Below are 144,179 nucleotides of genomic sequence, written 5' to 3'. Positions count from 1 at the left end.
ACTCGTGGTTAGAAAAATTGGTCTGCACACGTTCAGTGCTCGAGAACCCTGCTGATGACGAGATTTGCGTCATGCATCCTGGACGTCAGGACCGAAGTATACTTTAGGCTTTAGCCGGCGCTGGAGGATTCAACAGTAAGAGCAGCTTGGTTCTACAGTATAACAGCAGCCTCTAGAGGTGAAATAAAAACAATCACATGGGGATTTGCTTTTTCTTAATCTTTCATCCTCACTTCAATGCATATTGTGTTATTTTGATTATATAATGAAGTGTTCTAAATTGAAGTGAGGTCATACAAGGAAAAATGTGACCTCATTGCAAAATAAGAATGCCATGCATGTTTTGGTCTTGTATATAGTTAAAATTCTTGTATTATGCACCAAATCTTCATTTTATTGTTAGGATTTTGGTAGACTAATAAACTGCATTTGGTATTTTATTTATTTTGGACTCTTAAAGCCTCTATATCTGTACTCTTCACAGTATGGAAAGGTTATGATTTTTATTTATTTTTTATTTTTTTAAACTATTGGCCTCTTTCACCACCTTAGTTATCGGTATCTGCAAAATCCACTATTGGCCGACCTCTAGTACATACATCGGTGTATTGGGCAATCTACGATCAGTTTTTGCTTAAACTGTTTATGACATTGCACCGATAAAGTAAAGCTGTTTAAGGTGTTTACATGACCACACATTTACATGATAGTTTTTACAATTATAATATTAAATTATATGATTATAATCTGCGAATATTGGCGATTTTGAGATTGAGTATTTGCCGATAGCAGTACCCTTCTGGCTGATTAATAGATTTGTTTTTATATATTTTGAATTAATTTCAAGTAAATATGGTGTAAAACAAAAGTTTATTAAATTTCAGCAATTTTGTCTGTAAAAAAATAAAAACATGTCAGTCGACCCCAATTTGTAAGTCACATTCTGTTAGTTGTTTCGGTAACGGTCGCTGTAGGGTCTGTTGTCATTTGGTGTTAATCTAAATAGCTGGTGGAAGTGGAAAGGGCAGAAAGGCCACAGTAAACAAGAATGATGTCATGAGACCTGATGAATATGGTTGTAATCATGTCAAAAGCATTGACCTTTACATTGAGTGACAAAACTGAATTGGATTCAGGACCCCTCTGCTAGCTAAACACTTCCAGCTTTCCCATCACTGAATGAGGTGTGCAGTGTAAATATAATCTGAACCTTTTACTGAAACACACCGCAAGCGGGAACTTGATCCTCACATCCTTCTTTTGATTTCCAGGATGGCTGAGTGAATCCATCATAAACAGGGGAATTCAGATTGTATTACAGTGTGCAGAGGTCTCTCTAGACAATGTATTGGACAATCCAGATCTTCTTGCAGTCTTAGGTCAAGCGCCAAGATTATGGTGTTGTCCAACCAGTGACTAAACTCTTGACTTCCCTGGATTTGCTGCTTGGGCAGTTGTTTCCAGATCAGCTGCATCAGTGTGGCTTTCTGCAGTAAACAGGATTCTTCCTAACCCACACTATCCTGTGGTTACCTGGGGGGGGGAAACACTTCTTTTTATAAGTGCTTTGGCTCGTAGCTTTACATCTGGGCAACTTGTGGAAATACGGAGGTTCTGTTGAATGAAGGAACCACAAAATATGGTTGCAGTGCCAAGACGGCGGGAAAACTCCACAGCAGAATTAATGAATGACGTGAAGATCAATGCCTAATCATTTAATAAATCCTGGTAGATACAGGAAGATAATTAATAAAGAAAACAAGAAACAGAATGTGCACATGAAGGTTAAAAATAACAGTTATTCAATAGTTTTTAACGGTATTTGTAGAATCTTCAGCACCTAAGAGCCCTCTTCAAGAACCATGTACAGCATATGGTTTTTGAGTTGGCTTTAGGGCTGTTTGTGCGATTAAATATTTATGTAAAATGTTACGCAATAAATAGAGATTGATTACCTCAAATCCAGAGTTGTCCAATGAACGGCTTATGTTCAATGATATTATAAAAAAAAAAGAAAATGTATTATAAAAATTATTATAATTATAAATTATTATATGGAAATAAAACAAACAACATAATGACTTCTAAAGCCACTTTTTATAATCAATTCTTTATTTGTCTGCTGCCACAAAACATTAATGTGTTTGAATTATATTACAAAAAAGAAACGTCCTCTCACTTTCAACTGCTTCTATTTTCAGCAAACTTAACGTGTAAATATTTGTATGAACATAAAAATATTCAACAACTAAGACATAAACTGAACAAGTTTCACAGACATGTGACTAACAGAAATGGAATAATGTGTCCCTGAACAAAGGGGGGGTCAAAATCTAAAGTAACAGTCAGTATCTGCTGTGGCCACCAGCTGCATTAAGTACTGCAGTGCATCTCCTCCTCATGGACTGCACCAGATTTGCCAGTTCTTGCTGTGACATGTTACCCCACTCTTCCACCAAGGCACTTGCAAGTTCCCGGACATTTCTTGGGGGAATGGCCCTAGCCCGCACCCTCCGATCCAACATGTCCCATACGTGCTCAATATCTGGGCTCTTCACTGGCCATGGCAGAACACTGACATTCCTGTCTTGCAGGAAATCACACACAGAATGAGCAGTATGGCTGGTGGCATTGTCATGCTGGAGGGTCATATCAGGATGAGCCTGCAGGAAGGGTACCATATGAGGGAGGAGGATGTCTTCCCTGTAATGCACAGCGATGATGCTGTGACACACCACCCCCAGACCATGACGGACCCTCCACCTCCAAATCGATCCTGCTCCAGAGTACAGGCCTCGGTGTAACGCTCATTCCTTCGACGATAAATGCCCTCCGACCATCACCCCTGGTGAGACAAAACCACGACTTGTCAGTGAAGAGCACTTTTTGCCAGTTCTGTCTGGTCCAGCGAAGGTGGGTTTGTGCCCATAGGCGACGTTGTTGCCGGTGATGTCTGGTAAGGACCTGCCTTACAACAGGCCTACAAGCCCGCAGTCCAGCCACTCTCAGCCTATTGTGGAGAGTCTGAGCACTGATGGAGGAATTGTGCATTCCTGGTGTAACTCGGGCAGTTGTTGTTGACATCCTGTACCTGTCCCGCAGGTGTAATATTCGGAAGTACCGATCCTGTGCAGGTGTTTTTACACATGGTATACCACTGCGAGGACGATCAGCTGTTTTTCCTGTCTCCCTGTAGCACTGTCTTAGGCGTCTCTCAGTACAGACATTGCAATTTATTGCCCTGGACACATCTGCAGTCCTCATGCAGCATGCCTAACAGGTTTGTGGAGTAACGAAATGCATGTAACGGGAATATGTATTTAAAGTACAAAATATAAGTAACTGTATTCCACTACAGTAACAATTTAAATCATTGGTATTTAGAATACAGTTACATTCAAAAAGTATTTTGATTACTGAAGAGATTACTTTGCATTTTATTGTCATTTGTTTCATTTAATATTTAGTCCTTTCAGATGGAAAACCTTTATACATACAAATGATGCAATCCAAAGTGCGTTTGAACAGCGGTGAAACACTTTCTTATGATGTGTTACATTCATATGAGCAGACAGAGAAGTAAGTTTGAAGTAAATTTGGAGCAGAAGAAATAGAAACAAACCTTGTGTACATTTTCAGCTTTACGCTAAACTAAAAAGCTATTTCTAGCCATTTTACATGCACATGTTACCAGGCACGATCATATTTTCTTATCAAGAAAATTCACGTTGGATCATAAGTTCTTTTTTTCTAGTAAGACCTTTGATATTAGGGCAAAAATCATATTCTTGATAATAATTTATGTATTGTTTTCCTGTAAAAACATCTAAAAATCTTTAAAACAAGATCAATTTGATTTATCTTGTTTTAGAAACAACACTGCATAAGATATTTAGGTTTTTCAGAGAATGTATTTTTAGCATGTGTATTTTGTCTTACTGTACTGTCAGAGTTTTTATAGTCAAAACAAGTGAAAAAATCTGCCAGTGCTGAAGAAGTAATCCAAAGTATTTAGAATACGGTACTGACCTTGAGTAATCTAACAGAATATGTTACAAATTACATTTTACAGCATGTATTCTGTAATCTGTAGTGGAATACATTTCAAAAGTAACCCTCCCAACCCTGTGCCTAAGGCACGTTCACACAGATGAGCAGGGACCCTGGGCATTTTTCTTTTGGTGTTTTTCAGAGTCAGAAGAAAGGTCTCTTTAGTGTCCAAAGTTTTTATAACTGTGACCTTAATTGCCTACTGTCTGTAAGCTGTTAGTGTCTTAACGACCGTTCCACAGGTGCATGTTCATTAATTGTTTATGGTTCATTGAACAAGCATGGAAAACATTGTTTAAACTTTACAATAAAGATCTGTAAAGTATTTGGATTTTTACAAAATTATCTTTAAAATACAGTGTCCTGAAAAAGGGACGTTTCTTTTTTTGTTAAGTTTATTATATTATATTATTGTATATTTAATTTATTTGGGGCATCAGCAAATATTGATATATATACGGTTTCTATTATTTGATCATTTTATGCATTAACCAGCACATCAATAAAAATAAAAATAAAAAATAAAAAAAAAGTTAATGCATTGACATTACCATACTAAATACTGTTTTTTTTTTTTTTTTATTATTTCTTAAGATCAAAGTATACTTCAGTTTTCCATGTGCCTTAACAGTCAAAAGAGTACTGTACTTTAAAAGACTGAGCACTCGACTGTGCAAGACATAATATCATGCAGAAAAACGAAGTATACCCTAACCTTTATAGTTCTTTATGTATCATTAGATGTTCTTCAGATCAGCATATAGGTTTCTGGGATCTTTAAAGTATCAGTAGCAGCACAGATCATTTCCTAATGAACAAGAGTATTAAATGTTCTTTGTGGAACTTCAAAAGGTTCTCCTATGACATCAGGCCTGCTGAAAGGACAAGCTCTTGATCTTCCATGATGGTCCAGGCTGGTTTATTTTGGTTAGTGCTGGTTTGATGCTGGTCTAGTTGGTTGACCAGCATGGCCTTTCTGGTGAACTTGCAGTGTTGGGCAAGCTATGGTACTCAAAAAATGTAGCTAGCTAAGCTACCAACTACTCAACAGAAAAATTAGTTAAGCTAAGCTAAAAGCTACACATCAGAGAAAGTAGCAAATTACACTAAAAGCTACACAAAAAAGGTGCTTGCTACATTTAAGCTACTTCCATTTTTTTTTTTTCAACCAGATGCACAAAGCATACTGTCATAGACATAGCATCTAAAACACTTATTCACATGATGTTTATATGTGTATACAAGTATAGAGTATGGTGCAATATAAAATGTTTGTGCATGTAAAAAACATGTTAATTTCTATTTATACATGCTACCTATACAAACCCATTTGTTAAAAATAAAAAATCACTATTTTTACATTATCTTTCATATATATAATACTACCTCTACAAACCCATACCCATTTGAACATAATTTCCTTTGCACATTCCTTTATAAAAACTCATACATATACTATTCATCTTATCCTGTAATTCTTTGTCTAGCTGTTGTATTTCTGTATGTACTGGAAGCTTCTGATCAGAGGCCAAATTTTTTGTTTGTGTGAGCATATCTGGGCAATAACAATGTGATATCTGATGGTATCAGATGGTAATACCACAGCACTTTGAGATACAATTACCATATTTATGTACTATTCTGTATTTACATGATGCTTGAAGATAATTCAAGGAATACCATGGTACTACTATGGTACTTCACTATATGATTACCTTTTTAATATACCATTGTATTAACATGGTGCCCCCAGGTAATGGTACATGTCCAAAAATTTGGTAATGCCATGGTACTTTTTTGATGTATTTTTGTGTAGTCTAATAAATGTGTTGATACTCTTATTGTGGTCAAATTTTACCTGCAGTGCCGTTCACACACTGCACATGTGTTGAACTTAATAAAAGCCTTCTTCACCACTAGCAAATGATGGGATGCATTTGCAGGTTTGGTTTCCATTGAATGCAGATCCACTGTAACCAGCATTATCTTCTTTTTCTTCTTGTGTTGTTTATTGGCTGTTTGCATTACTGCCACCAACTGGACTGCTGGAGTGTAGAGCATCAAGAAGAATAAAAATAAATAAATCATAAAATAAATTATTGTTTCCATTAAAACCATGCAAGTCCTTAAATTCTCTTGTCCAACCAGCGTTCTCTTTATTTTCCATATTTTAAAATATTCTGTGAGCGTGTTGGCAAGTGAGAGCGCGCACCAAACGATTCAGCAGTGCATGCGTGAGCTTTCAGAGTCATTCAGATTGAATTGCTAACTGATTCAGACTGCTTTGCCATCACGTGGGATCAATTAATTGTTAAGAACCGATTCAGATGAGCGATTCATTTGTCAATCGGACATCTTTAGTTCTGATTCAAAACTGGCAATTGTAAACACAGGGTGTGTGCATGCAAAGCTACCTAATCAAGAATATATCTTCGCTACTGAAAAGCTACTTGATTTAAAAACTAGCAAAGCTACCACCTCGCTAATAATAGCTTTGCTATTTAACTAATAGCTTCGCTAATTGCTAATAGCTTTGCTATTTATCCAAGAAAATCTTGATGATTAACTTAGTTCTTAAACCTGATGCATCCCATACTGGAGACTAGCATCTAAAATACAACATATGCTGGTCATATTAACAGGAATGGAAACTTTATTTTTAAGAGTGTAATTGCATGACAAGAAGCTTATAAAAACAGCATTAATATTTGAAGGTGGACAGATATGCTGGAACCATGGTTAATTATTGAAACACTAATAAAAAGTTTCAAGGGGGGTTGCAGATAAAAAAAAAGCCTTGGAATACCTGATGGGAGGTGAAGGGTTTGGGACTCCCAGAGCGCAGCAGCAGCATTTGGATTAGTTCCAGGGTTGAAGTGGGAGGTGGTCTGTGGTGACTGATAGCCCACCACGGCCCAAGAAACTCGAGTTGCAGGGAAAGCTTAACACACCTTGACATCCATAGGAAACTCAAGCCCAGCTCCAAGTAGAGTCAGATACTGTACGTACCACCAAAGGAGCTTGGCTGCTCCTTACTGCTCAGCACTGCTTTTAACTCAATCTGTTTAGATGAGCACACAGAGGAGGAATGTCTCCATCCTGCACCTCCTCCCCTTCACCACTCTCTCCAACAGCCCTGAAACCACATACACAAATGCATTAAAATGACATGTAGGCAGATATGCATGGAAAATGAGCAACTGAATTGTTGGAGCATTCGGAAGACTGCCAACCAGAAAGCTGACATGGGATCTCACTGTATATGTTTGCCTGGGAGCAACAAATATAGTCCCATTGCCTTCAAGTCGGTGCCAAGATGTTTGGAGGAATCAAGGAAAAAGCCCTACAGGAACTTGACAGTATGGAAAAAGAACAACAAATAATTTGAATAAAAAACTTAAATCGCTGGTGGTGTTTGATTGCATGCATTGGCTGGTGAGTCGGTGTCTATGATGTAAGTCCATCTCAGTTGGAAAAAGAAAATCAAAGGATACGATAGAAGAAGAGGCAAGAGGAGGCAAAGAAAATAGGGCAGTTTGGCTATCCTTCTGAAAAGACAAGTATAGCTGGTCACGAGCATATGTTATGTTTTTAATGTTTAAGTCCTTTAACCAGCCTAAGGTAGTTTTCCGGTCTTAGTTGGTTTAAAGTGGTTTAACTGGTCTTCAGGTGGTCTAGCTGGTCTCCAAGCCTGGCCAAGCTGGTGTTTAGCTAGTTTGCCAGCTGGTCTCTCAGTCTGACCAATTGTCAAGTCCCCGAAACCCCTCTAAAAGCAGAAAAATAAACCAGCCTAACCTGTTAGGCCAGGCTCTGTGACCAGCTAACCACCATAGGCTGGTTTAAGATTTTTATTTTTTTTCAGCAGGGTAGCTTAACCAGCAAGACTTCTTTGTTAAATCAACTTCTTCATAAAGGTCATGCTGGTTGACCAGCTTTACTTCGTTAGCTAATGAACAATATGACTATTTGCAACAGTAAAGCAAAACAGTTGTTCTTGGTTTCCATTAATTTTTTCCACAAGGATTTCATACATTTCTCCATAAAAGAAAAAGTTCTAAGCCATGAACCAAATCAACCAGCGCCAAGGTGAATCACAGTATTAAAAACTTTGATTTAAAGGAGTATTTCAGGTTCAATACAAGTTAAGCTCAGTCGACAGCATTTGTGGCATAATATTGATTACCACAAAAATTTATGTTGACTCGTCCCTCCTTTTCTTTAAAGAAGCAAAAATCAAGGTTACACTGAGGCACTTAAAATGGAAGTGTAAGGGGGCTAATTTTTGGACGTTAAAATACTCACTTTTTCAAAAGTATAGCCACAAGACATAAACAATACATGTGTAAAGATGATTTTAGTGTGATAAAATAACTTACTAACCTTTTCTGTGTAAAGTTATAGCCAATTTTACAACTTTGCTGCCATGAAGATGTAATGTCAACAAACCCTAAAATGACTGTAAAAATTACAATTTAAACAACTTCACAGCTCAAATAATACATGAGTTTTTACAGACGAATTCATGAAAGTGCTTTAATAAGAATATATTCACATTTTTTACTTTAAACCCTCCAAAAATAGGCCCCATTCACTTCCATTGTATATGCCTCACTGTGTAACAGGAGCCAGCTGGTACGTGATAGCTGTGCGGTATGTGTAAACCTCACTCTCCTGACTTCTAGCCACTGACATTAGAGGCTATAGCCTTTAGCCTCCTCATTAGCGCACCTGCCTCACATGCCAGCTGACGACAGTTCGAATCCTGCTCGGAGCAGTTCGAGCAGGACCGGTTACAACTGCAACCTTGATTTTTGCTTTTTTTAAATAAAAGGAGGGACGATTCTAAATTCTTTTTTGTGATCACAACATTTTGCCACAAATGCTGTCAATTGAGCTTAACTTGTATTGAACCTGCAGCATTGTTTATCAGTTGGGTTGCTTGGAGACATCTCTAATGAGAGTCAAACCCCTGCTAAGCTAACGGGAGCGTTACAGCTCCGAATATCGGGGAATGGAGATATCAAGTAGGGAATTTATGGTCTGAGATATCAAGTAGGAATATCCCACATCCAACTTGAATGGAACGCAGCATAACCGTGTACCCTGACGAAACGAAATTTATTGCAAGCAACATTTAAATCGCAAATATTATTAGATAGATTTTTACAGGTATTATAGACCTCCTTGGTAGACTCATCTCCTGTTCGGGAGATGTTCATTTCACAAACAGTCATGCTGCAGTCAAAATTAGGCTTGCTTGAGTATTAAGTGTCGTTTCAAGTTCTGGCTTTCGTGCGTGGACGTGTTTTTAAAATGTCAATTGGTATTAATAGTTTGCTGCGACATAATGCATGATGCCCAAAGGCATAGGGTGTCTTATTCATTGTGAAACTGTGTTTTCTTAATGGCATGAATCACACTGGAGTCCTAGACTGTCAATGCACAGCCTGCCACTGGGATTAACATAACATCGATTAACAACTTCTGAGCTCATAGTAGGTCTGTCTTTAAAGGTTTATAATTTCTGGTCAAAAATGTATTCACTTATGGAAGAAATGAATGGGATTTTTATTTCCAGAACCAGACTGTTGCATGGAAATTCATGCTGGCCTATGGTCTTTTCAGTAGGGTGAACATCTCGGCTCGTCTTGCACCAGTACATTGTGATATTCTCCATTCACTGAGCGAAATCAATGAATCAAGGTTAAAGTTTCAACAAACAATGCAGTATATAACACTGCCTCTCCAACAAGGAACGTGGGTAAGGCAGGAGCTGAAAAAACAGAGAAAAGGATTTGGAGCCTGCACGAACACTGTGGCCAGGGCTGTAAATAGTCCTGAAAGCTGTATCTCAAGAGGAGTAATGGAAGGCTGGGCACGAGCCAACACAAACACAAGGCTGGCCCGAGAGGATTTGCAGCGCTGGGCCTGTTTTCCTCCTTTTCAAATCCAGAGCCCCGTGCCCTCCGTCATCTGTTGCCCTCCTCCATATCCCCCCACAGCTGTCAACAGCTGGGCCTGTCATTCACTGGAATTCTTCTAATGAGCAATCAATCACCCCGCTATTTGTTTATCTATCTATATACAGTATAAAATCAAGTATCGAGGCTCCAGCCAGACTTGTTGCATTCAAAGCATGCATACACTCTAGAGGATGCATTGCAATTGGCATGTAAAATGGCTATGTTGCCATAGGCATAGAGTTGATTCAGCTCTGCAATTAATCTTTGGAAAAACAGTATGGCAACACCTGCAAGAGCGTGATGCGTTTAGACATTGCGTGTCATCATGTACTTCAGTATTGGTTTGCAAAACATTTATGAAGCACCAACACTTTTAAAAAATGCTAACAATTTTCACCCAGTGCAATGTTGCATTATGTAGGCAATTCTGTTTGAAAGAAAATATACAATCATCCGTACCCTGACACCTTTCAATTTCAGCATGCGCTCGCTCACGCCAACATAACAGTTACTGCGAGAGACCACATTTAACGAAATACGCAGGTTATGCAAGTGTTTAGTTAGCACACAAAAAATCATTGTTTTCGACATTACACAGGTGTGGTCAGGCTCTTGTCCTGTCTTGTCTCAGTTCTAACACTTTATTTTGCCCTCTGAAAAAAAAAAAAAAGAGTCACTAAATGGATAGCTCAGGCGAAAGCTGTCATGAGCCTTTTCAAAAGAGAAAAGGCACTTCACACGCCATTTGGAATGCAAACAGCAATCGGTGTAGTGGCCATCAGTTATCAGATGTCTGAGAGTGTCTCTTTAGTGAGGCATGATAATGCAAATCTACATGGTGTATCATCGCGGGAGGTCCAAGGATGGTGTGCAACTGCTGAGGTAAAAGCTGTGTGGAATTTACATTCTCAAAGTGCCAGTTATAGGGTTTTCCTGGGTCAAAAATGGTCTTCAGTGGTGTACAGTACATGTTAATCACGATGCAGTTATTTAAAATAATTACAATTAATATTTAAGATATGTTGTTGCATTTTATGTTTGTAATGAATAGTATTTATTTTTGATCATCTGAACATCTAGAAACATCTGAATTCAACAGAGTTTTACTTAAAGGTGCTATGGAAAATCAAACTAACTTGACACCTTATTTCTATAGGGCTAGTTAAAATATTCATGAGTAAAGCACTTTACCTATTTGGGACTGTGCTTCTAGATTAAAAATGTTTGTTTCCTATTCCATAACAGATATTGTTTTCCTTTTATCAGAATCTTAGTGATTTAGGAATCACTGTGACTCTAAAAACATCTGAAGCCAAACCAAACCTAATATCAAACATCTCTAGAACAGGAAATATATTACAATATTACACATGACTTTCTTCATAATTTATAAAGGTCCAGACTTTTATTCGACATTGTAGCCTACTTGCCCTTGTGTTTGTCATAGTTAAGAAGACCATGGATGGCTCCTCAGTTGTTAGTTAGGTAGTCTTTCTTAAAAAATAAATTGTTCATTTGTTATGAAAAAATAACAGCCTAAACACATTTAAAAAAGCAACTTTTTTAATACAACTGCCACAGTTGTAATGAAAAAATCAATTAAAGTTTACTGTGATAAATGTTAGTTAGGGTGTTGATGTAAAAAGTCTTGTTATTTATGCTGGTGCAGGTGTTTTCTCTTTCCCTCATCTGTGCTGTTCAGAATGTCAGAGCTGTCTTGCCATTTGAAACGGTTGAATTTTTTCCAGTGCTTTAAATTAGAAAATTCTCAAGTATAATTCAAAGGGGTCGCATGAGGTTTGTTATGCAGCATGATATCGAGAAAAGCCCAGTTTAATCGCTGAAGCCCGGTTGACATGCACACCTGAGTGCTCCAGAAGTAGACCTACCATGTTTTTTTATTTTTTTATTTATCTCATTTTCTCCCCAATTTGGAATGCCCAATTCACACTATTTAGTAGGTCCTCGTGGTGGTGCGGTTACTCACCTCAATCCAGGTGGCGGAGGACAAGTCTCAGTTGCCTCTGCTTCTGAGACAGTCAACTTATAACATCTTATCACATGGCTCGCTGTGCATGACACCGCGGAGACTCACAGCACATGGAGGCTCATGCTATTCTCCCTGATCCACGAACAACTTACCACGTGCCCCATTGAGAGCGAAAACCATTAATCTTGACTACAAGGAGGTTACCCCATGTGACTCTACCCTCCCTTGCAACCGAGCCAATTTGGTTGCTTAGGAGACCAGGCTGTATTCGCTCAGCACACCCTGGATTCGAACTTACGACTCTCGTCAATACTCGCTGAGCTATCCAGGCCCCCATAGGCCTACCATGTTAAAACTATGGTATATGAATATACTGGACACACAATAACATGAAAAAAACATAGTTGCAAGCAATAATGGGGCCAATCACAAAAATGGTTAAACATTTTGATTGAATATAGCAAACTGGTGATGTTTTAAGAAAAAATATTAAGTTTTAAATCATTGAACTCAGCACTACCCAAGGAATCTAAGGACATCAGGCTTGAGATAATATGCCAAATTGCTCAAAAGTTATGTGTTTTTTCTTTACATTTTGTCATTTATTTATTTATTTATTTATTTTGACAAATAGGTGGTGCTCTCACTAAACTTCTCAGGTTTCTTCAGGCTGTGTTGGGCATCATTTAACTCTGTTTGACCTAAGGAATCTAAAGAGACAAAGCTTATGATTTTTGGCCAAACTAGATTTAGGAAAAAATTACATATGCCAAGTTTCATTTCAATACGGTAAAGCGTTGCCAAGACTTCACAGTGTTCTCACTGTCAAATTTGTTGATGTTTTGTTTGAAAACGGTTTGGTCTGTCAAAAAGCTTAGAGAAATTTTTGCCAGCATGGTCTGAAATTTGGGAAAGTTTGGGTTAGGGTTTGAATGATGAAAACAATAAGAGGAGTGCGAAAATCTAAATAATAATTAGGCCTTATGGTTAAAAAGTTATTAGCATAAACAAAAGTGCTTTTTTTATCCCCTCTTCTCACAATTTGGAATGCCCAATTCCCACTACTTAGTAGGTCCTCATGGTGGAGTGGTTAGTCACCTCAATCTGGGTGGTGGAGGACAAGTCTCAGTTGCCTCCACTTCTGAGACTGCCAATCCACAGAGGTTACCCCATGTGACTCTACCCTCCCTAGCAACTGGGCCAACTTGGTTGCTTAGGAGGCCTGGCTGGAGTCACTCAGCACACCCAGGATTTGAACTCGTGACTCCAGGGGTGGTAGTCAGTGTTGATACTTGCTGAGCTATCCAGGCCCCCACCTAAGTGCAAATTTGAACTGTTAGTGGAGCTAGAGGGTTTGATGTAGAGACTTCAAATTTGCCACCAAGAATGTTCAGACCACGCTTAATCAGTATGCCAAATATTTCAGCTTGATACCATATGGTTCCATTGGCTACCATAGACCTCTCACAGATAAGAAGCTGAAAAATCTAGTTACCTACCTACCAACCTTAGTAACACCACAGTACCCTCTGTTTTTAGAAGAGAATGTCAAGGTATTCAGTTTGTTTCTTGTATTTTGCCTACTGCCATGAGATCTGTTTGCATTTGTGTGTGTATGAGTACAATCAGTCTCTCCTGTCAAAGAGATGACATTAATCCCATTAAAATGCAAGTCCCATTATACTCATGGTATGGATCAAGTTGTGTGTTAGCCTAAAATATGCATGTATTGTTACACATCAAGACATCTGGAGCGCAACTCTGCAGGACTGTGGCAGCCTGTGTATTTTACTTAGACCTGCATGTGAGTTCAAAGCTACTCTAGTGAGAGGCCATTTTAAGTGGAAACATGAAAGCACCTCTCAACACACCAGATCAGAGAAGAGGAGAAAGCCCAGAATAAACATATATCATGCACTCTGCCGTAAACACAGACACAACAAGGAGTCAAAATTATTTGCTGTTCTCCAAATATCTAGACGTTTTCTTAAAAAGATGAAACCACAATGCAGGCATGCCACACATACAGCAAGCAGTGTTGGGGGGGTAACATGCATCAAGTAATGTGCGGTATGTAATCAGGTTAATTTTTCAAGAAACACGTAATGCATTATTTGTTACATTTACACAGTAATATCCAAGTTAGTTTTTAAAATAAGTAATGTGCATTACTTTTTAAATTAATTACATTTAATCTATTTAATTTATTAACTGACAAACATTCCATGTTCAGAGAAATACCGTTATATAGACTTTAGTCAAGTTAGATGGCATATTTCATTTCTTATGAGGGTTAGATGTAGAATCTATTCAGTGGATTGTCCTCTTTAATACCTTGGAGTCAATCGTTCAGCTGATAACACATTAAAAATGTCATCTGAAAAAAATTTAGATACACAAAATCCAGAGCAAAAGAAAATTGGTTGTATAAGAATGTTTGTCAAAAATATAATATTCGGGTGCACTACCAAAAAAAAAAAAAAAAGCCTTAATCAGCTAATGGTGGGAAAAAGTATTAATTATTCATTTTATTCAACATATTCTTATAATGAATATTGTAACACATTACTTTTAAAATTTACGTTCCCCAACACTGGCAGCAGGTTCTCTTTCTGGAGGGCCTCCAAATAGGTCATTACTCACACTATAACATCGAGTACCTTGGCTCAAGTACATGTGACCCGATGACTGGATGTTAAGAGAACGCAGGGCAACAAGCAGTTTGTGCACATCACTGTTTCAAATATTTATTTGATCCTGTCAAAGTATGCAGTGAACAATAGGAATATTGACAGTATAGGGAAGAGAATGAGCTGGTTTGTTTGAGTGTTTTAGCACCGTGGACTCCCATGCGAGCTGTTGCTTTGTGAAAGTCCAGTATTGTATTTCTTTCCGCTGCCAAAGCGAGCTTCCTGCACCGGGGCAGAGTCGACCAACAGTAACCCCCATTTCCTTTGTTGAGGTCTGAACTAGCACTGCCACGAGCCCCCGGGCCCTGCCTCCAGACTCCAGCCTCCCTACGCGGACCTATGAAGCGGTCCGGGTCACCTTCACCGCTGTTAACGTTTCCTGCAGGAGTCTGTGGATCGGACCCCACCTTTGGATATTTAGGGATAATTCTGTATTTAGACATATTTGGCTCAATGACAACAATGATGTTTGACTAGCTAGTGCTTAAGTAAACAGCATGAGAGATGTACAGAGTAAAAATTACTTAGGGATTTAGACAGGATATCAAGCTAAAAGGTCTTCCAATAGTGTGACATGCATGTTTTAATGTACTTTGTAATTCAATACCACATCATTTTCTAGACTAGGATTAGGATTTATATGAGGCCATTATAGTAGGCACTATACTGTATCTAGTTTTATACTGTACAGTAACTCTCTAGATATAGGTCAGGCCATTCTTTAGTGCTTTTTTTTATCCGTTTAATCATCCACCAAAAATAAAATAATAGGTCCAATCTCATAGAAAAGTACTAGCACACATTTATTCAACAAGCTGTATGATTTAATGTATCTTTCATGTCCAAAGCACAAATGGTGTGGGATAAGTGTAATACCTAAGGTTAGGGGTTTGTTTAAATTCCAAGAACCCCCCCATACCTGTGGTAAAATTACCATATTGCATGGCCTCTCGTGGCTTATTGCCTCATTTTACCTCAATCCACAGTTTACAGTTAGGCCCTTGACCACTACTTTATAAACCTTACACCAGTTCTTACCATCAATTTCTGTTCATTGTTTTGCCCCAGTGTTAACTGGTGCTCCTGGTATGCATCATATTTCCCTTGATCTGATACCCTAAGGGTTCCTATACCATAAATCCTCTGTTCAACTGGCACAAAGCTGGCCCTGCTCTCTTCTAGTTCACTCCAGCCAAGAAAATGTCAGAGCAATTTCACAAGTGCCTCTCAGGCTGCAATCTGACATCAGCTTGCTTTGGTTCTTCAAAGACTAAGAACTTCATCCAGAATGACGTTTAACTTGTATGAGGCAAGAGCAACTCTAGAGCTAAATTTGCACACACAAGAATAATTAAAAAAATAAAATAAATTTTTTTTGTTCCAGTTTGATTAAATTTAAATTTTCTGGGACCTCCCAGAAAAGGCGCTTGAAAGGATACTGCAGTGCAAAGGCAAACTACACATTTTGTCAAAACTGTGTATGGACCGAAATCAGGTCTGGTTACATGCACTTTAGAAGTTTGATTTCAGTCAGACTAAATCACTGAACCCGTTTACATGCACACCAATACGCTGATAACTCCTAAAAAAAAAAAAAAAAAAAAACCTGTTTACATAAGATTTGAAGTAACTGTGTTATTCTCTGCTTTTGACATCAAACCATGAGGAGACATGCGCACAACATGTGCGTTCATTGGATAAGCCAATACGAGTGCCGGTAAAGGTGTTTACATGCAACTCAAAATCGGGGTAATGGCCAAAAATCTACCCGTGTTATGACCTTACACCGATAAAGGAAAGCAGTTTAATGTCAGCTATATCGGTGTAAGAATGTGCATGCTCGATAATTCATCTTTTTAAAATGTCATGTAAATGCTTTTGTCAGACTAGAAACATATCAGTCCAATTAGTCTTATCAGCATTTTTGGTTGACATCAGCGTATTGGTGTGCATATAAAAGCACTCAATACTTTCTAAATGAAAACCTGTTATAAAAATATGCAGCAAAATTGAGCTTTGCACATAGGTTTATTTACTTTAGACAGCAGTGCTGTTGCCTGTAGGGCCAATTGACCTGTGGTGCTCTGTGGCTGTGCAGGACTGACTCTTTTAACTTGTTAATAGTGTTGTTCAGACAGCCCTGCTCCGGGGACTGGTAAGGAAGTGAGGAGGGTGCTCTGGGGTAATTTGGCCTAAATCAGAGGGGATGGACCCTCCAGCCCCTGAGGTCCATGACATTACACAGCCACAATATGGTTTTAAAACACACACCATACCACCAGATTAAGACAAGAGGTGGTGACTGGACTGCAGAGCAGACAAAGTGCATGAATGAAAACACCTTTACAACAAGAATAAAGGGTGAATGAGTGATCCAATGAACAATTTTCACAGCTACATCACTAATTACAACAAAATTCATAATGTGTATCTCGATCTACACATTCATATCAGGAATCATCCAATAATTACTGTGATTTAAGTCTCATGAGCCTTAAGTACACATAACACAGTACCAATTCTTGGTTCATTTCGAGTTCAATAAATGACTTGCGGTTCAGTAAGTTTTGATATGTGTAATTCATTTAGGAATAGTGCTACACTGGTCGCACTCTTTGTTTTGTGGTGTAGATTCAAAACAACTGGCTCATTAGAGTCATTTGTTTAGGAATCAGACTACACTGGTCGAACTGTATGTTTTGTGCTGTAGATTCAAAAGAACCACCTCACAGGAGTCGTTTGGGAATTGTGCTACACTGGTCGCACTGTGTTTCACGCTGTAGACTCAAAAGAATTGCCTAACAAGAGTCATTACTGCTGGAAGCACACTAGACTGGTCCTGCTGTAGATTTAAGTACCGGCTCATAAGAGTAATTTGTTCAGGAATTGGACTGCACTGGTCATGCTGTATTTTTTGGGCTGTAGATTCAAAAGAACTGGCTCATGAGAGTCATTTGTTCGGGAATAGGACTACACTTGTCACACTGTATGTTTTGTGCTGTAGATTTAAAAGAACTGTCTCAAAAAAGTCATTTGTTCAGGAATCAGACTTTACTGGCCACACTATATGTTTAGCACTGTAGATTTAAAAGAGCAGTCTCACAACATTAATTTGTCGGGAATCTAACAACACTGGTCACACTGTATGTTTTGTGCTGCTGTTTCAATAGCCATGTTGCACTGAGTGGTAGTGCAGTAAATACTGTCAACAGTATTTTAGTATTGTAGGGTATTTAGTATAGTTCCGGTATTATTTACAAAATGGTTCTGAATAAGAACCGGTTCTTGGTTCCCAACCCCATTAACTATAAATGTGACTTTTGTTTGTTTTGAGTCAATATTATTGTCTGTGGAAATCGACAGCATGCCACAGACGCTGTTAACAGAACTTACCGGTAACATGTTTTAAACATAAAATATCACTAGATCAAAATTCACAGATGGTAGCTTGAATTAGGGTAATCTGGTAAATTTGTTACACTCTTATTAAAATTATTGTGATTATCACTTCTAACAAAACCTTATCACATGTTAAAATTAACACTAATGACTTACAATGGAGCAAATAATGTTCAAATCAGAATTTTTGAGTGCCACAATACCCCATATCTCAGACTGCCCCAATTCACCCTATCATCCAACTTATGCTGTACACAAAATGCAACCTGCAGGCAAAGTTTAAATTAAATCCTTTTAATTCAATAATATGTATTGTGTGAAAAAAATGTATTTACATTTCTACACATTACGTTAGGATAACAGTGCTACCACTGGCACACTGTATATCTTGTACTGTCCAGTATGCTCTGGTGCTGGTTGGGAGCAAGGAGGAGGCGGACATAATGATGTTCAGAGGACATTGACTGGCCCTCTTCACCAGTTCCAGAAGAACATGCGGCTGCCATGCTTAGATGGCTGTAGCTCGGCCTCTATGGGAGGGTTGGGCTCAGGTCTTGGTCTTGAATGGTATGGGTTTTCAGGCAGGGGCCGTGTGGTTGCCACCTTGGTCACCTGTGGGAGAGGGCCAATGAATGAAACCATGGAAACACCTGAAGTTAAGAAGATTTAATTTTTTTAAATAGGTTGACCAACTTTGGACAGGTCTCCTAATGCAGGCCTTTCCCAGCCCAGTTTCTCCAGCACACAGCTATCAAACTCCTGCTGCTGCTTACGACAGTGACGCAGCTCAGCCAGGTTAGAGTAATCCAGACAGGTCCAGTACTCTGTGAAGGACTCAGCACAGTTTCCTTTTATCTGCCTGCAGGAAAGCAACATATTACTATAGCACCATTAACCATTCTCAAAATACAAGACTTTTTGAAACCAGCGAGTCAAGTCTATCAACTTCCATGCAAAGTTTTAAAAGTGTCACAAACATTAAGGCAAACACATAAAACTAAGCACCTGAAGAAATTGAGTGCACATTCATTAACTTTCCTCCCTTCATTCAGACACTTTCTGGGGTCCTTCTCCTCCCAGCGGCACAGCATGAACTCTTTGTTGGCCTTGTCACACTGAGCGCCATAATGATGAGCAGCAGCCTTCAGTACAGCTGATGATACATTAACCTGCACAGGATAGTACAACAGCACAGACTTTAGCACACAAAATGCACATATACAAGCCACTTTCTGCATAATGCAAGTGGAAATAAATTACATTATTTACCATATCAAGAAACAAATATATGAAATTAAAGAGATCATTGCTACTTATGCAAATAGTGTGATCTGCAGTTTCATCATTGCAATTGATATTACCAAGAAATCCTAAAAAAATATAAGTCAGTGCCTGCCATTTCACCCAACAACCAACTGTGGCTCAAAACAGGCCTGCAAAGAAAAAGCTGCAGATTTTAGTCCTATATTTCATTGTTGAGTAGAATATATCATTATAATGTAAGTAACGCAGTTATAACGCAATGTAAATAAATATGTCATGTACATATGTAAATTCACTCATCTTTAATTCACTAACTGAACATACCCCTACCTTGCACATACATTACCACTTGCACATGTACATAGCCATTCTATGTTATATGTCCTATTTTTTATACTCTTACCTTGTTTTATATTCTGTGTCTCACTGTAATGTTCTGTGTGCACTTGTTTCTCCTATCACCCCCCAAAAAAATAAAAAAATAAAAATAAAAAATAACATTATTTGTGTATGTGAGAACACTTGGCAATAAAGCTGATTCTGATTATCATTGAAAATAAAAAGCCAGTTAGCTATCTGCTAAAACCAAGCCAAGCACAGCTCAGCAACCAGTTTCCCCAATGCTTTCAAATCGCTACTGACTTTCTCGAGCTTAACAAACCTGTATACAACGCAAGACTAGTTGTAAGCAATGTTTATATTAACTGTACTGGTTAGCAACAGTGAGTCCAACAACGACTCCAGGCTAGTACTTGGTAAGTTTTCCACATGTTCAGACGTACCTCTTCGACATTCAGCTCCTGCGACGTCGGAACCTCAACCACACTGGGCATGGTGCGTCTGTTAATGCTCTAAAACTAACCAAAATGAGATTGACAGTTCACAGCACAACACAACTCAAGGTCTCCGTCTGCAGCAGGATGAGGCCGCACGGAGAAGGTCAGCTAACTGCGCCTGCGCGGAGACTTGCAGGCGGTTCTCGATGATGTCATAGGTGTGGAAACTGGCGACTTTCTTACACCATCTTGGCTCTAAACACGCTGTGAAAGTGAAGACACTCTATTATAATTCTATTATTATTATTTTTGGACTTGCAGAATGTTTTAATAGTTCTGAGATGGTTGAATTAAATTGTGTTTCCATGGAAACAGCGTCACATTGCTGCTGCTTCGATGTTGAGCAACATGTAGTTTATGGGTAGAAGTTATAATGGAGACTACAAGAATAGCAGGTATATTAAAAAATTACTTACATTTATATTTACATATATTTGGAAGACGCTTTTATCCAAAGCGACTTACACAAGAGGAAACATCTATCTTGTTTTATCATGTGAATCTACTTTATTATAACCCATTTTGCTTGCAATATGTTTGACTGTAGTTGAATACATATGATGTATTTTCAGGGTTGTGCTATTCAGAACTGAATTGAGAATGCTTTTTAAATTCCAGTTCTATTCCTTAATGGCAATTGAATTTGAACTGAGGTAGCAGGATGCTGAATTGTTGAATTGAAATAGAATTCAGAATTAAAATGGAATTAAAATAAAATAAATTTATCAAATCAACTGCTGTGGTCGTTTCACTTATCTCACTTACCAGAACAGAAACACCTTCACTTCAGAGAGACCAAAAGAAGAAGAAGAAGAAGAAGAAAACTTCTGATACATTTGTTCATTATTAGTTGTTCATTATTAGTACACAATTTTTCCAATTTATAAAGTTATGTGGTGGACAATTTGGGATGCTGTAAGGCAAAATGAAAGACTTTTATGATGGTGTTAATATTTTGAATTAAGTCTAGAGAAATATGCCTATAATACATCATTTGTGGGAAAATGTACTCTACACATCAGTGATTAAAAAGGCATAATGATTCAAATGAGTCATGTAATTATTTATGTTGCACGTAACTTGTGTTGGACTAGAAGGGAGCTAAATTATTGAACTCTGGATATTGCCCGAGCCTGTCTTCCTTTTTGTATGTAAGTTGTAGTTAAAAAATAGTCTAAATTCACTGAAAAATATATGTTTGGGATTTACTTCAAATATATATGTAGCATTTTTGCATCATGCTTCTTTTTTTTTTTTTTTGTCCCCAATTTGGAAAGCCCAATTCCCAATGCACTCTAAGTCCTCGTGGTGGCGTAGTGACTCGCCTCAATCTGGGTGGCTGAGGACGAATCTCAGTTGCCTCCGTGCCTGAGACCATCAATCTGTGCATCTTATCACGTGGCTTGTTGAGCATGTTACCACGGAGACATAGCTCGTGTGGAGGCTTCACGCTGTTCTCCGCGACATCCATGCACAACTCACCAAGCACCCCACCGAGAGCGAACCGCATTATAGTGACCATGAGGAGGTTACCCCATGTGACTCTACCCTCCCAAACAACTGGACCAATTTGGTTGCTTAGGAGGCCTGGCTGGAGCCACTCAGCACACCCTGGACTCAAACTCGCGACTCCAGGGGTGGTAGTCAGCGTCTTTACTCGCTGAGCTACCCAGGCCTCCGCATCATGCTTCTTAAGTAAATTGAATTTATGATAATTTTAGGCCAGCATAAATAGAAAACCTTTATTAGATATACAAAAATTTATCTGTTCATTCAGCTTTATTTACTTAAAAGGTATGTTACACGAATAACATTTAACAACTATTAGCAAGTTGTTTCAAATTAACATTTATATGATTGTTTCTACTTAATTTAATTTGCTCAAAAGAAACGGTATAATGGTGACTTCATACTAGGGTGGCCAGACGTCCCGTTTTTCCTGGGACAGTCCTGTATTTAAGCACTTTTTCTAGTGTCCCAACTTATTCTGAAAAAACTTTATTTTGTCCTGTATTTCTCCTCTCCTAACATTTCTCTATCGCCTATGTGGCTTTCTCAGTCACGTGAGTATTCTAATCAAAGGTAACCAAGTATACGGCTTGTAAAACCAATAAAATCACACCGCGTTATTTGAAGTACATGATTGGATTAAACTATCCAAACACAATCCCCTATCAATAGACCTTAAGTTAGTGAACTGATTGAAGAGTCAGTTTGAAGGAGAACACAGATGAAATTGCAACTTGAAAAATGTAAAAGAAGCGTGCAAGTACATTTAATGAGGATCTTCAAAAAGAGTTTACATTTCTTAAAAAGGAGTCACAGACAGAGCCTAGTAAAGTGAGGTGTGAGATTTGTGGAGCTCGCATTTCCATCGCCCATGGAGGCCGCTCCGACAACACACAGCATGTTCATACAAAAAAGCATGTGGTTGCTGCTAAAAGTAAGTGTGCCACACCAAGTGTTAGCGATATTTTTGTAAAGTTCCAAATCTGACAAGGTGCACGCAAGTGAATGACTTTTTGCTTATCATTCTGTTGTGCACGGCCATAGTTTTGCACATTTATGACCTGAGAAAAGTCTTGCAGGCAAGGCTGGAGGAATCATTCATACCCTCTGACATTAACAAGCAGTTGGATGCCCTGGCTGAAGCTGGTGACATGCGAGCGGATGATTTCTTTTGTGCATTCAGAAACTTTTATTCAGCATTGGTGGATTACCTCCAAAATTGGAGCCGCTCATTGAAGAACACAAAAGAATTTGAGTGGCCCTACTGAGAGACATCCCAGAGTGGAAAGACATTCAGAGCAGCCTCGAACACTTCTACTCCAGAATCCCCGCTCTCAGTTTGATTGACAAAACCACGCTCTTTGATAAGTGGGCTTGCGTGAAAAACATTGTCACTCATCGCATCACTGAGTGGAACATGAACAAGACGGCTGTGTCTGAGAGATGGACAAATGTTTTTCGTGAGCTGGAAAGTAAGACCATCAACTTCAGAGTCTTAGCCAAGGTCGAGGAGTTTGTTTTTTTGCCTGCCTGGGACATCTGCATCTGTGGAGCGTGTGTTCTTATTAATGAACGCAGCATGGACATCGGATAAATCTCAACTCAGTGTAACAGTCATGAAGGCAATGCTTTTCGTACGTCTTAAATTTGGACTGGACTGCTCTGCATTTTACAATAAACTCTTGAAAGGCAAGCGCACACTTAGAAAATTTGCTGCCAGCGAAAAGTACAAGGTGACAACAGTTACAGATGCGGATGCACCCTCTACCTCGCATTGATCTGTGCCTAGGTAAGGATACGTCAGTTTCATTTTTGCTGGGAGGGGCCTGTCCCATTTTCCACAAGCAGGAATCAGGTCACCCTACTTTACACGAAAATACTAATTACAGTAAAACAGTATAAACAAAACTTAAAAGAGCTAAAATCTCAATTCTTCATAACAACTAATTAAATGCCCCAATAGGTTCCTTTTAACCAAACAAACATGCTTAAATTATTAAAGTGCAAGGGCCTATGGATATTTCCCACAACCTCATTTCTATACTTGTTTGAGTTATTAGTACTTAAAATTAAATTTATTTTTTTATTTTGTATTTTTTTTAGCCAAAGAAGTTCAAGGAACTCACAATTATTCATTTACTTTATGTACGTAACTCTCTAAATTCACCTTATAATGGATATTTTTGTGTTGTACACATAAATGCAAATTAAGTAAAGCTAAAAATGTTATAAATACTGTATGTATGTTTCTGAGTAGAATCAATTTATTTTCATATGTTGTGGTTGTTGAGCTAACAATTTTTTTTTTCAGTGTTGTGCAGAGAGAAAAGTAAGACAGTTTGCTTTTTAAGTAAGAAGCTTCTCACTTAAAGAGATCTTAACTCATTTCATCTTATCTCATGTTGCCCTTCAAAGGATGGAAGGAATGGGAGAGTACACATTTCCTACTCAGACCAGATATCTCGGAGAGATGAAAGACTGCATGTTCCATGGAAAAGGAGTGCTACACTTTCCCACTGGAAGCAAATATGAGGGAACTTGGGAGAAAGGAATATCTAAACAGGTCTTTACACCTGGGCTGGTAGGATGCAATCTTTGGCAGGGCACTTGTATGTTTAGGATGGGCAACGTTGATAGTTTCGCTGTCAGTCAGGGCGGGGGCATCAGAAGTTTCTGGGGGTGCTTGAGGAAAATCTAGGGGGGCAATGCCCCCCCAGCCCCCTTCTTAGGCCCGGCCATGCTTTACACACTTTATGATGTTAAAATCGCAGGCATAGCTGTCCAACGACAATGACTTAGCATGAGGCCACTTAGTCGAGCATAATTTCATCCTCATGTCAAGTCCTGTACCTTGTATAAAAGAAACAGATGAACGGGATAAAGTAACGTCAGCCAGTCAATATCGCTAAATAAACCCAGGCAGCGTGATCTGGTCTTGTATCACCCTAAAGGGTTATTTTGTGATAAATGTACATGATCTCACTTATGACATGGATACTTTAACAATTAAATATATAAATGGAGGGGGCCTGGGTAGCTCAGCAAGTATTGACGCTGACTACCACCCCTGGAGTCGTGAGCTCGAATCCAGGGTGTGCTGAGTGACTCCAGCCAGGTCTCCTAAGCAACCAAATTGGCCCGGTTGCTAGGGAGGGTAGAGTCACATGGGGTAACCTCCTCGTGGTCGCAATTAGTGGTTCTCGCTCTCAATTGGGCGCATGGTAAGTTTTGCGTGAATCGCGGAGAGTGGCATGAGACTTGTCCTCCGCCACCCGGATTGAGGTGAGTAACCACGCCACCACACCTACTAAGCAGTGGGAATTGGGCATTCCAAATTGGGAGAAAAGGGGATAAAAAAATTAATCTAAAATATATATATATATATATATATATATATATATATATATATATACATATATAGATAGATAGATAGATAGATAGATAGATAGATATATTGATTTGAGTTTAAATAATTTTATTATGTGAGAAGAAAGAGAGCACAGAGTCGTACAAGATACATGAAACAAGCACAGTTGTCAGAAATTGGTCGAGCCGTCAATTATACAGTTTAGCAGTCATTTTACAAAAATATTTGATCACAGAATACAACGATTGACCAGAATCAAGTATTCCAGAGACCCATGTAATATGTTACCATAATGCTACACCCCAAAGCAAAATCAATGCAGGTGAACGTGTGAACCAGAAATGTCTCAGTGAAGCTTGAAAGGTAGGCTAGTTCATTCATGTGGACCAAATTTTTTGTTGTTGTTACATATAGGAAAAGTACACATTTTCTGATGGCCTGGAGTACAGAGAGACTGACTGGGATTACTTTGATGGCAATGAAAGGCGGTTCTACTCTGAGAAGTGTAATGGCCTAATACCAGCAATGATTGTCCTTGGTCATTTAAAGATTAGCAACATGATGATTTTCTAAAAGTTTAAGAAAAGAGAAAGTCTCATCTTTTAAATAGCAGAATCCCAGTTAACTGATCGACACCCCCGTGTCATCCCTGATGGTTGCTATGACAGCAGTGATGGCTTTTATGATCCTCACACCAGAGTCATTAAAGTCTATGATGGCAATTTTCTCAGGAACACAGGTAAGAGAGTCTATCATGCAATCCCATAGTGTGGGAATTTTAAAGGAATAATGTGCATTACCAATAATAACAACCCAAGAACTCACTTCATTGACCATCAATTTCCTACACAATGATTTCCATGAAATCACAATATATTTCTTAATCCAATCCTTCTCTCAGTCCATGATCTGCAGTACTTTTTAGCAAACATTTTGCATTTGGTCGTGCCACCTGGAACACATAAGAACAGCATTATAGTGGCATAAATGGATTAGCTAAATGCGTGTAGATAGTGTAGCGAACTATAGGACTGAAGATTGAGCAGTGAGATTGTAAGATAACTCATCTGTAGGTCTTTTCTCCCAGCCAGACATGCCTCTGTGCTGTAGTCATTTGAATTGTTTTCAAGGAAAATGTAAAACACATTTTCCAGTGCCCAATGTGGAATTTCTGATATGAGGTGAATTCAATATGTCAGCCTTACAGATAGGAATTCCAGTCACGGTGCCAGAATGTCCTATCAGCAAATTGCGGAGCAACGTCATTGATTAGAGAAGGTTGTGGAATTAATACCCCCTGTGTTCCATGAATTCACTTATTGATTGTGTGTATTCAGTATATGTTAAATATGTTTAAAATGATGTACACTCACATGTGTGCATTATCTGTCTATGTGGTTGTCTGCACATATCCATCATAACTAACACGTACATAAACAGGATACATTTTCATTGAAATTTTGACATATAAGAGGTCTTTCTACTATAAAAAACCTACAGTAAATTTCTTTCTACTATAAAAAACCTACAGTAAATTTCAGAACTCAAAACTTAATCCCCAATGCAATAAATGCATTTATTGAAACCAAGCTGCCAAAACACCTCATTCTCTACTTCCGCGACTTTCCTACGTCATTAGGGGTGCTCATTAATTCATGACTGCCTCTACAGCAACAACATCAATGCCTATTTTACATCATCGCACCCTTGGCCCCACCCTCTGGCCCAGGGGCTCAGTTCATAAACACAGAGAGAGAGAGCAGGACAAACAGTGTGGCCTAGTGTGGTCTAACTATTCCTAAACACCAAATGGGACCCATCTGGACTATTTTAAATTATTTTTGTATATAAACATGGACTTCACAGATGTCTTTGACAGTTGTCATGTCTCTGATCATGAATCTGTCATGAATGCATTGCTTTTAAAAGACACAGTGTCAAATTACAACCATTTGGTTACATTCAGCTGCTGCCACTTATTATTGTGTGCACAAACTGCTCAGCATACTGTTCTTTTGCCCATCTGTGCTATTTTTAATCATTGGTGTTGAAACACACACTAAATGGACGTCTTTATCCATTTTGATGTGTCTGGCGATGTGCACCTCGGTACAGGATTATACTGGAAACTGATTATACTGTGCATCTTTGTTGTGCTTTGGACTATCAATGTACGTTGTACAATGTATGTGAATGTGTCTTCAGCATATTTCAGTGTGGATTGTTTGTAAACCATTCATAAGAAGATTCAAGCTTTGCAAAGGAGTTGTCATTGAAGGATGGAGCAGTTAAAAACACAATTGGACCCAATGAAGAATGTAAGAAAACAGTTCCATTCATGAATATTTCAAATGGCATGACTGTTTGATAGTTTATGGTGCTGAAACCTTGTCTACACCGGGCGCATCCGTTGACGCGATGTGACTCAATGGCTTTAGGCTGTCTACACCTGGCGCGTCGACACAGACTTTCTAAACCGTTTATTTGTGTTGTTGGCAGTAGTAGTACCAGCACAAAATAGAACGGGAGATTTGTTTACTGTTTATTGCAATGGACGCTTCCATGGTTGACAGCATCATTGATTATAATGGGTTCTATTGCTTTTGGCGAGACGCGCCTCTCGCATCCATTTGTGCTTGAGATGAACAGTTTAATATATTCGGATGCAATGTGTTAGATGTGTGTTATGTGTAAACCCTGAAATGCAGTTTTATAATATTGTGGGATTGTTCATTCTCTTCTGATTGAATTTCAAATATGGCTTTATTTGAGGGGCTGCACGATGTTAGCCAATCAGAACAATGGCCATTTATGTTGATGTTTAAAGGAGGAACTGAGGCCAAAAGCGAGCATTTAGACAGAGAGCAAAATAACAGTGGAAAATGATCATATTACTAAATTCTGACTATTTTGTTGGGGGAAAAAACTTCACTAACATTATCAGTGGACCTCACGGAAGATAATAAAACTATTAAAAAAAAGAGCATTTCATGACCCCTTTAAGCCCAAAGTATACTTCGGTCAGACACGAATTCACTACATGATGTGTTACGCAAATTTTGTCATCGGCAGAGTGCTTGAGCACTGTATGTGTGCAGCCCAATTTTTCTAACCGCGCATGCTCTGAACACGTAGAATGCGCTAGAAGTAATTACCGCTAAACAGAATACGAAGGTGGAAACAACAACATTGGATGTGCACGTCAAGAGGAGTGCATTTGTATAACGAATCTGAAGGAATATAAATATATCTTTATGGGTCTAAAGTCCTGTAGAAAAATAGTCCAGTATCTCATAGCGCACATGCGCAAACCACCTGTGGATGCACGCACAGTCCAATTAAGTATATTTTGAAAGGCTAGCGTTCGACTGTACGCAGATGCTAACCGAATTATATTTTGGGCTTTAGATATACAAATATATAAGGCTCAGCATCACTCTTTTACCTGCTTCCATATCAAGGTATCTGTATTTAGAAGGATGCTTGAGAAATTTTTGGCAGCTTACTGTATTTTCCAGTATTGTGAGATACATAATTTGGTAAACACTGTCTAGAGCAACTATACGCAACACGATCTACAGCCCCACCTTTCGTCACAGTCTGATTTTGAGCATGCGTGTCTATTTCATAGATCTACAGTTACTGTAACCAAGAATGACAGTTACATCCTGAACAGATGTCGGAAGAGTTAGTATTGAGAAACTTGTAGTAATTTTCTTCTGAGACTGAGGCAGAGCTCATAACAGCTCTGTTATTTAAGAGTGATTTGAAATCTGTTTATTGATATCGTAAAGGGACAGAGTCTGTGAGTGGTAAAGGACTAGTAGCAACATGGTGATGCTAATAAAATTTGTCTTTGGGCTGGTTTTCTTTCTTTCAAAATCAGGCCCACATGGAAGGCTTGTCGGAATGCCCGTCATTCACAAAGTTCTACGCAGTCCCTGCCCCTTGAATATTCGTTTATTAAATATTTTATCTAATCTAATTATGCTTTCAACTTCCAATAAGAGTCTAGTACTATCATCTCAATTTAATTCTATTCTGCAGAACTCCACAGATGTTCCCCCTAAAATAAGTGCAGAAAATGCAAAAAAGTCTGTCTCTGTCAAGTCATCATCGCGCAGGAAATGCATTCTCGAAGTCGTGGTTTTTGACTTCCAAGTTAAGACCTTAAGAACATTGATTTGTGTATGCATGTCTGCATAATAGACAGTTATTTGTGTTCCTATGTGTTCGTTCTCATTTCTATGTGTCAGTCACTCCATGGCTCTATTCAGGGTTAGCAAATACTCTTGTCACTTCTGCGACAGTGTGGTGCATGTTCAGTCTTCAGATCAGATCATTTCCAGTCCTCTGGGATTACATCCTCACCACATGTGGCTGGAAAATGAGAGCAAACATCAGAGACAGAGACTTACACAAGAGTATTGAACTGTCACATCAAACCACATCCTGGTTATGACTGCCACGTCCTAAGCCCAGCCATTCCTACAAGAGTCCACATCACAGACTTTTTGCATTTACAATTTTGTTCTTAGCAAAAGCTTTCTTACTAAAGCCACTTAGACAATAGCAGAAACATCAAATAAGTGCTACTTACCAGTACTGATAGTGCAATATATCGGCCTGGTTGAGAAATCTGCCAATATTTGGCCATTTCGAGATTATCACATTGGTCGATAACCATACTCGCTTGGCAGATTAACAGAAGTGTTATCTATCCCTTGTGTCAGATCCTAAATCTACCAGCAGCCTTGTCAATGGACAGTGCATAAATTATTTTTTTTCTAAATAATTTGTGAATTTTGAGAACAAATTGTGTAACAATTGTTAGCCTAATTCAGCACAATATATATATGTAAATCTCAATTGCTATAATTAAATTGTATAATTCCATATCACATATACTGTATATTAGCTTTATATCAGTAACAGTATCAAGGCCATGAAAAACATCAGAAAAATAACTGCCCATTGGCAACTCTTACATTAAAGTGTATTATATAAGGAATATGGCGCATCCTATGGATTTATTTGATCATCCAGAGGTGATTGTACATTTGTCAAAATGGGTGGAAGATAGAATTTATTGCCAGTAGCTTCCCTCCAGGATGAGGGATCACAGAGGCCACAGAAACTGAGGAGGCGAAAGAAGAGGAACCATGTTCCCTGTGAGAGGATGTTTTTGGGAGGAGAGGAAAGAGGGACAAGTCCAACTACAGCTGTGAGGCAGATAAACAGTAGGATCCCGGAGGCAGGGATGACAGGGGGTGGCAAGCCCAGGCAGCAGCAGCCCAGACTGGACAGGAAGGCCTGCGGAAATGCCCAGGCTGTTGGCCAACACTGGAGATGGTTGAAGAGCACAAGAAAAACAGATGGTAGGAAGCCCTGAGGAATCTCTATGCACTGGCCATATGAAGCCAAGCAGGGTGGGTTATTACAAGCAGCAGTTGCCCGCATATCATTTAGGACTGTCCCTTTGTGATGGGCACAAGGCTGATTGGGTCTCCTCCATGTGCCCTGTCTGCCCGAGTCTGCCAGCTTCCCCTTGTCTTTGTCCCCAATCCAAGCAGTGCAGTAACTGTATACTCTTAGCACAAGCCCTACAACTATTGAGCCATGTGACTTAAAAAAATACATAGTTGTTAGTGGTGCATGCAAAGGCAAGCTTCACTAGTACTTTAGCTCATTCTTAAGCCCAAAGTATACTTTGATTTTTACATTCGCAAGCATCTGCGTACAGCCGAACACTCTAGCCTTTCAAAGTATACTCCATTTAACCGTGTAAGCATGCACAGGTGATCGATGCATGCACGCTACAACTGCTATGCAAAATTGGACTATTTCTCTTTAGGAGTTTTGACCCATAAAGATGTCTTTATAATCTTTCAGACTCTAATTTTACAAATGCAGGTTTTTCCTGACCTCCTCACACACGTTCTTGACATGCACATCCACTGTTATTGTTCCACCTTTGTCTCCTGAGTTAACCCACGTTAACGTCATCTTCTTGCACTACTTCGAGAAAGCAATGGCCCAACTGTGTGTTGCCACCTTATGGAACTACTAATTAGTGCAAAGAATTCCAGGCGCATACACGGACTATGTGTACAAAGTAGCGGGCTGCACTAGGGACGAGAATATTATAGAGACTTGGGGGTGTGCTCATTTGACTTGAACAGCACCACAGCAACCATCCAGAACACCTTAGCAACCGCATAGCAATGTGATAAAAAAGCACTCCGAACACCTTAGCAATGCCCTGTAATCCAGAAACAACATCCTAGCTTCGTGGTGTTGAGTTTTGCACAGGAATGCACCACCTGTATTTTCTTAAGATTTAAAAATCCAGTTTTAATTACAATACTTAATAATACAACAACACAACTACCACCACTTCACAACACCATTCTCCTTAAGGGACATTACTAGAGAGTATGATAGCCTGTGCTCGGTTGGTTCATGGCCAGGGCAATCTGGAGCCTATCGCAAACCAGCCACGCATTTCTACTGACTTGAGAACCAAACAGTGATGTATTGGGTAACATGGCTACATGGTAGTTTTACACGACTACTTCACCTGCCCACAAACAAACATGGTGCATCACAGTGTTTGTGCACAGCTTTTACTCCTGTTTTTGAGGACATATTTAAACAGAGTGAAATGAAATCCAGCATTATTACATTGCTCATCAAGATTGCCAAAGACAACATCTACGCTCGATATGACAGGTAACGTAATTACATTATTTGGTATGAAATTTTTAACGTGGCTTAATTTGCTAAGTACTATAAACTGTAACAGTGGAATCGTTATTAACATTGGTGTAACAGATAATTATTTTTGGGATCTTTGTCATAGCATATAGTATTATGTTTAATTATTGAGAATTCCAACGGTTTACTTAGATAGCAGCGGTCTTCCTAACAACATGAGTATTCCCCTCAATGTACAAAACAATGCAACAGGATGAGAAGAGTGTAAGGAAAGCTAACAAAGTTGGCAAATGTAATAACTTACTGAGATCAACTATCATGGATGCCGGCAATTCTGTGTTTGTCTCAAGCGTGACTGACTGAATTTAATGCCCTGGTTAGTTAGCTGGCTGGTCCAAGCAATCATTGCTTCGTCCACTGCCACTTATGCTTAAGTCCTTTTTATGGAAGTTTTCCTATGTTTTTTTTTGTTGTTGTTGTTTTTGTTTGTTTGTTTGTTTGTTTGAAGCCATCCTGCATCATTTCATGCTGTATCTCCTCGTAGACTCTTTTTTCCCCTTAGCGATCCCCCTAGTTTATCTTCGTAAAGACCATATCACAAGTAGAGTGCTCGTTTCGTCTGCGTTTGCTGAACACTCTTGATGTCTGACATTTTTGTGGGTTTTCATTGTTGTTGTTGTGGCGTGAAGAGGTACTCCTTGCTGCAGACGACAGCTACTGTTGTTGTTTGGAAAACTTTACCTGGTGACGAAACATTAACCTGGCCATCCACTCCCTGATGTAATCGGTTCCTGTGTAGAGACCAGCAAGCTTTTGGTTTTTCCGCCCCGGAAATGCCCTTTCTGCGGTGGTAATGAACGGAACAGTTAGAGAATTCGCACTGGCCCAGGAACCGGCCCCCGAACAATGCTGGTAGAAAAGGGCTATGAGAAGACAAAGTTTGGAATGCTCTTGGAAAGTTTGGGCAGCTATTTTTCTATGTAAAAAAGTGTCATGAAAGTGCAGCTCCTATCTACTTGAATGGGGAAAGACCGAAATCTCCAAAATGGTTGGTCAAGATTATGATAAAAGAACATATTTCAAATAAACAGTAAAATCTGACCTCACTTGTGGCCAGAAGCTCTATTGCCATACTTTTTTGCAGTGGTTTCCTGCTTCTGTGATAATTGCTCTACTAAGGGTTTACATTCAAAACATCACACTTCCAATGAAAATTGCCAAGACCTGGGTTAATGCGTTTTAATTTAGAGGAAACATCAGACCTCTTCAGTAAATGATATACAACCTGGTGAGGACCCACACATCCAACACCTCAAGCATTTCTGCTCCATTGGAGGAATCACAGACGATAAGCAGAGATCCTGAAGCCATAAATGGAAATTGCGGCTCTGTTTGGAAGGAAACACTTTTCCTTTGTATTTTAAGGATTAAGATAAACACCTTCTAACAAGGTGCCATTACTGCTTCCCTCCTTCCGACTCCTGGGCTTGATGGTGGTAGAATGTGCATCAAATTTATTAGACCACCTGATTAAGGGTTTAACATGAGCCACAGGAAAATAGAATCAACTAAATGGAGGACTAAACTAGAATATTACTAGAAACAGATAGAAATGTAGTCTGTATTTCTTTATTTTATTTTATTTTTCTCTTTTTTTCACAAGATACTGGAAGCAAAGACTGAATGCTGCAAGTATGAAAAAAGTCATAAAGGGCTTGCCCAAACTCCTTATCAGCCTAAAAAAAAAGTAAAGACCAAACCAAAGAAAAAGACAAAAAAATCATAAAAATAAAAATAAGAAGACAAGAAAAAGAAAATAAAGCTAAGTAATGGAAATTAACAGATGGTTAAATTGGTTAATGGCAAAAGGATATGATTTTTGACTGTTTTTGAAGGTATGACGGTGTATTAACCAATTAATTTTCATTACTTTTCCAGTCATTCGTCATTTTTAAAGACTGATCTCACAGTGAAATCAGACACTGCAAGTTGACTTTTCTTTAGACAAAATCGGTCTGTGCTTACTGAAATGTGAAACACTGCCCCCAGTGGCCAAGCAGTAAATGTTGTTGGCCATATGGGCATGTGTGAGCTCTATTTTCTGCGTGTAATGTCCACAGAGGGGCGCCAGAAGCGAGTTGTGTAGCGAGTTATTTTCAGCTGTACAGGCTGTAATACAGTTAAGGGGAATGTATAGTTTATAAACTGTACCCCCAACCCAAACCTAAACCTAACCATCAGTGGAGTAAAAATTTTATGTTAGAGAGAAAAATGCAACCACCAAAACACACTTGTCACTGATTATGTGAACGCAGTTACTTCCAGGATTCATTGCGGGATGCAAACCCAGGTCTCACACGCTGCTGATGCAAAACACTTCCGGTCACACCACAGGAAGGAAAAGACAATGGAGCAGGTGCAAAAATGTCAGATTGGAGATTCCACTTGTCGGAGAGTTGGCATAATTCTGCCGATCCTAGGGTACCGGAACTCTTAGAAACAACATGCTGATTTCCTGTGTGATTATGTTGAATTTATTTTATTTGTTATTTTTTTTGCTGATTTCTATATTCAAAATATCTATGACGTTTTAGGATTTTGTTCGTTTCCATGACTGTTTCACAGCTGAAATAACAATCTTACACAATTCCCTGATATCCCCAAGACCTCGATATAAAATTGCTATTTGGCCTACAGATGTACTGGGGGGGGCTTTGTTTCATAGAGCCCATGAGAATGGATTGTGCAAGAGAGCAATCTGTGGCACGTGGACAGATTATCGACAGATATTCCCTAGCATAAATAACCCTTTAGATACATTTTGTTGTCCTACTTGTGTTTCAGAAAAAAAAAAAATTCTCCACACTGATATTTGTGTAAGCCTATGTACATTATTATACTAAAAAGTTAATTGATTTTGTAAGCTTCTATTGATCTTTTCTGGATATACAGACTAACCTGTTACTCAGTTATATTATTGTATTATTATACATATTATATGATGGCATTATTGTCATTTTAATCGCATGTCAAAAGTAACTATTCCTAAGCCCTTTTTGCCTATGACAACTGATACAGAGTATCTATTATTGTATAAAAATGTATGTGAGTGACACATTTGCTCTAAAATAGCTTTGTATTAGCCTTTGAATTTAACAAGTAAATGAATACCAGGCAAACAATAAATCCTGAGGTGGTAATTTCGTGCAAATATAAACGTGAGAATTCGGTCCATTTACCATTCCCGTTTTCAGAAATGTAATTGTAGACCGACCCTGTCCATCAGCCATTGGTTGGAGCGCCCACTGAGGTGTTAAATGGTTTAAAATAGTGATGAAATGTTCCTCTCGAGTGTGACCTCCATGTGGAGAGCGTGAGGTGGGAGAGACAGAATGAAGAGAGATGTTAGCATGCAGCTGTCGCAGAATAGAGCGGTCGCATGTTAGAAAAGTCTCAATTGCCGCGCGCGGGAGCCAGGTAGAAGTGGCGGGAGGCGCGTGGAGAGGCCGTTTAGGGCCATCGCGTGCAATTACCAACAATCAGAGGAGAGCTTAAGACCTGTTCTTAACAATGGGCCCAGTTCGCCACGTTCATGGGGGTGAGCGCTCAAGTGCGTGCAGCTGCGCGCTCACATTCAGCACCAGCAGCAGAACTACCTCTCGCTCCGCAATTAGCAACTCCTTTCAGTTTTAACCATTTAAAAAAGCGGTATATTATCCACTGTTTTTTGGTTGCGGAATCATCTCTGGGAAGGAAAAAGAAAAAAGGGAGCGATTGATTGTCGCGTGAAGTAGGCTGCTGAAAGCGAATTTTCATAATTGTTGTCTTAATCCTCGACGTAAAAAATGTAAATTGCCTTTAACCGCATATGAATGAGTTTGACACATGCCTTTTGGAGCTCGATTTTTGACCAAATAATCAGAAGAGAATCAGACCCATTTATGTGCATGAAGCCTTTCTAGTTTAATGTAATGCTATAAAGCATTTTTACACTAATCAAAATAAGTGAAATATGTCTATTATTTCCCCTAGATGACAAAGAGCATGAGTGGATTGTGCGTACTTGCAGGAAGAGCTGGAATGAGTTCACTGGACACTATCCAAGAACCAGCACACTATGAGGAGACGTGAGAATACTGACACACAAGAAATATAAGTGTAATCTGAATTGCATTTTAATGCAGCTTTGTGACATTCATTCGTTTTTGCAAACGTGTTGTGAAAATAGAAATAAGATCGCAATATGTTTTGAACTCAAAAAAATTCATATTTAAAAATGTATATATATTTTAAAATTAAAGTATACATAAAATTAGGAAACCAAGTCGAATTTATTTAGAGTGTTTGAGAGGGAAAGAGAGAATGCAGTGACAACTGTTCGATGGTAACCCACAAAATGTTGACTTTATAAATGTATACTTACGTCTGAAATCATATAAGCCTATCCATGCATTAAATAATATTATATTTTTAAATAATTGTTTATAATGAGCTAAACTTATTGCAAAAAAATAATAATACTTAATTGGCATTATTGTTTATTATTTTGTCATTATTTCATTATGTCATTATTACACATACCAATAGCTACATCAGAAATCAGAAGAATATCATTAAAAGTATTTTGGTTTTGAAAATCATTACACACATACTTTATTTTAATCTCTACATTATATTTGTAGATTGTATTGGGGTTTGGGTGCAAAGCAAAGCAAGAAATAAGAAAAAAAAGATTCTGTTTCATCATTGCCGCATTCTGTTCAAGTGATTGACCGTTACTGTGTTCACATTTTAAAATGTGACGGCTTAAAACAGCTCAGTGTTCCACTGACGTGAATGAGTCAGATTCTTGCTCAGCTTGACAAAAATGTTAAGTCTTTGTGTGGACGAGTGTGCATGTATGTGTGTTTGTGAGTGAAAAAAGCGTAGGTTGGGAAAAGATTCATTCTCAGTATGTCCTTTGCTTTGAAACAGAACATGGGATACAAGATCAATCCTGTGATGTGGGTTGACAGGGAATTCCTGAATGTGATGCCAATGGAATCAGTGGTGGAGTCATTACTCCATACACTGACCCGTGAAGGGTCTTCCAGCTCCTCCATCAGCCCATGATTGCTTCCTGCTACACGTTTAGGGTGCACACACAGACACAGCACTGACCCATACGTATATACAAATACCCTGCAGTCAAATGTTTGGAAACACTTGACTGAATTTGTTTGATCAAAAATAAAACATTCAAACTAAAGACTTATGCTTAAATACTTAAAATTAGTTTTGTAGACAAATATAAATTGGGCTTACATATGAATTTCTTCACAAAACAAAATTTATTTTATATTATTATAAGTTGGACAGAATAGTGGAGGAAAAGCAGACAAATGTCCAGCACACATGTAAACCCCTTTAATACTATTAAAAAGCATCTCAAGATGCACATTATGAAGTTGGTTGAGAGAATGTCAAGAGTGTGCAGAGGTGTAATTTAGACTAAGAGTGGCTACTTTAAAGAAGCAAAAATATAAGAGAGATTTAATTTCTTTAACCCTTGTGCAACTTTCGGGACATTTTTGTCTTTTTGGGGGGGGGGGGGGGGGGGGTTTGATATTTCAACCTCAGTTCCTAAATACATCTATAATACACTGTGTACACAAAATAGTTACACTCAGGAACTTCAGGACAAAAATGTCCCCATTGAAACCCATTAAAACTGCAATATTTGATCCCAGTGTCATTAAAGCATAAAATCATGAATTCTATGATATTATGCTTTCATTCCTGAGCCTGGCTTCAAAATTGAAATTTTTTATATTTTCCACCAGATGGCGCCATTTTTCTCGTGATTAGCCTATGGGGCAAATACATAATTTTTTCCTATTTATAGTTTGCTGTATTATGCAGCTAAAATTGTGTGGGTGTGTTGGTATGGATGGCAGAGTGTGTTTTGTATGTGTGTATTGAGAGATGTGTGTGTGTGTGTGTGTGTGTGTGTGTGTGTGTGTGTGTGTGTGTGTGTGTGTGTGTGTGTGAAAAACAACAGTGGCATTATGTAAACAAACTGGCATTTAAAGGGTTAAAATCTTGAAAATTAATGAATATTTGGTTGTTATGATCATAACTGATGCTAGTCAGTGAAAGTGGAAAATAATAGTAATATATCATATTTTTATGGCCGCTTTTTTGATGCAGACATTTTTGTCCTCTAAGGAACTGAGGGAGTTGTTTTTTTTTTTATTTGATTTTTTTTATCTGACACAAAAAATAATAATGCATCAAAATCAATGTTGTTGCTAATCATTGACATATCCCAGACTGTGATAATAAAAAAAAAAAAAATAAAAAAATAAAAAAAATCCCCTTAGCATTTAGTATATGGAAAATAATTCATTTTTTGTGTTGTTTTTTTTTTTTTTTTTTCTTCAAAACTTTATGAATATTTGGTCGTTATGATCAGGATTGATGTTGGTAAAAAAAAAAATAACTCATTGAAAGTGGAAAATAATATTAATATATAATATTATTATGGCAGTTTTTTGACAGATATTTTTGAGTAACTTTTTTTTGTTGACGAACAAGGGTTAAATATGTCCATAAACACTTATTTTGTGTCATTTCATATTATTTTTATTATTATTATTTTATTTTTATTTTATTTATTTATTTATTTATTTATTTTTGTCATTTCATAGTTTTGATTATTATTATTCTAAAATTTGGAAAATAGCAATAATATAGAATGTGCCCAAAAGCTTACATATATAAGTACATATGATATCTGTCTGACATATTTTATGTTTTTAAGTTTAAAGTATTAATTTCATTTATTTACAAAAACATTTAGGATGCACAGTCAAAGAAATAGCTTTGTTTTATTTCCTTTTTTTCTTTCTTACAAAACAGAGAAGTGGCAGTGGGGAAAAGTGCTTACAGGCTATCTGTCGTAATAAATACAAGAATATAGAGGCCTTGTCCCCCATTAAGAACACAAGAATGTATTTCTCAAATTTAAATTACAATTTCAGACTTTTTCCCTGGTCTCAGACCTGTACACAGCTCCAATCTGTTAGGAAACAATGTGTATGCAGCAAGTATACAACACTCCCGCTCTTGTCACGGCTGAGGCATAACATGTATGGATAAAACTATGAAACATAGACACATTGGTCTTCCACATAAAGGACACTGCTTAAATAAAAATACATGTACATTTTCTTTACATGTAGTTATCGTTACATTTTACTGAAGTGCTCTTTTTAGTTTCAATCTACCTCTTCTTTTTCTTACTTATGCACAAAATATTGTTTGCCATTTATTATCCCTTCTTGATCCCCTTCTTGTGTGTGTGTGTGTGTGTGTGTGTTTTAATGTTTGGAGCACTGTTTTCACTTTGAAATAATCTCATCTCAAGATCAATGTTAATTGTGGTTGCTCTAAACCACAGCTGGAAAAAAAACCTCAAGTAAATCAGTATAGCAACAGTTATTGCAATGCATTTTTGAAAATTATAACAATTCTAAAAGCTGCGATTTGTCGAGGAAGATATCAAGGTTTTAGATGTCTTAAAGAACTTTCTTAACTCTTAAACAAACAAACAAACAAACAAACAAAAAGTTGCTTAATACATTCCATGAAATCATTTCACTTAATTTCTCACAAACCATTTGCTGCATTGGAAACAAAATAATTGTTAACACAAGAAGTAATTTTTAAGCTTTTTCCTCAAATTAATTAAATGGGCATTTTAAAAAATCTAATTTCAAACTGTGCACAATTTATATTCTTTTTAACTTAAAGTCTGAATGCTGGACCAATCGAGCGCAGCACTATATTAAATCTTAATAAACATAGGAGGTAAAACTACCACTTTACCGTACTCTATTCCCATCTAGTTTAGCATGAACTTTGCCCTTGTAGGGACAGAAAGAGTGAATTGAACTTAAGGTCTTTTAGGTAGCATAAATCCATTTGAATGCCCAGTAAAACATGCATATTCAATTGTGGCACTAGGCAAAGCATGTTTTGCGTGTTTCATTGAGGTAAATGAGATAAAACATGTCTTACCACCTTGTCCTGTGCCATTTATTTTCCATTCTTCCTTGCTTTTTCAATCTATATCTTTAACACTGATGCTGGTAACTTTACATTCCTTTTGTTTGCTTTCAAATTCATCTCCAAATGCTGAACAAGAGCTGAGTGAGGAGAAGGGGACAAACCAAGAGCGCTTTAGTCTTACAGTGTGTGCTCAAGTGTCTTTTTTTTTTTCTTCTTTTTTTTTCCCAAAAGTCCGGATCCTGGTCTTAGTGACACAAGTCCATAATTCACAGGTCACAAATATGGTTTCCCGTAACCAAGTGTGAGTAGATGCAGGTGAGTAAAATCCTGTTCAATGAAACCAGAGAGGAAACAGTCTCTCTCTTTGGGAGTTCAGAGGTCAAGAGCACAACGGACCGCAACCTTCTCCCCAGATCTGACCTCTGGGGTCGACGGAGGAGTGGGCGGAAGTTTGGAGCAGGAGTTCAGGGTGAAGGGGTCAGGGGTACGGAAAGGCAGGGAGGCGTTAGCGGCTAAGAGGGAGCTGGGGCAATGTCATGGCCTGATGAGGGAGACTCTGTGTGGTAAGCACCGAGAACGGATGACCTGCGAAACCAAACCAAATAAACATTTACATGTACGCATTTGGCTGACACTTTTATCCAAAGCAACTTACAGTAAATTGAGGGTATACATTTTATCAGTACGTTAATGTATTCCATGGGAATCAAACCCAATTACTTCACATAGCTAGCACCAATATGTAGATAAATGTAGTTAAAGGAATATTCAGGGATCAATACAAGTTAAGCTCAATCAACAGCATTTGTGGCATAATGTTGATTAACACAAAAATTAATTTCATCCTGTCCCTCCATTTCTTTAGTCATAAACTTAAGTCAGTGAGGCACTTACAATGGAATGGGGCCAATCCGGAATCGTTAAAATACTATGTATAGTCAAGATGTAAACAATATGCTTGTAAAGATGATTTTATTGTGATGAAATCACTTATTAACATTTTATGTTTAGAGTTCTATGCAATTTTACAACTTTGTTGCCATGGCTGTAAACACTAAAACCCCAAAATGAAAAAAAAAAAAAAAAAAAAAAAATGGTTTAAACAACTTTACAGCTCAAATAATACACACTTTTTTAACAGAGGAATTAATTTAAGTGCTTATAAAATTATATGCTTCAAATTTCTGCCTTTAAACCCTCCAAAAATTGGCCCCATTCACTTTCATTGTAAGTGTCTCACTGTAACCTCGATTTTCAAAGAAAAGGAGGGACGAGTCTAAATAATTTGTTAGAACTTGTATTGAACCTGGAATATTAATAATGTTAATCTGTATTCTAATGCCTATGATTTCTGATTACTATGTTGTAACTCAAATTTTAACATTTGGTCATAAGATACATTTGTATTGTAATTCGAGTTGTATAGTTACCATGTTTCAGGAAACACTCACTTTCGATGTACCCGTGCAGTGCCACCATGCGTGCTCTCTCAGGATTGCCGAAGGGAGAGTAATGCAGCTCGTCCGGGAGTGAGGGGGGCATGCGGGCCTGTGGGTGACTTTGAGGTGGGCCGCTGTGCTGCGGAGTGTGTTTTTTATGTCTCGCTCTGCAGTTTTGAAACCAAACCTATGAAAATACAACCAAGCGTCATGAAGCTCTCTTTTTAATGCATTTTATAGAAATAAACAAGCATGAAGTGCAGAGAGAGGCAAAAAGAGGGCAAGACGTTCTGTTTTTTTTCACCTGTATGACTCGTCTACTCAATCCTGTCATGTCTGCCAACTTCTGCAAGGTCTGAGCGTCAGGGTTGTTGTCCTGTGCGAATTGTGCCTGCATTACCTGTGCATGCAACAAGGATCAAAACCAACATTAGGTAATTTACTGAGAAAATAGCTTTTATTTGTGTAGAATTTATATATTAATGAATCACATACAAGGCAAAACCATACAAGTATATAAAATACCAGTTAACTGGATATTAAAGGAATATTCCGGGTTTAAGACAAGTTAAGCTCAATCGACAGCATTTGTGGCATAATGTTGATCACCACAAAAAATTATTTAGACTCTCTTGTTTAAAATTGTGGTTACAGTAAGGCACTTACTATGGAAGTGAATTTAATCAAGTGAATTTAATCAAATTGACACTTTATGTCATATTGAATCATAGGAACAATTTGTATAATAAATCCCGGTTATCTAATATGACTTGTTTGATCATTTAACCTGTAGTTGTTCTGCAGTAAAGGACGTTCGTGCTCTTTTGGCCGGTTTTGGCTGACTATCCTGTTCCGATGGCACTGCACCCTCCAGAGTGAGCCCACTTCCTACGTAAAAAAATGGGCAAAGGGAAAAAGTGATTCTTTGGTTTGACAGTCTTTTGAGAGAAGCAGGACTAACCTCATTGTTCAAACTCACATGCATACACGTACCACTTTCAGCAGCTCTTTTTAGGTTCTCCACCATTGTGTCGTAATGGATCCGACAAAGTACTTTTTCTTCCACCAACCCAAACTCTTCGCCAGTGGACAGCTGACGTTTGCAGGAGAAACAGGCGAAGCAGGCCAGGTGGTAGGCATTGCCCCTGGCTCGCCGTACCCAGTCGCTGGCATAGATCTGGCGACCACAGCGGGCACACTTTGTACCAAACCTACTGTGAGACAGAGGAGGGCTTGGGCATCAATACTCATTCCAAACACTGTTCTGAACAAACATTAACACAATATTATAGGGTAATTTTATATATGCATTTCTCACTAAAATCCATAACATTGTATGGTAATGGAAGCTTTTTCGACATTGTCAAACAATTATATTTTACTTGAATTTTTAAATGCATAGTAGCTTCAGAAATGAAATTGCTCAAATCTTTGACAAGTCTATGAATGTATTCCAGTTTAATAGTGGAATATATATGTTCTCTCTGTATAAAGCTCTCAATGGCAAAAGACAGAACACAGATAGGCTGAACCACATCCAAAAAGATAACCGCTAAACGTGTCAGACACGGCTATAAAACTTTCAGCACAAACAAACCACTAGTAATTCTATGAGCTGCGGGTCGGGAGGAAATGTCTGCTGATAAACTGTGCTGATAGGATCCACACTCAGGGTCTTGATTTTATCCAACAAAGCGCGTAATGCATACCTGTAACTCCTCTATTTTTAAACCATCTTTCCTTTTTCTTTTGTGTGAAGGACTTTAAAATAGTATGTATTTAAATAACCAAATGAATGAAGGCTGGGTTAGAGTAAATACTATTGTTAATATGTAATATTAAATACTATACACTTTTCAGTTATTGCATTATTGCATTTCATGTTTTCATATTATTCACATGTAGAAGGGCATCAAGGTTGCACTATTTATAGTATTGAAAATAATATATTAGAGTATACTATTGTAATATAATACAGTAAAAGTTTAAATTCTTATCTTTTTCTTCTCTGCAATGTACTACAATTAATGTCAAAATTCATGCATAATGTACAGACTCCATTCAAACTTTAACTTGTAGATAATTTAAGAATTCTGTGTGCTATTAATTTTTGTTTTTTGTCAACTTTATACTTTTTGAGAAATGTAAGATTAAATTTGTAAAGTTTGAATTACAATGCTGGAATGTTCTCCATTCAAAATCTAACCAACATTGTAATATTTACATACTAAATTGCAATTGGCCTTCTTTCTTGCATTATTTGCATACTATTGTTGTCATATGGTTCTTTATTTATTTAACCATCTATAGCCACTTTTACACTTCAAAGACAATGTCATGATGTTAATTCCCTTCTCTAAACAGTAAATCTCTGAACACAGAACCAAAGCATAAAACCTAAAAACGTAGGCTTACCTTAAACTTTAACACTATTCTTTTGCTTCCCTGCGAGCACCGGTATTTAGATCATCAGGAAATGCAGATGTAGTTTTAAATAGTATGTTATAATTGAAATGCTGCATATTGTTGATGTTTCTACTGACATTATGAGTTATCATCAATTACTCATTCAGCTCTTATTTGTGAATGGCTTGCAAATATTCCATATTTAATTTCGCCCTGCATTTCCAGAAGACATTTGGCCACATTATCGCTTCAAGCACCTCTTTTGTTATTCTGTGATCAACCAGACTTAATAAACAATCATCCATATAAACCCACAGTAAATACACAGAGCCTGCTGTAATGAAGTCAGAAGATCAGGTGTTATTTTGACTGCACTTGTCTGACCATGCTGTTTTTGACCCAGACATCACATTTGGGTGACCAAGAGAGGGTTTCATTGTTCCAGTGTTGAGAGGACCAATGGAGCTAGAAGCAGAGACTTAGACTAATGCTCTGCAGATGGCCCCCATGCCTCCCTCCACCACCACACCTCTGCCATTGGGAGCTCTTATGTAAACAAAATGTCGTACACGACCTCCTCCAACTGCAACGAAACGTGGGATATCAAGATAGCCGGTTTGGCCGAGCTTCCCCCATCTAGGCTACTGAAGAATGATGACACAAGCCCTGAGTGCCAGATTCCCTGCAGTGGGGCCCCTGCAGAGTTCATCCACCAAAAATGACATCACAGCCTGGCAGGGAGCCCCACAGGGCTCAAGGAAATAAGAAAATGGTTACTATGATTCTTAAACTTGCCTCTTTGATCAGCACTTGTATGTATGTGGAATAATTTGTCTCTGCCAATCTCCACTTGAGGAGGATGATTCGGTCAAAAACTGAAACCAAACCTGAATCACAAACCTTGAAAAATATTTACCTTCCTTTTATTTACAAAGTATTGATACGCACAACATGCCTTACGTATTAATGCCTGCGAAAATTATTCAAAGGGTTTCTGTGTATATTGCAAACCATATTCTGACAGCATCATTCCAGACAAAGAATACAGCGTCTGAGTAATGATGCATTTCTGACGCGTGTTTAGAGGAGAAACATTGCGGAACAGACTTGTAATCTCTCATGTCAGTTCATCTACCACAAAGCCATAAAAATCTTAAAGGGGATTTTTTTTTTTCCTTCATTCAGATCTGCAGCGTGTCTGATTGTGCATAGTTGTGCTTATTCTGGATCTATTACTGTCCTGCAAACATTTTCCTCGATGGGGAAAATTCCTGCGCAAAACAATTCCCTCAGCCCCTGAGAAATTCACTGTTGGCTTGGAAAAAAGGAGGCTTGGGGAGGAACAAATTCTATAGATTAAATTTTCTATACTCTTGGAGTATTATAATCTGAGGTAAATCTCCCTTTCAGAGGGAGATGGACAATATGGGCAATATGTGTTGCAAGACTGCTTAAACTCAATGTTAAGGACAAGAAACACTATTACTGTTGCTCATACTTTGGGTTAGGGGATTTCGGGTTAGGATTAGGGTCAGGGTTAGGCACCGTTTGTGCTACAGACATAATTGATCCCTCAAATCCTCAAAACCTGTGGATGAGAGGTGTGTTGTTACTTTTCTAAATAATCAGACTTACAATTTTTGCCTAACGGATGATAAAACAGGAAAAAAATCACATTGAAGGAAGGACCCAAGCCATAACTAGGGACCAGAATATCATACAGACCTAGGGGTGGGCTCTTTTGACTTGGGCCAGTAAGCAACCACCCAGAACGCCCTAGCAACCGCTAAGTAACACCACTGCAACAACCCAGAATACCCTACCAACTGCTTATCAACCAGTGTTGGTTAGTTACTCAAAATAAGTAATCTGCTGCAAATTACTTCTATAAAATGTAATCTGATTGCTTTATAGATTACTTAACTGAACAAGTAATCACATTGCTTATTACTTTACTTAAACCCTAAAACCCTTCGCATCAAAAAGATTTTGTTTTTCCGCTCAGTCAAAATAATGTTTATATTTCCTCCTTGTTCATTGTTGCAATGCAAACAGATGTACATACAGTATGAATATTTAAAATTTTTTATAAATAATATTATTTTAGAAATGTGTAACCCAAGGTTCTGACACTATTGGTTAGGTTTAAGGTTTAAGGTATGGAGGTAGGCTGTCACAAAGTTCGTAGCTCTTCAAAAAAGGTGGAAGCGGGAGATGTCGAAATCTAATTCAAAAGGTATATTTTTATGTTTTAACAACTCAAAACTCTCTTTTCAGCTGACTGAAAACCAACACAGTCTCTAGGTGTGTGTGTGTGTGTGTGTGTGTGTGTGTAGCTCTCTTTCCCACAATGGCATCTGGCTCACTCTTAAATCCGTCTCCACTGGGGGGCCTGGGTAGCTCAGCGAGTACTGACGCTGGCTATCACCCCTGTAGTTCGCAAGTTCGAATCCCAGGGTGTGCTGAGTGACTTCAGCCAGGTCTCCTAAGCAACCAAATTGGCCCGGTTGCTAGGGAGGGTAGAGTCACATGGGGTAACCTCCTCGTGGTCACTATAATGTGGTTCATTTTCGGTGGGGTGCATGGTGAGTTGAGCGAGGTTGCCGCTGTAAAGCCTCCACATGCGCCATGTCTCCGTGGCAACATACTCAACAAGCCACATGATAAGATATTGGGTTTCCTCCTCCGCCACCCAGACTGAGGTGAATCACTACACAACCACAAGGACTAAAAAGCACATTGGGAATTGGGCATTCCAAATTGGGAGAAAAAGAAAAAAAAAAAAGTGTAACCCAAGTAATGTATGTAAAAGACGTTGAAAGTCAGTAACTGATAACAAAAATGTAATATGTAACGTGTTACAATAGTTTTTGTGTTAAAAGTAACTAGATTACAGTAACTATTGGATTATTTATTGGATTATACCCAACACTGTTTGCAAAATGCTCGTGCAACCACCCACAACACCTTATCAACTGCATAGCAATGCACTGACAACCATACACAACAACACCCAGCACGGTGTTGGTGAGTTTTGCACAGGCAAGCACAAAAAAAAAAAATTCTTCCGAAAATGTAAAATCTAAAATTTCTTCTCTTTCATATTCACATCGTCTATTTCAAACACGTGAAAATGTGAAAACACATTTCATTCTTCAGTCATCAGTCACTCAATTAATTTCCTGCACACTCTGCAACACTACAGGTTATGTTTTGCAGAAGCTCTGTTTATCTCCATACCTTTCTGCATTTAAACACAGAGAAGTCTTGTATGTGCATATGGGCCATTACAGTACATCATCTACTCCAAAATCTACCTATCTCAGCTCCACACAAACCCACTCAGGTTACCGCCTACTCCATCACTCTGTCCTTATCCTTTGGCTCCACTGATTAACAGCCTTCTTAGACCTCCTGTGTGGCCTGATGCTCGTGCCTTTGTGGCTGCTGTTTTTTCTCGTCCACAGACATAGTGTAGGTACAGTCTCCACTCTGACCCTTACCACCAGATCTCTGACCGCTTGCCCGCCCTCCCTCCTTGCACACAGAGTAAACCCACTTTGATTTCCTGCAATTACATTCTATTAGAGGAGCTGTCAATCTGGCTCAGACGTGAGACTAACACAAATTAAACATATCTCCTTTTGTTTTGTTTTTGTTTTGTTTTGTTTTTTTGCAAGAAATCAATGGAGATCCTTTTCCTTTCAAGCATATGATGGCTGTTCTGTAACGGTGTTCTGTAGCAGCAATCCAGCTGGCAAAAAATAAACTGACCCAAATCAGTCTGGCATTGGGGTTCGAGAGCTTGCACTATAGATACACACAACTCTCGGTATCACAGCTGTACTTATTATCATAATAGCCACCTCAACGCAGTTTAAATCTGTTAGTAGCTTGACACGGATAAACGTGAAGACCGTCTGCCACAGTAAAAACCACCTTACCTATTAAAGAGAACACACAAATAGTTTCCAAGCAAACTTTCACAGTGAGGCAGTGACAGTGAAGAAATTTCTCATAGCACCAGAATAACAATTGCAGGATAAAACCACAGGGTATATTTCAGCCCTGATATACAGTATGAATATGAACATAAATGTACAGAATTTGTTTTAAATATAAAGATGGCTATGTTCTTACAGGCAGTGGTTATGATGCTGCTGAGTATGAAGTTGACTAAAAAACTAAAAAAGGGTGGAAACCACTTATGAGCCTGCCACTCGAGTCCCTTACAAAAACACTCATCATCCCCCTCTTTCTACCCTGATGGAAAGTTCTTTCCTGGCTTCTCTCAATGATCTCTTGCTCTCCTGTTTGCAGAGGACTATGACAAGAAAGATGTTTCAGTGCCACCATAGGAAAATGCACATTTATTGTACTTCAGATCACTGAACTTAAGTCTACAAGCTTGCAGCAAATACTGTCTCTTTTACAGGGTAAACATGAATACATTACAGAGTTAACCACTATTCTGCTGCTGGGTACGGTCTTGCGATTCAATGTAAAAATAAAGTAAATTTGGTTCAATTCGTTTAACATTAGTTATTGTCATGAACTAATAATGAACAATATATTTTTTACAGCATTTATTAATCTTTGTTAATGTTAGTTAATAAAAATACAATTGTTCATTGTTAGTTCATGTTAATTCATAGTGCAGTAACTAACGTTTACAAATACAACTTCTGATTTTAAAAATGTATTAGTATATGTTGCAAGTAACATTAACTAAGATTAATAAATGCTGTAAAAGTATTGTTTGTTGTTAGTTCATGTTAACTAATGTGGTTAACTAATGTTAACAAATGGAAACTTATTATAAAGAGTTACCAATTAAATTTAAAAACCAAGAATGTTAACTGTAAATAGAGTTAAGCAAACGAATACTGATTAATTGTAAGAGAAACAGGAATTTGGGAATAGTGCTTCATTTTGAGGCTATATTTAGCAATGACAAAACCAAAATCCCTGTGGTTGCCTTTTTAAAATAGAAAACCGTAGAGGAACGTGAAACGAAACAAAATACTCCTCGAGGGCAAAACTTTCAGTTCTATTTTGGTAGATGCATTCGTTCCTGTAAATATCTAAATTATAGGTACAATGAAAAAAACGTTAACCTAAAAATGTGCTTCATGTGGTAACATAATAATTTTAAATATTATTTAAAATGTCTTAATCAACCTGGATACATTAGTTTACACAAACCAAATGAATTCTAATGGTTAGGACAGATAGAATAAGCTCCTTAAGTTAACAAATTGCAGGTTAACGCATTTACAGTTTATTGCAAACTACAATATTTTTTTTCACTTTAAAGTTTTTTTAATTAAAATTAACATCAATTAGAAGAAATATTTGTGCATATTATTAGCATTTAAACACAAGACATAATGATTAAAAAACAATATACACTAAACCTGGACATTTAAATAAATTATTAAGCATTTCTCAATTCATAATGATGAGAACTGTTGCATTACATATTTGTTCAACTCTACTGACTGATCCTAAAGTGAAGCTCTTGTGATTTGGCATAATTAAAACATTTTAAATGAACATCGATTAGAAGAAATGTGTCTGAATACTATAAATGTGAGATAAACAGTATAATTATCATAAATCAATATACATTAATCCAAGAGGACATTTTTTAATAACCCTTGCCTATTTCATTCAACTGGAGTCAATAAGCATTTCTCAACTGAGAATGATAACAGCTGCATAATTGTTGAGCTCTGTTGTACTGAACCGCAACTCGCCATTTTGACAACATGGTTTCCTCCCCAAATAAGCTCAATAACATAATCCCTACCCAATATGATCCATTTCGTTTTCTTGTTATTCAAATATACTTATCACATCCTCTGTGGCATATTATCTCACTTGCTCTCATGGATAAACAGCTATCTACCAGCCACTGAGAGATCCCAAATATCCCAGTCTCAATAGTACTGCTGTTGCTCAGTGAAGATCAAGGCATTGATGCACCATCTCGTGGAGCATCTCTTCAGATTATTGGATTAAAAACAACCCTCTCCTGCAACTCAGCTTTGACTTTAAAGGGTCCAGTAATTCACACTGACAGGCAATAACACACTGCCATTCACCGGATTCTGAGTGCTCTGCAATCATGCCATATTGCAACCCTTGTACCCTCAATGCAATATCACAGCTTTGCCCTCTTGGATTTCCTTCACTCACAGACTTTCTATGAGCATATTACTGGGTCTTAAAAAGAGCTTGAGATTTACTAGATTCAATTGTTTAACTGGAATGTGATTTGAACACTTTTCAATGGCATACTGTACTAATATTCATGCAATCAAGCACTATTTAGACCTCTCATTATATTCCTATTGGCACCATATCCCTCTGTGGGCAGTAACAGGAAACCTTTTCGCATACACCAAGGACAGTTAAGGGCTTGAGATCAATTATTGTAATACAGGCAATATAATAAAAAAGCCAAACTTTGTCAGTTTGCCTTCATGTTGTATTATTTTACATCAAAAGCGTTTCCATAAGGGAGCCTTAGATATGATCTTTAAGATATCTCTTAATTCTCACACTGATGAATACATTATCTACAAAATACTTATAACAAATCGCTTGTAATGAATATTGAAGGTCGCATATGTTTTGAGGTCGCAAAAATATGAAAAGTGGTACGAGACAAACGTTTGTGTAATAATTTGAATTGTTTCAAGAGGTCTTTATCACGGACTTTGTAACTACACCACTAAAATAAATTACAAACGGTAAATTGTGTAATTCTGTGTTGCTATTTGTTGTGGTAAAAATAAGATCGCTACTTTTTGAAGAAATCATAATTTTGGCATTAAACCTTTAAACGCAACACACACGTAAAATATGATCAACCATAAGTAAATAATGTAGTAGTCATTCGCTGAAATGCCCACTTGATATTTTTGAGGACAAAAAGTGAAAAACTTACCCTACCTGAAATAATCCATTTTACAGAAGATTTCCTTATTTTTTATGTAGCAGCTGCTGTGCTGTCGCAGTGAAGTCCTGCAAACGGAACATTCCAGACACCTCACGTGCCAGATCAGATTATTAACCTGTAATAAACAGAACATGTGTTTATTAATAATAATAATAATAATAATAATAATAATAATGCATGTGCTTCATGACACGAATTGTGTCTATTAGAAGAAAACTGAAAAGAAAAAAAAATTGTTTTACATTTGATAAAATTTGTCGTTTTAAGTGTGCATAGAAATGTAAAATACAATTTCAAAATGTAGTAAAATTAGTAGGTCGAAACAAACATGTAGCCTATTTACAATCTCAGAAATAGGCTATTGGCATTTAAAATGTGGTTGGCTGCTAAATAAAATGTTTTGTTTTGAAAGATTCTGCTAAATACTTTGACACTGTGTTTAGAATTGGCTTGTGTGGAATTGTGTTTCATTATAAATACGCATGCATAACCAGCAGTTTTGTTGAATTTCAAGCGAAAATATTTATAATGTTAATCGAACTTGCAACATAAATCCGTCCATAAATCCATACTTTTATGAGTTTTTAAAGCAAACTGTCTTTTGAAAATTATGGACACATGTGGGGTGCATCTTAAATCATATATATATATAATATATATATTTATTCCGTCGATAAAAAGATCAAACACAAATAAACGTAATTATATGGCTACTGGAAGTTGAGATAAACGGTTTTTGTTTTTTCTAATTTTAAGCTTGCGTGATAATTTTCCAGACCCCTTTTTAAAATGCAAATAAAAGACGCGCTGCATCATGGAAAGGACAAAAAACCTAAGGATAAAAAAAAGAGGAAAATTGACAGAAAAAAAAAAGGTCTGAAATCTTTCACCTTGGCTGAATTGTAATAAACTCGCGCGCATTGTTTTATTAGTTTCCGCAAAGACCCAAAACAAACCGAGACAGATCGCGCGCCTATGACCCTCGCGCTTCACACACGCGCTTCCTGAAAAACAAGCAGCACGCGAGCACATGCATCGATGCTGTCAATAACGCCACTAAAAAGGCTCAACGTTTTTAGAAAATAACGAAAAGTAACGATATTCATCGTTGCAAATATATATAAAAAAAAAAAAAAAAACATATCCAACAGCCTATTTTATTATTTTTTTTTTTACCCTCATGTTTTGTTGAGAGATCGACTTTTTATGTTTGGGCTCCCACACACCCACTGATGTCTGTGTAACACTAATAATAGGCTTATCATTTTCGGAAATAATCTATTATTGTCCTTAGAAATTATTTTGTCTTCCTCTGACCAAATCAAAACCCAGTAGTATTTGTCACAAATTGTGTGTGCAGAAATGCCATGCAAGTAACGTTGTTTCAGTGTGAGGTCATTTTAACCCCAGCAAAAACACAGTAAAGAAAAGACCAAATAAACAAACAGAATAGAAAAATACATTGTTTACAACAGGTTTAAGCCTACAAATATAACCGACTACCCCTGTGATTATGCTAACACCAGTCAATTGCATTTATTACAAAATGCATTTATTAAATTTTCAGGCTATATCTTGGGCCTCTGACTCTGAGACCCAAAACCAAATTAATGTTAAAAAAAATAATTAAAAAAAAAAAATCCTTTAGGAAAAGTCATGAACTATTATTATTATTATTAACCTCGTATACTTAAATGTAGGTATTTTCGAACTATTCAAATGTTTTTTGGGGGGGCTCTCAGATCCCAAACAGAACATGAGGGATAATCCTGACTGAGCAAACATCAAATCATTTTAACAACATAATGTCTACAAAAGTCAATCGGTCAGAAAGCTTCAAACGGTTCAAAACACAAAAACACACCCGGTTCACTCGTAAACAGACTCGTCACCTGAGACGACGCGCGCGCGCGCGCGCCCTCGTACCTTGAGAAGGTATCTGTCCAGGATCTCGAGTCCACAGCTCGCGCACACGTTCTTCCCGGTGGACGGCACGGAGGAGGCGGTGGACGTGGGCGAGCAGATGGATGGAGTTGAAGGGGGACTCGGCGAAGAGCGAGTGTCGTCTTTCTCCATATTAGATCTGTGAGATTCTCCGTCAGACTGTGACTGAAAACGTTTACATGGTTTAGCATCGAAAGACAACTGATATATAGAAGTCAATTAAGATACTTTCAAGATTCGAGTGTTCTACGGAAATAATTGAAGGCTATCAATATGAAGAATTATAAAAGTTAAGAGACTCCAATAGCTATGAGGTACAAGCACAAATCTACGATGATTTTGCATAATATTATGATGCACTGAATAAAGACGCAAAAGATGCTTTTATAGCTTCTACTCCAAACACTCACCATTGCGTGTCCGTGTTGACCGTCCACGCAGCGTGATGCTCCCGGTGTGCTCTGTGAATCTGGAGAGATCACCTACAACACAGAAGCCACAGTCAACCAACAGTGCTCCATCTCAGGCATCTCGTCTCTCGAACCATCGTTTCCTGGTCTATATATGCACCCAAAAACAATAAAACCGCTTGTAACTGTGCGTTGAGAGCCTCGCAACAAAAAGCGCCTGTTTTAATGAAGCGATTTCAATTTGGATTGATTTTTTCCCACACACTTAACCCGTGCCTCTTTCCATAATCGTATTTCCACGCAATCCAGGGAGCTGAAAAAAATAAATAAACTACTTGCAATTACAAATAGCTTGAAATGCTCGCGATAAGAGGAACCCAGAGTGTCAATTTCAGCTGCCAATCAGAGAAAGCAAAGGGCCACCCAAAGAATTGCAAATTTGATTTTTAATGGCTGTAATTAAAATCTAATTTTTCCTCTGCAGACTTGGCATGTGAAGAGGATGGACCGCAAAATCACACGATTCATAATAGATCATGATTCTCATGACATCACTTCAAGGTGAATATGTTACAGGCTTCGGGAGATGATAAAGTGAGGACTTTGGCAACGAGATTTCACACCGAGCAACATGTTGGCTGAAGAAAATGAGGCTCCTTCACGTGTGCAACCAACCTTTTCTTTTTCATGAAATTGAATGCATTAAAAATCTGCATTGTTAAAATACACACGTGATAATATTAAAAATCGTACCTGTTTTGAGGGAATTCCTTCGGATAAAAATTGATTTCCCTCTGATAGAGGGGCCAAAGCCTCATTTTTCCAATACATGGAGAAGAAGAAGAAAGAAAAAAAAAAAACACACACACACACACACTTTTTGACGGAGTGAAGCTTCTCTTTAGGTCTTTTTCTTATTTTTTTGTCATCCCTCGCGCGCTACCCGCATATACGCGGTCAAATTTGGACTTATATTAACTCAGTTCGCCGTTTCTGTTCGGAAAGTCAATCAGCAACGAAAGTACTTATCAATAAACTTTTACAAATCTAAAGGAAGTCTTCAGATTCGTGATAGGTGAGTAAACCGGACCAGATGCGGTCGAGCGCGAGCGGTTCGTCGGGACGCCTTATTTAGGACTGTTTGCACGACTTTTCCCCCTCTTTGGGATGCAGTTGCTTGAGTACAGGAAGTGGAGAAAATTGAGGGGCTGGCAGGTTTTGCTCCAGCTCTCCTCATAGGCAGTCAGAGCACAGCCTACCTTCTGAAAGTTTACAGATCAGAGGGGAGGGAGTATATGATCCGGCACAGAGGAGTGTGTGTATCGAGATTTTGTGATACTGAATCTTGCATTATGCTTGATGTTTTTTAATTGTCTGACAAATTACTGAAAAAAAAAAAACAAATATAAAATTACAGGCACGCGAATTTCAATATATAGCTGGTTTTATTGTGTGAATTATAATATTTGAAACATGAGATATTTCAAATAATTGGTTGGCACTAGTATTTTTTTTTTATTAATTTATTAATTTATTTTTTATTTATTTTAAAGACATTTAAGAGTCTTTCATTGCGCATTTGATTTATAAATTGCTCGGACCACACCTAAAAATGTGAACATAAAATACGTAGCCTAACATGCGTGATCTACGAGTGTGTCGAAAATAAAATAGACAACAAATGCATGTATTAGGCATAGGGAGGTATCCCCCGAATATTTACGTTATCATCAGGTCAAATGTAAACATCACTCTCTTTTTTTAACATCAGTTTAATACGTTAAGATTTTACTCAGTTATTTGTGAAATTTCTCAAATCTCATAAACTGAATGCTAAGACTTTTGTGACAATGAGAAAGAACTCTGTCATGTTCTGAATGTGGCACCATTTATAGGTTATAGATAGTCTATAATTAATAATCGGGATCACGTCTCACACTAAAGGCCTATTATTATCCAAATTCGTAACGTAAAACATTTAGATTTTTTTTAATAACACTGATTTTTTTTAGAGAGCTCAAACTGTTCGAGCATTATGCTATGTAACGTTCATTGCAGAAAAATCCTGTTAATGTATTTATCAGAAATAATAGGCCTATATATTTATCATAGCTTTTATATGTAATACATTTGGATTTTTTTCTGCATTTTTATGCAGCTGACTCAATTCCTTATTGCAAACTGCATTCATTCTAAATGATTTCTATTTCTGAATTGAAATAAGCTTAACCCTTGTGCGACCTTCGGGACATTTTTGTCTTCTTCATTTTAGGTTTCTCGATCATTTTGGCTGTGTTAATGCCAACGGCTTAAGTTTTGTGTGTATTTTTGAGGGAATTTTGACCTTTCAACCTCAGTTCCTAAATACATCTATAATACACTGTGTACACAAAATAGTTACACTCAGGACCTTCAGGACAAAAATGTCCCCATTGAAACCCATTAAAACTGCAATATTTGATCCCAGTGCCATTAAAATCATGAATTCAAAATTTACATTTTTAATATTTTCCTCCAGATGGCGACATTACCCTCATGTGTATCCTATGGAGCAAGTACATGCTTTTTTCCTATTTTCTGTTTGCTGTATTATAGAGCACTGCAGGACAATTGAATAAATGATGCAGCTAAAATTGTGTGGGTATGATGGTATGGATGTCAGTGTGTTTTGTATGTGTGTATAGAGAAATTTGTGTGCATGTAAAAAACAACAGTGGCATTATGTAAACAAACTGGCATTTAAAGGGTTAAAATCCTGACAATGAATTAATATTTGGTAGTTATGATCAGGACTGATATTGGTTAAAAAAATCAATGAAAGTGCAAAATAATATCAATGTATTATATTTTTATGGCAGTTTTTTGACGCGTACATTTTTGTCCTCTGAGGTCCTGAGTGTGAGGTTTTGTTTTTTTAAACCTAGCACTGCACAAAAAATAATAATGCATCAAAATCAATGTTGTTGCTAATCATTGACATATCCCAGACTGTGATTATCCACAAAAAATATATTTCCCCTTAGCATTCCCCTTGCCAATGCTGCACGCAGAATGCTATTATTATGTGGGGAAGAAACTATTCAGGCAAAATATTCAGGTAGAGAGAGCGCCTTTCCCCTCATAAACAGCGGTTGCATAACGGCGGGGAAAAGATTGTGCGCCTGTACGTATGTATAGTCTATTGAGCATGAAGGTATTTTAAGTGCAGTAAAAAAAAAAAAAAAAAAAAAAAAAAGTGATCATAAAGGAAAACGAAAAGCAGTTATAGAACCACACTATTATTCCTCTTCCGTTTGGATTTAAAATTGGAATGTATCCCGTTTTGTCAAAGCATTCCAAAGAAAGAGCAATAATAGTGACGTTCTGTTGTAACATGCGTGCATTTCACATTGGTTACATCATATTCACCAACAGAATATTCTTCAGTTCTATTGCAGTATCGTAACTGTTTTATTTTGAATAATTTTTACCTCTACACTGCAGAAACATGCATTGGACTGATTCGTTCCTATTAAACGATTTGAAAATGAGCACAACTGACCCAGAGTTGGACATGTAAAAAGTTAAGCATGATGTGCAGGGCGACAGATCCACTGAGTTCTTATAAACGTCTGGTAAAGGCGCGCTGTACTTCGAATTTAAAACTCAAGCAGTCTCAATAAATTCGAATACTTTAACATGTTATTTCAGGGTTCAACAGATACTTAAATATTTAAATCAAGCCTAAGACAAAAGGCTAACGGTCTTGCTTCACATTATTCTAATTTGAACACTGTAATAATAAACGCATTAAGATAACGGTGGTATCAAAAAGGAAAATGATGTTAACGGTGGAGCCACTATTATTGATCATTTACAGACAAGACTTCAATGCAATGCAAGAGAAGCCCAGCAGACTTCCATTACTATGATTTAAATTCACAAACATGTCAAATAAAAAAAATGCAATAATCCAGTTTGGACACCTCTTAGAAGGAACATTTGATTTATTTATTTATTTATTTTTATATATGGCAAGAGCAAAATCTATCAAAATACCTGGATTTTTACATTTGATCCAAACTGTCCATGACACACGAGCCCTTTTCAATTTTGACATAAAAAGGCAAAGCTATTAACAGCTAAAGAATTGTACAGCAACAATGCAGCTCTAATGAGCAGAATTTTGTGCTTTCTTTATAAATAAATGACTCAAACAGTCTAAAAGACAGGTAATATTCTGAGTAGTGTGTAGATTTGGGATCATGAGATTCCTAACACACAACACAACACATCTGCAAGCAGCACAGCATGAAACCACATGGGGTAGTTTACAATTGAAAAAAAAACAAAAAAAAAACAACCAACACAAACAAGCATTCTGGAAGAATATAAGGGACATGTGTACAGAAATGTAGTTTGAAAATTCAGAAAGGTGCAAAAGTTTTCATCACCTGAAGAACTGAAATTATTAACATCAACATTTAAAAAAAAAAAAAAAGAGGATAAACTAATTTCACTTGAATATTCTTATATCCCGCTTACTTCAGATAATGTCTTTCATGGTAAAAGTACTCCTCCATTGGCCTGAAAACAGCACAACACTACAAATCAAAGGTGTAACACACCTTCTCGTAATGCATTACAGTCTCACATTAGCCAAGAGATAAGAACAGCTTATCTCCGTACATCTCAGTCCCTAGTCCGTTCAGTGCAGGGACACTTGGCCAGTTTTAGGAGAGGTCACCTCCTGAATTTGCGGAACTGCTTGCGGTAGGGCTGGGATCGCTTGTCCTTCTTATCGGAAGGCTTGTTGTAGATATACACTAAGGGTCCAGAAAAGTCATCTGGGTTCTCGTCCATCATCTGCAGCTTGGCTTCAATGGCACGAATCTTTGCATTAACACTATAGAAAGCAGAGGGAATACAAGAAAGAAAAGAGCATTAACCATATTCTCCATTCCAAGCAGAGCACTTCAGTGGCTGTTCTGATGGAGAAATACAAGCATTTTTCTACAAAAGTCACACTTCGGACTTCGGAGAAGCTATTGGTCATGAGTGGTTCAAGCACATGACCCTTTCGTCCCTGCTGCAAAAGGAGAGGCTGAGAAAATGTATTAACAGGAGAATGAAAACAGTGTATAAGAGAGGGAAACACAAAAGGGGGGAATTTGAAAGAGCAAGAAGTGAAATAGGGTGAGATGGAAGGAAAGCGAGAGGGTGAGAAGTCTAGCTTAGAGCGGAAATATCCCAAACCTCAGTGAAGCTGGCAGCTCCTCTGCTTCACTGGATGAAGGCTCTAAACTGGCAGGCAGATTCTTGTCTCCTCTGAAGGTTTCGAACCTCTGAAATAGAGCAAACACACACACCAAGTGGGAAAGAAGACAGGGAAGACACGTGTGAGGCACACGCTTATGAGAAACTGTGCAGTGCTGATTTATTTGATTTATGAAAAATGAGAACCAACTTTCCACCACAAAGCTGAACATTTGAGGTCAAAGGCCAGGTAGAAGAGATTTGACTTAGCCACCTATCTTACAGTCAATTGTTCCAGTCAGGGACCAAAGAAAGGCCACAAAAGCTACTTATCCTCACAGTACGACATTGTGGGAAAAGCTGGACTGCAAAACAATGGCATGCACATTCATTCCACTCAAAACTGACAATCAAAAATCCTTACAACCTTGAGCATTGTGACAGCCAAATCATGTTATGAGAATCTGTGGGGAATAAAAACAAAGAATGATTTAATGAACTATAATAATGAAAGACTAAAATGAAAATGACAAAATAGTTTTGAAATGACAAGTTAGTATTAAAGAATAAATGTTCAATATTAAAGACAACATGAAACGGCCTCCACAACACACTTAACTGGGAAAATGTCATATTTATGGGTGAAACAGAATATTCAGCCAAAAATAATATAGGGCAGGACTTGATTTTATCCTTTGGGATTTGACTGGATGGCGATTGCTAGGCTATTATATTATTGGTTAATCTAATTATTCCCCAGTCATGCAACCTTAGTTGCTGGGTGTTTTTTCAGTTGTTTTCAGATTTTCAGGTTTTCTTTCTGTTATATGAAGGTCACATTAAAACTGACTCGGAACGTTTTACCAGGCCCTCATCATTTATTTTTAGTACTTTAAAAAAAAATGCTTTTTATGTTCAGATTTTACCATTTTAAACTTGACCCAGACCCAGACTTTCAATATTAAACTATGAAAATCATTTATAAAAATACTAATTATTACATGTTTAAAACTATGATAATCTAAGCAAAGAGTGAATAAATATAAACACTTTCAATATTTATTGTGTGAAAATGTTTTCTATCAATTTTTCAAATATTAAGGCTTTACCACAAACAATTTTGTACCTAATACATTTTTGCCCCAAATAAAGTGTACTTGTTAACCAAGTCAATAAAACTGTCAGTGAAGAGCATACTTGAGTTGAAATATGAGACAAGAAAAAAAGAAAGAAAAATCAAGGTAAATATCACTTGTAAGCAGAAATGTTTTGGGGGCGTCATTTCCAATCAAGCTATAATTTTGCCAAATTATGCAAAATGTCTGAAAATGTCATTTAATTGTGTGTATTTTGAATACATAAAATGTAAGCTATGAAATTAGTCTTTGCAAGACAAAAGGAGTCAGCCATTTTATTTAAAAAATGTTAAAGGTATAGTTCACCCAAAAATGAAAATTCTCTAAACACTTACTGGCCCTCATGCCATCCCAGATGTGTATGACTTTCTTTCTTCTGCTGAACACAAATGAAGATTTTTAGAAGAATATTTCAGCTCTGTAGGTCCACTCAATGCAAGTGAATAGTGAACACAACTTTGAAGGTCCAAAAAGCACACAAAGGCAGCATAAAAGTAATCTATACAACTCCATATGATAGGTGTGGGTGAGAAACAGATAAATATTTAAGTCCTTTTTTACTATAAATATCCACTTTCAAACAGCCTAAGCTCTCTCTTCTTTCCTAAGAGTTCTTCTTTTGCTTTTGGAAATTCACATTCTCTGTGCATATCACCACCTACTGAGCAGGGAGGAGAATTTATAGTATATTTATCTTTTTCTTACACACACCTTTCATATCGCTTCTGAAGAAATGGATTTAACCACTGGAGTCTTATGGATTACTTTTATGTTTCCTTTATGTGCTTTTTGGAGCTTCAAAGTTCTGGCCACCATTCATTTGCATTGAATGGACAAACAGAGCTTAAATATTCTTCTAAAAATCTTCTTTGTGTTCTGAAGAAGAAAGAAAGTCATACACATCTGGGATGGCATGAGTAAATGAAGAGAGAATTTTCATATTTGGATGAACTATCCCTTTAATGTTATTTCCATCACCTTCATTTTCACCACAGAATTTTTTTTAACACATCAGAGAATCTGAGATGTGAAATGTCACTGTGGGTGGGGGGGTTGAAAAATTACATAACTCTCCAGCAGTGCATGCACACATACACAGGACAGTGTTAGTAGACACATTTAAAAAACAAAATAGTATAAAAAAATGTTTTAACGGGAGTTTACTTTCTAGAAGTTCACAGTGCTAAAAGTGCCTAAAGTTGAAGAAACACCCTATTACATGTTTATGTAAATTATGTAAACAAACCTTTATTTCTAAAAAATAATGTGCACTGATTAATCATCCACTATAAAACTAGGGAAATTTATTACGCAAGTAAACAGGGTCAATTTGATTTAACGTTGTCTTTAAGTTCACTTGTGAAACCATATTTGTAATTTCTTTTTGAGTACAGAAAGCCATGAGGCTATATTCTTACAACCCGTTCCTCATCCTATACATTACATTAGGTTACATTAAGTTAATCGTTTTTTCTAAATGTTTATTTTCCTTTAGATTGCTACACTCCACCCAAACAACTCATGTATAAAGGGCAAATAATTTTTTATATACACCGCATTTATCAGACAGCTCCTCTGAACAAGGGGGCTTCTAAGGGCACGGCGGATATAAACACATAGCTGAAGAATACTCTGATACTCAGACAAAACTGTATCTATGGGCCGTTGTCAGGGAGATGGTCAAACTGTCCACACATACACACTTTCCCCAGCCTCACAATATTGGGTGGAGGGTGGTCAAGAGGACCTGGATCCAAACCTACTACTTGTTGTCAACAACTCTGCTCTGTTGACCTTGACCCCAGCCTGGTGTCCCTTTCCCCTCAGACAAGGAGGGCCAGAGGGGGTGCACAGGAGGGGCGTGATTCTCAACCATACAGGATTTCCTGACTCACAGCAGCAGCTGCCTATTGTTAAACACCAGGGTTGCCTGAGGAATCCCTCTCTATATGTAGCTCTACGTATTCTACATATTTAGCTATTACTACTGCTTACCAGGGTCAAAAATAAACCAATAGTTGGGGCAAAAATGCCAAAGAAACTGACAAACATGTCCCAAATATTAAAAATATGGGGGCAAAAAAAATGCCCCCTTAGCAAATTTTTAACATGTAGCAGTTGTTATATTTATAATTATCAATTCTAGGCCTAGGCATGAGTCTTTTGCATTATTTACAGCTTCATTTGTATTTGATGTAGACTTGAAGTTAAAGCCATAATAGTTCAGATTGACAAGTATCTGACATAAATTGGATAATGCTGTGTTTTTATATGGTTAGAAAAAATATGCCACCATAAATGTAAAAACAATGCCCCTGAAAATCAATTCTAGCTAGCCCGTCAATAAAAAAAGATTTTCTATATAATTCATTTTATTATAGAACATTATTTTACTGGGGTGTTGTGGGTAGTTGCCAAGGCTATGTGGTTGCTAAGGTGTTCCGAGAGGTTTTTAGCACATTGTTATGCGTTTGCTAAGGTGTTTTGTGTGGTTTCAAAGTGGTTGCTTAGTGACCCAATTCAAAAGAGCCCACAAAAAAATTCTCTATGATATTCTAGCTAGATGTCGACCATTAGTGTATTTTGCCAATAGCTTTTAAAATCGATTAATAGAATGTTAAAAAATGTATTAGTCTTTCCCTGCTATGACAGGCACAGACAACGGCAAAATTAATAAAATCCCAGATGCAGTTAATTGTGCAACCAAAATCCCAATAATAACCAGAATAAAATCAAGTTTTTGTGCATAAAGCTTTGACTTTTAACTATAAACAAGACACTTATTTCAGGACTCTTATTTTGCAAAGACAAAGACTTGGTTCTGTTAAAATCCTCTATATTTAAGTGTTTACCAAATTAAACTTTTTAAAGCTTTTATATTCACCAGATTATGGATATATATATATATATATATATATATATATATACACACACACACAGTGCATTCATAAAGTATTCACACCCTTAATTGTTTTCACATTTTGATATGTTGCAGCCTTATGCCAAAATGCTTAAAAAAAGAAAAAAGAAAAAATTCACATAAATCTACACTCCATACCCCATAATGACAAAGCAAAAAAACTGATTTTTTTGATAACTTTGCAAATTTATTAAAAAGAAAAACTGAAATATCACACTGACATAAGTATTCAGACCCTTTGCTATGACACTTGAAATTTAGCTCAGGTGCATCCCATTTCTCTGGATCATCTTTGAGATGTTTCTACACTTTGAATGGAGTCCACTTGTGGCAAATTCAATTGATTGGACGTGATTTGGAAAGGCACGCACCTGTCTGTATAAGGTCTCACAGCTGAAAATGCATATCAGAGCAAAACTCAAGCCATGAGGTCAAAGGAACTGCCAGCAGGATTGTGTCGAGGCACAGATCTTGGGATGGCTACATAAAATTTCGGCTGCATTGAAGGTTCCCAAGAGCACAGTGGCCTCCATAATTCTTAAATGGAAGAAGTTTGGAACAACCACGACTCTTCCTAGAGCTGGCCACCCAGCCACACTGAGGAATCGGGGGAGAAGGGCCTTGGTAAGAGAGGTGACCAAGAACCCGATGGTCACTCTGGTTGAGCTCCAGAGATCATGTGTGCAGATGGGAGAAACTTGCAGAAGGACAACCATCACTGCAACACTCCACCGATCTGGGCTTCTCCTCAGTGCAAGACACATGAAAGCCCACTTTGAATTTGCAAAAAAGCACCTAAAGGACTCTCAGACTGTGAGAAACAAGATTCTCTGGTCCGATGAAACGAAGATTGAGCTGTTTGGCCTCAATTCCAAGCTTCATGTCTGGAAGAAACCAGGCACCTCTCATCACCTGCGCAATACCATCCCTACGATGAAGCATGGTGGTGGCAGCATCATGCTGTGGGGGTGTTTTTCAGTGGCAGGGACTGGGGGACCGGTCAGGGTTGAAGGAAAACTGAACGCAGCAAAATACAGAGATATCCTTAATGAAAACCTGGTCCAGAGTGCTCAGGACCTCAGATTTGGCCGAAGGTTCACCTTCCAACAGGACAATGACCCTAAGCACACAGCCAAGACAATGCAACAGTGGCTTAGGGACAACTCTGTGAATGTCCTTGAGTGGCCCAGCCAGAGCCCGGACTTGAACCCAATCGAACATCTCTGGAGAGACCTGAAAATGGCTGTCCACCAATGGTCCCCATCCAGCCTGACAGAGCTTGAGAGCATCTGCAGAGAAGAATGGCAGAAAATCCCCAAATCCAGGTGTGCAAAGTTTGTCGCATCATACCCAAAAAGACTTAAGGTTGTAATCGCTGCCAAAGGTGCTTTAAGTTCTGAGTTAAGGGTCTGAATACATATGTCAATGTGATATTTCAGTTTTTTCTTTTTATTAAATTTACAAAGTTGTGAAAAATCAGTTTTTTGCTTTGTTATTATGGGGTATGGAGTGTAGAATGATGTGAAAAAAATTAAAAGAATTTAAAGCATTTTAGCATAAGGCTGCAACATAACAAAATGTGAAAATAAATGAAGGGGTCTGAATACTTTATGAATGCACTGTGTGTATATATACATATATATATATATACATACACACACACACACACACACACACACACACACACACACACACACACTACGGTGCAAAAGTTTTAGGCACTTAAAAACGTTGCATAGTAAGGATGTCTTAAAAATTAATGACATAAATAGTTTTCATTTATCACTTAATGTCATACAAAGTCCAGTAAACATAAAAAAAAGCTAAATCAATATTCGGTGTGACCACCTTTGCCTTTAAAACAGCACCAATTCTCCTAAGTACACCTGGACACAGTTTTTCTTGGTTGTTGGCAGATAGGATGTTCCAAGCTTCTTGGAGAACTCGCCACAGTTCTTCTATCTATTTAGGCTGTCTCAGTTGCTTCTGTCTCTTTATGTAATCTCAGACTGACACGATGTTCAGTGGGGGGCTTTGTGGGGGCCATGACATCTGTTGCAGGGCTCCCTGTTCTTCTATTCTAATCTTTTCTATTTGCAAATGTAATGTTTGGGAGTCTAATATTTATATTTCCTATTGACACACTAAAGCTGAAGATATACAGTTGTGCTCAAAAGTTTGCATACCCTGGCAGAAATTGTGAAATTTTGGCATTGATTTTGAAAAAATGACTGATCATGCAAAAAAACTGTCTTTTAAGGATAGTGATCATATGAAGCCATTTACCTGTGGGTTTTTCTTTGTATCCTGAACAATTCATCTGGCAGTTGTGGCTGAAATCTTTCTTGGTCTACCTGACCTTGGCTTGGTATCAAGAGATCCCCGAATTTTCCACTTCTTAATAAGTGATTGAACAGTACTGACTGGCATTTTCAAGGCTTTGGATATATTTTTATATCCTTTTCCATCTTTATAAAGTTCTATTACCTTGTTACGCAGGTTTTTTGACAGTTCTTTTCTGCTCCCCATGGCTCAGTATCTAGCCTGCTCAGTGGATCCACGTGAGAGCTAACAAACTCATTGACTATTTATACACAGACACTAATTGCAATTTTAAAAGCCACAGGTGTGGGAAATTAACCTTTAATTGCCATTTAAACCTGTGTGTGTCACCTTGTGTGTCTGTAACAAGGCCAAACATTCAAGGGTATGTAAACTTTTGATCAGGGCATTTGGGTGATTTCTGTTACCATTATGATTTAAAAAGGAGCCAAACAACTATGTGATAATAAATGGCTTCATATGATCACTATCCTTAAATAAAAGATAGTTTTTTTGCATCAGTCATATTTTCAAAATCAATGCCACAGTTATACTGTAGGAACAAGCCGTTCTAACTGTAGAATCCTCCAGCGCCGGCCACAGAGGAAAAATAAAAAAATACACATTTTTGCCCATAACCGATAGTTCCAAAAAGCAACTATCGGCACCGATTAATCGTAAAACCGATGTATCGGTCTACCTCAAATGCTAGCCCAAAGATATGGCTTAGGTAACTCCTTCAATGTGAATCTATGGGATTTTAATGTCCTCCAGGTAAAAATCCTAAACTCGAATACTTAGAAGAGTAAAAGCACATCTCTACTCAATAAGCTGCAAGATTTCAAGTATTGTTCAGGCACCAAAGTTAATACTTATTAATGTAAGTTAATGGTGTTTAAAATGGTGTTGGTTATGGGTGTTTAAAAATACTTAACCCTTCGCAAACACAATTCATTTTGTGATACCCACCTTTACCTGAGCATGAGCCCAGCGTACCACTAACTTCTTAGAAAGCGCCAACTTTCCATTCAGACACTGAATGGCCCGCTCAGCCTCCTGTAATGGGGAGAAAACAACATTAATTTGGATTGTCATAACAGAGATTGCCAACATCAAAATTAGATTTTATGATTATCACAATAATACAGGTTATGGTTAAATGTCTCTAAACATTTGTCACTATGCTTTGACCAGAGAATTTGACACCAAGTGGCACCCACAATTTAATTATAAGACAGTTAATTATCATTTCAAATTCAATTCAAATGATCTTTTAAACCATTTGGCACTTTTAAAGAAAACATCTCTACAGCCTCTGGATTCAGAGTCTTCCTGTTTGTCTGTTTGCTCACTCCTTGCGGCTCTTACTGGGAGCACAGCATAATGATAGGGAACAATAATGGCTGATGATGGATCACTAGTTTTCCAAGCTCTCATGAAGAGTGTGAATAAGATCTGTAAACACACATTTCCCCTACAACGACACTCTTGGGACTGCCTCACATTACACTCAAAAGAGCAAAATCCTTCCTCCATCAGCTGTCTAGGTGCTTTATGTGGGCCTCCATACCATCATAGGATCCATCAAAATGTCATTGATTTGGCTACTATGGATAGTTAATTCTCAGTGGATGTTGGTAAAGAGAAGGCACAGAACCTCTTTGGTGTGGAAGTTCACAAAGCAGTATCCTCTTGGCTGCCCCTCCAGAGGACCCGACTTGTGGAACAGGAAGTCAAACTGCTTCACTTTGCCAAACTTCTCCAGGAGCTTTACTAAATGGTACCTGCAGGAACACAGAGTGAGATATCCTTATTTTGAAGTTCTGAAATCTATTTCCTTTTGTGCAACATACTCCCAACGTTGGGGTAAGCGTTTGTGTCAACATGATTATGGATACTGGAATTACGCTAACTAGATTTGTGCCTCTGCAAAACTTGTCGCTGTTATTCTAGGCTGTTTTGGCTAGTTAACAGGGCATAAGTGGTTGCTTACTGGCCCAAGTCAAAAGAGCCCACCAAAAGTCTGTATGATACTCTGGTCTTATTTGGCAAGGATCCCTTCTTCCATGTAAGTCTATGGGATTTTTACCAATGGTTTTACTGTAAATCTGATCACTTATTTAAATAATAGCAAACCTCCCTTCAATAAGTCTCCTAGACTCCTAGAAAGACATTACTATACCTATATTTTTGCTAAATGTTTTGTACTTGGCTCATTGTACATTGTATAATGGCAGTTTCCTGCTGCAATGAACATTAGAGGCACTATAGCAACAACTTTTATTCTCTTTCAGGTAAATCACAAGAAAAACGGCAGATGATCAGTTCATAAACACTTACTCTTCACCTTGTCTCACACACAATACTATCTTATGATATCAAAACACTTATTAAAGTGCATGAAGGTGATACATTTTAACGTTTGCATTACATACTCAACTACATTAACAAGCTTGTTTAAGCATGATCAAACTACACAGTAGGCCGTTGAACTTGCAAAGGACCAGGATATGAGTCCTGAAGAGCACGTAAGTTGACACACAAGTCTAAAATGTCAGAAGCCACACAAAATAATGTCGTTGCTTCAGCAATTGCATTTTTATTCTCACATTTGCTTTTCTGACACTATTGGTTAGGTTTAAGGTTTAAGGTATGGACGTAGGCTGTCACAAAGTTCGTAGCTCTTCAACAAAGGAGGAAGCGGGAGATGTCGAAATCTAATTCAAAAGGTATATTTTTATGTTTTAACAACTCAAAACTCTCTTTTCAGCTGACTAAAAACCAACACAGTCTCTAGGTGTGTGTGTGTGTGTGTGTGTGTGTGTGTGTGTGTGTGTGTGTAGCTCTCTTTCCCACACTGGCATCTGGCTCACTCTTAAATCCATCTCCACTGGGGGGCCTGGGTAGCTCAGTGAGTACTGACGCTGACTACCACCCCTGGAGTTGTGAGTTCGAATCTAGCGCGTGCTGAATGACTCCAGCCAGGTCTCCTAAGCAACCAAATTGGCCCGGTTGCTAGGGAGGGTAGAGTCACATGGGGTAACCTCCTTGTGGTCGCGATTAGGGGTTCTCGCTCTCAATGGGGCACGTGGTAAGTTGTGAGTGGATCACGGAGAGTAGCATGAGCCTCCAATGTTACGAGTCTCCGCGGTATCATGCACAGCAAGCCACGTGATAAAATGCGCGGATTGACTGTCTCAGAAGCGGAGGTAACTGAGACTTGTCCTCTGCCACCCGGATTGATGTAACCGCGCCACCACGAGGACCTACTAAGTAGTGGGAATTGGGCATTCCAAATTGGGACAAATCTGTCTCTACTCTCACTGCAATGACAAACAGCTGTTAGAGACAATCAATGACAGGCGATGACCCTCACCATTCTCATCTCCCGATCTCGCTCTCCATTCACAAGCCAGTGCTCGACCACACCCCCCCACCACATACCCCCATCGTCCGACTCTGGCCAGGGAGCCATCTGGCCTGCCAAGTCCACCCCCCCATTTCTGGAGAGGAAGTCTGCAACAGCCATATGCGGCCCCGGCCTGTGGACCAACTCGAACTTAAAGCTGTAGGGCCAGATCCCAACGGGTGATTCACATGTTGGTATCCTTCATGCGATGAAACCACTGGAGCAGGGCGTGGTCCGAACAGAGGGTGAAAGCCTGTCCAAGGAGGTAGTATCGAAGGGTGAGGACCACCCACTTGATGGCCAGACACTCTTTCTCAATGGTGCTGTACCTTGTGTCCCTCGTCGAACGCTTCCGGCTGATGTACTGCACCGGACGATCCTCCCCCTCGACCACCTGGGACAACACGGCTCCCAACCCCGTCCGACGCGTCGGTGTGTAAAACAAAAGGGAGAGCAAAATCAGGAGAGTGTAACGACGGCGCGCCACAAAGCGCAGCTTTCACCTGCATAAAAGCCTGTTTGCACGGATCCGTCCACTGGACCGAGTCTGGGGCTCCCTTTCTATTGAGATCATTCAGCAGGCTGGTGACATCCGAATAATTAGGCACAAACCTTCTATAGTAGCCAGCCAGCCCCAGAAACTGTCTCATCTCCTTTTTGGTATTGGGTCTCGGGCAGGCCGCAACCGCTGCGGTCTAAATCAATTTGGCGATGCACCTGCCTGTGACACAAGTAAAACCCCAGATACTGTACCTCCACCTGTCCAATTGCGCACTTCTTGGGGTTTGCCGTGAGTCCCGCCCGTCGCAGCGAACTCAGAACAGCCCTCAGGTGCTGCATGTGCCACTGCTAATCACAACTGTATATAATGATGTCATCCAGATAGGCAGCGGCATAAGCGGAGTGTGGTCGGAGGACTCTGTCCATAAGGCGCTGGAAAGTAGCTGGGGCCCTGAACAAACCTAACGGAAGCGTCACGAATTGGTATAAGCCAAATGGTGTGGAGAAGGCAGTTTTTTTGCGGGACATTGGCGTTAAGGGGATCTGCCAATAACCCTTTGTCAAATCCAGTGTCAAGTAAAAGTGAGCCGCACCCAACCAATCGAGCAGTTCATCAATATGAGGCACTGGATATGCGTCAAATTTAGACACTGTGTTGACTTTTCTATAATCCACACAGAACCGGACCGAGCCGTCGCTCTTCAGAACCAGCACCACCGGGCTGGCCCAGTCACTGTAGAATTCTTCTATTACCCCCATATCGAGCATGGCCTTTAAATCTTCCCGAAACACTTTTTTTTTTTGTGCTCGGGTAATCGGTAGGGCAGACTACGTACCACTACCCCTGGGTTTGTTTCGATATGGTGTTCTGTGAGGTTCATACGACGGGGAAGAGGCGAGAACATGTCCGAGAATCCTCTCTGCAACCGGGCCATATCCGTGATTTGCGATGGTGAGAGGTTGTCTCCGCAAGCGACCGGGTTGCCTCGATTGGCTTTTAAGTTCACCTCCGGTCCGAGCTTCTCCCTCTCTGGAACCAATGTTGGCAAAGCCATGGGAACCACCTCCCTCCATGGTTTTAAGAGGTTGAGGTGGTAAATTTGACATTCTCCACCCCTATCCGTTCGTCTAACCTCATAATCGACTTCCCCAACTTGCCAACCCGTTGCAGGGTAGCTTTCTTTAAATCTGCGTACACCAGGAGGTTCTCAGCTGGTAACTGCTGTGCCGTGAGCTGGGCCTCCCCTGACAGCAGTGGTAATAAGCGGACCACTCAAAGAGCTCCAAGAAAGCCTCCGGATCGTCTTGGGTCCCCATCTTGACCAGCGGAACATGGTGGTCATGGGGCCCGGGGTCACGGCGGCAGCCCCTTCTGGGGTAGTAAGCTCTGGAGTACCTGCCGGTCCTCTGCTTGAGCCTGGAGAAGCGTGATGCGCACAGCTCGAGGAGGGTTGGATGCTGTGACTGGTGGATGCTGATGAGGGTCTTGAATAATTCCTCCAGCGGTGAGGCATACATGGTGGCGTTCTTCCTCCTTAAATCCCTGGTTAAGGCACCAGTGTCACAAAGTTCATAGCTCTTTAACAAAGGAGGAAGCAGGAGACAGCGAAATCTAACTCAAATGGTATATATTTTTTTTTTTTAACAACTCAAAACTCGCTTTTCAGCGGACTCAAAACCAACACAGTCTCTGGGTGTGTGTGTGTAGCTCTCTCTCCCACACTGGCATCTGGCTCGCTCTTAAATCCGTCTCCCTTCTCACTGCAACGACAAACAGCTGTTAGAGGCAATCAATGACAGATGATGACCCTCACTGTTCTCATCTCCCGATCTCGCTCTCCATTCACAAGCCGGTGCTCGACCGCGCCACCCCATAGGCTTTTTTATTTAAAACTTGACTGAGCATTAACCTTAAAAATCTCATATGTTTTATAGAAAATTTAACTCATTTTTAACGCCCCTCACATTTCACCTTGGAAAGAGCCATGTGATATCATTTTGCAAAAATGTCACCGCAGTCAAGGTTTTTTTTCCATGAGATCAGGCTCCATTCATGTCCATAGCAAAAAGTTTTTGTGTGCCAAACTTAGACTGAGGGTATTTAGAGGTACTTAGTACTTAGAGTTGTGTTAAGGATTTGAACAAACCCCTAAGTATGAGCAACATTAATAGTGATGCTTGCCTTAGCAAACAAATACCATTAATAATTGGACAGAGCAAGAATGAAAAAATGAGTAACAACCATTATTATAGCCACAAGGGAATAATGCATGTCATGATATCATAATTCTTTGTAAGCTGAGCTTGATCAGAATGACAGGTCGCTTTACACCTTTTTAGCTGCTGTAAATCTTTTATTCACACAATACAAAGGATACAGCAGTGGTACAATGAGGATATAAAATAGCGGAAGCCTGAATTCCCCCAAGAGTTTAATTTAAGACAAACAATTACAACTGTGTGCAGCTTCAACAACCTGCTATCTTGTAACAGCCAATAAGAGACATAGGAAATCATGATGGCCCGGCCTCAATCCCTTATAAATGCAAGGGACAGCAGCAGATAGTTTTGACACCTAAAATCTTTATATATATGTACAGGACAAGGTTGCAGGGTATTTGTTCAAGGTCTTCTTGATGTCTGATGAAGGCCCTGAGGGTGGCCGAAACATCATGTATTTTTTTTAAACAAATAAAGTTGTAGCTCTATTTGTGCTTAAAGAATGGGTGTTGCACCTCCTTTAGAAAGTGTATTCCAAGTGAAGCAGGATATGCAACAAGAATAAAAATACGTAGGACGTGATGACTTCGCTAATTGTGATCGTCAGAAAATTTGGATTGTCAGAAAATGATTGGGTGGTGAAAAGTGGACATTCCATACTATAAAGCACGAGTGCAGCTAGCTGGCCATGGTCCCTATTTGACAGATGGCTGGTGGACAGGGGTTGAAAACTAAGTCCTACTTGGTGATGTCAGTCAAAAAGGAAAGTCGTTTCAGAGGTGGAAGTACCTAGACTTTGATAAAAGAAGATGAAGATAATTTTTTTCTTCTTTGGTATAACATTCACCGATGGATGTTTCACAATTAGACCATTCGTGTGTATTATGAAAGTAAATAGGGCCAATTTTGATTTCATGTTGGCATAAAACTTTACACAACTATGAAAGTCATTATTTTTATTTGTATAGCGCTTTCCACAATACACGTTCGAAGTATACTTTTGGCTTAAGAGTACAGGCAGAGTGTACTCATAAAACAGGAATAATGAATTTCTCCTCCAAATAAGAGAAGAACCTTCACATTACGTTAAACCCGTGCAATCCAAACACAGCAATAGAAGTACAAACAGGCTTCTTCAAACAGCCATGTCCTCTGCATTTGAGGGCAGTCTAGCATGCAGTCTGTACATAAAAGAGAGTGTTTTCTCTCCCTTCGCCAAGTATCCCCGCTTCTGCCTGTTCACCCGTACGTCATCCAAGTCATTAATATTTAATGCGATTTGACTTGGCACGAACATGGTTGCAGAGGGTCTATTTGAGCGCAGAGTTGCATTAACCTGTTATGCGGCAAACCACATTTTATGATAGCAATGCCAAATAAATATAAGTATATTTGCCTTTGGTATGTGTCGACATCATCGCCAGTGATTTATTCTGATGTGTGGGGGTGATGAATGGGGCATATGCATGGGCATTCCATAAACAAAATGCCAAAAATTCAGTAACACAGCTTAGGAAGGCATCCAGGCATACATTTCCTTCAGCAGGAAATGGATGGGAAAACTACAAGACTCCAGACTAAGTCATATCTAAACACATACTAGATAAACAACAACACGTATTTGGAACTTCTCGCTGTATTGTTGTTCTTCCAGCATGACAGCAAGAGTGTTCTGGGAGTAGCCTTGTACAAGGAGCTGAGGAGATGCCTGGGATTTCTTTATTGTATTGGATGTTTGAGGTTATTTTTAAATCCTGGAAAGGTAGGAGCTCGGACAGATCCTGGCTTGGGTATTAATGTTTTCCCCTTCTCTCCCAAGAGCTTTTCATCAAGTAGAATTTCGCACTTTCCCAGCCTCCACCCTCTAAAACATAGGCCACTGGATCTTCCTGGCTTGCCGCAGATTGAGGAATCGATAATGGCCCGATTCAAAGGGACAACCTGTAGAATTTTTCAGACCACAATGCACATCCCCAGAGTGCCATAAAATATGCTGTGGGGAGGAAGAAAGGGTCCGTCCAGGGAGTGAACAAACTCTTTGGCCTGGAGTGGCTTGTGAAAGAGTAGTCGTCAGCCAAGCATGTCAGCTGCCCACCCACCTGCAGCCTCTCCAGTTTCAATATTGCTGGCTTAAAAAGTGCAATGACAGACCTTGAGAAACATTTAGCAGAACAGGATGAACGCAGAATCAAGAAAAGAGTACGGATATCAAGGTCAAGGAATGATTCCAACAGACACGTGTCTATTTCAGATGACTGGATCGTGCTATGTGAGGCCAGTCTTCATCGGCTGTCCCATCGGATATGGCCTCCTGTCCCCTGTGCCTACGGCATAACGGACAATGCAAAGCAGAGCTCCAACAGCCAAAAAGTACAAACAACCAGCATCACATGGTAGATCCATCACCGGCCCTAAATGGGCCCCAGCGGAGCCCGGACAGGTCAATATGTCAGCCTCTTATTATGACAGCAGCCCCTGCTTTGTGTGAACGGACCAGGTCGGCCACGATTTTAAGTGTGGGAAACAGGCCCTGAAAGAAAGAGTTTGTATGTTTGTGTCAGAGAGATGTGAAAGCGCATGTGTGAGGTGGGGTGGAGCTCTTTTCTCTCTGTAATTGTTGACAGATATTCTCATAAGACGAAAGAAACATTGTCCTCACTGTTGTCATCATGGCTCAGTCTAGCAACAACGATGTCACTCAAACTGAAGAATTAGTTTAGATGGATCTGACAGAGGCCAAAGTGCTTGAGAATTTAGTGGCTCTGTTCCACAACCAAGTGAGCTGCCATGCTGCCTACTGGCTACATAGATAGCAGCCTTCTAATGCATCATCCTAATGGTTATGGATCCTCACAAGTGACTGATTTGGAACTCTCTACATTGGCAACAACTCAGAGTGCCACACAAACATTGGAAAAAACAAGCGGAAAAACAAGAGTGATTGATTACGGCAGTCAGAAGAGAGAAAGAGATATACAAATTTACTGTCACTTCCTTAGTAGATGTATTTGAAACCCTATTACAGCAGTGTTGACTAGTTTACAAGGGTAATATAAAACAAGTATAGAGTACAAATGTAATATAAAAGCAAAAAGACGGAAAGGTGTCGAAGTCTGTGAAACGTGTTAGTAAACAACATTTTAGCTGCTTTTCCACTATGAGGACGAACGATTCTCTTGCGAAACCCCGGCGTTCCGGGCGAGTTGGCACGGTTACGGCTTCTTTTTCCAGTGTGGTGCTGCAAAGTCAAGAATGCAAGTAACAAATAAGTCAGTTGGCAAATGCGTGACAGGTAAACATTGGAGAGACTGCCGGGTTGTGCGCTACAGAGGATGATCACATATTCCAGTTTTAGGACTGCTTTCTTCCCTGGTTTACAGATACATTTATAATCTAAATTTCTTACCTTGGCATTGGCAAATTGGAAATTGTGAGTCGCCACATACTAAAGCCATTCCACCAGCATGGTTGAGTGCATTTAGTTAAATCCGGCCCCAGAATAGTTTGTAATCGAAGGAAGCAGCAAAATGATGCTGCCAACGTTTTGGAACAGCCTTTGTGCCAAGAGCACAGGCATGGTGCCTTAAAATGCTGCCCTATGTAGGCAGCTCACAAGGTTTAGCAGACAATGCTGAAGACAGCAATGCTGTTAAAAACCTGTGACATGAGTCACAACACAGTATTTTCTAGATAGAGGAAGGCAAGCTAACTGTTATATTTAAAGGGATAGTTCACCCAAAAATGAAAATTCTCTCATCATTTACTCACCCTCATGCCATCCCAGATGTGTATGACTTTCTTTCTTCTGCAGAACACAAAGGAAGATTTTTAGAAGGATATTTCAGCTGTGTAGTTCCATACAATGTAGCTCCAAAAATCACAAAGGAAACATAGAAGTAGTTCATAAGACTTCAGTGGTTAAATCCATATCTTCAGAAGCAATACAGTAGGTGTGGGTGAAAAACAGATTAAAATGTAAGTCCTTTAAGTTCCACTTTTACATCTGAATGTCACATCTGGTGCCTGTTTAGTTTCACTTTCACATCTGAAAGTGAAAGTTAAAGTGGAGATTTAGAGTAAAAAAGGACTTTTCTCACCCACACCTTTTATATCGCTTCTGAAGATATAGATTTAACCACTGGAGTCTTATGGATTACGTCTGTGTTTCCTTTATGTGATTTTTGGAGCTACAAAGATCTGATCACGTTTGACTTGCATTGTAGGGACCTAGAGAGCTGAAATATTCTTCTAAAAATCATTTCATTTGTGTTCTGCTGAAGAAAGAAAGTCATATACATCTGAGATGGTATGAGGGTGAGTAAATAATGAGAGAATTTTCATTTGTGGGTAAACTATCCTTTTAAGTGTTAGAGGCAGGGAAGACTCACAGGTTCTGTGACAGGTGGAAAGTGTGAGGTTTGTGCTATTTCAGCAACGTGACTTGTCATGTTGCCCAAGCACTGACTACCACAAGTCAGCAACATACATTTTCACCACTTTTCTGTGGAAAAGAAATTGAGCAACTGTGCAAATGTGTCCAGAATTTTTTTTTTTTTTAGATCAGACTAGCAGCTTGTGATTAATGTGATGTTGATGATGATGAAACTTACAGTCAATAAGCTAGATTAATTAGCACCATGAAGAGACTGTTTAGAGGAAGAGAGAAGGATGATTTTCTGTCAGACAAAAATCTGTTGGTGAATGCAAGCTTGTGAAATGTGAACTTTGCAAGTTCTTCCAAACCTGTGATATATTGAGGTCCCTTAAGATAGATCAAATGAAATATATGAGATAGTCACAATGGAATGGCTGACAAAAAAGCAGCTTTTCAATAAATTACTGCAAAAACAGAATCTGAGCATGCAGTCTACTGGCTGTATTTGCCTATAAATATGCCTGTAAAATAACTTGCGAGAGACAAATGAAGAGCTACCAAAAAAAGCAAAAATACAATCAAAAAACTACTGGGTGCTTAAAACTTACTGTATTATCAGTAATGGGAATGAGATTTATTAACATTACAATAATGAGAATTTGAGGGAGAAATGTGCTTCATTTGTCCACCATCAAAGTGGACAATTATCATTGCTGAGAACCGTGGTGAGAAATTTTGAGCCAGGAAGAGCTTCTAATCGTACCGTACCGAACCATGTTCAAGTGGAAATGCTACTGGAGCCGATTCTCACCATGCTCAGGTTCCAGCAGTGGAAAAGCACTTATTGTCATGACAATATCAAAATGCATAAAATCTTTATGGTCTAAAAATAAGCTTTCTTAATGCAAAAATATAAGTACTTATTTTTTTTACTTTTGGTTTAAGGGTGATATATGACCTGGACAGCTGTTGGTAAGATTCACCCCACTAGTTAAACAATTGTGATTTAATGAAAAACTGCATGTGAACTCAAATGAAGATTTTTAGAAGAATTTCTCAGCTTTTTTGGTCCATACAATGTAAGTGAATTGGTGCCAAAATTTTGAAGATCCAAATATCACATAAGTCAGCATAAAAGTAATCCATACGACTCCAGTGGTAAATCAATGTCTTCAGAAGTGATATGATAGATGTGGTTAAGAAATAGGGCTGGGCAACAGGACGATGTAATCAGATATCGACGATGTCTTACAAAGATCCCAATGCCGATTCCAAACAGACATGATCGACAATATCGGGAAATGGCAAAACCATGAATCTGGGAAGTCGGAAAATATATTAAACAATGACCAGGGTGTGAAACTAGCACCCACCACTCGCCAAATGCGACAAGGCTGAATCCAGTTCACAAGCTCCTCGTCCAAATGTATTTCATGCATGGGTAATTTTGCTAATCTACCCGCAGGGAATTTCTTACTTTCACTCTAGTAAATTTCTATGGGCAGCGTTCCTGTCGTTACATTACTGGATTTAATTTTAATTAATGCGTAATTTATTGAGAGATTATTGAATGGGACTTTTACGAGAGCGGATGTTTACACAGCTGCGCATGCTGCTGTCACAGACTGTCACTCAATCACTGCTGCAGCATCAAACTCTTCAAAGTGAAACACTTTCTTCGCTCTGCACAGTGAAAAAAAAAAATAATAGTTTCGTCATGCAATGCCTTCATTTAACACCAAGACAAGGGGATATTTCAAGATTAAAATCACAGCTTCAACTTAAAGCAGCACGCTGAGGTAAGTTTTGGCTCTGATGCCAACACGGGCTTGTCTGTGTGAATTTGATGGTAATTTTCAGGGTGATTCTGTAACTGGGCTCTTATGACATTAGTTTTTAAGTGTACATTTTTAAATCAGTGCAGCAATATATCAGTGCGCTTTGTCCCTCATGTCATGAGCAGTATTTACGCGTTTACTCCACGCCCTCGCGGGGGTACTGGAAACTATCGCAGCTACTTCAGGCAGATTAACTATAAATCCATGTAAACATCCAAGTTAAGTGTAAATAAATGCCCTGGCTCTGCTGTTCGCGTGATTGACAACTGGAGCTAAAACTGACAGTATTTCTGCGCGTGCACAGCGAGGTGCGTGGGGCGCGTGCGTGAGAGATGCGCAGGGCGCGAGGCGATCGTATGGTGAAGAGAGTGGCTGTGTCCGAAATCGTTCACTCATTCACTATTTCCTACATAGTGAATGGCAGTGAGTGCACTATATCTCAGCAGCGAGTGAACGAAATGAGTGAGTGAATTCGGACGCTGACACATACACCGAGTGTCGGAGCTCTGGGGCTGTCACAGAAACAACATCACATATGAACTTTTAAAATACTTGAGCCTTACTTGTTATTCTTATAAAATAATATATTAATACAATAAATCTTCATTCTGTTTGTCATTTTTAATATATACTGTGTGTTAATATAAAGAATAAGCACATTTGATCAAATAAAGTGTACATTTTAAAATTTATCTTTATGTTTTGTCTCTCTATATGTTATGATGTAAATCATAATCATAACTCAAAAAGTAATTTAATACAATCAGCATGAAAGAAAATATTGCAGGAGTGAAGGAAGCAGTAAACTCCCAGCTCATACGTCTTCCCTGTGGTGGACTGTGGGCAATTAACCGTTGTCGAGTGTACATCAAATGTACACTCAAAATTAGAGTGCATTAGGGGTAATAATGAAAGTAAGGAACGAGTGGCTCACTCAGAATTCAGACACTCCTACAAAATGGCAGACACTCGAAATAGTGCATTATATAGTGGATATGGGGCGGTTACAGACACAGCGAGTGTTCCACGACTGGGGTTGGTGCCCTACACACTAGGCTGCATACTCTGCATTTAGAGAGCGGAGGTACTGCTGTACAGAACTAATGATCTAAATACTTACAACACTGAAAACTGTAACTACACTGAAATAAGAATCCGCGCAGGACTTTAAAAGCTATGACATAGTGAAAGCAGGCATTAATAAAGCATGATCTTGCTTTGGTTTATATTTCAGCATTATATATAATGTCCTTGTGGGACATTTTCACGTTTTCACCGTAATAATTACTAGAAATGTTCCAAACCTCTCTTATTGACAAATTCATCCAGATCTGACAAGAGCCCTTAAAGGGATAGTTCACCCAAAAAGGAAAATTATCTCATAATTTACTCACCCTCATGCCACCCCAGATGTGTATTACTTTCATGTGCTGAACTCAAATGAAGATTTTTAGAAGAATTTCTCAGCTCTTTAGATCCATACAATGCAAGTGAATGGGTGGCAACATTTTAAAGCTAAACAAAATCACATAAGTCAACATAAAAGTAATCCATAAGACTCCAGTGGTTAAATCAATATCTTCAGAAGCAATGTGATAGGTGTGGATGAGAAACAGAGAAACAGATCACCTTCACATTCTTCTTCTTGTGTTTTTGGTGATTCACATTCTCTGCATATCGCCCCTGCTGTCTAGCAAAAAATGACAAATATTGATCCGTTTCTCACCCACTCCTATCATATCACTTCAGAAGATATGGATTTAACTACTGGAGTCTTATCGATTACTTTTATGCTGCCTTTATGTGCTTTTTGGAGCATCAAAATTTTGGCCTACAGAGCCAAATGTAAAAATTCACTGAAAGTAAATAGTGACTCAGGCAAACATTCTGTCTAATATCCACTTTGTGTTGCATGGAAGAAAGAAAGTCATATGAGTTTGGAACAACATGATGGTGAATGATGACAGAATTTCCATTAATAATAATAATAATTCTGTAGTACATGTTCAATGTGTATTATGTAATGGAATACAGGGGAGTTAACATCTATTATGTCATTTGTGAAAGTAGCGAGTTACTACTTGAGTACTCTTTTAATTGGATACTTTCTTACTCTTGCTCAAGTAATTATTTATGTTAGTACTTTTACTTTAGTACAGTTTTTGGCTACTCTACCCACCTCTGGCTAGCAATAACCAATTGCTGAGGTGGGAAGCGCATACTTGCGTTTCGCCGGCCATATGTGGGCCAGCATGTCATGGCGACATATATACGCCACTACTGTTGTGTTGTGCAAACGAATCAGAATGTGGTGATTCACAATATTGGAAAACCTCTCAAAGCTAGAAAGACATCCAGTAGTTCTAGGTGGTTGACATGTCACGGCCATTTCGCACCTGTTTCTAGGTGTCAAAGGTCAGGCGTCCATTACACACCGCACCCCAACCTGTGTTGGATGCGTTTGTGGTCATCACTTTCTTTCTGAAAACTTGACCCAGCATAACACCCTGTTGGTAGAAGGCTCACTCTGTCCATGGTGGTAGAGAAGCTAGACAGTGGCAAGTTACCGTGATGCACATGAAAATGAAATTTCAGTTGTAATGTTTTTTCAGTTTGAACTGAAACAGATACCGAAGAATGATCTGTACGCACTCGTTCATGAGGTGCGCACGCATGAACTCCTAAAAAGTAGATTTACTGGCTGGGGAAAAGTGTGCTTTTCACCAGTTGACAATAGACCAGATTTTCCATATGGCAAAGCAGCAAGTCTCTGTGTTCACTCAGTAGTACCTAGTACCAATTGCTGAGGTAATTCAAAACACACACACCATTCATTTTCAATGGGGCGAGCGCCGCATCGATTCATTTTGTGAACGTGCGGGGAGCCAGAGACAGACTGAAATGAAGGACTTTAAATTAATCAGCAGTTCCCTCGAACGCGAATCTAAAAAGCTACCTGTAACATGGTGCAATTGGTACATGAATTACACGTCCTTCAGATCTATTGACACAAATCAGTCCTACAGACGGATGTGCGATAAGATCTGTTTCAGAGTTAACATTTTGAATGGGAGGGTCACTCGCACGTGATTTGGCATAATCGTTTTCTTCCACTGACTCGTGTAGTTGACGGCGAAGCAGAAGAGGGCTTCTAGACGAGAGATGAATCACTGCCTTGAAGGAAGAAAATTCTGAGGAATGGTGTTTGCACACCTGCTTTTATAGCGGACAGCTTTGCGCCTAAAAGGGAGGGGCTCAAACACCATAGCCAATATTAGAATATTGCCATTATTGTACAGAGGTTTCAACTAGGTCGTGTGGAAGGACACTCCCCATATATGTTAGCAAACGCAATGTCAAGTGTACCGAGTCGTAAGAGAACTCATACGCTCGCTTGAGGTGGATATATTTTTTATTCGATAAGAAGAAATGTGCATAAACTATGATGGAAACACATTTACTGAATAAACTCCTATTGAATTTAACATGAATACAGGATGCGCATCAAAACAATTATGTGACTGAATAATTAATTCATCACTGGACGAACCAGCGGACCAATCATCGCAACTGAATTGTTGTCCTAGTCATTCTGAAATACCGGTGTCCTAAAATTCCAAAGCCTGCATAGAGTTTGCAGAGCAAATAAGTTAAACACAAACTTGCACTTTTTCCAGAAGAGCAGGTTTATTGATACTGTTAAAGAATTTCTTATAGATCCACACTGCAAAGTCACGATGGAGGAACACACACACACACACACACACACATAGTGCTCCCAGAACTGTGTGACACGCTGTCATTTCCTGTCATGAAACAAGTTATTAAAGTGTTTTGTCTGCGTGTCCTAAACCACGAGTATTTTATTAATAAAAGAGTCACACAGTCGCAACAATTTCCCCAGAAGTTACGATTTTGTTCTTTTGTTTTTGCGATATTCAGATTTTTCGCATAAATTCACAACCTGGATGGAAACATAGCTACTGCTTGTGTCTGATTCGCTGTTGTTCAGAGGCGTGTAGTGCGAGCTGGAACAAGCGCATGTAAAGAGTTTTCACTCTTTTTTTCTCTGTTTCATTCATCTGAAAACTGCAGGAATAATGTAATTTATGAGAATGCTGCAAATGATCTCTGATCATCTCAGGAGGTGCTGTGTTTTTAGTTATTTCCATGCGGTTAGCATGCATTGTGAACATAACTCTGCAGGTTCAGTAATATATATATATATCTTTCTATTAAAGAAACAAAGAAGAAAGTGATTAAATCATAAAGTAATACAAGACATGTTCACCTTGAACCTAAAATGGAGTTTTCTTTTCTTTTGGCAGCATTAACTGTATTACCAAAACGCAATACAAACACAAATTCGATAAGAACACACATTTGGCAGCTTTATTTTGGGAACACAAGGAAACTTATTAGGCTTATTTATTTTGATTATCAATGTTTTTACATTTATAATTGCCTTTAGTTCTGAATCTGTAGGCTATTAGTAATTTTGCACCTGGTGTCGTTGACAGATGCTTGCGTGACAGCAAATGAAGCCATTGGAGATGGTAAATGTTTGGATTTGGGGAGGTGGTTAAATAAGATTTTTAGATCACTTTGTTATTTTAATCTTTTTATGTTTAGTTTAAAGTGAAATTTGAATTTAGAAATGTCTTTAGTTTGTGTTTCAATAAATGAATTACATTTTTAAAGCAAAATCAATAAAGCAAAAAAATTCACCAACCCTTGGCAGGTGGGTTGACGATGTAATCGGATATCGCAATATTTTTTAAGGCAATTATCGATAAAATATTTGTTACATATCGCCCAGCCCTAGTGAGAAACAGATAAATATTTAAGTCCTTTTTTTTTTTTTTTACTATAAATTCTCCTCCCTGCTCAGTCAATCTCCACTTTAACTTTCACCTTCTTCTTCTTGTGTTTTTGGTGATTCACATTTTTCATGCATATCGCCCCCTACTGGGAGAACAATTTCAAGCAAGAAAATGACTTAAATATTGACCTGTTTCTCACCCACACCTATCATATCACTTCTGAAGATATGGATTAAAAAACTGTAGTCGTATGGATTATTTTTTGTTCTGTGTTTATGTGTATGTGTTCAGTCACAATTTTGGCACCCATTCACTTGCATTGTGTGGACCAACAGAGCTGAAATATTCTTCAAAAAATCTTCATTTGTGTTTTGCAGAAGAAAGAAAGTCATACACATCTGGGATGGCATAAGGGTGAGTAAATGATAAGAGAACTTTTATTTTTGGGTGAACTATCCCTTTAACATTTGTGTTGTTGTGCTCCAGCCTTGGTACTGAACACCAAATGACCAGGTGATCAATCGTAACCAATTTCCAAGCCTTCATAAATCTCTCTTACAATCTGTCCACAACAGCTACAGTGCAAAACCTAAAGTCCAGTTTTACCCCAAAACTCAATTACTGTTCTCAATTATCCACTTACTGAGAAGCCCAGGAAAAATCGCATTTGGGTGAATGCTGACCTCACATAGCAGGACTTCACCAGTGTGTTGTGTGCGTATGTGTGTTTGTGTGAGATCTGCAGGACCCTGGAGCTCACTACTACAAACACTCCCAGCATGTGAACTAATTAATCTTCCCAATCACCAGCCTGTGGGCATCACGGCTGTTTTCATTCAAGCATGTTATTTAAAGAAAAATAGAGGAACGAGTGGGAAGGAAACGCCTGTCTAGACGCCAGCCCAGGCAAGCTGTACATTTTCCAGGGGCACTCTCGCAACGTGTGCTGTTTCTCTCCGGCTTCCCTTCTGTGTCACCCACCCACCCCCTCTCCACCTTGAGCAGCCGCTACAGGTTCACAGAGTAAACACGCCAGGTGAATTAGAAATGATGGCAGCCCCTCAGCAAAACAAGTCTCCACGGCCGGGTGGCTCTCTTTAACACGCCTTGTTCGTCATTTGCTCATTCTCCAGCACAAAGACACATACAGCTAATCAATCATCTGGACAGGTCCGCAGGTCTGCCTGGGAGGCAGTGCAGTGAGAGCCCGGCCCATGGTTCCTGCAGAGGCAAAGACTCACTCTGTGATCTTGGGGTCAATGTTGCCGATCCAGAGCCGATGACCCTCCTGTGCCAAGCCACCTGACAGGATGGAGGCATTCTCCACAGTTTCTGCAACTGACTGCATTGGGGTCCTGAGAACAATCAATGAGCCGTTTCAGTGACTTCAGAAAGAAAGAAATAGAAAAACAAATAACTGTCATGTGAGCATGATACACAGGAATGTATAAATGTCAAACATGGGTCTTTCAACGAACAATACACAGTATTGTCAACCTACTAAGGCATCGTAATTTCCCACATGGGATTCATAAAATATCTATCTATCTAGACAACAGCATTGAACACACTGCATTGTATGAGTGATCACATAAATACATAGGCTTATTAATAATCTGAATTTAAAAATAACTGTCATGCATACTCATATTTTTACTCAAGCATTCTTGATTATAAGAATTTATGTCTAGTGAAAGTGATATCTGCAAAACAGTTACATTTTGGACCTCAAATCAATCATAACAGTGTGTTAATTGTAATGCAATATAACAACAAAGAAAATGTCAATGGGTATTTTACAAAACGTTTGTCATGCAGAAACAAGCACAGCACTGTATTAGTGCGTTTAAAACCACTATTATGCAAACTATGTCACAATTTAGAATAATATTACAGATAAACTACGAAAACTGAGATGAAAATCATTATATCATTTAGAAATCAATGAATCTTGTCTGTGCTAACAATTAGCGAGCGATACTAACACAATTATTACGTAAGCAGAGCACTCACCCTTTTTTCCTGTTTCTCCCTTTTGCTCTGTAAACACAACTAAAGACACTATGTATACAAATGGGTGGCAATGCCTCAAAACTGAACCGTCATCTTGTATATCTGCCACATGAAAGAGTCAGACAAAACGTCGGCTGGGTCCAGTTAGCTTAGCATTCAAAACATCAACAACGGCGCAGTCCAGTGACGTTTACAGCCTGTTCTGATGATGTAATACACCAAAATGCGATGACTTCTACACAAGTGTGTCCTTGGGCTGCCCATGTATCAAAAAAGGAATGCATTGCAAGACATGCTTGTCAAGGCACGCTCTTCTACATGAGTAAAGTAAGTTTGTGTAAATTGAGTTTGTATTATTACATTGGAAAGTGTTCTGACTTTATTTGTTTTCACAGTATTGTCAGTTTGTGTTTGTTAGCGATGGGGGACTTTTTCTTCTTCTTCCAAGGCTCAGTTATGTAGCCTAGCAGCATGCAATGAACTACACTTTCTGTCTAAAAAAAAATAATAATAATAATAATAATCCTTTAGTTCATAAATTACTGCATGGGTAATCCTTATAAACATATTAAAAAAATATGGCATACTGTTAAAAAAAAAAAAAAAAAAGATCTAAAGCAAAGCATTTTTTCTTGCATTTCAGTATAAATTCACATATCATTGGTTTTAGGTAGGATAGTGTAAGAATTATTCCACTTTTATTAACAAGGCCTAAAATGTCCTTTCCTAAATTATGGATCACATACTGACAACAGCTTACCTCTGACCAGTGTGTATAAAATAGTATACAATTTAATTGCTTGAGGCTTTAGAATAAAATACTAAAGCAATAAATTAAATAATTACATTAAAAATTTTTGTTGAATTAACACTATACCATTAAATGTGGTTGACAATATGGGTTTTTTAATGGCCCACTTTAATATTAATAATTTAATTGATTTAATTTTATAGCAACTGAGACGTACATAAAATTGCTGAAATGAACACTTATTTTACACAATATTTACAAAATGTGTACAAAAAAAGGTTTGAAAAATGAAAAGAAAAAAATCATCAATTGACAAGGATGTCGTTATATTTTTGAATGAACAAGGGCGAGTTAAAATATCGGCCAATTTATTGGCCTTGCTTATATCGTATCACTAACTATTAATAAAACCCTGTTTTAAATGAAAGATACTTCCTTTATTTTCCCTTTGAATCTAGACATGATCAAACTGTATACACAAGGTGTCATCCAAGACTTACATTTGTGTTTTTATTGAAAGTTGAAGAGCCACCAGCATGTGAATTCTGTAAGATAAGAATGACTATTAAGCATATTTTACTGGACTGTCCTGTTTTTAACAATACTAGACAACATTTCTATTCAAAATACTTTGTTGGAAGTATTTCAAAATGTCTCACCAGGATTAATTATTATTTTTTTCTTTATCAAATGTCAAATTGAAGGATCTTATATAGTTTTTGTTGTTATTTTTGTTTTACTTACCTTGATCTTGCCATGAAAATAGCCATTGATGCTGACATGGCATTAAAAGAATAATAAGCAAACAAACAACAAACTTATTAAAGATTCAAGATTAATGTTAGGATAATAAATTGGCTATTAATGGAAACATTAAAGGAATATTCCATGTTCAACACAAGTTAAGCTCAATCAACAGCAATTGTGGAATAATTTTGATTAGCACAAAAAATTATTTCGATGACTTCGAATTTGATTTCTTTAAAAAAAGCAAAAATCTGTGTTACAGTGAGGCACTTACAATGGAAGTGAATGGGGCCAATTTTTGGAGGGTTTAAAGGCAGAAATTTGAATCTTATTATTTTATAAATGCACTTACATTAATTCTCCTGTTAAAACTCATGTATTATTTAAACTTGTTTTAAATCTAAAGTAGTTAAAATCTTTGTTATTGCAGCGGAATACTGTTCTTGGTGGAGGAACTTCTAGTTATTTTTCACTAACATTACATCGTCATGGCAACGAAGTTGTAAAATTAGATAGAACTTTACACAGAAAAGTTAATAAGTGATTTTATCGCATTAAAATCATGTTAACACATGATAAACAAGCATATTGTTTACGTCTTGTGGCTATACTTTTGAAACAGTGAGTATTTTAACGTTGGTATGGATTGGCCCCATTCACTTCCATTGTAAGTGCCTCACTGTAACACAGATTTTTCTTTTTTTAAAGAAAAGGATTCGAAATTCATTCTTGTGGCAACCAGCATTATACCACAAATGCTGTCGATTAAGCTTAACTTGTATTGATCTGGGAATATTCCTTTAATTTAAAAGGCTTGACGTAAGGCAAAGGTGCAGAAAAATATCACTTGCGAGCCATTCGCTCCTGTGCACTGGCATGGTGTAATGTAGTGACCAACTGTACTTCATGAAATTGGACCACAGGTCTACTGTGAACAACAAGCAATCTTACATGCAACACTGTCTCAGTTTGTACAGTAAGGACTTCAACAGTTCACACTAAACATTTCTTTCATGAGGTGAGCTCATGCAATGAGGGTTCACCAACCACTCTCATTCCAAACTGTATAAATCAAATAGCAGCGTACTGTAACCCATGGACCACCTGTGCAACAGTTTTTCTGCTTGACTTCCCTTCAAAAACCACCACCACCTCCTCTCCATCCTCACCCTTTAGACCAAAACACCTGTGCCAGACACCTCCCATCTCCCACGGATGACAAGAAGAGTCACGCTTCTCATTTTTGATCTGCCTCTAATCATAACAGCTGCGGTTTGCATTGAACCTGCAACATGTATCATCGAGGCCTGATAAAAATCGCAGCTCGTGTGTGTTTAGGGGGGAAACCGTAGTGGCTGCTATTAGACCTGTGCTATTGAGTTATCTCTATCACGGTGGAGCACAGCAACTGAAAAAACACAAGAGGACAAACTTGTTTCATTCGCTGTTGTTTGGGGAACGAGAAGCAAAGGTGTATTTTGACTAGAGGGATACCTCACACATGGACTTAACAAAGAGGCAATGACAGAGACGCGAGTAGCCCGTGAGCTAGCTTGTGTCAAAGCACCTGCGGGACACCACTTTTGTCACAGTCCAGCCTGATAATCAGCCATGATTTAAAGATTTATGCTGCTAAACAGTTGGAAATAAAGGACTAGTGATCTATATTTATTAGTAGTGCTTGTTAAGGCTAAATGTTTTAATTGCACCACAGTGTTACAATTTTCAGGGAAATCAGTCTATGAATGGGTTAACTGTGACTGCGAGTTTTGGACTTGCAAGCCAGAAACCATTTTCTTTAGAATATGTCTTGATACGGATCATCTTCATAAAAATAGTTGGATAGATTATGATCATATTTAGAATAACTCAGAATAGAGGTGTTTGAACTGAAAGGACAACTACCAGTACACCTATTTCAAAATATACTTATGGTTTTGAGTTCATATTGACTTTGAAGTGGCTCTGGTTCTCTATTCTTCTACAAGCTTTTTAAATTTGAAAGACACCCCCTGGTGGTAACATTGACTCTCAACAGTCAGTGTATATAAAACAAAAATCTCAAAAAGAGTTAACCTAATCTATTTGGTAACAACAGTTCTTAATTTTGTGTCATCTTTGCATTAAATTATTTGCTCTCCTTTTTTCAATAGCTACACAGACATGGCGTTGAGTCATCTTAGCCTTCTGCGGCCAGTATTGTGCAGATTTCCGCCTTCCATCACGAGGATCCCGTTAGCAGCTGCCTCAAGAGTCCTTTCTTTACCCAGAGCGAGTTGTCCCATGGTTCTGTCGAATTATGTCCGTCATTATGCCACAAAGAAGAGTAAAGGCAAGTGAAGCACCACGGCTACTTATCCCTCACAGAACCACAACAAAGACCGTATATCATAGGGGTCGAAGTGGATACTGTATTTGTTTTCCATAGCAGTGTTTTTTAAGTTCACTCAAGTGCGCTGTGAGCCCTTATGAAGTGAGGAGAAATTCCCTTTTTTGCCATCTAACCACCAAATCCTGCTTTCATTTGTAATTGCTAAGACAATCAGCCTGCATGCTGGTCACAGTCTTTCATTTCTATATCCATCTTGCTCCTTTTGAAGCCATCAGTGATGAAGACATTAATGTTTCTTTCTTCATGTAACTTTTTTGATGTTAGCAAAGGCAAAAGGCCAGACAGCCAAAGTGAACATCAATGCGGCATTGGTGGAGGATATTATCAGTCTAGAGGAGTTGAAGGAAGACATGGCGGCTGTCCTGACGATCCTGAAGGACGATTTCAGCCGCAACCTCAACATACGAACCTCACCAGGTCAGGAAATAGAAACCCACAGACATGCAAACCTGTATTAAACCTATTACCCAGTGACGTCACTTCCTGTTGCTGACGGTATACTGCACGAGTGTTTGTAGCTTGCTAACCTGCTTAGCACTGCTTATTCTTATTCTTACATGTTCATTGTTTTATCCTTTGCCATTTTACCGCATGCTTCGGGTTTATACGCTTTTCTATTGTTTCATCTGTGTGTATTATACCGTGCGCACCCATTTCTCTCATTTTTTTTCTTTTTTCAACTTTTTTCCGCTTGTCTACATCTCGCGTCTTGACTGTGTGCATTCGTTTTCTCCACTGTGTTTTACACGGATTATTGCATCAATCTCAGACATCTGCTGATTAGGAACCACATCGATCTCAAACCCTCACCGCTCAAGAACAACCATAACAACAACAAAAAATTGCGGTAAGTCATGGCATCAGCTCATGTTATTTCTTCCTTCATTACATGCCACATGTTTACTATAGCTTCTTCCGTCAGCAGTGAGGGATTCACATGTGATAAATGTAAGAAATTATTCAGGCTGATGGAGAAGTTTAATGAGCTAGAGACACGCATCCGAACACTAGTGGAGGTCAGTGAGAAAGAGAAGCCTTTAGATACTGTTTCGGATGTGGGTAGAACAGCAAGCAACACACACACTTTGGTTCCGGATCTAGAGCCCCCCGCAGCAGGGCGATTGGGTACGTCTCAGGAGCATACTTGCTCAGCAAAGCGACACCACTCTCCCGTTCCTGTTAGGGTTTCCAATTGATTCTCCCCACTCAGTGATGCACCCACTGAGAATCATGTTGAAAGAGCCCTAATAATTGGTGATTCTATTGTAAGGAACGTGGAAATAGAGACTCCAACCAACATTGTTAAATGCATTTCGGGGGCTCGGGCATCTGACATCAGATCAAATTTACAAGTGCTGGCTAATGCTAAATTGCTAAATGCTAAAATTGTTATTCATGTCAGCACTAATGATGTCCGGCTTTGCCAGTCGGAGATCACTAGAGATCATGTTAAAGAGGTGTGTGAACTTGCAAAAACAATGTCAGACACTGTAATATGCTCGGGCCCCCTCCCTATTCGTCATGGTGACGAGGTTTATAGTAGATTAGTGTCACTGAATGGCTGGTGTATGAGTGGTGTCTGGAGAATAGCGTAGAATTTATAGACAATTGGAAGAGTTTTTGGGGTAGACCTGACCTGCTAAAGAGAGACAGACTCAATCCCTCCAGGGAAGGTGCCGCTATCCTCTCTAGTAATTTGGCTCATAGTCTTAATAATGATAGTATTTGACTAACTGAGGCCCAGGTCAGGAAGCAGACAATCTGGTTAAACCGAACGTCTGCTAGCTGCCTTGAGACGTCACTTAGGTCACATAATCTACAACACATAGAGACTGTATCACCTAGATATCATATAGAGACTGTGTCTTTTCCCCGAACTACCAAACACAAAACTCTCACTAAATCATTTAGAAAGATAAACATCATAGAAAGGTAGGGCTACTAAACATTAGATCTCTTTCTACCAAAGCACTAATTGTAAACTAAATTATTACAGATCATAGTTTGGATGTTCTTTGTTTGACTGAAATGTGGCATAAACCAGATGAATATATTAGGTTAAATTAATCTACTCCCACAGGTTATTGTTAGAAACATGAGCCCCATCTGAAGAGTTGAGGAGGAGGTGTTGCTACAGTGATGTTTTTGGTGTTACTCAGAGGACAGGATATTAGTTTAAGTCTTTTGAACTAATAATGCTTAATGTGACAATAAAAAATCTCTGCCATCTTTTGCCTTTGCGACAGTATATAGATCACCCGGGCCTTACTCTGGTTTCCTTGATGAATTTGCAAATTTTCTATCTGATCTAGTAGTTAATGTAGATGGAGCTTTAATTGTTGGTGAATTCAACATTCACACAGATAATGAAAATAACACATTGGGATTAGCTTTTATTGATATTCTTAACTCTCTTGGAGTCAGACAAAATGTGACAGGACCAACTCATCACCATAATCATACACTAGATTTAATCCTGTCATATGGAGTTGATGTTGATACTATAGAAATTCTACCGCAGAGCGATGACATCTCAGATCATTACCTCGTCTCTTGTTTGTTGCTATTAGCTAATGTCACTCAATCTACACCACTCTATCATTCAGGTAGAACTTTTCTTTCAACCACTAAAGATAGCTTCACTAATAATCTTCCAAAATTGTCTTACATACACATACAAGTCTAGAAACACTTGATTAGATAACAGAAAATATAAATACAGTCTTCTCTAGCACTCTTGATAGTGTCGCCCCCCCTTCAATTAAAGAAAATTAAAGAAAAAAGCCTCACACCATGGTACAATGATCACACTTATGCTCTCAAGAGAGCAGCTTGGAAAATGGAGCACACGTGGAAGAATACAAAATTAGAGGTATTTTGCGGTGCATGGAAGGATAGTGTCTGTAGCTACAGACAGGCACTAAAAGCAGCCAGGTCAGAATATTTTAGCAAACTCATAGAAAATAACCAAAACAATCCTAGGTGTTTATTCAGTACTGTGGCTAAATTGGTTCGGAATAAAGCCTCAACTGAACCAGATATTTCATCACAGCACAATATTAACGACTTCATGAATTTTTTTACTGATAAAATTGAAATAATCTGAAATAAAATTGGAATTTTGCAGTCATCTGTCACAGTACCTCAGAAAACAGTGTCTCATAAATTTGCCACGAGCAACTTCAATCCTTCACTGTCATAGGTCATGAAGAGCTAACAAAACTTATAAAAAAAATGTTAGATCCAATACCAACTAAGCTCTTTAAAGACGTATTCCCAGTAATCTCAGAACCTCTTCTTAATATCATTAACTCCTCGCTATCTTTAGGACATGTCCCAAGAAACTTTAAAATGGCAGTTATCAAACTGCTTATTAAGAAGCCACAGCTTGGTCCTAGAGAATTGGCTAATTACAGACTGATCTACCATTTATGTCGAAAATACTGGAAAATGTAGTGTCCTTCCAACTATGTTTATTTCTACAGAGAAGTGGAATATAATAACAATTTCAGTCAGGATTTAGGCCCCATCACAATACAGAGACTGCACTTATCAGAGTTACAAATGACTTGCTCTTATCATCTGATCACGGCTGCATTTCTCTTCAAGTGCTTTTAGATCTTAGTGCTGCCTTCGACACGATAGATAACGACATTCGTCGTTACATTGGCTACCTGTTAAATTTAGAATACATTTTAAAATTATGTTAACTACATACAAAGCTTTGAATGGTCTAGCTCTACAGTACTTAAGTGACCTTTTGACATGCTATATTCCGTCACGTTCATTATGATCACAAAATTCTGGCTTGTTAATAAATCCAAGAATATCAAAATCCACAAAAGGAGGTAGATCCTTTTCATACTAGGCTCTTAAACTATGGAATAGTCTTCCTAACACTGTTCAGGATGCAGACACACTCATCTATTTAGCCAGGTATACCCCTAATTTATCCTTCAACTCACAATTAGGCTGCTTTAGTTAGGTCTGCCGGAACCAGAAACATCCATCATGATCTGTAACCCAGCATGAAATTGAATGGCATCTATGCTAATATTATTCTATTTAATATTCATATCCCGAGGTTACCAGAGCCTGCCAGATCCAGCTCTGTTCCTGCTTGGTGTCAGACTCCACTGCTATGTGTCGCTGAGAGATGACGATAAACTACAGCCAGACATCACTTCAGTTTTTTTACTTCAGAGGATGAACTGATGCCAAACCTAAATTAAGACATTGGATACTTCATGTGCCACGGCCTTAACCTTGGACGTAGGATGGACCCCACCGAACCTCACCGAAATGACCTGCAGGTTGAACTGCGATGCACCTCATCATTTATCTCTGCCTGCATCACCTTTGTCTACTGATAGACTACACTCTTGAAATGAAATACATAGACTATCATTTAATTGCCAACAAAAGCCTTCATCAGCCAACAAAAGCTTTCATCAGCCAACTAACAAAGGACAATGCTTCTATGTGAACTTCTGCAGTTAATCCAGGATGGATTCCAAAGACATTAGTCATCTTAAAGTTCATAAAAAAACGTACTTAATTTATAAATTTAAAACCATGACTTGCACTGCACACAAATAACTAATATTGGTATTATATTCATGTTGTTTAGCCAGAGGGTAACTGGCCCCCACAGTGAGCTCCCAAGGTTATTTTATCTTATGGAGTTTTGTGTTCCTTGCCACAGTCGCCTTCAGCTAGCTCATAGGGGTTCTAAATACAATTACTATTTAATTATTTAATTTCTATACACATTTTACAATCATATTTAATCAAACTACACAGTGATCACTGTAAGACATTATAGATATTACAGTTAAAAAAAATAGTTATTTTTATTTTTTTATTTATTTTTTGGTTAATGCATTTAGAGATTTCCTCTAAAGCTGCTTTGAAACGATGTGTGTTGTGAAAAGCGCTATACAAATAAAAATGACTTGATATGACTTGCCCAAATATATGAAGCTTGTCACTTTTATCTAAAGCACCCTAGCGCTCCGATACACTCACTGTGAAGTTCTTTTTCATTTTCTTTTGCTCCCGAGTTTATGGTATACTTTTTGCGAACATTTGTACACTGGCCATGCTGCTGGGGGAGGCGTTTAGAGGAGCATTTAAATGTGTTACCATTTGCTACATAATTCTATGAATAAAATCCACATGAGATCAGTTAAAACAAAAGAAGTTGTTTTAACCAATCAATGATGATTTGCATTAATATTTATATATAATGTTTACTGATCTTGCCTGAGTGAAGAAATGAACCGAAATAAAAAATTTGCCATCAATGTAGGTGGAGCACTGGGTCACACTCACTGATAATGTTGAGCAATGGCAGTAAGAAGGTGTTGAACAGCCGTTACGAAGTTCTTATTAATGTTTGCACTTGCGAGCTGTTACGAACCACCACAACAATCTAGAAAACATTTTCGTTTTGGCCAGATTTTGTTTGCAACGACGTCACACCCGTTCGTTTTTCATTTTACTTGACATATCTTGGCAGTACAGTACACTTAATACACAATTCAAGTCACAGAACAATACAGACACAGAAACACAATACAGCAAACAGACATTGTATATTATCACAAAATTAAATAAGGTATACTGTATACTACTTGTCAATGTTTGGACACATTCTTTATTATTACTATTTTCCACATTTTAGAATAATAGTGAAGTCATAAAAACTATGAAATAACAAAAATCTAAATATGGTAATTACGGTATGTAGTGACCAAAGAACGTTAAACCAATCTAAATTTGTATGTTTTAGCTTCTGCAAAGTAGTCACTCTTTGTCAAGATTACAGCTTTGGGCATTCTCTCCAGCAACTTCATGAGGTCCATCCTGAGATGCTTTTTAAACAGTATTGAAGGAGTTCCCATGTATTCCGGACACTTGTTTTCTGCTTTTCCTTCACAATCCAGGCCAATCCATTAAACTAAAATAAATAAATTACAATCTTAGTTTTTGTAAAAACAAATTTCAAGCATTTTAGCTAATGTTTTTGGATCAAAGTGTTTTTAAGATCATGACAAACATAATTCAGTCAAGTGTGTCCCAACTTTGTATTGGTAGTGTATAAAAATCTTCTACAGTATATGTAAGCAAAGAGCAGTAATGAATCAGGAGCATTGAAGTAGATGTCTGTGTAATGAATAGCAAAATATGCAGAAAGATAATAATGTGGTGAGCAAGGAACTTGTAGCTTTAAACTCTTTCCATCCAGGTGAACCACATGTTCACTTGTTTGTGTCTCACTGCAATCCACAATCATCTCCTTAATCTTGCTGTCACTGCCCAGTCACCTTGACAGGTTGAGGTTCTACCTGACTGGACCATGGCAGTATCGGCCTGCCTTTGTGTTTTATGTTCCCCCTTTGTGTCCGCCGTGCGCTCTTCGGTGATGTCATGGTTCTGTCAACTGGTCAGGTTGGGCTTTGTCTGATGAGGACCATGACATCATCGTCCCCTGTCTGTCTTGTGTTTGTGTTTTGTGTGGGTGCACACATCTGGCGGTGGGTTATCGCTGTGCACGATTTGCCGCTGTGTGCCCTCCGGTGATGTCACAGTCATGGCACCTTGCCAGGTTGGGTGTTACACCTGTGCAGGACTGTGGCATCATCGTCCCTTGTCTGTTTTGTCAGAACTTGTTTATGTTTTGCTCTTATGGTTTTCAGCTGCTGCTGGCATGCTGAATCAGCACTTCCATGGGAACCTTGATTGTTTCCATGGGAACGCTGATTTGATACAACCTTCAGCTGCAAGCGGCAGCTGTCTCTTGTTTGTTTTCCGCCTATTTATATCCCCTTGTGTGCCATGTCCGATGTTGGATCATTGTTTCTGTTTGTGCTTGCTGTCGTGCATTTGTGACAGTGATTGTGAGTGTATGTGAAAGTGTGTTTTCCTGCAGTTCGTCAGTGCCGCACACAGTCTTGTTGGAGGAAGATTCCTCAGATCTGTGTCTGCGTGTCAGGAGAATCACTCGCCTGGGATTTGCAACACACACACCCATCTCACGAACTCTCATCCCTTGCCCTCTTAATGGTTTTCCTTTTTGAGCTCAGACGAGCTGGAGCTGGAGCACCTTTTGTGTTTTTGTATTTTATAAAAGACTGACATTTATCTCCTCTGCTCTTGGGTCCTGTCCTTCCACGCATTCTGACACTTGCTGACATGTTGTTGTCGTCACACTATACCGAAAGTGCTTTGTGCACCTCCCAGTTTCATTTCAATTGGAGATGAGTCCCAAGAATGTTTTTTGTAATGATTCTTGGGCCTCATCTCTGAGATGAAACTGGGAGGAGCTTAAAGCACTTTCAGTATAGTGTGACAACAACAACCTGTCCTTAAATGTCAGCATAAGTAAACTTAATGAGGATGGTGAAGCTGTGCAACACAGTCATGCATGAAAAATAAGTTCATAAGGGGAATGAGCACGAATCCCTGCAGGATGGACAGGATGGCATGATGATGGTTCATTGATTACCGCTTGCGGGGTTTGAACCAACAATGTTTCCATTACCAGCCCAGACCTTTAATGAATATGGCCACATACACACTTCAGCTAAATACGGTTGTCAGTTCACCTTTGAGTGCTAAGTCCTGGTCTGTACATGCACACACAGTTCAGTAAATTACGGGACTGACAACCGCAATCTAAAACCAAATTAACTACTGAATTTCGGGTAGTGACAACTGCATTTTCATAAATTCCACGTAGTGTGTACAGAACCGAACTGAACAACTAGTTGTTAATGCCGTGATTAATGGCGGCTGTGAGATTTGCCTATCTTCTGGTGCAAATCACACAAACCGAGGTGTGTGTCTTCATTCATTCATATATTCCAGTCTCTCTCCACTGTAGTTTCTTTCATCAGCTCTGCAGTCCCAGGGTAACCTGTATATTACAGTCCAGGGACAGCGTGAGTGCTGTCTAACAGCAGCCGTTTAACGCGCATAAATGAAGCACGGCGACTCTGTCAGCAGCTTACTAAACATTGCCGGATGATAATACATTTTGGTAGATAAACACTTTGTTCAAAAATAGCGAACACAAAATGGGTTAAGCGGGTGGCATTCATGTTTCTTGTTCTCAGGTGCGAGATGCTGTAGCGTTGCTATGGTTATCACTTGTCAATCTTAGCAATTGCGGCAGTCAGTTCTGTAGTCCGTACACACATGGAATGAAAATTTTGGGGATTCACTCCTGCATTTAAATGTGGTTGTCACTCCCGAAACTTTGTAGTGTGTATGTGACCTATGTTACACCACTCCAATTAAGGCTGGCCTGAGTGAGAATCTGTATTGTGTCATTTAAGGGGATCTGTATTGTTGAGGTCACTGAGGTTACACAAGGCTAGAAGAGCATTTTGTTACCTCATCCTCAGATGAGGATTAATGAACAGAGATCCATCTTTGCACATATTCTGGCCATTACCATTGTTCCACAAGATGGGGTCATTTACCTTGTTTGTGATTCTACTTCCTGAAGTACATCCAGGTCAGCCCTGTTCACTGCAGCCCAATTTCGAAAGACATTTTAAGACATTTAGGTCTAGAGGGGGTAGCCTCTCTTCAGAGTCCATGTTCTTCAATTTCACATCATGACCTTTCCCAAATCTTCCTTCCCTCATCCTTGCTGTTTGGGCCATCTTGGACTTGAACATGGCTAAATTCATGGAATGACTCGGGCCAGTGAGAAGGCAGAATTATTGACGTCTTTTTGCTAAGCAAATCATCTGGCTTTCATTAAGTGGTGCATTTACTATGAAGGACGAGAAGGACAGGAGAATCACCTTGGCCAGGGAGAGAGGTTTCAGAGAAGGGTATTAATGTGGTGACCTGGTGTCTAGGCACACTGCACAGGGATTATGGCCTGTCTGTCTTTCGGCAATAGGATCAACTGTTTGCGCTTGGATCTCCGCAAACATACCTTCTCCTGTTCCACATAAATCTGCCGTCAGAGGACATCTCTTCACAGGCCCGTTTGTATTTTTCCAAACACCTCATCTCAAGAACGAGGGCTCGGCTTCCTTACGATAATCCGTCTAACGTGTTTCCAACAGAGGGCTCAAAATTGTTTCCTGAAAACAATTCTAGCATCAGGCAAATATAGCTTCTGATTATTGAGTAACCTTTAGGTACTCAAAATGGAGAGGGCAACAGGTGGTACCATGACCAGGAAGAGCCCATTTGGCTAATAGCTTCCCTGTTGATCCTCAAAGTTTTTTAGCGGAGGAAAGCAATGTGTTCCATGCAAGCGTTAGCAGATGTGAATGCTTCCAGGTAGCGCACACAGAACGCACAAGCTGAGATGGGTTCCAGTGCCAAAGCTGTCCACCGCAAGTCGATACTCCAGGCCAAATGCATGCAGCCAAACCTTTGCTCACCACATGACAAGATGGAGGTTTGGTCGAAATCCTATCTGCACTGCTAAGCCCGTTCAAAGATTGGACAGATGCTGATTTTCATAGCTCACTGAGCAGCGAAATTACCTTCTTAGATGTTGTCGTTCAACAAGTGGACCGGCAAAATGGTACATATATGGAGAATTTCAAGCTCTTGAGTGTTTTCTCAGAGCAAAAAGGCACATGCAGTTTCTCTTAGTTCTTGAAAAGATCAAAATGTAGAAAAAATCATTGTGGATTACAATGCATCTCAGCTGCTCTCCACCCTTTCATAAATGTGGGATAAAGTAAGGTAGGACAAGGAGAGAGAGAGAGAGAAAAATTGTTGTGTGAGGTAAGGCAGGTGGGGAAGGAGACATGCTGGCCAAACGTTCTGGCTCTCATGTCTGTAGAGAATGGAAGAGGTGAACTGCTTTCATCCCTTGAGGGGAGTGAGACGTGTCGTCACAACAGTCATAGACAGCGGCCTCTTCATTGTTTGATTCTTAGAGACAGGTTGGGAATGGATACAGAATACAAACAAGTGTCTAGTCATGAGTTAGAGTGACATCATTCCATTCTTTTTTTTTCCTAAATGAAGTGCCCCCAACCTCCTCGATTTCCAACTTAAATATAATTTTGTTAGGTAGTTGATGTCAAACTAAACTGATTAGAAGAAAATGCATGTATTGAAGTTTATATCAAATTACCTCTTACAGCATGTGCATGTTGATGCTAATAAAGTGTAGAATTATATTTCAGTACTTATTCTAATGCTGATATTGTAGATACAACTTGGCGTGATGCGATAAAGCCCCAGGACCCTACTGGTAGAGAAAGCTCTGACCAAACATTTGCGTAAGGTGGATGCCTGATGTTTTATAAATCAGCAAATTGGGTTTCCAAAAGCTCGACGGGACCTGCTTGTCTGAAATTCTCATCAGTCAAAGGATGCCTACATCAGAGTGCCTACGTGTTGCAGGAAAATATTTCTGCATGACAAAGTATTCTTTTTGCAAACCCATTGAGTTTTTCCTCTTCATCCTTGCAATGCATTTTCTCTATTGAAATCAATGGATTTCCCACACTCTTTGATGTTGCGAATACTGTGTTGGTACCCTCAAGCAATAAATCACATTTCTTACTTTTTTTTTCCTTTTTTTTTTTTGACATAACCATGACTGTTATCAGTATGTCAACTCGCCTTGACTGTGAACAGTATTGCGCAACAAAACATTTTGTTGGTTTTGATGCATCTCACTGGGTTGCTCTGTGGTTTTGGTTGTGTTTTACTTGGTCGTTTTTGGTTTCCATTGCGTCTCAATTTGTACTTCTGTGGTTTTCGTTGCATTTCACAGTTTTCATTGTATCTCACTGTGTAGTTCCATGGTTATTGTTGTGGCTCACTGGGTAGTTCCTCAGTTTTTGTTGCATGACACTGGGTAGTTCTGCGCATTTCGCTGCATCTCACTGTGTAGTTCTACAGTTTTCACTTCATCTCACTGGGTAGTTCCATGGCTTTCATTGCATCTCACTGGGTAGTTCTGCGGTTTTTCGTGCGTCTTACTGGGAAGTTCTGCGGGTTTTGTTGTGACTCACTGGGTAGTTCTGCAGTTTTTGTTGCATCTCACAAGGTAGTTCTGCGGTTTTTGTTGCAACTCTCAGGGTAGTTCCACAGCTCTCGATGCATCTCACTGGGTAGTTCCACAGTTTTCATCGCGTCTCACTGGGTAGTTCCACCCACAATAAAATCTCATTGGTCCAAACTCATTGAACCTGCTCTAAATAACAGTAAATTTAAACATCTAATATGTTCTGACTGGCCTTGATTTTGTCGTTTCACACATTTGGCTTTCATCCAGTACAGGAAAATGACTTGATAATTGAAACTTGTGACGTGCCTAGTAAGGGCTAGTTTTTATGTGTAAGCTTTTGTTTTGTTTTTACTTTTCTTTTTTCAATTTTAAGTGGTAAATGGGTAAATAATTCACAGTTTTAGAAACTCTATGGTATTAACTTCAGTGGGTTGTGTTTCTATGTTTTCAGGTGCACTGGACCACATTACAGTCACCACAAAGGATGGCAAGTTTCCCCTCAACCAGCTGGGCCAGATATCCATGAAGCCTCCACAGCTTCTTGTGGTCAATATGACTGGCTTCCCAGAGGTATGGCACCAAACCATGGATGGTTTCCTAGCAGATCCTCATACCAGACCCTCTCCATTCATACATTGGCATGCATAGTCAAGCACACACACCAAAAACACTCCTTCGCTTGCTGAAACCTGAGTGTGATGGACTCTTTCCAGCATGAGAATTTCAGAGAAATTGATTGATTGTAGGAGGAAGCCCTTTGTTCTTGGAGAACGATTGAAACGTAGGCCAAGAGTCTGTGGTTAGCTGTCAGAGGACAGGAAATGACCGCAAAGTGCCCTCTGGAACTTAGACCTGAGTTAATGTGTGATATCTCTCCCTCTTTCCTTGTGTCTTGCTGCCTCTCCATACATTATGAGACTCTGTCTTTCTGTTTTTTCCTCCCCTTCTTCCATCACCAAACTCTCTACTGATATATCCGTCTTACTGCCTGATGCTCAGATAAACCTAATGAGATGAATGTTCTCTCCTCTTGGCCTATGTCCACTCAATACCAAAGTCTCTGGTTTCGTTGTGGGTCTAAAACCCAACAATCCAGTTTCTTCATCCATCCTTCAAGACTACAAGCCTTTGCACATATTAGGGGTGGGAATCTGTAGGAACCTGGCCATACGATATTATATCGGTACCTGGGTCAAAATATTATAATATTGTGATTCAATATGTTTAGTGTATTGCGATTCAGAATTGTGATATATTGCAATCTTTTACTCTGTGCCATCTGCATGTCCTTTGAGTTTACTGTACTAGTACGTATGTGTCAAAAGCTTCCGTACAGTCTTGCGGTCAAAAGAGTATACTTTGAAAGGCTAGAAGCCCCAACTGTACACGAGATGTAAAGACTAATAGAAATAATTGAGTGTTCCTTGACCTAATATGCAGTTCCTTTCATCTTCTCACACATTTAAGTGGTTTATAATCTCTTTTTTCCCAAAATATTGATGTGAAAAATATAACTAAAAATAATTTTTAATACAGTTAGAATATTAATATAGTATTGTGAGGTGAAATATTGCAATACTTTGAAATATCGTCTCTCAACTATAAAATATAGATAATAGGATGCAGTATATTAATACTCTAATGTATATCCAGATATATCCCCAAGTTTAAATTTCCTTACTGTAAAAGCGGCTGCGGTGACACGTATTATGTTATTGATATAACAATTTACTACTTACAAATGGATTTGGCTTTCTATTCATCACCTCTATATTAACTAACCTGCACAATATTAAAGGGTCAGTTTTCATGCGCATTTGACCATAATGCCAGATGTGGCCATTTAGGGTGTCAGAAAAAACTGGCCATTACCTAATAGGCCTGCATAAAACAACACAGAGGTGACTGGCCCGGACCGAAAGCAAACAGCTTCGTGATTATTCTAATCCATTACACAAGAATTGGACATTGTTTTCCAGTCATTCATTAAAGGGCTAGAATATGTCCAGTCTTGTTGGAAAAATCCCAGTGGTTGTTGTGTGTTGTGGTGCTGACAGCAGTCATAAGCTTTCTTTCTCCTTATGCCTGTGTGGTATCCAGAATCATTAAGAAAGGAGTTTTAACCCACTGTTTCTCCGGGCCGACTTTGAACTCCACTTGCTTTTTAATCATAAGTGCGGAGGCTTACCGCTTTTTTTTAAACACATTAACCAGAACATTGTGAGTTTTACCGTAAAAGTCATACGTTCTAGAAATGAATGATGAAATGAAGTTAAAAGAGAATCACACTTGCCTGCAAACAACGACTGCATGTGTCCGAGTCAGGCGCTTTTTAAAGAGTGTAGAACACAGACATTTAAAGGGATAGTTCACCCAAACATGAAAATTCTCTAGTCATTTACTCACCTTTATGTCATCTCAGATGTGTATGACTTTTTTTCATCTGCTGAACTCAAATGAAAATTTTTCAAAGAATATCTCAGCTGTTTTAGTCCATACAATGCAAGTGAATGGGTGCCAAAATTTTAAGCTCCAAAAATCATATGAATCAGCATAAAAGTAATCCATAAAACTCCAGTGGTTTAAGTCTTCTGAAGCGATATGATAGGTGTAGGTGAGAAACGGATAAATATTTAGTCCTTTTTTACTATTCTCCTCCCAACTCAGTGAATCTCCACTTTAGCTTTCAGATTCTTCTTCTTGTGTTTTTAGTGATTCCCATTCTTCATGCATATCACCCCCTACTGGGCAGGGAGAAGAATTTATAGCAAAAAAGGACTTAAATATTTATCTGTTTCTCACCCACATCTATTATATAATTTCTGAAGCTATGGATTAAAACACTGGAGTTGTATGGATTACTTTTATGCTGCCTTTATGTGCTTTTGGAGGGTAACATTTTGAAGAAAGTCACATTTGGGATGGCATGAGTGTAAGTAAATGATGAGAGAATGTTTAGGTGAACTATCCCTTTAAGATTATGGGAATGTGTGTACAGCTTTGTATATATACACATACGTACATAAAGTGGACTTGTCTGACAGAGATGTGAACCAATAATGAAAATTTTCCATCAGAATTTTCAAAGTCAGACTCCAACAAACCTATTCAAAGCTAAAGTGTCACTGATTGTGCAAATTAATGTCACTAATTCAGTCTAAAACTAATCTAAGGGGAAGTCCAGAATGGCATACTGTTCCACCATACTACTCTCACTATTTCTGTTGTATGCAGTGTATACAGTATATAGTATGCACATTATTTATAAGCAAGAATTACCTGGATGACTACGTTTGCCATTATATGCAGCAGAGCACACTGCACACATGCTGTTTATCGTAGCATACTGCATATTATTATTTTTAAATAAGGCTTTGTTTCCAGAATATCATACTGATACTGATACATACTGATACTGATCACCAGTGTCAGAAAATAAATGTTACAGTAAGGGGCAATATTTGCCCCTTGGATTTGATTTTCAGGGGTATTTTTTGCATTTATGAGGGAAAATGTTTTAATGAACCATTTAAAACATAGAACTGTGTCTCATCTGTTTACATCAAATACTTTAAAATAATCCATCCATTAACACATATTCTCAAGACTGAAAATGTATTACTGCTTACTCTAAGAATTAAATCAACATTAATTCATATTTTATGCCATATGTATAACTTGGACTAAAGTAGAATATTAATAACCAATCGAAAACCAGAAGAATTCATTACAAGGCCCCCCCGGATTTTGGGGGCATTTTTGTTATTTTTAAATTGCAAAATATTTTTGAGATGATAACTGGACTCTCAATTACATATTCAAATAAATTAGTTATTGTGTACAACATTGCCAACAAATTACTATAGTATACAGTATGCAGTCAGCAGTGCCCTACTATTTCATTCTGAACATAACCTAAATCTTTATCCATGAAACCAAAAGCCCTATGATGTATACTTACTACGCTGCCTGCAAGCAAGTTCAGAGTGTATTCTGAGGCTAATCTGGACACAGGAATATTAATAGGTTATGAGGTGAACAGACAGAAACCCCCGACACTGGGTCATGGTGGGTCATTGCCCTGCACTGCTACCTCTCAGCTCCATTCCGAGGGATTTGGTGCTGACAGTGCCCTGCGGCGTTTCCTACACCACACACTCCACCCACCCCAACCTCTCCAGCCCTCAACCCCTCTCTCTGGAGCTCCATCTTGAGGAGATGCTGCCCAGCTCTTTCTGGATCAAAGGACCCGGGGTCAGGGTACTTCACTGGTCTGGGGGGTGGGGATCTAGTGAGGAATGAGGGTTGGAGAGATGCAAAGGGTGTGTTAAAGGGATAGTTCACCCAAAAATTATTTTGTTGGGTGAGTAAATGATGATAGAATTTTCATTTCTTGGTGAACTATTCCTTTAAGGGTTGAAACAGGTACCGCAAACCCAGCTGGCTGTCATTTGCCCTGATGTGTTTGTGTGATGTGTCCTCAGGCCATGGCAGCTGTCACCCGCGCCTTGCAAGACAGTAGCATGGGACTCAACCCGGAGGTGGAGGGCACTATCATCAGGGTGCCTATTCCCAAGTGAGTGTTTTGCCGCCCAGGGCCTAAATCCTCATGACCACTCACCTTTGCTTTTAACATCACTTTCACCCCTGTTCCTGTCTTTCTATCTCTACTATGCCTGGCTGCCTCTTCCTGTTTGTCAATGCATTGGTGATGTCTGTTTAATGTACATTTTGTGACTAAAGTGATGGTTGCTAAAGCAACTGCATAGCAATGCCCTGGCAACCACCGACAACACCACTGCATCGTGGTGGCAGGTTTTGTACGCAAAGCACCACATTTATGGAAAATGTAATCATCTTGTTTCTTTTTGTTCTTGAGATATTCCCTTTGAAGTCCATAGTGTTTCTTTTAATCTCTTTTTAATCTTATCCTGTTGTTATATTTCTGAAATATATCCAAATATGTATATGTATATATATCTCAAAGAAATATTTCGGTCATGTTTAACATATCTTTGTATGGTAATATTACATGCTGTCTCTATAATCCATACACTCCCCGTGTTATACAAAAAAGAAAACTCCACAGTGGTCTTCAATCCCTGACCGCGTTCTCTTCTGCCAAGCCAAATAGTCTCACTGCACGGCCTTCATTCTACAAACCACAAAACTGTTTTATTATGAGGCCGTGCGACAGCTACAGCAGCAGGTGCTTGTCTGGCAGCTCGTACGTAGGGGCAGAACGTCTCACCCGTAATCAACGCGGCCTCCTCGCACACATTTGCATTTCTAAAGAGAGCGGGATGCTTGATTGGCTCGGAATCAGTAATTATGAACATTGTTTGCAGTAAACAGACACTGCTCTTGGACTGTTCTCAAATGGCTCGCAGCAAAATGGCAATTATAAGATGGGGGAACTTCTACACCTATCAGAAACTGGGAGAGAACAACAGTTTGTTGATTTGTCAAACTTTTTTCTTTTTTTTAGTAGTTTTCAGCATGTAGCTGCTTTTGGATTGCACTGTGTCATATAAACAGATTGTCTGACAGCATTGTAATATCAAAGTGTAAATAACAGGGTTTCTGACTACAATTTACTCTTAATGCATCTATAAAAATATCTTTAAATGTCATGTACTCCTTTTTCAGTGATTATTATGATCTAAAATGAGTCATGTAATAAGCTAGTTCAACCATATATTTGACTCCCAGGGTAACACGAGAGCACAGAGAGAATCTGGTGAAACTGGCTAAGCAGTTCAGTAACAAGGCTAAGGACTCACTGAGGAGAGTCCGCTCCAACGCTGTCAGTCAAGTGAAGAAGTCCAAAGAGGGCGTCTCCGAAGACACCATTCGCTTGATAGAAAAACAGGTGATATAAATGAGGATTAACTAATGAAACTGGATTCCACATTCATGGAAAACATGGAAATATCAGTGAATTTTTAAATTCTCAATTCCAGGCCATGGAAATAAAAAATTATTATTACAAAGTCATACAAAAGTCATGGAAATGTCTATATATGTAAAAATGTTTTTTTTTTTTTTTTTTTTTTTTTTTGGTTATGCTCAGCTCTTAAATATTTTGTTGGCTAGAAAGTTCTCCTTGTGAGTGTAATCTCTAGTATAAGATGATTTATTAAATCCTTTTTCAGAAATCATGAACGATTGGAAAAGTCATCAAAATCATAGAATAGTCATGGTAATTCATTGGGCTTTTTAAGTTAATTATTACACACTAATGTATATTTGAATGTTGTACATGAACATTGAGTATACAATTCCAGCATGTATTAGTAACATTTGACATTTGTTCTGATTTTTCTATTTTCCTAACATCACCAGGTTCAACAAATGGCAGACAGTTTTGCAGCAGACGTTGACAAACAACTAACCACTAAAACCAAGGAGTTACTTGGTTGACAACAAAGCTTCCAAACTCTTATTACAACCCCGTTTGTTTCTCAGTTTTTGTGTTACTCAGGTCAAAGGCAGTGTGCTTTTCTAACGAATGGAACAAAAATCCCCTGAGCTCTCAACTCCAAACAAAAAAACACTTAATGATGGTGCTGATGGAAGCGCAAGTGCCGAAGGTGCCATTTTGGGTGGTGTTTTTGTGTTTTTCTCATGCATAAACAAATGTTGCCGTGGCACGCCAGTGGCTTGTGGTGCTCCTTGTGCTAACATCTTCAAACAAAGAAATGGAGGAAAACGAACTTTTAATGTGATTTGGGCTACTCCTCCTAATCAAAGCGATGCCACAAACGTGGTGTTTATGTAAAAAGCAATGCACTGAATGTAAATTGTGGTCTTTACAGGATGGTGAAATTCACACAGGGTGGGGAACGAGTGCACACCATAACATGCTGCCAACATTTGTTTCGCATTCACTGTTGCAGCCACCGGGCTAAAAATGGTCCTTCCCATTTATATGATCAGACTAATCGCATCTAGCAGTGTAAACTGAATAAAACGCATCAGCTATTGTTCTGGTGCTGTTGCCAACGCTGTTGTTTGTGTGTTTCTTATTTTATTCATCATTTGAGTCATATTTCCTCATGCCTCGTTTTGTTTATTAATGTTGGAACTTTATGCTCATGATTGTTTTACCACAGGGTTTCTCAACTGTTGGGTCTGTTCTGATAGGGACAGCAGGGAAAAAGCAATGCTATACATTGCAAATAATACGATTCAACTAACCATACACAGTATTTGTGTATAGTTAGAATAGCAAAATACACTTCCCATCTCTTTTGTTGTTGATGTCAAAGGCAGTGCGTCCAATCAAACTCTATAGTATTTAGGCTCTATAGTATTTGTTTCTTCATAATGTGGTTAATGCTAATGCAAGATTTGGCCCCTTTTTTTCCAATTAAACTTAAAGGAATAGTTCACCCAAACATGAAAATTATCTCATCATTTACACACCCTTATGCCATCCCAGATGTGTATGACTTTTTTTCATCTGCTGTACTCAAATGAAGATTTTTAGAAGAATTTCTCAGCTCTTTTGGTCCATACAATGTAAGTGAATGGGTGCCAAAATTTTGAAGCTCCAAAAAGTCAGCATAAAAATAATCCATATGACTCCAGTGGTTAAATGAATGTCTTCAGAAGTTATATGATAGGTGTGGGTGAGAAACAGATCAATATTTAAGTAATTTTTTTTTACAATAAACTCTCCTCGGTCAAGCTCCACTTTCACTTCTTCTTGTGTTTTTGGTGATTCACATTCTGGGCAGGAAGAAGAATTTCTATCAAAAAAGGACTGAAATATTGATCTGTTTCTCACCCACACCTATAATATCACTTCTGAAGACATGGATTAAAACACTGGAGTCATATGGATTACTTTTATGATGGCTACATGTGCTTTTTGGAGTGTCAAAATTTTGGTACCCATTTACTTGCATTGTATGGACCTACAGAGCTGAAATATTCTTCTAAAAATCATCATTTGTGTTCAGCCGAAGAAAGTCATACACATCTGGGATGGCATGAGGGTGAGTAAATGATAAGAGGATAAGTTTTGGGTGAACTATCCCTTTAAGCTGTTCAAGTATTTACTACTTTGCCAAATTTCCTATTCAGCCCTTAAATAATTTTGTACATTATTTGGCGGTTCATGGTAATAATAAATGTCATGTTTGATTTTAAGGACATTTTTTTATGGTTTTGGTTCACCAACAGATGTCCAATGTTATGTTTTCTGCCTGACTGATGATAAAACATGGCTAAAATATCCCATAGACTTTAGGGACCTGAGTCATATCTAGGGACCAGAGTATAGACACTTGGAGGTGGGGTATTTTCACCTGAGCCAGTAAGTAACCACCCATCAACCATCCAGAACACCTTAGCAATGCCCTAGCAAACACCCAGACACCTTAGCACCACATAGCCACCCCCTGGCAACCATCCAGAACACCCTTGAATTGTGGCAGAGTTTTGCAATAACTGCAACACCTTGCAGACCTGTGCTAGTCATTGTATCCCAGTGCCAGTAACTGGTCTGAGAAGCATTGTCTATAATGGGTGAAAACATGGAGGTCACTAAATAATCAAATGTTTAGAGGAGGTAGTCCACAAACAGAGGAAATGGGCAGGACCAACCCACCAACCACATCCCCCACCCGGTCCATATGTCAGCAATTTGGGGGCATTGTGTACCTTGGCCTGAGAGAGTGGATCATGATCGATGGAGGGGTGAAAATCCTGAGACGCTGGCTCTGCGTGCTGCCCTGAAAATTGCTTTCAGCTGATAGCTTCATTTCTCTTGACATTTATCAAGTGGATTACTGCATGTTTTGCTGTGTTGACCACTACCATGATGGAGAGGATTGCGATAGCAGTGGGGAGACCAAATGTTTTTCCTTCTGTGTCGCTGAAAATATATACATGTAAATTGGCTCTGTAAACTCTTGAATTGACAGTAAACTTGGAATGCCGATATATAGGGCCTATTTACAGTTAGTCACTTAATGTGTCTTGATAATCGGATTGCTATCCGATTATGCAGATTCTATTTACTCTTGGCCACATAAAAGTAAATGGAAAAACAAATATAAATCTGATCTTCCTGCGCTATATGCAAATATTATGGAGTTTACATTCGCAGTGATGCTAATGGTGGGCAGTGAAATTTTATTGCAATTGATGTCACTTATAAAAATCAAAACGGGTCAGCTGAGATTACTTCGAAAGTTGCGTTACCTAAGGCAACAACTGTAATGTGCCTCATTTTCATTGTCATCTTTGGGGCTCCCAAACTTCCACATGCTGAAATGGTTCCATTTACATTAAGTTTACTTATGTGGTCTGAACAACCAGATTCATGTACACTTGGCTGAGCTGCATCTCATTTGCTTCTCATACCACCTCCTAAGGTTCTAGTGATTGGATTGCCAGCCGTCTCAAATAAATTTTTTGAGGGCATTTACAATTGGTCTTAATGATCGGATAGCTATCTCATCCATAAAAACATACAGTGACTAAATGTATAAAAATAATGATAATAAAACCATATATGCTGCTTTTAATGGACCTGTGTCAGAATGGGGTCAGTGCATGCACAAAATCAAAACAATAACCAATGCTTCAGCTATAGTGTTATTAGTAGGCGTAACCAATTGTCAAATAGCCTCTTTCTGTATTGCGATATGAAAAAGCATGAAAATCTTCCATGTTCTTTCCTAGTTTGCATGCAAATTATTTAGGACTGAACTGCATTATTCATCCTCTTAGTCTTGTGGCAATGCCAGAACACTGATATGCTGGTTATGTGGGAATATGAGCACTTTGTAGACTACGGGGTCTCCAGTGAAGGAGCAGAGCAATGCTATTATACTTTCCCCCGTCCGTGTGCGCTGATTACGGTCCATGCACGCATCCGTACGCTCCGATATTTACCGGGGGCCTCGAGAGCGCGTTTAATCACTTCAGTTGCACCGAATTGGCTCCCGTGCGCTCGAAGCGTCCTCGCCTGAAGTGCGCGAGCCACCCCGACCGCCTCATCAAGAATCCAATCAGTTTAAGCGCGAGATGCACTTCGCTGGAGATGAAAATAGATTTTCCGCCGGGACGTTGGTGGCATAAGGGCATGATAACTGCGTATGCAAAGTGGAAAGGAAATTAGCGCGGATTCTTTTCCCTCTGATAGTCATGCATACATCAGGGGAGTGTATGAGGAGTTCAAAACGAATCCCAAATGCATTATTCATTCTTGAACTCGGGTCAATCTGAGCGCTTTTTAAAGAATTACACAACTTAATATGTGGCTTGGGTTTGAACTGCATTGAAATGTAGTCTTGATGATACCCCACGAAAATGCGCGAGTTAGGTTGAATCGATGTATGCTCATGTCACTTAACTTAACTTGAGCATGCTTCTGCTATTTGATATCAGCCTAACAAACTTTTCCTTCGTTATCATTTAGTACCATTCTTGCAATGCAGAACTGTATTCAGATTATTTTTGATAATTTTTCAGTTATATTTTTTCTTTTTTTTTCAGCAAAGTATATACTTTGCAGTTTAGCTCAGTGTACAGACCCCATATAAACTATACTCTTAAAACTACTGTTTGAAAATCGCTCATTTGTCTTATGTCAGCTATAAGAGTGTTTCTTGCACCTATTTAAAGACCTCATGAAATGGGACATCCAGTGCAGTTTTCTTTCCTGTTTTTACGTATTTCCTGTTGAAACAGGAAGTTTTTGGCAGGACATACAGAAGGCTCGTCCCTTTTTTTATTTTAAAGATTTGGTCAATTATGATTTGCTAGTTAATATAGAGCACAACAGTGCCCATCCACATTTTAAGCTGTCTGGGTGCCAGAAGTAATTTTTTTCCCATTGATTTCTTCCATAGGGATTTCATAAAATCCTTAACAGCCTAAACAGTTCTAGGGCACAACATTACAAACTTTGATTTAAAACAAAAAATAAATAAAATCGTACAAGACTGTGTACTTAACATCTTTCATAGGGGCATGAACTACAATCACATCAATGAAAAAAATAGTTAAATAATGATTTAAATATGTTGCTTTTAAGTATTCATCTTTTTCCAGGGGGGTCTTACTGGGGAAACGGATGTGGGTGCGACTTCCGCTGGACGTCGTTTTATAGCATTCGCTAGCTTCGGCTGCAGTCATTTTAGACCCTGTTTACAACTGGTTTAAGACGCGTTTTGAATTATCCAACCTGATCTGATGAAAAGTCGTACATAATTTACGAGTTAGCTATTTAGTACGGTCTCACACGATGTTGTTTGCATAAACTTGTACGACTTCATCACGTACAAATTCCCGGATGTCTAAATGCGGAAGTAAGCGCCAGTTCTGCGCACGAGGCGTTAAGGACATACTTATTAATATTATGCCCTAACCCGGACCCCTTATCTAAACTTAACCAATCAGTAGAGTGTGTAAACATGATAGCAAGCTGTTGTGTGTGGCAGAAGCAAGCTATTGTCACGTATAAGATGGAAACAATATCTAGCGACGTCATTGGCTGTAGTGAAAGTTGTAGGAATTCAAACAAGTCCAGTTGCACGATATCATACGAATTAGCCAAATTTAAAAAAGTCATTCAAATCCAGATGATTTCACTGTGAGACTGTGTTGGAATTATCCTATCGCAAATGGTCAGTGCTAATTATAGTTGGAAATGAGGTGCAAAACTTTTGTGATTGGATCACAAAAAACACATACAGCGGTAGTCAAAAATGCATGTAACCACATCTCATTTGAGGTGTAAACACCATCCTGATGCGTCCCGGATGGCAGCGAAGAGCCACCTCTCATCAGTCAATCAACAGCTGTGCCGAACAAAAGTTTAAACTTACTTGCAGTTCAGCCCATTGAAGAGAATATAAGTCTATCCCTTACAGTCTCGTTGTCATTGCCATTAAAAATCAAAGATGGTGCTAGCGTGAATAAGGTCTAAATAGTAATCTGCTGCTAGACGGCGCACTGCCACTTGCATGCTGCATGTCACATCTTGTCTGCAACACAGAAGAAGAACTACACAGACCTGCATTCTTCACTTTTTCTCATGTAAAGCGGGCTCAATGTAATCAGTGATGGGGGTGGAGTTTCTCTATAAATGAACATTATGTTTTCTGCATACACCATGATAATGTGTGAAAGTACAACTTGACAACAAGCACTGTTGATCTGCCTTGTTTTATCCCAACTTACAATTACATCAGTGATCACAGAGAGAGGCGGAGAGCATGAAGCCAGATTCACCTGATATCTCAGCAGAGAAGCAGTATGCTATGTAATGTGTTTAAACAGCATGTTATGATTTGACTTAATTTCAAATAAGTCCAAAGGTCCGAAATATCCTAAGATCCACAACATGAAGTTTTAATGAAGTGAAATATATAGGCCCTATCTTCTATGCAAGTTATTATTAACAGTAATTAATTAACAGTAATAGACCAATCCCATTGTTTACAAGCATTGCAGCGCATGTACAGTAAATCGTGGCAGAAAGCCGACAAACTGTTGTGTTAGGTTTGACAGATTAGACTGCTAGCACTAGCTAAATTATATAGAATTAAATTAGTCTTCAGGTTCAAAGCTAGCTTGGTTTGGGTACACTATCGCTGGTAACAAAGCTAGTTATAATCATCAACTTAACAAAATTATGATGCAAAACCATCATAACTACAGAAATATTCTTAGCTATATTATTATTATAATGATTATTAATAACATACCGTAATAATATACCTGTCATAAAATGTTTGCTGCAAAGAACTGCTGGGTCAGCTAACTACTGGTTTGGTTTACTGTTTGCGACGGTCTTTTTGCCACCGCTTCCGTGTGTGACGTAGGTGGTGATGTTGCATTAGTCTAATAAACAATTCACAAATTTGTACTAAACATAGCTTAAATGTATTAAAATACAATGAACTAAGAGTATTTTAAGACGGAAATGCCAATACTTGCATTTCTTAAGTGTAGGTTAAAATTATATTTAAAGAGTAGGCTAAATGCACATATTACTTTGAGTCCTCTATGTGCGTTTTACGGTATTATCGTTAATTATCAATCGCTTAAATTATTGTTAATTTCCACAACAATCCATTATGAAAATGTCTAAACAATGAGGGTGAAATAATGTGGAATGATGACTTCAACTGAGGCATATACCATTGATTTCCACGATGTGGAAAACATGGACAGAATGGTGGAATCCAGTCATAAAAACGAATTAACTATAAAACGTGGAATGCCGTGGAATTTGAATTATTTAGGATAAAATTAATAGATGAATGCACAATTAATCATAATCGTGATATGCCATAGTATGATGATTAAACCACAAAAGGCTGAGAATTAATCAAATAAATATACAGTCTGCATGTGCTGTGCACTTCAAAGTGATACAGTGATAACACTGTATCATAAACATCACGCACATTCTGTGTGTGTGTAGATAACAAAGAGCAGAGCACTTATTTTTCACTTTGAAGTGTGAAGCACATGCAGACAATATATTTATATAATTAAATCACAGCCTTTTACAGTTTAATAAGCACATGAAGCCATACAGCGAACTGCTAAATCCAGAAGTGAGAAGCTGAGGTCAAAAACATTCAAACTGAAAGTGCTATATTTTTTTTAACTAGATGCGTGACTTTAAAGAAATTGCAACATAAATATGTTACTACTGTAATAATAATAATAATGAATTATAATATATCAATAATAATTACATTACATTTAAGCAATATCTCACAAGCAAGAGTGCTGTTACACTAAATAAAAGTTTTTAGCAATGCTTTCATTAATACTGTGATGTATCTGATGATAAATAACACCAATGTTGTGTTTTGGTTTGTGCTGTGAGGATATGCAAGCACTTTAATTGATCAAAATAATGCAATTGGATGTTAAAAAGTAACTGTTCTGTTTTCATTTGACTTAAGTTGTGTGAATTTATTTAATTAGACTGTTTTTATTATATAATTGAATTTAACTTTAAAACACAGAATTAAGAAAATGTAAATTGGAAAACACGGAATTTGGGGAAAAATAAAACGGATTTCATAGGGGCTTGATTAACAACCTTGGAGATCATGGTAGGTCTGTCTTGTAAAAATGGGATTATTACTTCCAGAACACGACTGTTGTGCTCTATTGCTAGTCAGAAGCAGATATCAGGAGGGACATTCTCATTATAGAGAGCATTTTATTTGAATTTAATTAAAATTTGGATATACCTGTGAATGCAAGATGAGTAGCCAATATTTTTGGTCTGTTTTCCTGGAAGGGAAAGAGTTATTTTAAATGTGTTTATCTGCTAAAAGTTAATTTTGTTTAAGAGTACACAAGTGCAAAGATGGTTTCAAAGCTAGTATATAGATGGACTAAAAGCCACAAAAATTCCTGAAAACACCAACTTCCGATTTGACATGGTCTCTAAAAGTGTACTCAGTTTTACAGCTAAAGCAATGAATTGTACTTTTAAGAAATATGATTAAAATCTTGTACACTCACATGAGATGAAGAATCCAGTCATATCATAGCCCAGTGATGTGCACAGACCTTAGCAGGGACAGGGGCAGAAGGGTAAAAAATGGCAATGTTTTTTGTTTAATGAGTAGTTATTATAAATACTAATACTACTAATTGGTGCCAGATGGGCTGGTTTGAGTATTTCTGTAACTGCTGATCTCCTGGGATTTTCACACACAACAGTCTCTAGAATTTACTCAGAATGGTGCCAAAAACAAAAACATCCAGTGAGCGGCAGTTCTGTGGACGGAAACACCTTGTTGATGAGAGAGGTCAACAGAGAATGGCCAGACTGGTTCGAACGGAGGTTTATGGTAACTCAGATAACAGCTCTGTATAATTGTGGTGAAAAGAATAGCATCTCAGAATGCTATTCTGAGATGCGGGTTGGCGCTGTTTTGGCGGCACGAGGGGGACCTACATAATATTAGGCAGGTGATTTTAATGTTATGGCTATATATATATATATATATATATACTGTACATCATTTTTCCTTTATCACAAATAATAGCCTGTTCTGTTATATTTCTCACAAAAGCCATGACATGTGTCATAGTAAAACCAAGGTATTTTTTAAAGTACATTGGAGTACCATGACAGTATTATGAAATATGAACATGATCAATCATTCGGTACCATGGCATTACCCTGGTAACGGCACAGTGTCATTTTTTGTTATAGGGTTCTTATGTTCTTCTTGTCTCATCACTCTTTTCACTTTTTTCATCTCTGCTCCTTCACTTCATCCTGTCATCTCTGCTGCTGGAGGGGATGCCACTCGAAAACTCGTGTAAAATGAAAGTGAAAAAAAAAAATATATATATATATATATATATATATTTTTTTTTTCTCGAAGGGTCCTTCCACAAGACTGTTAGAGAAGGGTACATTCATACAGTAATGCCATGTTTTCTTCAGAGTACCCACTTCAAGCACTTCGGAGTGAGTAGGGCATAGGGAGGATCACTTGTGATTAGAATCCGCCCCCGATCTGCTGTAGCGCGCGCTATTAAAGGCACCTCTGCTTAATTTTCTTTAACACACCCGCGATTTACAAAGAAATCTCATAATAACACATTATTACTGTTATTGTGAGATGATCATGAGATTTAAATGTTGTTTTATTTTACTATTTTAATTTATTATAATTTCTCCCTTTTTTCTGGACGACCAAAAGGGCACCTTTAGCTTCTGCCCCTGCTGCCCCATTCTGTGCACGTCACAGTGGTAGCCTAATAAAAGCCGTTTTATGTTAACATGGTGCTAGGCTGCATAAAGGGGGCCACCATGTTGTGATCACATGACCAGCAAAATACTATAAACTATAATACTATAATCAGACACTTTTGCTATCAGAAACAATTAATCATAGCTGACTGCTAATAGTGGCATCGGTAACCGAAAACTGTTGCTTTTGCACAATGCTGCATCCACACCACTAGGTGTCAGTATAAGTCCAAGAGGACTGCTAGTATACACTACATATTTCTGGGCTCTCTATCAAAATCTGTGATCTAAACATAAAATTGCAAGTTGCATGTGGAAGAACATTGTTTTTTTTTTTTGTTTTTTTTCATCAGTTGTTCTCTGGCACTGCTGTTCTGTGAGGATGTAACTGATAGTTTCAGGCATAGCCATGGTTGCCTGTGATCACCATATCAGAGCAGATCAGTCTAGCTACAGCAGGAGTCACTGATAGTAAGAAGAAATACAAGACGTTTATCCGAAAAATATGTAGTCTGAGCAAGTAGCATATTTGCTGTCGGACCTTCTATTCTTTGTTTACAGATGTGACGTACTGGAAACACTCAAGAACAAATGTCGTAATCTTGAATTTTCCCACCAAAATAGAATCTAACAACTCACCTGTAAAATCGTTGTTGTAGGCTTACCCTAGTGACTTGGTGTAAGGCATGAATGTGGTTCTGAACACAGATTGTTTTATTTTTTTATTTTGATAATGGTGTTTTGTTCAATTCTAAAGAAATATTAACTAAATTGTAGTGTAACTTTTAAAGAGCACCACATTATGTGCTGATTCTCATGCCCAGCTGACAGAAAACAAAAAGTATGCTGATTGCCAGGACAATCGCAAAGCAGCGCTGATGTAGTATTTCCTTTACACAATCCAAAGCTTAAAATCTGAAAAGCCACACCCAAAATTTGAAAACTAGTGTTATTTTTTTTTTTTTCTTTTTTTTTTGCAAGTACTATTATTTCCCTCTGGAAAGACAAGTCTAGCTTTTATGCAAAATTAAACTATACTAATAATTTGTGCTGTGGAAATTGTTTCCTTCTGGTTGACCGCCATTCAACTTGAATGACCTAAACCTGTGCTATAAGTGCAATTAGAGCCACGCGGGGTGCCCTCATTAGATGAATCCAATTGAACAGAAATGTCTTTGAGATTGAAGTGGTTAAACTGTCATTTCAAATTGTTTGGGCCTTGTGATTACCGGCACGGGAGGAATTATATATTTAGCTTTAAGTCCATTGCGATTTCCTGCCCCTGTCTTGATCCTAAGTGACTGGAGTGCTAGATACCCCCATCTCCACGGAGTCGTGATATCCCCTGTGGGAGTACCGTAATCAACGACTCAGAGTGCAGAGAGACGCGAGATGACGCAGCACAGGCGGGTGGGGGTCATGCCATATATGCACACATTGTAAGCTGTCTGTGAAAAGTGTATATTATTCATAAGTCCTTCCTGAGAAATAAAAAGGGAGGCACCTGCCATGCTAGTTAAATGGACACGCGACTGAGGTGAGAGGGCTCTCAGTAAGTTTGTGATCAAACCTGACAGTGCAACCTCAGAGTTAGCAAAAAGTTAAAAGAATGAAGGTGGATCCCAGTTATGTGTTACGAATAGATCTAAAGATTAAGTGAATTCAACATAGGCCTACCTACTGCCCCTAAAAGTCAAATTTCAAATGGACTGCCATCTAGGATCACCTCCTAAGACAGTGTCAAAAATAAAATTATTGTTCCATGTTGAATACAAGTTAAGGTCAATCGACAGCATTTCTGGCATAAAGATGAATCCCACAAAATAATAATAATAATAATAATAATAATTTTATATATATATATATATATATATATATATATATATATATATATATAGATAGATAGATATAGATATATTTAGTCTCATCCCTCGTTTATAAAAAAAAGCGAAAATCACGGTTACAGCAAAGTAAATGGGGCCAGTACAAAAATGTTAAAACACTCTGTTTCAAAAGTATAGCCACAAGATTTAAAACATATAAGTGTTAACATGATTTGGGTGTGATAAAATCACTTACTAACCTTATCTGTGTAGTTACATCCAATATTACAACTTTACTCTAATGACGATATTATGCCTGTAAACCCTGGCCTGCAATCTGGTAACGCCAATAAATCCCTGATTTTATCACACTAAAAACATATTTAGACCTATAATGTTTATGTCTTGTGACTATACTTTTGAAACAGTGTGTATTGTGTTATGGACTAGCCCCATTCACTTCTATTGTAAGTATCTTAAGGTATCTGCAATTTAAAAAAAATTATAAAATAAAAATTTAAACAAGGGATGCGTCAAAATTATTTTTTGTGGTAATCAACATTATGCCAGAAATGCTGTTGATTGAGTTTAACTTGTGTTGAAATGGGAATATTCCTTCAAGAGACAATATTTTCTCCCTAGAATTGATTTTAAAGGGCATTTTTACCTTTATAAGGGCATTTTTCTGTTCGTCTTGCATTTATGTCAAATATAATATGAAGCAATTATCTGAAATAAATTGTCCATCTGAACAATTATAGCTGTTATCAGTGGCGTAATTTGAATCTTGTGGGCCCAGTGCAAAAAAACTGCCAACTTGGGGGGCCTTGATCATTTTTCATCACCCCTCAGGCCCGCGGTCATTTTTATGGTTTCTTTTGGTCGACCGTTTCGGGCCCCCTCTCACCCTGGGTCCTAGGGCGGCTGCCCACCCTGCCCTCCCTCTAGTTATGCCCCTGGCTGTTACCTATAAAATCAAAGCAGCATTAAAAAATGTGGCTTTAAATACTAGGAATCTGCATTATCAAGTAATTTTGTAGTTGAGTACTCTAATCCACAAAAACGAGTAATCAATTACTTGTAAATAAAAATGTAAGTAAAAAACATTAGGTATGACGTGTGTGAAATACATTTTTTGTAGTGTTCACAAACATTACCAAGAGCAGTTAAATAAGCTAGCAATACAGGTATGCATTCATTCAGTTCTCATTATATTTCATTTCAATTCTCAATGCATTAATGACCCAATTGTAACTGCAAGATTTCTTGAGAGATTCAGAGGGAAAGTACAGTATAATTCAGCATTGCCTACGGGAGGCAAATGCGCAAAAGAAAATCAATTTGCAACATTAGAGTAATATTTTTAATATTAATTAGCTGGTGCTGAACGAGTACTCGATTAGTCGATATTTGTGCACATCCCTAGTAAATACTACACTAGATATCATAAATGGTATCATAAAAAGCCAGTAACTATTATACATATAGCCAGTACCTGTATATGTATATGCATATAGCCAGTACTCCAAAAATTCACTTGTCACCCCTGCAGTTAGAGATGGTGTGGCATAGTGGTTAAAGATCTAGGCTACCCTGCAAGATTCAGTCCCTGTACTCTCACCATTGTGCACTTAAGCAAGGCACTTAAACTCAGCTTACTCCAGGGGGACTATCCTTATAGTCACTTTGGGTAAAATTGTTAGAGTAAAGACTAATTAGCGGGCCCAGACCGATTCTGAAGACTTTTTGGAATTTTTTTCGCCAATATGGAGGGAAAATAGGAGTGAATTTAAACATGGTATAAATGCGTTAAATGGAGCTGAGAATACTATGCTATTATTGGTAGCCGAAAGCATAATCAATTTAGCCAAAATATTCAATAAACAAACTCACAATGGACAGGGGATGTTTAAGATTTTGTGAATGACAGGGGTTCCAATTCTGTGGAAATCCGCGAATGCAGATTACAAGTGGGCCTGCAAATTACCGTAGTAAATCAGAACTAGAAACAAAATTTTCTGATAATAGAACTGGACCAATTGGGGAAAAACAACCTAGCGCAGGCATAGTTGTCAGTCTCTGGGCTGATGCAAAATTTGTAGATGCTAATGACTTATACATGCCCCCCCAGGGTTCAATATCATTAGACAGCGATCATGGCAGCTGGCCATGATACGTTACAGAGCCCCTCTTGTCAAACATTAAGTCATGAATAAAAAGGATTAATGCATCTGCACCTAATACATGATAACCTTCATTAAAAAGAATTGACTTGTAGAGGGTAAATGTACAGAATGGACAGGAAGTCTACTAATCTGTAACCTGATGCGAAAGGAAGGAAGGACTCAGGAACCAGCCTTCAGAGCTTTCACCAATCATATTCATCACAAAACCCAGTCCAGCCTCATTAGACCACAGCACTGCACTTAACTAAACATCTTTTCCATAAAATAAATGCTTCCAGGTTAGCTTCCACGCAGGTCGCTCTCGCATCTGATCTCAATTACAGTCGTGCAATAGTTGAGGATTGAGCGCAACCAATGGCAGTGATATTAGACCCCTCCGAATTCACCAGCTGAAAGCGTCAACTACGAAAGAGCACCCCTGTAGAAGCATCCTATACATCACATTAAAGAATGGGGGTTGGGGGACTTTATTGAATAATTGGTTCCTGATGTGTTCTTTCTCAAAGAAAAATTAATTACCAGATGATATAAACCTTTTTGGGGTCTTTAGGTGAGCACTGCGATGGGAAGTGGGTCTTATGCATGGGACAGTGTACCATTGGATGGGATTAACTGTTATTTGGAAGAAGATCGGACATTTGGTTTGTAGTTCGGGAGGAAGCAGCAAGGCATTTCTCATTGAGAGTAGAGAATTTCATGTGGCTAGTGGTTTTGGCAATGTTTCCCAAATTAATACAGACTCTCGGCATCAAATTTTTCTTACAGGTCATGTGCAGGAAATAGAGAAAAGAACAAAACAAGTGCAGAAAGCTGCAGAGCATATGCTTTCCACACTGAGGGCTGTAAAAAATACTCATTTTCCATATTGTTTGGTACAAGATACCAAAAGATAGAGTGACAGAAAGAGTTTGTTTGTCTGTATCTGTTGTTATTTTTGGATCGTTTAAGACACATATCAATCTTGCGTCTTTATTTTAGAAGTGGTTAGAATATTTCTTTAAGGCAGCAGTAATGGCTTCATTTTAATGGGTTCATTAGGATAGAGTGACAAGTCGTCCTATTCATTTTTTTCCAAAGGCCATACATAAAATCTAATAAACATAAAAAGTGTTCTAAGCCATGAACCAAACCAACCAGCTCCGAGGTGAATAACAACTTTACAAACTTTTATTTGAAGCAAAAAAGTATTTTAAAATCGGACAAAAAGACAAAGGTACAAGACTTCGTATTTAACGCAAAGTCCCTTTCAAGGCAAGTCAATCCACTCGGCGGCCATTTCTGGAACGCTCTCGGGCAAGTTGGTCAGCTATTTTTCTATATAAACAAGTGGCATAAAGTGCAGGTCCTATCTACTTGAATGGCGAAAGACCGAAATCTCCAAAATGCTTAGTTAAGATTATTAACGTCTTTCATGAGGGCATGAAGTATAATCCCATGAAGCATTGCAAATGTACATAATTGAATAAAAAACTATGAAAATATATAAAGCTAATGATTTTATTTGTCCATTATAAGTATAGAAACAATATGTTTTATGTTTACTGCAAAATATTCCAATATATAGTTTGAGGGTGTAGGGAGAACAAATCGATTGCATCATTCATGCATTCATGCGATGATTTCAACAGAAGCATATAACATCGATGAACAACCTCGGAGCTCACAGTAGGTCTGTCTTTAAAGGTTTATAAATTATTGTTGAAAATCAATTCCTCAACAGAGAAAATGAATAAGATTTTTACTTCCGCAAACAGACTGTTGCACTCTATTGAACTTATTCACAGGAGCATATTTGATTTTTGATGGGAATGAAAACGAGGAAGTGAGTCTTCAATGACATGCACTGTAGCACCTAAATATTTCACAACTCATGTTTTCTGGAGTTCTTTGACAACACATATTTTTGGAAAGATGCTTTTTGTCAGCGGACCGATCCAAAACACTTTAAACAACTGCAAATCATCCCTCACAGCCTTGTCATTCCCATCAAAAGATGGCGCTGCATTGAATGATAAGGCCCATTAGGGCTTAACAAGTTACTCTAAACAACATTATGCCTTGATTACTAAATGTAATAGAGAGTAGCCTATAACAGAATATCATAAATAATTACAGTACTACATTTACAACGGTAAAAATACACAAAACCAGAATTGTCCCCATTTTTTAATCCACAGATTAAAAACATTGGAAATTTCAGTGATATAGCCTTCTGACAGCTGAACTTATCCACGGTTTTTTATTTCCTTCTAACCTAACATTACGAACAAGCATACAATTTCCTTCTTCTTCTTCTTCTACTGTTTTTGGCGGTTGGCAAACCAACTTTGGTGCATTACCGCAACCAACTGCACTGGATTGTGGAGCATCAACGGATGGGGGGGCAAATAATAATAATAATAATTCTCTCTCTCTCTCTCTCTAAATATATATACATATATATATATATATATATATATATATATATATATATATATATATATACATATACACATTAATTACATTAAACCATGCACTCCATTAAATTATCTTGTCCAATCTAGTTGCTTTAAAATATTTTAAAACAGCATGCTTTTCCTTCCCCTCTACAATTTTTAAGCAGGCTATGTAAATTAAATGTGGTGTCACCCATTTCTCTTAATCTTTTAATAAGCTCTTCTCTTTCTGTCCCATATTCACTACACTTTAACAGTACATGCTCAACTGTCTCTGCTTGACCACAGTGATAACACTGTCCTGTATTATGTTTCCCTGTAACGTAATGTGAGTGATTTAATCCAGAATGACCTATTAGAATTCGAGTGATTATTGAATCTTCTTTCCTGTTATTATAATCCATCCTCTCAATTCCTACTTGTTTCTGAATATTATACAAATGTCTGCCCTTAATTTCTCTATTCCATGCTTCTTGCCATTTGTTATTAATGTATGCTTTAAATCTTCCTTTGATTTCAGCCTTGCTTAGTGATACTTGTTTATCTACTTCTGTGTGTTTTAGGGCCTATTTTGCCAGTTTGTCAACAATTTCATTGCCCTCCACTCCCACATGAGCTGGTACCCACAACAATTATATTAATACCTGCATATTATTAATTCTTAACAGACTTGCAAGAATCTCATGGGTAATGTCCTGCCTTACTGAATTTTGTCCACTTGCAAGGCTTGTCAACGCTGCAAAGGAGTCTGTGCATACTACAACACTTAGAGGCTGAGCATCTTCAACTCATTAAAGGGCTAACTGAATAGGAATTAATTCAGCTGAAAACACAGATATATGATCATTTGTTCTTTCCTTAGTACTGTACTGAATTTTGGGAATATACATAGCAGCAGCTGTGTGACCAGAAGAGGGATCTTTAGCTCCATCAGTAAAAATATGCAGCATTGAAGCATACCCCTGATCTAGGTGTTGTTGGACAATAAGCTGCTTTGGGACACATTTATTATATTTGTTCTTAATTTTATTTAGCAGCTGAAGATTGATTACTGGCATAGGATATAGCCATGGTGGCACATTTGGTATTACCACAGAAGGGCTGACTGCGTACTCAGTAATTCCCATTATTTGAGCATCTCTGTTAGCAGACCATCCAAAGCTTTTAATCTTTCCATTTCCATGCTCCCAACATTCTTCCAACACCCTCTTAACCGGATGATTCTCATTATGTCCTTTTAACTTAATCCAATAGGTCATTGACAATTTATGCTTACAAAGATGTAAAGGTACTTCCCCCATTTCCACCTGCAAGACTGGAATTGGGGATGATGTAAAAGCACCACAGCATATTCTTAGGGCTTGGGCCTGCACTGATTCTGTCTTTTTAATTATAGATGCTGATGCATAACCATAATTTATACTCTCATAGTCCAGTGATGACCTGATTACTACACAATATATTCTTCTTAATGATATTCTTCTAGGTCCCTATTCGACACCCATACGATTTCCTTGCTCCATTCCTCTAATTTAGACAAGACTCCGCCATGTGGCGGCCAACTGAACAACTACGTGTTTTCTGTGATTACTCTCAGCTGGTTATCACGTTGAGGCCTTTTGTAGTTATAATTGTTATTCCAAATTCCATTGTGCGCATTCATCCCAGCGGATATTTCTATAGCCTATCATATTTCATATATGTAAGTAGTTGACTCGGATTTAACCAGATGTCTGCCTCAACTATGCAATGGGCTCTCTGGAAAAGACTCGGTGTCCCACTTCGTTCTGGAAAAAAAAAAAAAAGTGCGCTCAAGACGTCGTGTTGCGGGTTGCGTCATCCACGGCTTCGTGCATCTGACAATTTCCTCAAGGGTGCTGCACTGGAGATTAGAATATAGATAAAAGAGGACTGGCGTTTTACATACACTCAGTTGGGTCCTCGTGAAATTGAAATATTGATGTATCTAAACCTGTGTTGTGGATAACAGGTGATTTAGTGAGGTTGTAATACTCAACAGCCCTTGAAAAATTAAAGCTGAATCGCACTTGATGGTTTTCACACTTTCTCCATTTCTCAATGTCGGGAGTTTCGACAGCGTCAGTGCTTCTGGAAAATAAAATCAGTTTTGTATTATTGCGCCGCGACGACCAATAGAGGGCGACAACAGACAAGAATAATCCATCCATCCAGAGAGCATTAAGAACATAATGTAGTTGATAAATAGGCTACAATACGTTGTGCATAGATCATATTATTACTTGTCAGTAATTAATACTTGACTTAGTAGGTTACTTAACACAGTACATCAATACTTCTTTGTGTTCTATGCAGCAGTTAAATCTGTTTTTCTACCAAGATAAATACCCAGCACTCTGTTAACCATCAATGAAATAAGATGAACATGAGACTAACATTCATTTTGCTCATATGTTTAAATTGATGTTACTGATTTAGGTGTTATGACTGCTTACAGCTGCTGGTCCCGGGAGAAGACACTAATATTAAGATGCCCTTTCTTCTTCATCTTCTTTTTTTTTTTTTTTTTTTTTTTTTTTTTTTGCACAGGGAATAATGAAATTCTGTTTGCTATGAGCTAAGGCCATGAAACTAAGTCTGCGTCTCGTTTGGAAGGATGCATCCTCCGGAGGTTGCATTTGTCGGCCGCATACGTCATCGAGGCTGTCTCTCAGAAAAGCGAGTAGGACACTTCAAATGCGACCTTCTTTCGCGGGAATTTGGATGATGCATGAGGTGTATCCTTCGTGGGCACAATTCTTTGCTTCAACGGAAATGTCTAAAAAAAAAAAAAAAAAAAAAAAAAAAATGATGCCAATTTGCCCGTAAATATGATGTTCAAACGCAAGTAATGTTAATTCCCAAGTTGAAGTACCTCAGTAGATGGGTGCAGAGTATATAATATGTATAATTATATTAATATATAATTAAAATAAAGTATTAGACTAAAAGTGCACCTGTAAAATCTATTTTCTTTTCTCTTTACATCATTATAACTCTCCTAAAATGTACCTCATACTTTCCCTTCTAAAGGGACTTCGCGCTTGTTAAAGAGTGTCGTGCTGTCATAGCAACCATATTAAGTTCCGTTTCCGTTTGTCCTACAAAGGCCGTCTCGTTTAAACGAGGCTTGTTTAAAGGAGGACACTCGGTACACTGCAGCCTTCAAAGGACGCATCCTACCTAGCATGCAGCCTTCCAAACGAAACACTGTATATGAGATTGCGTGCTCATTTTTAGTATCAATTCATTTTTGCAATGACTCATTAAGCTGCTAGATTATACAATTTACCTGTGCATGGACAGTTTGGTCTGCATATCTCCCAGTGAACACTAAAGTGATAGTTTACCCTTAAAAATAAATAAATAAATATATATATATATATATATATATATATATATATATATATATATATATATATATATATATATATCTGTCATTATTTATCCACTCTCAAGTTGTTCCAAACCCATATGACTTTCTTTCTTCAATGGAACACATATGGAGATGTCAGCCTCAGTCACCATTCACTTTCATTGTATAGAGAAAAAAAAAAAAAAAAAACTGATGATGTCAGTTCCTAACATCTCCTTTTGTTCCATGGAAGTATTTCGGGTTTTAAATGACTCATTTGGGTGTGAGAAAATGATTTTTTTGGTGAACGATCCTTTTAACCCTAGAATGCTAATTTATCCCCCTAAAATGCATATGTGGGATGAAAAAGACCCAGGTGAAATCATGCTTATTCTTGATAAAACTATTTATTTATTTTTTTCAAGGAAAATGAACTGTATTGTTAATTGAATTCATAATTACATTATGTATTATTATTTTGTATTAATTAATTTTTTTTTTTTTTAATGGTTGGTTAAATCTACAGTATCTTTTCATTCAGTTCTGAAGAGTTTCAAACATTGAAAATGGAGCAGGAGTTTTGAGTGTAAACGGAGTGGTACGAAGGCTGGATAACAGTATGGTAGTTTGATGGTAAAATATAAATGTCTCAACAACTCTACCCACACATGGTTAAAGACGCCTTAATTGAGGAATACAAGGAGTGGCAGATCAAAAAACCTCTTCATGTAATAGAGTCAAAAAGTAGATGCCAATTCTCATTTTTGAGCCACATATGCATTTTAGGGTTAATATATGAGGTTTAAGGAGGAGTATTCATGGATTGGTCTCTTATAGTCACACATCACTGTACCCAAAATGTATTGACCTTTTTCAGTGGTGTCACTTTTGCCCACAACCGCCATATTTGTGACCATCAGAGTGAGGAAGCAAGAAAAACATACAAATTTGTTTTTGATCCATGCCAAGTCACAGGAAAATTTCATACAGGTTTGAAGACAGCACAAATATTACCAAACTGAACGTTTGCAGACATATAAAGTTATTTTATCCTCGAGTCTGATGTGTGACCGGGACATCACCGTAAACATCTCTCTTTCAGAAGTTGCAAATGTTTTTGTGTTGTTTTCTGGTCTGATTTAGTCACAGTATTAAAAACACATCTATGATAAACCCGTTTGTATGTATGTAAGTGCTTCTTTTCATTCTTGAAGAAGGTTTTTGTGGCATCTCAAGGTACATGAATATTGGTCACAAACATGGCGGCGCGGTCATACAGGGACGTCACATGAAACAGGTCTTAATAGGATCAGTGCACATAATGGGAGTCATCAAGTGTCTTATGGCCCAAAATCTTGACTCACCACTACTTAAATGTGTAATTTGTGTTTCAACAGATATCCTGCAGATGAGGAAAAAAATGTTTTGTGGTGTGGGGAATTTAACAAAACACTATGTGCTGCAGTCACATGCAACTTCTGTCAACTGAAATACATTTTGATGGAGTTTATCACACACACTCAACATACAATATGTAATCATGTCTGGCATACATAGTTAAATCCAGAACTGACACTGGACACGTTTTATTAGCAAATAGCAGGTGAGATTGCATGACCAGAATGTTGTTCATTGACTGCCCATTACTTTCATAAGATATTGTACAGGACTTGTCCCTGTAAACCTGTAGCTAAAACGTTACATTAGTGTGTCTGGGCGAGAGTCCAAGCTCATGATCTCATTTTGATCTCATATCCTCTGAGTTTGTTTGGGCGTAGTCAAAGATAAATTTGTGAAAGGTGTGGCTTGTAGTGAGTGGACGGAGACGTTTTAGCAAAGGTAAAGTTGAAAGTTTTGTTGCAATATTTATTAAATCTCTTGATTATCTCATCATGGAGTTACCAAGATTGTCGTATTGATGTTTAGTGTGTTACGATGTGTGTTCTATAGTATTCTAAAGTAAATCAGACGCGACAGTCGCGTTTATGTGGTGTTTGGTGTTTAGCGGATCTTGTGATGCTGTCGTGAATCGCCAGTAAAGTTTCATGAAGAGGCTTTACGACATGCATCGGGATCAAATACTACATTTTGAACGTTTCAGAAATCCTCATTAGTACGTAAAGAATGCGCAGTGCTGTATATATTTAATATGACGAATATATCTCATATCGGTTTACAGGAACAGATCCCACCCACAAATATCAGGAATGTCTTCTGTATGGGTCAGTAGTGAATGGTACCCCCCTAGAATTCAACAAATTCTAGATAAAGTGACACTACTCTTTATTCCAGTATCCATATTTCATTTTCTTCTTCTGAAAGTATTATTTACTAAAGATAATAGTACATTCAGAAGATTGAATTCTTTCTGTATCATTTTCAGGATGATTTGGACCTTCTCTTGGAGTCCCCATCCTCCTTGACTGTAACTGTATGTATATCACTGTGGTTTCTAGAGGAGCTTTATTGTCCTTGAGTAACAACCAGTTAAAAGAATAGTTCACCTAAAAATGAAAAGTTTTTCATCATTCACCCTTCAGATGTCTATGACTTTCTTTCTCCTGCAGAACACAAATAAAGATATTTAGAAGTATATCTCAGCTCTGTAGGTCCATACAATGCAAGTGAATGGTGACTGAAACTCTTAAGCTCCAAAAAGCACATAAAGGCAGCATAAAAGTAATACATGTGACTCCAGTGGTTTAATCTATGTATTATGAAGCGATCCAATCGGTTTTGGGTGAGAACAGACCCAAATATAACTATTTTTCAGTGCACATCTTGCCATTGCAGTGTCTAGGCAGGATCATGATTTCAAGCTTGACGCTAGAGCAGAGTGTAATCGATAGGGGTGTAATGATTCACTCATCTCACGGTTCAGTTCGGTTCACGATACTGATCTCACGGTTCGGTTCACGATTCTTTAAACTAAGCATGAATCAAGAAAAGTTAAGATTGATTTTTTTATTTTATTATTAGTTTAAAGACATTTGCAAAACAGTACATTTCCTTTAAAATGTAGCTAAAAGTACTGTTCTCAAAAGTGATAAATGATCCATCAGAGATGAACTGAGACTAAAAATCTGCCTAAAACAGAGCAATGGTGACACCAAATGGAAATATTAGATAATCATTCTGCTTACTGAAAATAAAGAATTATGTTAGATACATATGCTGCTTACAAACTGTTACTGATTACATTCATTTAAAATATTTTACATTAAAATTGTAGATATGAATATTATTTTCAAAAATACATATTTAATGGAAGTGTATGCTTATACAGTTAAATAATAATAATTTACTGATGAAATCAAATCAGACATGACAATTGATATTAGTTTTATTCCCCCATAACATTATTATACATAAAATTCATTGTTATATACATTAGATTAATATAGCACTATCATTAAACCTCTGTAAACTTTAATTTTCTCTTGCGCAGTCAGAGCAGATCACTTTTGTGCTTCAGACGCATATTCGATCCCTCGTGCTGGAAAATCCGCTTTGCTGTTTCAGTTTTCACAGTTTCAGCCAAACTCATCGTGCAACACCTGTGGCTGCTAGTGTGCAATCATATTTTAGAGCTCCTTGTGTATTTTAGAGTTATACTTTGGTCTGTTCTCACCCAAAACTGATTGGATTGCTTCAGAAGACCTGGATTAAACCACTGGAGTTGTATGGATTACTTTTATGCTGCCTTTAAATTCTTTGTGGAGCTTCAAAGTTTTGGTCACCATTCACTTGCATTGAACAGACATACAGAGCTGAGATATTCTTCTAAAATCTTAGTTTGTGTTCTGCAGGAGAAAGAAAGTTATACACATATGGGATGGCATGAGGGTGAGTGAATGATGAGAGAAATTTCATTTTTAGGTGAACTTACCCTTTAATATTGTCCTTCTGAATTGAACATATTCATTTATGTTGAAATAATCTTGATCAATGTCTTATTTTAGTCAACAACACGTGGCACTATTAAAGAAAAGCCGGGCTTTAACCCAAGCGAGGATGCTGCTGCTTTAAGGAAAGCTATAGAGGGCATTGGTAAGACAAGAACTAACATGAGAGGTGTGGTTAGATTTCTTTAGAGACGTTACTGTGCACACATTCATCTGATGTGTTGAAATCCAGTTATTTTCTATTGGCTGGCTCTCAATATCCTTATGTCATAATGAGGCACTGTGTGTGCAAATGTATGTTTGCATTTGTGTATCCTTCAGGCACCACTGAAAAGACTCTTATTGACATTCTGACTCAAAGGAGCAATGCCCAGCGCCAGCTCATCTGTAAATCCTATCAAGAGGCTACAGGAAGGGTAAAACCACCATCTCTTGTACTGTGAATTTATCACATATCAGTACTACATTTACAAGTGACATTCAAAAACACCCTTATGTTTTTATTCTCAGACTTTGTGCAATGACTTGGAAGGTGACACCCGTGGAGATTTTGAAGATATTTTGGTGACCCTGATCACTCCTCCTGCTAATTTTGACTGCCAAGAATTTATACGGGCAATAAAAGTAAACAAACTTTCTTTTCCATATTTGCAAAAATATTGTAGGTTTTGAATATATTTTTGTTGCTTTGACTGCAACCCCTGCTGAGCTTGACTGCTAATAGTTTAGATAGGCAGTAAATGTCATGAAACAGACCAAGATAAAGCAATTTAAGTTGTCTTTGCAATGCAGGGAGCTGGCACCAATGAAAGCGTTTTAACTGAACTATTTGCATCACGCTCCAACCGTCAAATCAAGGCTCTGTCTGAAGCATATCTGGCAGGTTTGTATCTCATCAGATTTACTTTTAACTTATCTCACATCTATTTCACCAAAAAGCTTTAAAAAATTGTTTTTACAATAATAATCAATTGTAATCTATTTTTCAGACACTGGAAGATCGCTGATTTATGACCTTAAATCAGAGGTGTCGGGGGACTTTGAAAAGGCCTTGCTGGTCCTTGCAGAGGTTTATTCAAATAAATTTCTCCCTGTCCTGCATCATATTTAAATGAATTCAAATGAGTTATGCAGCCATCTTGCTTACACATTGTTTATCTCTCTTAACTTAAAGGGCAAGAGGGACGAGAGTACAAATGTGGATGTGGCAAAAGCTAAAGAGGATGCCAAGGTGAAGTAAACACTATTGAATTTTTTGGCAGACATTTACACTACCAGTCAAAAGTTTGGGCACACTTGACTGAATAAATGCTTGAAATTAGAAGACATATTGAAAATGTGTATATATTCGAATTTGTTTACCAAACTGAATTGGACCAAATAGTGAAGGAAAAGCAGCCAAGCATGCATGGGAACTCCTTCAGTACTGTTTAAAAGGTATTCGAGGCATGGCATAGGCTATGTGGCCGGTGAACAAGAGACCAACACAGTGGGTGGCGTCAAGCCTCAGAGAGGCATTTATTGAAAACAATAATAAACATAAAATGTCCAAAAATGGGGAAATTAGTGTCCAAGGGGGAAGGTGTCCAAAATAAAGGGGAATCTGGCATCCTCACAGTGAAAAGGGGCATCGTGTAGGATTGGGAGTGTCCAGAGGAGGATTCAGGACGTGGGCGGGGTCCGGCGGCTGCACGCGCTCCCCTCATTGTTCCGTGGCACGTGGGGCCGCGTTGCCTGTCAGGGCAAAGCGGCCCGGCATCTGCGCCATTGGACACGACGCATGCTTCAGTCCCCCCGGCGTCGCATTTAGGTTTAGGACTAAACTGCCAGTGTGAAAGCAGTTCGCTCCATGGGTCCGACACGCATCAAAGGGGGCTTTCACACTGGCAGTTTAGTCCGAAACAGAGCACGGTTCATATGAAAAGTTGGTAATGGGAAAGCTGTCATGCAGAGCAGGAAGCACACCATGGTAGCGAACCTGAGACTACCTGTAGGATGTGGTCAGAGTTCGTCTGCCCTGGAACTGTGGTGCGGTTCGCATGAGTGAGAAAGCAACCTGTATTCGGGTCCGCACTTGTTCAGGAAGTAAAATGACTTGCGCATGCGCTTTTGCCGATTTAAGCATGATGGCATCATCAGATGCACAAAAATAAACACACACACACATGCATTATGAGTAGCAGGGAATCGTTTTGGGGCACAGAAAAGGTGAGGTGCCTTTTATATATGTGAGTAAGTGAGCGTGCAACCAGCTGTGTCCTCAAAAAAGATTGTTTGTGAACATCAGATATAGTCTCCTTCCCCTGGACATGTACAACTGCTGAATTACAGCATGCGAAGCACAGAGGCGCAAGTGTTGTTCACTCTGGTGTGCATAATGACACAAAATTAAAAACAAACACACAAATTCAGCGACCTGCGTTGTGCTTTCCATCATGTGCACGTTTGTGATGACGCAAGTTGATGACAGAAAAGCACCGGGGTTCGACAGAATCATACATCAGTCTGAAACCAGACCAGTGCTGCAGGGGGCACAATCGTGCTTGGACCACAGCAAACGTGCCCAGTGTGAAAACCACCTAATTCGGCTGGAACCCTCCCTGCTCTAGATCTGTGAAGAAGCCAGTGTGTGCACACAAAGAGATTCGGCTTCCCGAAAAGAGGCGCTATACGTTTATTTGACAATGGTGACGAGGCTTATTAGTTATGCGCCTCTTCTCTCTCCTGCCCACTCCTGTCGTGAGCCTGGCTGAAGGACAGCCCTCAGAGGCGGGGCAACGGTGACGAGAGGGAGGGGTGGGTCGTTCTGCCACAGCTTTCAGAGAATCCTCCATTATTTATCCCCTTTTCTCCCAATTTGGAATGCCCAATTCCCACTACTTAGTAGGTCCTCGTGGTGGCGCGGTTACCGCAATCTGGGTGGTGGAGGACAAGTCTCAGTTGCCTCCGCTTCTGAGACCGTCAATCCGCGCATCTTATCACGTGGCTCACTGTGCATGACACCTCGGAGACTCCGCATGTGGAGGCTCATGCTACTCTCTGCGATCCACTTACAATTTACCACGCGCCCCATTGAGAGCGAGAACCACTAATCGCGACCACGAGGAGGTTACCCCATGTGACTCTTCCCTCCCTAGCAACCGGGACAATTTGGTTGCTTAGGAGACCTGGCTAGAGTCACTCAGCACACCCTGGATTCGAACTCGCGACTCCAGAGGTGGTAGTCAGCGTCAATACTCGCTGAGCTACCCAGACCCCATCTTTGATTTTTAATGGGAATGATTCCGAGGCTGTGAGGGATAGACTTACCATCTCTTCAATCGCATGAATGGTATAAAGCTGTATAAAGCTCCTAGATCACATCTGATTTTCCACAACTCATGTTGTCTGGAGTTCTTTGTATACTGAATGTTCTGGGACAGATATTTTGTCAATGTTTTGTCCGCGGAATGATCCAAAAACACTTTAAACTGCAGTACAGCCCACTGAAGAGACTGTAAGTTTATCCCTCACAGCCTCATTGTCATTCCCATTAAAAATCAAAGATGGCGCTAGCGTGAATAAGGTCTATGACTCAACTGAGTGTTGCCCCCTTGTGGACCCACTATTTACTGCAAATAATTCAAGGTGCATGCACACACTGCATGTTCATAATGCGTGCTGTAAAAAAAAACTGCGTCCTGTACGTTGACGCCTAGCGTTCACATCTTACTAAAGTATACTTTGAGCTTAAGGGAGGGCATTGCCCCCAGTTATCCCCCATTGCAACCATGAAGCTGATCTCAAGTGCTCTTGATACTTTACAGATCTTGTATGAGGCAGGAGAGAAGAAGTGGGGAACAGACGAGAGCAAGTTTATCGACATCCTCTGCCACAGGAGTGTTCCTCAGCTCAGACAAAGTACGACTTGATTAGGCAGCAAGTTTCCTGTACAGAATTACATTTTTGTGTGGACAAATGTGTTCAAACTGTTAACCAAATGTAAATGACTCATACATATGAGAACTATATGCGATACTGTAATTTGAGTTTTGGCTTCATTCACCGATGAGCAGTGAAATAATTTTTTGAAAGAAATGTCCTTGTTCCATTTCAGCAATTTGATTTGTAGTTTGAATTAGTTGTTCTTTCGTTGTGTCTTAGCTCTGGTTGAGTACAAGAGTGTGAGTGGAAAAACCCTGCAGGAGAGCATTGAGAAGGAAATGTCTGGAAGACTGGAGGATATTCTTGTGGCTATAGGTGATAATGAAGTTTTGCATTTTTTAGTTAACTGCTATTCTACTTGCTGATACTTTCAGATAGGGATTTGAACAAACCCCTAATTCTAAGTATTAAAACCATATAAAATCGTCATATTTGATAAATTATTTTCTACTTCATCAACATAATACTTTGCTGAAAAACCTGTTGTGTGCAATGTACTAGATGTCTATTGCATCCTGCTGAACGTTTCTGTGCTCTTCTGGAAGTAGAAGACCTTGTAATATTATTTCCACCTTTGTATTGCGATGCGCATGCCTTTTTGCTGTGAAATCCTTGCTGATTTTTATCAAGTTAAAGTAACAATAATGTTTACAGTATATTGTTACTGATATTTCAAGTTGAGTATTTGCTGAACTGAAGCAACTTGTGCTTGCTTAAAATTTCGTAAATTATTTTATGGAAGAATCATGTAGAACTGTTGCATCATATTTGATACAAGCATGCTTTTGAGGTCTATCTCTCAATCATAATTACATTCCATTCATGCCCACTACAATAAAAAACAAAAAACTCAGAGCTGTGAAAATACTGAAATATATTATTTTTATTAGATATATTTAAAGTGGGAACTGATAATATATTTTTCTTTGTGCAGCCTGCTTGTTATTATCAAGAACTCATTGTTTTACATTACAGGCTATTATGATGTAATTTTACTAGAACCTCTTGAAATGTTTAAATTTACATTTTTATTAAACATCAGTAGTGTTTGGGGCTTAAAAACATAATTGTTTTTTGAAAAAAGTATTTTTATATTTCATTCATAAAAAACATTGTATTTGATGTGCTGAATTGTAATGTCATGACATTTCTATATAGACCAAGGAAGTTCTTTTAGTAGACCCCAAGATGTACCACTGTGGCATCTATGTGCTAAGAGAAACTTAAAAAACAAAAGTCACAAAAATGAATTGCTGGGTGTCAGGAGGATAATAAATGACCTTTAAAGCCTCATGTATCAAATATGATTAAAAATAAATCACAAAATCACATCGCATTTATTAAGAAATTTCTGATTATTATTTCATAATAGTGATAGACCGATATATCAGCCTGCGATTAATCGGCTGATATTTGGCCATTTTGCGACTATTGGCATCGACTGATCGACCGTGTTCCCTTGGGTGATCAACAGAAGTGTTATCTTTCCCATCTGTCAATTCCAAAATCTACCAATAGATTTGTCAATGGATAGTCAACACTTTCTGTTTTAAAGTTTATGTAAATATTGCATAAAAGAAGGAAAATTTGTGTTCATCTGATTTCCTGTTGTTAAACTGTATTATGTTTATCAGCATTGATATCAGCCATCCTGCTTTCTAGATATGGGTATCAGCATCAGCCACTGAAAAACCCATATCGGTCAACCACTATTTCATATGTTAGGCTTTAGAGCGTTAAACTTTGGCAAGTAACTCATCCTGCACCGTTTGTGCTATGGACGTAAATGACACCCCAAATCACGTGGCTTGTTGAGGAGAAGTGTGCTATACATTACTAAGTGATTGTACTCTTGATTTTTGCTTGGCAGATGATAAAACTGACAGAAAAATCTCATAGACTTGAAGGAGGGTCCCAAGCCATATGTAGGGACCACAATATCATAGAGACTAGGGCTAGGCTCTTTTGATTTGTGACTGTAAATAACCACCCAGAACACTCTAGCATTGTGGTGGCAAGTTTTGGGCAAGCACCACTTACATTTAAGTAAGTAAGATCAAGTAAGATTTAACAAATGTTTCCCTCCTTTAGTTAAATGTGTGAAGAGTGTCCCAGCTTACCTTGCAGAGCGGCTGTATAAAAGCATGAAGGTTAGATCTTTCTTTTTTCTCTATCTCGCATTTTTTGGCACATTACTGTTGAATTATATAATAAGGCAAAGGCCCAAACTATAAAACATGATTCCATTTTACTATCAACACCAGCAAGCAGACATTTTTAGCAGAAATGCTGTATTATTATTTCTTTCAGGGTGCTGGTACTACTGAATCCACCCTAGCTAGAATCATAGTGAGCCGATCAGAGATTGACCTGCAGGACATCAAGGCCGAATATAAGAAGATGTTTGGCAGTTCTTTATACTCTGCCATTGAGGTAAGAAGCACTAAATGTGAACTTTGAACAACATCAAAATTATATAATTCTTTTAATGCTTTTAAAAATACTACTTAAAAATCATGTCCTGCTTTTATAAGTGTGTGATTATAACATGGTCCTGTCCCATCCTGCTGGCATGCTTCGCTTTAATGTTTTACCTGATTGACTCAATACAAATGCCTCTGTCTCCTAACTGGTTGCAGTCTGAGATAGGCAGTTACTATGGCCACTGTCTGAAGATGATTTGTGAATGACATCCTCAGTGGGAGGGATTGATGTATAGTCCCGCCCTACAGAAAGGGCCTTCTGTGGCCTACTTTTGGCTATTAATGCTGCCTTCACTTGTTTTTACAAATGGACCCTTTTCAGATTTCCACTATTAAGCTTCAACGATTTTCCAAAGAGAAAAATTATATAGATTACAACAGTCAGAAGAAAGAAATATGCCAAATTTACTGTCACTCCCTCAGCAGCTGTTTTAGACACCCCATTGCAGCAGTTTACTTTTTTCTTTTTTTTTTTTCTTTTTTATTAATGCTAGGGTATTATAACACAAAGAATAATTGTATAAATTTACATTAAATAATAGTGATGCTGTGAAATGAAAATTCTTGTCTGAAACTGAAAATACTGGACACACTGGGCCAAAAAGCAAAAATTATTATTTTAAATTAAAGTTTGTTTGGAATAATTAAACAAATTCTGAATGTTATATTAAAGGTAAATGATATGATATTATATTATACATTTTTAAGTGATAACACTTAGAAAACACACATTACTACCATAAAATCTAGGCTCTAACAACTTAAAAAAATAATACTAAATGTTTATTTGACATATATACATATATATATATACACACACACACACACACTGGCGGCCAAAAGTTTGGAATAATGTACAGATTTTGCTGTTTCGGAAGGAAATTGGTACTTTAATTCACCAAAGTGGAATTCAACTGATCACAAACTATAGTCAGGACATTACTGATGTAAAAAACAGCACCATCACTATTTGAAAAAAGTCATTTTTGATTAAATCTAGGCAGGCCCCTTTCCAGCAGCCATCACTCCAACACCTTATCCTTGAGATATGGAAGGCTAGATGTACAACTAAACAAGAATATAAGTACATCAGAGTCTCTAGTTTGAGAAATAGACGCCTCACATGTCCTCAGCTGACAGCTTCATTGAATTCTACCCGCTCAACACCAATTTCATGTACAACAGTAAAGAGAAGACTCAGGGGTGCAGGACTTATGGGAAGAATGGCAAGAAACAGACATTGGACAACAGATAATTGGAAAAGAGTGTTATGGATCTTAACCCCATTGAGCTTTTGTGGGATCAGCTAGACTGTAAGGTGCGTGAGAAGTGCCCGACAAGACAGCCACATCTATGACAAGTGCTACAGGAAGTGTGGGGTGAAATGTCACCTGAGTATCTGGACAAACTGACAGCTAGAATGCCAAGGATCTGCAAAGCTGTCATTGCTGCACGTGGAGGATTTTTTGATGAGAACTCTTTGAAGTAGTTTAAGAAGTTCTGAACCTTTTTTTCAAATTCTAGTAATTTTTCACGTTACTAATGTCCTGACTATACATTGTGATCAGTTGAATGCCACTTTGGTGAATAAAAGTACCAATTTCTTTCCATAAGAGCAAAATCTGTACATTATTCCAAACTTTTGTCTGCCAGTGTGTGTGTGTGTAAATATATATATATATATATATATATATATATATATATATATATATACTGTATATATACCGATCAGCCACAACATTAAAACCACCTGCCTAATATTACGTAGGTCCCCCTCGCCAAAACAGCGCCAACCCGCATCTCAGAAAAGCATTCTGAGATCATATTCTTCTCCCCAAAATTATACAGAGTGGTTATCTGAGTTAACATAGACTTTGTCAGTTTGAACCAGTCTGGCCATTCTCCGTTGACCTCTCTTATCAACAAGGCATTTCCATCCACAGAACTGCCGCTCACTGGATGTTTTTTGTTTTTGGCACCATTCAGAGTAAATTCTAGAGACTGTTGTGCGTGAAAATCCCAGGAGATCAGCAGTTACAGAAATACTCAAACCAGCACATCTGGCACCAAAAATCATGCCACGGTCCAAATCACTAAGATCTCATTTTTCCCCCGTTCTGATGTTTGATGTGAACATTAAAAAAGCTCCTGACCCATATCTGCATGATTTTATGTACTACAATGCATTACAAATGATTGGTTGATCGCATGGATGATTGTAAATATTGCACAACCCTGTACAACTCTTTTATGCCATTTTTGGTCGAAATTTCTGTGCATCCCTATTGAATAATGTAAAAATTTGCCAGATTTACACTGCAAAATTAAGAAGAAAATGCGTCATCACAGTCTCTGGAAAGGCTCCATTGAGTACACATGGATGCACCATAATGTCGTAATTAACAGTGGGAAAAGGTCAATTCAAGAATCATGGTGGAAGCAATTTGTTTTAATTGTGAATTTTTATAACTTACAATGGAGCTAAAGGCACTTGGCATAAATGTTTTTTTCTGATGTCAAATTGTATCAAGATTAAAATAATACATTTCTTTTTATTAAAAAGGTGTTGGAGCAACATAATTTGTGTTAAAAGAGATAATAACAGAAGGTTGTTTTGATTAAAATTCTTTTTTTTTTTTTAAGTGGTGAAGTGGCCTTTTACCCCAAACTTGGGTAAAAAATAGTGCACCATTTCCTATTCATTTCAATCGCATTTGGCATTTCATAACATCTCAAGTATTCTACAAACAAATAAAAAATGCAAATATACTGTGTGTATGTATGTTTGTGTATATATATATATATATATATATATATATATATATATATATATATATATATATTATACATAATGTATCAATCACACACCTAATGCACATCATTTGCTTTTCATTTTATTGCTATAAAAGAAAAAAAGCTTTGTTGAGAAGTGAAAAAAAGTGAAAGAATTATGAAATTGTCCAACAAGTCCCAGGAGGACAGAATGCAGCATATGTCTGATGTATCTTGTAAAGGTCCAGAAATCAGATTTTTTTAAATAGATCAGTTACAGCATGAAAACATCCAAAGCCATGTTGCTCTCTGTTTCACTGATGTTCAGTGTTGTTCACTGTTAACCTACGAACTGCTAAACCTTAAGACCTTAAGAGAATGCACGACCTTCCTTTGTGCTCAGAAATGAGTAAAACGCCTGATAATTATATTTAAGTAGAAGCCTCAAAATGCGATTTTCATCCGTAATGGTTTACTGACATGTTCTAAGTGTTTAGCAGGCACAATATGTCACCAGTTTTACACCTGGACACACATTGGGTAAAGCAAAAAGTCAAGTAACTTTCATGCAAGAAGTTACAGTAATCATATTCTCTTCATTTCTTTTTTGTAGTCTGAAACAGCAGGGGACTTTCGTCAGACCCTGCTGAAGATCCTTGGTGAAGATGACAAAGCCTGAGCCAATCTAATACTATCTGACTGTAATGTAAAATGTTTTCTCTCAAACAGTATGATGTGAAGGCCACACGTCAATGAATGTCTAAATATAACTTTAATAGACTTACAATGCATCAGAAGAGCTTTATGAAGTTGTTAGTTGTTTTTGTTTTTTTGTAAACTAACATAAATACATGCATATTATAGATCACTTATATAGTAATTGGGTGTAATGAACTTTGCAATACCAAAACCTACATTTTGTTGGTACGTACACTGCAAATGTATCTTTTGAGATTAATGACTGATGGTGACTGAAGAATAAAGACTTTTCTAAACTCTTTCAGTGTGCAGGTATGTCTGTAATCCAGTAGGTGGCAGTCAATTACATCTTAATGGTAACATTTGTAATGCTTGCAAATGTTACATTATGATTTATGATGTAAATGTGTATAAGAAAATATGAAAATGTATTCCAAATACTTTTTCCTCTGTCGTACTTTACTGCTTAAAAAATCTGGGATTTGGTAAAAAGAGAGTCTTCAAAGGTACCACTCCCTAGTATTAAGCATTTCTTCAGTTTTGCTTTTGACTAAAGTAGAAGACATCCTAAGCCTTCTTTAAAGGTATGATGTTAGGTTATGTGTGCTTGGATCATAATTAAAAGTGTCAAGAAATGGAAAATTTCCAAAAGTGTCCCACTTTGCCCATATTCACCCAGGTATATCAAAAACTAAAATTAATTTGTGACCATTTATATTTTTATTTTATTTAGTTTTGGAATTATGAACAAGTATTTTAGTTTCAGTTTTTTCTAATAATTTCAGTTTTTAGTTTTATTTTAGTTAACAAACATTTTTTAATGTATTTTTAGTTTCAGTTTTCATTAACTATAATAACACTGGTCTGATTAGTAGGTAAAAGTTATTTCCACGTTCTGGTGGTTGGGAGCAGAGGTATTCAAGCCATAAGATACTTTTTGTAAAATGAGTTAAAAAGTAATGGAGATCTATTGAAAGTTGCATTTTTAAACTTTGATGAGTTATAAATATGACTCTTCATGTGCTCTCTAGTCATTTACATTTAGAGAACATGTTGATGTATTGTGTTCCCTTCAATTGATTCCTTAAATTTTCTTTAGTTGGTCTTAAAAAAGTCTTAAATTTAGCTTCATAAAACCTGCAGAAACCCTGTCTGGAGCATCTGTGAGGTCCAAGCAACAGCTGTGTGCATCGATTGCGGTCCCAAAAGTAAGATTTTGTACTCTGGGGAAATTATTTTCATGAGATATAGTTTGCATCAATGGTAATATTACATTTGTGCATAAAACATTATACTGTATATGCCAAATATATATTTATTTTCTCATATTTCAGATTTTTATGGCCATCAATCCAATAGTATGCCTAAATTGACACAATGTGCATGTTTTCAAACAGTCTGCAGAGATGTGAAAGCTCGGATTATCTCCATTATTGTCCATAATCAGCACCTTTGATAAGTTCTGTGAAAGACAACTTGACCTCTTAACCATGTTTTCTCTTTTCAATTAGTCTTCAGACAGAAAAAGAACAATTCACTGGTCTAATCCCTAATGGTACTCCATCAAGACAATAGCCATCGGATTACAACATATTTCAGAATAAGATTAAGACATTTTGACCCTCTTATGTCAAAACTACACAACTAAGACATTTGATGGTATCATCAGGGGATTAACGGCTGGTCAAATTTTCACATGCAGAACAACATGCATTGTTCTGGGATTTTAATATCTTTCGAAGCAATATCTCACGACCGAGAGTGCTGTAGGCTGAATATCAACATGACTGTGATTCAGCTGCAGATAATCAAGTAATTTCATGAAAGGAGTATCATACCAATTGATGAAGTACACCAAGCACAAAAATCTGCTATTAGGGGTTTTGCAATCTTAAATATATTAATTCAAACTTATTATTAATACATATATATGTGAGTGATGATGGTGTATTTTTATCAATATTTTAAAGAAGTATAGGCCTATGCATTTTTAAGTTTGATGTTTTCATGTTATTTTTTTACAGAATAGTGGGCTGTATGTCTGTGTGTAAAGAGAAGTTTTCAAAGAAGCCAAGTTCAAAAGTTTTTTTATTCTATTAACAGAAAAGTTATATTATTGCAATGTCTTACATTTTATTGACAGGAGGCCTTGATAACTCACAGTGAATTCAGAAACAGTAGGTTGATTTTCTTTAAGTAAAATCGGTCTGTGCTTACCGAAATGCAAAACACTGTCCCCAGTGGCCAAAGAGGTAAGTGTTGTTGCGCGTATTTGCACGTGTGAGCTCCATTTTCCAGGGTGAAATGTCCACAGAGGGGCGCCAAAAGTGAGTTTAGCTGAAAAGGCTGTAATACAGTGAAGAGGAATGCATATTTTATAAACTGTACTCCCTAATCATCAATGTAGTAAAAATGTAATGTTAGAGGGAAAAATGCAACCTCCAAATCTCACTCATCAATGGTTATGCGAATGCAATTAGTTCTAATTTCAACATGGTATCCGATCCCCAGTTTCCCATTCTGCTGATGCAACGTGCTTCCAGTCCACAAAAGAAGGTAAACATGCTTAAGGCCAATGCAAAAATGTCAGATAGGAGATGCCGCTTGTTGGTGAGTGGGAATAATGTTGCTGATCCTAGCATACCTGAACTCTCAGAAACAACTTGCCGACTTGCCGTGTGAATGACCAGACATCCCTGGTTTTTGACGTCTGTCCCCAACTGGAGCTGTCCCCAGAAATGTCCCTGTTTTTACTGCGCTTTCAAAACAGTCCGATAAGTGAAAATACATGGCAAGAAAACCGCTATTGAAGCCTACCGGCAACAAGGTTTACTGTGTGATGTTTATTCTGACCAACAGAGGGGGCTGCTCGCTATAGCTGCTTTAAGTCTTTCGTCTTCCTTTACTGATTACTTGTTCGCGCCAGTTTTGCTATTAAGAACTGAACCAGGGAGCAAGCGCAATTGAAAAGAATCATCATCATCATTATCAGCTTTGAAATGAGGCACATACTAGCTATGTTATATAAATAAGTTATACTGGTATGTATTATATAAAATGTATGAATTTAAAATAAGAATACAACATTAATAACATGGAAAAATAAATGAAATGTATAAAAAAGTATCTGCAAAGAACAACAATAAATGTAAGTCAGCACATTACAGCACAGATTATATTGTGTTTGCTGGGAAACAAGCGACTGAAAAGAAGCAACATAATGCATAAGAGTTTATCAAAATTAAAGGTATAATTAAGAAAAACAGGTCCATTGGAGACACCATATAAGATAACTGATACAGTTAGGTAGTGTAATAATAATAATAATGATTATTATACAATATTAAATATCTTTGTGTCATGACTACAAAGTAGAAAAAATCCCCAACATTATGAGGCATCTATGAGGGGTAATCAGCCCTTCAGAAATTAATTTCAGGCCCTGATATAGTACATAGTGTAAGTGTTTCATATGATTTCAGTTGTAATGCTGAGGGAAATGGTAGTCAAGTGAGGTAATTTCTTTTGAAATTCCTCAGCCAGATTGCCGGCAAGCAAATTAGTAGCCTACCGTCTTACTTGTAAGAAAGTGCCAGGTAAAGGTGAAGGAAAGGAGGAGAAGAGAAGGAACTGTTGTAAAGAGTATGACCAAGAGCAGGTCCCAGTCAGCTGCAATAGTTCCTTTATTCAATCATTGTTTATATATGTTTGTTTAGTTCACTTTTGCCACAATGTCATCTACTGTATACAGTGTAGAAAAGAATGAACTCATATGTAACAGAAAACAATTAAAAACTATCAACTTTACCTCCGTATCAGAATTTCAGTGAGACATATTCAACAGTGTATGATATACCATAGTTCATCACATTACTACATTCACCATGGTCAAAATACATAACATCTGAATTGTCACACTTTTTTAATTCATAGCTAAGTAACGTGAAATTTCAATTACATATTTACCACTGAACTAGAAATGTCCCTGTTTCTCATTTCAGAAATCTGGTCACACCTTACGTGTGATCATGTTGGCAATTTTGGTTTGAAATGTTCCACCCTTACACATTCTCTCCTGTCACAAGTTCAAATCTCAACATATCATTTTTTGTTAATTTAGCTTTATTGGCACATGGAGACATTATTTGCCTGATAGAATTTTAAAAATCTAGCAGAAATTTATTTATAAAATCCACTTTCCAAATGGACAAAATGTGCCTGTTTTAACCAAATGTATCAATTACAGTTGTTCTGATGTTATAATTAATAATAATAATAATTCCTTACATTTATATAGCGCTTTTCTAGGCACTCAAAGCACTTTACATAGTATAGGGGGAATCTCCTCAATCACCACCAGTGTGCAGCATCCACCTGGATGATGCAACAGCAGCCATAGTGCACCAGAACGCCCACCACACATTAGTTAGTGGAGATGAGAGTAGAGTGATGTAGCCAATTCAGGGATGGAGATTATTAGGAGGGCATGATAGATTAGGGCCAATGGGGGGGGGGGGGATTTTGGCCAGGACACCAGGGTTATACCCCTACTCTTTACGAGAAGTGCTCTGGGATTTGTAACGACCACAGAGAGTCAGGACCTTGGTTTAACATCTCATTCAAAAGACGGTGCTTTTTTACAGCATATAGTGTCCCCATCACTATACTGGGGCATTAGGACCCACACAGACCACAGGGTGAGCACTTCCTAATACTACTTCCAGCGGCAACATTAGTTTTTACCCAGGAGGTCTCCCGTCCAGGTACTGGCCAGGCTCACCCTGCTTAGCTTTAGTGGGCACCCAGGCGAGAGCTGCAGGGTGATATGGCTGCTGTTGAGTACAACAGTACGATTGCGATTCAAGCAGATATGATATACAGGTGCATCTCAATAAATTAGAATGTCATGGAAAAGTTAATTTATTTCAGTAATTCAACTCAAATTGTGAAACTCGTGTATTAAATAAATTCAATGCACACAGACTGAAGTAGTTTAAGTCTTTGGTTCTTTTAATTGTGATGATTTTGGCTCACATTTAACAAAAACCCACCAATTCACTATCTCAAAAAATTAGAATACATCATAAGACCAATAAAAAAAAAAACATTTTTAGTGAATTGTTGGCCTTCTGGAAAGTATGTTCATGTACTGTATATGTACTCAATACTTGGTAGGGGCTCCTTTTGCTTTAATTACTGCCTCAATTCGGCGTGGCATGGAGGTGATCAGTTTGCGGCACTGCTGAGGTGGTATGGAAGCCCAGGTTTCTTTGACAGTGGCCTTCAGCTCATCTGCATTTTTTGGTCTCTTGTTTCTCATTTTCCTCTTGACAATACCCCATAGATTCTCTATGGGGTTCAGGTCTGGTGAGTTTGCTGGCCAGTCAAGCACACCAACACCATGGTCATTTAACCAACTTTTGGTGCTTTTGGCAGTGTGGCAGGTGCCAAATCCTGCTGGAAAATGAAATCAGCATCTTTAAAAAGCTGGTCAGCAGAAGGAAGCATGAAGTGCTCCAAAATTTCTTGGTAAACGGGTGCAGTGACTTTGCTTTTCAAAAAACACAATGGACCAACACCAGCAGATGACATTGCACCCCAAATCATCATAGACTGTGGACACTTAACACTGGACTTCAAGCAACTTGGGCTATGAGCTTCTCCACCCTTCCTCCAGACTCTAGGACCTTGGTTTCCAAATGAAAACTTGCTCTCATCTGAAAAGAGGACTTTGGAACACTGGGCAACAGTCCAGTTCTTCTTCTCCTTAGCCCAGGTAAGACGCCTCTGACGTTGTCTGTGGTTCAGGAGTGGCTTAACAAGAGGAATACGGCAACTGTAGCCAAATTCCTTGACACGTCTGTGTGTGGTGACTCTTGATGCCTTGACCCCAGCCTCAGTCCATTCCTTGTGAAGTTCACCCAAATTCTTGAATCGATTTTGCTTGACAATCATAAGGCTGCAGTTCTCTTGGTTGGTTGTGCATCTTTTTCTTCCACACTTTTTCCTTCCACTCAACTTTCTGTTAACATGCTTGGATACAGCACTCTGTGAACAGCCAGCTTCTTTGGCAATGAATGTTTGTGGCTTACCCTCCTTGTGAAGGGTGTCAATGATTGTCTTCTGGACA

At 38.2% G+C, this 144,179-nt stretch overlaps 5 protein-coding genes and 1 pseudogene across 9 annotated transcripts; 3 read left to right on the top strand and 3 right to left on the bottom strand.

Annotated features, from left to right (window-relative positions):
- Window positions 1–18,370: 18,370 nt before the first annotated feature.
- On the bottom strand, window positions 18,371–20,305 carry LOC127432543 (NADH dehydrogenase [ubiquinone] 1 alpha subcomplex subunit 8-like). The gene is made up of 4 exons (XM_051683749.1): window positions 20,138–20,305; window positions 19,098–19,261; window positions 18,786–18,951; window positions 18,371–18,704 (listed from the first exon to the last, which is right to left on the bottom strand). Exons 1-4 carry the CDS (start codon window positions 20,186–20,188, stop codon window positions 18,567–18,569), a joined length of 519 nt encoding a protein of 172 aa, XP_051539709.1. The 5' UTR covers window positions 20,189–20,305; the 3' UTR covers window positions 18,371–18,566.
- A 234-nt stretch (window positions 20,306–20,539) lies between these two features.
- LOC127432544 (MORN repeat-containing protein 5-like) lies at window positions 20,540–35,905 on the top strand (annotated as a pseudogene).
- Window positions 35,906–38,652: 2,747 nt separating this feature from the next.
- On the bottom strand, window positions 38,653–54,155 carry LOC127432832 (LIM/homeobox protein Lhx6-like). Of its 3 annotated transcripts, none has more exons than XM_051684269.1 (9): window positions 53,756–54,155; window positions 53,003–53,074; window positions 52,575–52,757; window positions 50,642–50,763; window positions 42,269–42,489; window positions 42,063–42,163; window positions 41,580–41,675; window positions 41,267–41,462; window positions 38,653–40,421 (listed from the first exon to the last, which is right to left on the bottom strand). In XM_051684269.1, exons 1-9 carry the CDS (start codon window positions 53,831–53,833, stop codon window positions 40,342–40,344), a joined length of 1,149 nt encoding a protein of 382 aa, XP_051540229.1. In that variant the 5' UTR covers window positions 53,834–54,155; the 3' UTR covers window positions 38,653–40,341. The 3 variants fall into 3 exon arrangements, with proteins under 3 accessions (XP_051540229.1, XP_051540231.1, XP_051540230.1); XM_051684271.1 differs by having other exon boundaries at window positions 41,288–41,462; XM_051684270.1 differs by having other exon boundaries at window positions 42,269–42,486.
- A 2,801-nt stretch (window positions 54,156–56,956) lies between these two features.
- Window positions 56,957–83,977, bottom strand: LOC127432833 (probable RNA-binding protein 18). 2 transcript variants are annotated; one of them, XM_051684272.1, is made up of 6 exons: window positions 83,795–83,977; window positions 83,023–83,166; window positions 66,273–66,399; window positions 65,591–65,671; window positions 58,238–58,326; window positions 56,957–57,887 (listed from the first exon to the last, which is right to left on the bottom strand). In XM_051684272.1, exons 2-6 carry the CDS (start codon window positions 83,127–83,129, stop codon window positions 57,725–57,727), a joined length of 567 nt encoding a protein of 188 aa, XP_051540232.1. In that variant the 5' UTR covers window positions 83,130–83,166; window positions 83,795–83,977; the 3' UTR covers window positions 56,957–57,724. The 2 variants fall into 2 exon arrangements, with proteins under 2 accessions (XP_051540232.1, XP_051540233.1); XM_051684273.1 differs by having other exon boundaries at window positions 83,023–83,136.
- A 27-nt stretch (window positions 83,978–84,004) lies between these two features.
- On the top strand, window positions 84,005–105,694 carry LOC127432724 (ribosome-recycling factor, mitochondrial-like). The gene is made up of 7 exons (XM_051684086.1): window positions 84,005–84,121; window positions 87,446–87,624; window positions 87,949–88,101; window positions 99,141–99,259; window positions 103,174–103,265; window positions 104,402–104,561; window positions 105,035–105,694. The coding sequence occupies exons 2-7, from the start codon at window positions 87,456–87,458 to the stop codon at window positions 105,110–105,112; spliced, it is 771 nt and encodes a 256-aa protein (XP_051540046.1). The 5' UTR covers window positions 84,005–84,121; window positions 87,446–87,455; the 3' UTR covers window positions 105,113–105,694.
- A 20,334-nt stretch (window positions 105,695–126,028) lies between these two features.
- On the top strand, window positions 126,029–138,348 carry LOC127432380 (annexin A3-like). Of its 2 annotated transcripts, none has more exons than XM_051683371.1 (14): window positions 126,029–126,105; window positions 126,446–126,488; window positions 126,650–126,697; window positions 128,229–128,340; window positions 128,493–128,587; window positions 128,682–128,795; window positions 128,964–129,054; window positions 129,161–129,240; window positions 129,346–129,402; window positions 131,978–132,071; window positions 132,315–132,410; window positions 134,187–134,245; window positions 134,406–134,528; window positions 137,964–138,348. In XM_051683371.1, the coding sequence occupies exons 2-14, from the start codon at window positions 126,474–126,476 to the stop codon at window positions 138,027–138,029; spliced, it is 1,050 nt and encodes a 349-aa protein (XP_051539331.1). In that variant the 5' UTR covers window positions 126,029–126,105; window positions 126,446–126,473; the 3' UTR covers window positions 138,030–138,348. The 2 variants fall into 2 exon arrangements, with proteins under 2 accessions (XP_051539331.1, XP_051539333.1); XM_051683373.1 differs by having other exon boundaries at window positions 126,030–126,105; window positions 128,229–128,316.
- Window positions 138,349–144,179: the final 5,831 nt, after the last annotated feature.

The sequence above is a fragment of the Myxocyprinus asiaticus genome, chromosome 42 (assembly GCF_019703515.2).
Source record: "Myxocyprinus asiaticus isolate MX2 ecotype Aquarium Trade chromosome 42, UBuf_Myxa_2, whole genome shotgun sequence".
NCBI classification, from domain to species: domain Eukaryota; kingdom Metazoa; phylum Chordata; class Actinopteri; order Cypriniformes; family Catostomidae; genus Myxocyprinus; species Myxocyprinus asiaticus.
Note: the sequence above shows the minus strand (reverse complement) of the source record. Positions and strands in the feature narration are given on the sequence as shown.

Excerpts from the sequence above, each read along its gene's own strand:
- LOC127432543 (XM_051683749.1), bottom strand. The coding sequence starts at position 20,188 with ATGCCCAGTGTGGTTGAGGTTCCGACGTCGCAGGAGCTGAATGTCGAA. Across the intron at positions 19,262-20,137 it reads AGGAGCTGAATGTCGAAGAG|GTTAATGTATCATCAGCTGT; the intron begins GTACGTCTGAAC and ends TATCCTGTGCAG. Across the intron at positions 18,952-19,097 it reads TGTGCACTCAATTTCTTCAG|GCAGATAAAAGGAAACTGTG; the intron begins GTGCTTAGTTTT and ends GCTTTCCTGCAG.
- LOC127432832 (XM_051684269.1), bottom strand. The coding sequence starts at position 53,833 with ATGTATTGGAAAAATGAGGCTTTGGCCCCTCTATCAGAGGGAAATCAA. Across the intron at positions 41,676-42,062 it reads TTACTGCAGAACAACTACAG|GTAATGCAGGCACAATTCGC; the intron begins GTTAAATGATCA and ends TTGCATGCACAG. Across the intron at positions 40,422-41,266 it reads TGAGTGTTTCCTGAAACATG|GTCATCCGTTCTCGGTGCTT; the intron begins GTAACTATACAA and ends TTGGTTTCGCAG.
- LOC127432833 (XM_051684272.1), bottom strand. The coding sequence starts at position 83,129 with ATGCAGTCAGTTGCAGAAACTGTGGAGAATGCCTCCATCCTGTCAGGT. Across the intron at positions 66,400-83,022 it reads ATTGACCCCAAGATCACAGA|GTACCATTTAGTAAAGCTCC; the intron begins GTGAGTCTTTGC and ends GTGTTCCTGCAG. Across the intron at positions 65,672-66,272 it reads TGAACTTCCACACCAAAGAG|GAGGCTGAGCGGGCCATTCA; the intron begins GTTCTGTGCCTT and ends TCCCCATTACAG.
- LOC127432724 (XM_051684086.1), top strand. The coding sequence starts at position 87,456 with ATGGCGTTGAGTCATCTTAGCCTTCTGCGGCCAGTATTGTGCAGATTT. Across the intron at positions 99,260-103,173 it reads ATATGACTGGCTTCCCAGAG|GCCATGGCAGCTGTCACCCG; the intron begins GTATGGCACCAA and ends ATGTGTCCTCAG. Across the intron at positions 104,562-105,034 it reads TTCGCTTGATAGAAAAACAG|GTTCAACAAATGGCAGACAG; the intron begins GTGATATAAATG and ends TAACATCACCAG.
- LOC127432380 (XM_051683371.1), top strand. Across the intron at positions 132,072-132,314 it reads TGTTCCTCAGCTCAGACAAA|CTCTGGTTGAGTACAAGAGT; the intron begins GTACGACTTGAT and ends GTTGTGTCTTAG. Across the intron at positions 134,246-134,405 it reads GGCTGTATAAAAGCATGAAG|GGTGCTGGTACTACTGAATC; the intron begins GTTAGATCTTTC and ends TATTTCTTTCAG.